At 37.0% G+C, this 116,333-nt stretch overlaps 3 protein-coding genes across 11 annotated transcripts; 1 reads left to right on the top strand and 2 right to left on the bottom strand.

The window, feature by feature from the left end:
- The first annotated feature begins 12,202 nt into the window (after nucleotides 1-12,202).
- LOC127976928 (Wilms tumor protein homolog) lies at nucleotides 12,203-25,348 on the top strand. 2 transcript variants are annotated; one of them, XM_052581514.1, is made up of 9 exons: nucleotides 12,203-13,538; nucleotides 15,280-15,402; nucleotides 16,403-16,493; nucleotides 19,946-20,026; nucleotides 22,264-22,363; nucleotides 23,372-23,516; nucleotides 24,021-24,110; nucleotides 24,566-24,649; nucleotides 24,778-25,348. In XM_052581514.1, the coding sequence occupies exons 1-9, from the start codon at nucleotides 13,160-13,162 to the stop codon at nucleotides 24,897-24,899; spliced, it is 1,215 nt and encodes a 404-aa protein (XP_052437474.1). In that variant the 5' UTR covers nucleotides 12,203-13,159; the 3' UTR covers nucleotides 24,900-25,348. The 2 variants fall into 2 exon arrangements, with proteins under 2 accessions (XP_052437474.1, XP_052437473.1); XM_052581513.1 differs by having other exon boundaries at nucleotides 12,925-13,538; nucleotides 24,566-24,658.
- A 531-nt stretch (nucleotides 25,349-25,879) lies between these two features.
- kifc3 (kinesin family member C3) lies at nucleotides 25,880-68,222 on the bottom strand. Of its 7 annotated transcripts, none has more exons than XM_052582102.1 (23): nucleotides 67,969-68,222; nucleotides 46,183-46,300; nucleotides 44,566-44,714; nucleotides 41,990-42,025; nucleotides 41,234-41,441; nucleotides 40,480-40,619; nucleotides 40,154-40,219; nucleotides 39,086-39,208; nucleotides 38,694-38,975; nucleotides 37,593-37,766; nucleotides 35,185-35,332; nucleotides 34,196-34,326; nucleotides 34,004-34,115; nucleotides 33,739-33,920; nucleotides 33,526-33,630; nucleotides 32,866-32,996; nucleotides 32,293-32,416; nucleotides 31,346-31,475; nucleotides 31,037-31,266; nucleotides 30,353-30,505; nucleotides 29,338-29,464; nucleotides 29,092-29,138; nucleotides 25,880-26,769 (listed from the first exon to the last, which is right to left on the bottom strand). In XM_052582102.1, the coding sequence occupies exons 2-23, from the start codon at nucleotides 46,262-46,264 to the stop codon at nucleotides 26,761-26,763; spliced, it is 2,889 nt and encodes a 962-aa protein (XP_052438062.1). In that variant the 5' UTR covers nucleotides 46,265-46,300; nucleotides 67,969-68,222; the 3' UTR covers nucleotides 25,880-26,760. The 7 variants fall into 7 exon arrangements, with proteins under 7 accessions (XP_052438062.1, XP_052438057.1, XP_052438063.1 ...); XM_052582097.1 differs by lacking the exon at nucleotides 67,969-68,222 and adding an exon at nucleotides 54,837-56,075; XM_052582103.1 differs by lacking the exon at nucleotides 67,969-68,222 and adding an exon at nucleotides 51,336-51,573.
- A 1,820-nt stretch (nucleotides 68,223-70,042) lies between these two features.
- On the bottom strand, nucleotides 70,043-90,111 carry LOC127977285 (cyclic nucleotide-gated cation channel beta-3-like). Of its 2 annotated transcripts, none has more exons than XM_052582106.1 (11): nucleotides 90,051-90,111; nucleotides 87,533-87,619; nucleotides 87,425-87,455; nucleotides 87,288-87,318; nucleotides 87,061-87,157; nucleotides 85,646-85,671; nucleotides 85,459-85,478; nucleotides 84,868-84,967; nucleotides 75,713-75,831; nucleotides 74,700-74,874; nucleotides 70,043-73,029 (listed from the first exon to the last, which is right to left on the bottom strand). In XM_052582106.1, the coding sequence occupies exons 8-11, from the start codon at nucleotides 84,958-84,960 to the stop codon at nucleotides 72,787-72,789; spliced, it is 630 nt and encodes a 209-aa protein (XP_052438066.1). In that variant the 5' UTR covers nucleotides 84,961-84,967; nucleotides 85,459-85,478; nucleotides 85,646-85,671; nucleotides 87,061-87,157; nucleotides 87,288-87,318; nucleotides 87,425-87,455; nucleotides 87,533-87,619; nucleotides 90,051-90,111; the 3' UTR covers nucleotides 70,043-72,786. The 2 variants fall into 2 exon arrangements, with proteins under 2 accessions (XP_052438066.1, XP_052438064.1); XM_052582104.1 differs by having other exon boundaries at nucleotides 85,459-85,473.
- Between the last annotated feature and the right edge of the window lie 26,222 nt (nucleotides 90,112-116,333).

The raw sequence follows: 116,333 nt of genomic DNA, 5'->3' as shown, positions 1-116,333 counted from the left end.
AGTAAAATCTACTAATTTTCTATACCGCAATAGAGTCACCCATCAGGAATGCAGCATTTTTTTTTTATCACTATCAAATGCAGTTTACAGATGCATTTAGTATAGGCCTACTGTACAAATATAGTATATATTACTTTACAGTAGGTTACTACTAAGGGGCTTATTTTTCACTTTGTATTAATTATGAGATGAAATACGAGCTGGACATATCTTGGTTGTTTTCGACTTGGCAGGCAAGGACATACTATGATTATTTTTCAGCCATTTAGATGCCCCTAAATATGATCACCCTCAAAACCCCATTTTTTTTTAAAGATAGTAAGGAAACTATACAATTTATACCATCAAATAAATTAATATGATTGTTCTGAGTAAGTGAGATGAACTTGAGAACTGAATTAGTAAATTAATTAGTAATTTACTAATTAACAGTTTTTAAAGCAGGTTCTTTTTAATTACTTGCTTGATCTAGGTGACAAATAAAACAATTCATTAAAAAATCAGATTTATTCACCGGTCGGGGTTCAACTCACTGATTCAGTGATCTGTTTACAGCAGTTGCTGAGTTCACTGCTCACTGGGGGAGATTGGCAGTGAGCAATGATGAATAATTACTACTAATAATAATGACTAATATTTGCATAAAGCTATTGTATGACATTAGAAGACTAGGAGGAATACACACAGCACACAATAGGCCTTGACTAATTGTAACTACTTAATCATTATTATAATTGTATATGTCACCTGGGTAAAAAAAAAGAAAAAAAAAAAGATTTCTGAGTCTATAATAAATATATATTTTTTTATTAAATAAATGTATTTTATTTCTTATTCTTTTTCCCAACTCATTATTTTATCTTGTGTAAACATTTGATTTAGGAAAAAAATATACTGAGTCAGTCTCATTTTCTGTGTTTTTAATGCATTGCTTATTTTTAACCTTCAGGCGCACATCATGTGTGCATTTCTTGCACATCCATAAGTTCAGAGGGGAAGTACTGGCAATGAACTGAAGTGAAAGGTATGTAAAAGCTTAAGTACTCTGTATTCAACAGGTCATTCTGGGTTTAAAGTTTATGAGTCACATAAGTCATCTGGTCCTAAATAAGGTCTATCTCAGAGGCTGAGTAATTCTTCCAGCATCCGTTTATCAATCATGCAATTAGAAGATTAAAGCCAAGCTGACCTTGGGCACATAAAACAACAAGGGTGATGGTCTTCTGAAAGTTAGATGATAGTATTACATTTCAAGTGGGACCACCTCGACAGCTCCTTGTATTCCTATCTGGGGAGTTATATGCGTCCCTCGGGTCAAGGCAATTCTGTTGTCCAATCCTTGGGTATTTCTTCCTTGTTGTGTAGGTTTTCCTCACTGTTTTTCTATAGAGAAGAGGTAGATCTTATAAAAGCTGTCTAAATGAATGAATACACATGTGTTTGGCTGGAGAGACTGTTGATAATTAACAACATGCATGAAATAATGTTTCCATTGCCGTAAGTCTTAATTGGAAAAACACACTATTTTCATAGAGTTTGAATCATGTGTATGGGGGCTTTTCAGAATTATTCACTGATGTTTCTGAAATCGTTAAAAAAGTTTCATTTTGATGATGTTGGGACTGTGTGGTTGGCTGCTTGCATTGAGTCACAGGGAGCGGTCTGAGATACTGACACACTTATATGTGTGACCTCCACGCAATGCCAGAGAGAATGTGGGAACGTTCACAGATAAAGGAAACAGCAGTGATAGACCAGTGATCACTTTAGTTTTAGAAAACTACTAAACATTTTTATTGCATCAATCTGAGTGCCACTTAATTCTTCTGTGTGTCACAAGCCAAAACTGATGGAACCATCATTTCCAAAACAACAAAAAATATTTTTATTGATTTTTTTTTTTTTTTTTTTACCTTTCGGGGTATAAACAGCTTGTAACTGAGCAGTACCCTCAAAGGGTGCATATTAGTGCCTAAGAGTACCCTTAATATGTACTTGTTTACACTTTATTTTACAGTATATGTAATTACAGTGTACTTACCCAAGGAAGCGCTGTAGCATATGGTAAGTATATGTAGTAAGAAATATTGCTGCTGCACATTTAACATATATGGAATAACCCCCATATAGAATACATGAATCACTCCTTATCTATACAGGTGGAGCTGGGGAAGGTGGAGGGTTTCTGAAGCACGCTGCTACAGCAGGCACTAGCCAAGTATATGAATACTGAGCAGCAAGGTCATGAATCAACCTGATCTCAGGTGAAAACTTTATTAGTTACTGTAGGTGATTAGTTAACCATCAGTGGGGCGTATAGACAGATTGTATGAAAATGTAAAAAATGTACTTAAAAAAAATTGCCTATACATTTACTAATCAGGAATTCCAAGTGTTTTCATCATTATATATATATATATATATATATATATATATATATATATATATATATAATGATGAAAACACTTGGAATTCATATATATATATATATATATATATATATATATATATATATATATATATATAATGATGAAAACACTTGGAATTCCTGATTAGTAAATGTATAGGCAATTTTGTGTAACGTAGTTGCTGTGAAATTTTGGTTTGAACCTTGGTGTTCAAATCTTATAAACTTATCGAAACAAATAAGTCCATTATAAGGTTCAGTTATGCTGTTTCTTAAGGTCTTAAAAATGGCTTAATTTCACCCTTCCATAAATTAAAGCATTAAAAAGTAGTAAATCAGAAATATTCAAGTATTAAATAGATAGTCATGCCATTAAATGTTGCATGCTTTTTAAAAACACACTCAAAACACCTTTAAAAGATCATCAATGTACCTCCTTAAAACCTGCAGAAACCCTGGTGAGGAAAATTTCTATTGACATGTATATTTTTAATAAAAGCACCTACTATTTCTGTTAGTTTACTTATTTAAAGATTTTATATACATATGGATCTGCTCATATAGCATATAGGGGACATCAGAAACTAACATTAAACTATGCAGACACAGAACTGTTCCAAACTACACATCTTTGCAACATTGTTTGAGATTGTTTGAAATGTGGTTTGCTGGAATTGAAATTTGTGTGATAGACACAAAATAGAGAGTCCAGACACTGTTCCCACAGTCTGTGTAACCACCTTCCTCACCTCCCCATATCAGGACCGTTCTCTTCTATCAGCAAGGTCAGTGACCTCATCAGAAAGCGCCACGCCTGAGTGAATCGCACACATCGCGGGTGACTTGATTCTAGGTGCGCAGGAACCGATGGGGGCTGGACAGGAATGTGGGATGAAAGCCCACCAAGGGGAAGATGTTAAGAGTACAATGAATATTACAGAAGTTGGTTAAGTTTCCAATCTGCAGCATGCATTAACATGGTTTCTCTTGAAAGTGTGTGTACTGATTGTGAGTACCCACTGAGTAATACCCGTTGACATGTCTATATGTCTGCGAGATGACTAAAGTGACGACCCTGTTAAAGGATTACTAAATGGATTGAGTATGTTCTCTTGCTGGAAGTGTTTTAGTCACTGGGCATTATACATGAAGAAATAACATCTGTGACCTCTATGTCATCGAGAAATTATGCTGAAATGTAAAAAGCAGGGTTCCATATGGAAAAAATATAGAGCCATCGGTTCCTAAGACAAACTTTTTAGAAGCCATATGACTTAAGTTGCATTGCATAATATTTAATCATTGATTGCATAGCTTCTTGCTTTAGCAACAGTCACTGCTGTGATTAAGGGATGATTTATTTAAGTTTTACAAACTACAATACTGTAATAAGGATACTTTCAGTTCAATGCTCTCACTTAAGTGATCCTGATAAAATGTTCATTTGAAATGTTAAAATAATATGATGATATAACTATTAAAAAAAGTATTTTTGATTACATGTTTGTAAGGGTCCGTTAATATAGTATAACAGAATGATTGCACTTATTAACATAGCCTAATAGTCCATCGATAGCATAAATCAACTGCTCATAAGACTAGGACATCAAAAATGAGCATAAAATTTGCTTGAGGAAATCTTTCGCAATCATGCAAAATTGCATGAATCGCTTTGATTTTGGCAGCAAATATTTACAGTAAATGTGATCACAGTTATTTTTTAGAGTATCAGTTTGATTCCAGACACAAATCCAGTGTAATTATAACTCTATGATATCACACTAAAAAATATTCGAATTGCATTTCAAATTCAATTTGAATTATACAGTTTAAACATAAACTAATAAACTTGTGATGCATATTTTTTCAGTCATACCTATAATGAAATTTCTGCTTTCAAAATCATGGCATAGTTTTTTATTAATTATTTGCATTTATTCATTTATTTTTAAATAATCACATTTTCAAAATGCTAAGAATTGCTAATTGCTAAGAATCTGCATAATTCAGTTGAAAAATTTGGTTAAAATTTATGAATATGTTTTAATATGGCAAGCTGTGAAGGATGCATACAGCTTAAATGTGTGAGATTTAAACAAGATGGCTTTAAGGACAATAAGTGTAACGATGAGCCAGAGACGTTCGGATCCATATGCAGAACTTTTAGTATAAGAATGGTCAGACAGGCAATAATCAGTAACGGCATCAGGCATGTTAGGGATATCCAGAATCAATAACAGAAACAAGCAGATGTCGGGGCAGGCAGCAGAGAATCAGAGTTGGTAAAACAATCTAAAGGTCAGGTACGGAAGGAACAAACACAAGGAAAACCGCTCGGAAATGTCAGACGGGCTAAACAAGTCTTCGCAATGAGTGTATGTGTGAGAGCAGCTTATATGTGTATGGAAATGAGGTGCAGGTGTGAGTGCAATCAGTCCCAGGTATGAGGCCTTGTGGGAAATGGAGTTCATGATGGGTCTTGAGTGAGTCCTGAGTGGAGTGCCCTCTACTGAAATTCATGGGCACTCCAGCTAATGATCGTGACAATAAGTATATAAACCTGGTTATTTTATATTTAAAACACATCCAGTTTATTACACTAGTACACATTTGAACTTATTGAAATGAAGTTGAAATTAGGTAAATAACAAAAACATGTTGACTTGACTTTCTGTATTCTGTATTTTTACAATGTATTACAGAAATAATACCTGTTTGATTTATATATGACTGCCAGATATGCATCACATTAAGTTTTTGTTTATGTTAAACTTTGCAGTCCAAATGGATGGACTGTTTAGATTCAAATATATATCAAATACACAATGCACAAAGCCATGGTGATTATCAGTGATCTGTTAACCTCCACTGTTTCCCAACACTGTGTTTAGAATATTTGGTGATGAAATCACATGGAATGGGTTTTTGGTCCGAGTTCTCATTGAATGTCTCATACTCTGTGTGCTGGGTGTGCCACGGTAAATATGTTGACTTCTTTACTGTAACACAGCTGATCTGTGACCTCTTGGCCTCTGTGGACTGACTCACATGCACCTGCTGTTGCAGAGACACAGATAGCAGGCTTTACCAAAAAGCTAAAATGGCCTGATGATGAACATGCTTAAAGGAAAAAAAAAACACAACAAGATCCAGGCGCTTCACACTCAGCTAACCCCACGGATATGAAGATATGCATGCCTTTCATTCTGAAGTTCAGTTTTGCTGTCTGCTCTGCCTCAAATATCTACATATATAAAATCTCCATATATGAATTAAAACAAACATTTTCATATATGTGTCATAAGGGTACTTTTTTCTAGATTTATACATCGTCTGAAAGCTGAATAAATAAGCTTTCTATTAATTTATGGTTTGTTAGGCTAGAACATTATTTGGCCGAGATACAACTATTTGAAACTATGAAATCTGAGGGTGCAAAAAAACAAACAAACAAAAAAAAAAAAAAAAAAAAACACTTCTTTGATTACAGCTAGCTGCCAAAGCAACATTTCCCATTTTCATTCAGTTTAACTTGATGAAATAAAATAACTAAAACTGTATAAACAATATTGAAATATTACTAACTAATAAAAATGACACACACACACACACATGTTTGTTTTTGTGAAAAGTGGATTCATCCCATAGGGGTAATGGTTTTTATTCTGTACAAACTGTATATTCTATGGCCCTTCACCAACCCTACACCTAGCCCTCACAGGAAACTTTGTGCATTTTTACTTTCCCCAAAAAAACTCATTCTGTATGATTTATAAGCGTTTTGAATAATGGGGACATGGGTTATGTCCTCATAAGTCACCCTCTCCTTGTAATACCTGTGTCATACCCATGTCATTATACAGAGTTGTGTCCTGATATGTCACAATAACAAGAGCACACACACACACACACACACACACATATATATATAAAGCATGACACAGAGGAGCATGTGATGGAAGGAGATGTATTGATAAGTGTAAGAGTAATAGCTTGAATGATTTGTGTTTCTGTTTTTGGGAGCCTCCTCCCTATTTGCTGTGCTGACTGTACTCTGATTTTATCTCTGAGCAGATGTAATCTCTCTTCAGTCTGGTAGACCCTGGATCATCTCACTCATCCTATTAACCATCTTCAGGTCAGCTCCAAGCACACTTTAAGAAACAAACTCTTGTGGATGTTTAAAATCACTCACTGAGAACCACTATATCTTTGAAATACATTTGGTGAGAAAACCGTCCTTAAACCCTCCCCGTTTTTATGTTTTAGTTGATTTCTGCACATTCCCATCAGGGAGGCATTACCTTGGATCAGTGACAATGTTTAATCCTAGGTGGGGTTTCATTTGATTGTTTATTTGATGAGGTGTATTTGTAAAAGGGCCAAAGAGTGACACTAAGCCAGTGTTAGTTTTTCTGGTTGTCTGTGCTAATAGATTCCTTCTGAATGAATTCTTTACCAGTTGCTCATCGCACTAAAATGATTGTCATTTTAAGACTTCAAGCATACTATGGTAAATTTGTTAACAGTAAATTCCATAACTATATACGGAAGAACTGTAGTATATCTTTAAATAGGTTTACATTAAAATAATAAAACAAGTAATCTCATAATTTACAGTGAAAAATGTTTCCAGAATTCACTGTGACAGATGGTTTTATTTTTTTCCTCATCAGTTATGTTCATATGTGTTTTATGTTAAATCTTACACTAAAAATAAAAGGGGATTTTTGCAGTGATGCCATACAATAATAGTTCCCAGTTCTTAAAAGAACCATCTCTGCTTAGTGTGAAGGAGATTTGTATAATCTAATGAACTTTTTTTACACTCTTGAAGAACATTTTGTGCAATGGAAAGATTCCATGGATGTTAAAGTGGTATGTGTGTTGATGGTGTTTTGTAGTTGTGTATGAGACCATGCACATTGCAAAAACAATTGTGATGAACTTTGATTCATTATGGGGCTCTCAGTACCACCTGTGTTACTGGAAATTAAGGAAGTGTTTGGGCTCCAAAGAATAGGCTAGGATTTCATAATCCAGTGACTATGCGTGTGCAAAGGTCCATAAAAGTCAAAGTTTATGTCAGTTTATTTTGATGGTATTAGGCTGGTATTTTACCATTATAATCAGTTAATTATTATAATTTCTTTAAGTAATTTAAGTTAAATCTGTAATTACTAAGATGTTGCTACTCTATTTTTGAAGTTTTCATGTATGTTCTGGGTGGTTGCTTATAACCTAAGTCAAAAGAGCCCTCTCAACTGTATTCAGGTCTCTTGATGTGTTTTGTGTTCTTCCCTCAGTCTGTTGAGTTTTCCCGCTTTTATTGTCCAAGAGCCAAAAATCACAAATCTGGTATTTTAGAAGAGTAATAGTAAATCTTTCCCCAACAAGGAACATGATTTGTGATGTCACTCATGTTCACAAACTTGAGCGGGATGAGTTATGCATTAAAAGTCGTTACGGTCTCTTTAAAGATATAGTTCACCAAATAGAATAAATAATAAGTTTGTCATCATTTACTTACTCACACCATTCTAAATCTGTGTTTTTCATTAATCTTTGAAAGAATTTTGGTTTATGTTTCTCCACTGAAAGTCTCTTCCAACCAAATGCATCAGAAAGTGCATTCAAGGCATCGTGAAATAAATCAATATGAATTGAGTGGCTTAATCCAAGTCTTCTGAAGAAATACAATCATGTAAGCTTTTGTTCATATATCAACAAAGCTCAATGTGTGACACACCAGAATGCATGTGCATTGATCAATGTTTACATGTGAATGAAAATCTGGGTTTAAAATAACAATTTTAATAAACAATTTTTTAAATGATGGCCTTTGTATCTTTCTGGGCCTTGAACATGTCAGAAAGCTCTCAGATTTCATCAAAAATATCTTAACTTGTGCTCCGAAGATGAACGAAGGCCTCACAGGCTTTGATTGACATGAGGGTGAGTAATTAATGACAGAATTTTCATTTTTTCGAGTGCACTTTCCCTTTAAAAATAAGCAGTACTAAATGTTATCAGGCACCACTACTAGATATTTTTCATTATGGGAATTGTTTTTTAAATGACCAGTTATTTCTCCACATTTGTTTTGGCTTTGTGGACCGTAAATGTCACTGGATTATGAAATCCTAGCCTATTCTACACTTCCTTAATTTCCATTTTCTCTGTTTTCCCTTCTTCTTTGCAGCATTTTTGAAAAGGGTAATTCCTCTGTTACAGGACAAAGCTTATATCGGTAAGTGTGACATGTGATTTTGATTTTAGAGATGTTGTAATATTTGTGCCCATTAACGCTACAGAAAAAAAAAATGATTAGTGATGTGATAGACAAGCAAAACAAGTCTCTTAACACATCCTGTGGAACTGTGGAAAGAGACTGCGATGATGACAGAGTCCTGGCAGTGTTTCTCAGTGCGATGTGAATGGATGGGAAATCACCGTGTTAGAAGCTTTCACACACGAGTGCAGAAGTGGAGGGAGGGCTTGAGTTATGACCCCTTTAATGTTTCTGTTTAATGTTTCTAATCTTCACTTATGTTTCATGCACAGAAATATGTACAAGGGTTTGTGTGAAATTGAATTTCGTCACGTTTAACTACATGTACAGTTTTTAGCATTTTTGATCATTTCCTCTCTGTAACTTTCCTTTAGGTGCAAAAATGTCACGTTTTATTAAATTCAACAACAACATGTTTTATTAAATTAAAAAAAACAACCATATAGGTTGTTTGTGCAAGCATTTATTATGACCTATATTTACGTTTAAAAGTTAAGCGCCCTCTAGCGGGCGGAAAAATAATGACAGTATTGCGTTGCGTCTGTCGTCATGAAATGTCGTATAACGTCATTACCAATCAAAACACACGTTTGTTTAAATGCAATGTGTGGGCTTTTTACACCGATCTCACAGTATTTCCTACATATTTTACTAGGTGGCTTATTAGTTCGAATGACCACACCTAACCCCACCCCTAAACCTAACCCTCGCAGAAATCATGCTAAATTATGATTTATTGAGCATATACATTTTCGTGCATGTCCGTTCCGAATAATCTACCAACTGAGCAACATGAAACCCAAATCAAAGTGCAAATAAAAGAGTACAAAATATTAATATGAAAACGACCTTTTGTCGATAGGGGCGCAATTGCAGTATATGGTCTGATGGGTTGTATTTCAGGGATTTGGACAAACGACCTATACGAGCGTATTGGTTGGAGGACAGGTTGTAAATTCAAGTCAAGTCACATTTATTTCTATAGCACTTTATACAATACAGATGGTTTCAGAGCAGCTTCACAGTAGTAAACAAGTGTTAATGTTGTATCAATTTCAGCTGTAAAGTGGCTCTACAGAAGACAACAGTCATGAATTATTCAGCTCAATTTAGTTCAGTGTTGTTTCAGGTCAGTTCAATAACAGTGTCAGTGTCTCAAAATTCATCAGTTTTGAAACGGGTTCAGTTCAACCATAAAGCATGTCTACAGAACTGATGCATTATCCAGCTCAAGTCAATTCAATGTTGATTCAGTTCGGTTCAATAACAGTATCAGTTCATTCTTTTCAAATACGTTGCATTTGCCACTTGATTAACACTTGTAATATATACATTTATTAATTTAACAGACACTTTTTTCCAAAGTGACTCACAAATGAGGAATACCACAAGCAATTAATTTTATGAAGGATTAAGAAAATAATTGTCATTTTCCTGGACGTCTTAAATGAAGTGAATGTCATCTGTTCTACTGTACTAAGTGAACAGGGAATTGTGACATTGTTATTCAATCAGTTGACCTTTTTGAGACCTCTTACCTTTCACTGGCCTCTGCTGTCAACTGTTACATAACTGTTATTCCCAAGAGCTCCACTTAGTGTAATTAAGCAATAAAATAGGAAAGGCTGTATTACATGGTGAATATAATCACAGTTCCACTTCAGCCGGCACATTTTTCATGTTACAGCACATCTTTAAATGTTATTCAAAAAACAACCAAATAGTTCACCCCAAAATGAAATTCTGTTATTACTTACTTCCTGCAAAAAAATAAAATCTATGAAGAATTTCAGGCAGGTTTCAGGCCCCATCATAGCACAGAAACTACACTTGTTAAAATTACAGATGACTTGCTTCTTTCATCAGACCAAGGTTGCCTCTCATTGCTAGATTTAATTGATCTTAGTGCTGCGTTCAATGCTATAGATTATGGCATACTCATAGATTGATTACAAAACTCCCCAGTTATTCAAGGAAAGGCTTTAAGATGATTTTGATCCGACCTGTCCGAACACTACAACTTTGTCTAAACAGTCAATCATCTCAATTAAATCCAGTAAAGGATGGAGTGCCAAAAGGATCTGTCTTAGGTCCTCTGCTATTTTCAGTGAACATGATGGCCCTTGGTAATATTATTAGAAATTACGGGATTAGTTCATCTGATCAAATGCACATTTTTAATCTTTTGCTGTGTACTTGAACAGACCTTTTTTGTATTGTTGGAACAGCAGAAATGATAATTTTCTCTATTTTCTTGTCTGTTGCTGGCATCCTGTGGTAACTGGGAATCCCACAAGCTTCAGTCTGGATCCAGCCCTTACAAAGACCTGAGATGACCGAACACTTGAGAAGAGATGATGCCAACCCCCCCAGACAGTCACATTTATTTACCTTTTTACACAATATACATTGTTTCAAAGCAGCTTCACAGTAATAAACACTGAATAAATAAGAGTGGCAAAGTTAAATGATTATTAAATGATTGCACTTTTAGCTGTAAAGCAGTTCTACAAAAGGCAGTTCCCATTTTCACCTCAATTTACTTCAATGTTGATTCAGTTTAGTTCAATGACTGTCAATGTTTCCAAGTTCATTAATTTTTAAATGAATTAAATTTAGCTAAAGAAGCTCTGAGGCAATGGTGTCCTTAATCAGCTCAATTTCAATTTAGTAGATATGATACAGTCCAGTGACAGTCTTTATGTTGCATTTAATCAATAATGAAGCTTTAGTTCAGTTCAGAAACATCCTGGATGGATGGCAAGTCCATCACAATTTAATAATGTTGCTGAATTGCTGAATGAATTGTATACAAATGGAATGTGAAATCTGGATTCTGCTTTTCATGTCTCCAGTGAGGAATTCCCCCAGTATTTTTGGCTGTTATAAAGCAGATGATGCATAGATTGAGGAATCGTCTCTGCTGGATTCACACACCTCCAGAGTTCTCAGCAAGCAGAGGTCAGAGATGTCACCCAGATGTCCATGGGTGAAAAGGTAAAGAAGGGGTGATGGCTAATGGACTGAACCTTCTTCAAACACCACCACCATCATCACCATCATCACCATCATCACCATCATCAGAATCATCAGAATCACTGTATGTCACTTTTCATCTGAACTGAACCTAAGCCCAGAACAAACTGAGACATATCCTGAGTAATTGGTTCCAGGAGACTGGTTTGTTCGTTTTGTTTGTTTTATGGAGAGCTTTTTAATAGAGACCAGTAAGACACTATTAACTACTACTCATCCTTTTAATTACACAAATGTCTCGTAAAAAGTCTACAAATTGATGAAACTGATCCTGGATCATGTAAAAACCATCGATGCTGGTTTAATAGTTACAAATGTAAAAAGTAAAATTCTCCAGTCAGAAGTGACCAAAGACCGCAGAAGGGTTAAGTGTTTAGATGCCATATCACGTTTTTACTAACAAGAATTAAAAATTCCCCTTTTGCCTCTCATTCACATGTTTTATTTTTTTTTTTCAAACAGGCAACTGACGGCTGGTATTTCACAACAGTGTTGCCAAATCTCAATGCACATCCATCAGTTTAATTAAATCTTCACTCTGACAGCACAAATCCCTAAGATAGCATTCATTTATACTTACCCACAGAGTCAACACCTCAGTTGGAGACCCTTATCTGCATTCATTTCAGTACACTCTAAACATATAATGCACTCACATTTGAGATCCAAAAGAAAGGCAAATGGAGAAACGAGTGGGCTTACAATACACACTTACTAAATATAATGTTATAATAAATTATAATATAATTAATAAATGTTCAAAAAGAGTGTTTTCACAGCGGTGCCATAGAAGAACCATTTTGGTTCCCCAAGGAACCTTTCAATTAACGGTTCTTTTTTTTTTCACTTATAAAGAACATTTTGTGCAATGGACATTTCCATGGATTTCATAGTTAATTCATGGAACCTTCAATGCCAATAAAGAACCTTTCTTTTTTTAATAGTGTAACTTTTAAAACTTTAATAAAATAAACATTCGAGTGAAATTAGTTCCCTGGGAACATCATTTACACAGTTAGGTTTCATGCTAACTAGACAACAAACAAACACCCACACACGACGCACTCAGATTCATGCACACACGTCCAGGCATTAGTCAGAGGAGGACTGAAAGCGCTGTTCAAGTAAAAGATGAGTAAGGTAAAGAAGAAGTGACTTTTTTCACAACCCCGAGCTCTGACTCCTCCTCTGGAGATGGTGGGGTGGTTTTTAGAGCTGACAGACCCAGACAAATGTACAAGAGTGAAGTTACTCCAGCTTTCTCCAAACACACTTTCCATCTCAGAAGCAGAGAAACTGCTAGGACTGCTAGGACCACCTCAGGCTCTTTTCTTTGAGATTTAGATTTCTCCTGTAGCTTTGAGCGCAGGTTCTTCTTGAACTGCAGATATTTAAGGGTGTTGGAACAAAGAAAATCCTCCTAAATGCTGACAGAGCCGTGTGTTCTGATGGGATCGGACATCAGAGACCTGAGCACCCTGCTTCCTGCGGTCCCGAACGCAAACTGTTCCCTGCCCGTCGGCGGAGCTCCGCAGTGGGGACCGATGCTGGACTTTCACCCTGCCTCCCCGTATGGATCTCTTCCCTCCCACTCTTTTATCAAACAGGAGCCGGGCTGGGGGGCCGCAGACTCCCACGAGGATCCACACTGCGGTTTGGGGGCCTTCACCGTGCACTTCTCGGGGCAGCTGACGGGGATGCAAGGGCCGTTTGCCGATTCTCCGTCCAGCCAGAGTAGGATGTTCTCCAGCGGGCCTTATCTGCCCGGCTGCATGGACAGCCCTCCTGCCCCACGCTCCCAGGGTGAGACAGCCGTCCCGCTCGTGGCTCTCGGTCGCTCTGTCATGAGCCACAAAACCTTTTTCTAAGTTTGTCTCTGCTTTCATAAAGAACACCAAACTTCAGAGTTGACACGAGATGTTTGAGGTTTTGCATTAAGCTGGTGTTTAATTAGCTGTTGATACTAAATTACTTCTAGAGGATCGCTTGTCAAATGATTACTTCTGAAAACTGCATTAATTATGCATTTGAATTAAATATTCATGTTACACTTGAATATTATGGATTATTATTATTATTGTTATACTTATTATTTTGTATATTTTATTATAAATATAATAATAATACATTTAATTATACATTAAAAGAAAATATACAAATGATAATTATTGTAATTCTTAAGTTATTTTAACCATATGTGACCCTGGAGCACAAAAGTCTTTAGTCGTTGGGGTAATATTTGTTGCATTGTATGGGTTATAATTATTTATTTTTCTTTTATGCCAAAAACCTTTATGATATTAAGCAAAGATCATGTTCCATGAAGATATTTTGTAAATTTCCTTCTGTAAATATATCAAAACGTAATATTTGATTGTTAATATGCATTGCTATGTACTTTATTTGGATCAGTTTAAAGGCGATTTTTTTCAATATTTAGATTTTTTTGTACGCTCAGATTCCAGATTTTCAAATAGTTGTTTCTCGGGCAAATATTGTGCTATCCTAACAAACCATACAGCAATGGAAAGCTTATTTATTCAGGTGATGTATATAGCTCTGACTGGTATAGAATTTCATACAGTATCTGATAACCAAGGAAAATCAAATACACTTTTTGATTTGAACGTAAAAAAATACAGCCAACTATTCAGCTGACCTTTTATTTTTCCATTGTGCTCAGTTTTCGATGATTTAATGAAATAGATTCTGCATAAAGGTTTTGATATGTGCTGCGTCAGCTCTGACAGACGTCTTGGATCTTAAAGGGCACTTCTGACCTCTTTAAAACATTTGGGAAACCAGAATATTGACGCTCTGACAGCTGATGTTCTAAACGAAACTCTTAAAGGATTAAAGTAGTATTTTACATTAAACCAACCAAATAAATATGACAAACTTTTTGGAGAGTGTGTTTATAAAAATAAAAAAGTCTTAAATTTTAGTAACATGAAATGCCATTTTCTGTAGTGTCATAGCTCAATGGCTTATTAAGATTGGACTTCATTCATTTATTTCATGCAACAATTATTGCACATGCAAAACAACTGTCTAATACAGTGTCTGTATTCACTTTTCTGTGTGTTGATGGCTTGCAGCACTGTGATCATCCTGAAGAGCTTCTCTCCTTTAAATCTGAGAGCTCGCAACACAAATGTCTGATGTTAGTGTGCTTAAATATACAGTACAGTACAAAGATTTCCATATCTACTTCTGCAGTTTATCTTTAGATGTACTTTAGGTCACAACGACAAATTGATTCATTGCATAAGCTTATTGGTCTTAAGCAGGTTTATGACCAGATGAATTATAAGTCTGTTGGAGAGAGATGTATGTTTAATGCATTTTACATTTTCTATGTTTATATTATGTAATTTTCCAATGATTACTTGCATTAGAAATGTTTACAGCACCTGTAAACAAAGAACAATACAGGTCTTCAAAAAGTAAATAGAGTCAGCTGAGATGCATTCAGTGAGAAAAGGTGGATTTCAATGAAAAAAGATTAATTAATTCTCTGTTTTTCTTTGTCTCGTTCTCTCAGGTTATGGTACAGTAGCATTAGATGGAGCTCCCAGTTATGGACACACACCTGCTCACCACACTCCACCATTCCCCAACAATACCTTCAAACACGAGGACCCCATGTCCCCCCAAAGCACCATGGGTAAGTACAAATATATTCTCGGTGTGGCATGTAAAGCAGTAAATGCCTTTGAATAAATGATCAGGCCAAAGTAAAGCATTTGCAGGTTGATCTCCATGTACAGTGTAAATACATCCTGACCAGTCTGACACAGCAACACAGATTCAGCCAATGGGGTGAGCCTGTGGGCGGGGCTACGAATATCACGCACCTCACCTTTAAATGCTTTGCACTCCATTATGAAAAACAAGTGTGCTGACTTATACTGAATGTAGTGTACTTCTTTTGTACTTCAAATCTTACAAGTTTACAAAAAAATAACACTTGCAGATAATATATATTATTAATTAAATAAAAAATACTTAAAGTACTTGTTTCATGCAATAGTCCAAAAAGTGTCCATATATTGTTTTGAAGTGTATTACTACAAAAATATCATTTTAAAGTTATGCTAAAATGTACTTGTTTTTTACTAAAGCTATGTAGAATAGAGTGGATTTGTGAGTGTGTATTTAAGTATAGTATGACATATAAGAGGCGTATCTATCTGGAGATCACACGGATCATCTTGAGGTTAAGTGTCAGATGGAGGGCATGTTTTTTTTTTCTCTCGCATTGCTCTCTTTGCCCTCAAACACTCAAAACACTGTATGCAAGCGTTTCTAAGTTCATTACGCATAAATGATGCTATCATAAATTACTGCCACTCTTTTTTTCGGGCAGCTGAGAGAAGGAAGCAGAATTATGGATGTTGAGAAGAATGTTTAGTGCTGCCGAGGGACTGATTCCCTGTCTGTTCTCTAAGAAATGAACAGAGTGCTCTCAGAAACTCTGCTGACTGCTGGATGGTCTGTTTGGATAACCGCAGTAAAGATGAGGCCGTACTCTCTGTTAGCTCTGCTGTAAAACGCTTTGTTTCACTTGAAAACAGGAAAACTGAAGCATGAGGTCTTTGAAGAGATTACTTATATATGTGCTTTTTGAGTGTTGTAATATGCGCTTTAATTTTGTGAATATGCAGGTGAGCAGCAGTACTCCGTCCCACCGCCTGTCTACGGGTGCCACAGTCCTCCGGACAGTCAGACCATGCTTCTGACAAATAGCTTCAACAGGTACCTTCTTTACCGTTGATTATAAGTGTAATAAGAGACGTAGTTAAGCATTAAGTGATTTGCTAAATATGAATTTACTTGAGTTATTATTGAGTTAATTGTTGAGTTAATAAATCCGAAGTGTAATTAATCATGAATGAAATAATAACAATAAAAGTGCAATAAATTGCATCATAGAGGAAGCAGACGCGAATTACAAGAAGTTACAAAAATACACTGAATTGTTTATGCAACTGTTGAAAAAAAATATTCCTGGATATTATCTAAGGACAGCATCTGAGACGTGCCACCGAAAACTATTTCTGCTTGTCCCTCAAGTCTGCAAAAACATCCAGAAATCTTAAAGGTATTCTGGAGGGTTCGAAAGCAGAGATATTAAGCTGTATATTGTTTAAATCTGTGTTTCTCAGAAAGGGGGCTGCTCAAAATAACAAAAAATTATTTACATTTAAACAGGATTTAAACGGATCATGAAATGCATTTTCAGATCTATTATATTTCTAGAGATTTCTGTTTGCATAAAAAAAAGGTTCAAATATTTGAAAGGATGGTAATTTCACTCTCTGTCATGAACACACATTTCAAGGGGTGTCACCTCTTTCAGTATTCATTCAGTATTCTTGCTGTATGTTTTTATTGATAACCTCTAAATATTTAGAATTTCACTTTCATGGCTCCTTTAATATAGTATTTTATGTTTAAAATATCATAACTGCATGGCATGTTATACATTTTTGTAGTTATGCCAAGCTCTAAAATATTTAATGGAGTATAAATAGTGGGAAAAAACAACCCCGAAATGGTTATGAGCCTTCAAATATTGTTGGGGACAATGACGGTCTTGCATGGAGTCAAAAAAGAAATTAAGAGCAACAATGTGAATTATTATTTTAGTGTTGGCACTACTGATCTAGAAGGATATGCTTCTGGTTTCTCATTTCATATAATACTTTGTTGTTGTATGGGTTTACATATATATTACTGGATATATATTACCAGTACACATTGTTCACATCTTCATGCCTTATAATTGGTCCTTTACATGCAATCTGCTTATCAGTAACATCATTTGCTATCATTTACATCATTTACTTTTCACACGCTAAAACTCTCCACCTTCCCCAGCTCCACCTGTCTAGATCTGCTATGGTATTTATGAGTGCCTATTCATGCAGCAAGCATTTACATTATTTACTTTTCACACTCTAAAACCCTCCACCTTCCCCAGCTCCACCTGTCTAGATCTGCTACAGAGTGTTTATTCCTGCAGCAGCAGCAGCAGCATATCTTACTTGCTCACAGTCGCTCTATTTATTGGAAGTAAAAAGTCCATACTGGCTCATCAACAGCAGCAGTCTCCCAAAGCCCTGTCCATTAACATGCTAAAACTATTCAGATAGTTGTTGATATTTGGTTGAAATAATTGTTAAATTGTTACACAGCGTGCATTTTGTAATGCTTATTCCAATGCAGTGCTTTGCCCCATAGATCTCTATATACCGTTATTAATGTTTCTTTTCTGTGTAATTAAAGCACGTCATACAGTATGTGCTGCTGATAGAGCTGAACTTGTATTGAACTCGGAACATTTTTTAAAAAGGCGCATTAATTAGTGTAAGAAGTAAAATATGTATATTGCTGATTTGTGACTTGGCCGTGGCACAGCCCCCTCTGGCTTCTGAGTGACTCAAATTGAGCGTCAGTGAGGCCCAGTCTGGATGGCTCAGATAAATCCTGAGTAAGTCTGCAGTGAGTCTTGATGCCTGCACAAAGGTTAAAAACTGCACAGCAGCTCTCAGCAGGCCAAAATACACTCAAAGTGATCTACTGCCCGTTTCCTCCAAATTCCTCTTCCCTTCTCTGCCTGGCCCTCCCCAGAGACACGAGAGGACAGAGAGAAAGAGTTATGTATTCAAAATATAAACTATTTTTGTGAGGAGAGGAAAGCAGAATATCATTATATAAAGTTTAACACTACCATTCAAACGTTTTTGAAATAGTATTATCATTTAAAATCAATATTTTAATTTGAATGTATTTTCTAATGTAAGTTATTTCTGTGATGTGCAACGGAATTTTCAGCATCATTTCTCCAGTCTTCAGTGTCACGTGATCCTTCAGAAATCATTCTGATTTGCTGCTCAGGAAACATTTCTGATTATTTTCAGTGTTGAAAACAGTTGTACTGCTTACTATTTTGTGAAAATGATCACAATTAAAAAATGGTTACATTGAATAACTTTACTGTCACTTTAGATCAATTTAATGCATCTTTGCTAAACGAATAAAAGTTATGGATAAAAGTTTCCTTAAATGAAAGGTGAAGAAGAAATAGCAGTTAAAGAGAAATGTAGCTTTTCTTCATCAGTGACACAGGAATAAATGTGCATTCTTCAAATACTTCCCTCATGTTGTTTAGAGAATAGGAGATCACAGAACCCGAACTAAGGCATCCAGTTTTGATAAGACGTGATCGCAGCATCCCCATTATTGCCCTTGCTGTCTGGAGTACAGCAGTGCTTTTGGAAACCATCACAAACAATCCACTCACTCACTTGGTACTGTTGCAGTGTGTTTCAGTGACCTCACAAACCTCTTTTTCTTGCCAATAGAGTAAGATTAGAAGGGAGCGAAAAGGGAAATTCCACCTTATTTTGACCAGTGTTTGGCATAGAAACGGTCTCTTGTATTACGAAACACTTTATTTATTGGAAAGCAATGTTGCAACCAATCATAAAGTAATAATGTAACACCAACAACTTTATTTTCTGATAATTATATTATATTAGTATTTAAGGATAAATAATTAACTAAATTACTACAACCACGACAACTATTATTTTAAACATCATTATTATTGTTACTAATAAATAATAGTGTATTTTGATTATTGATTGTACTGGTACCTCTAAGAATCTGTCTGACCTTCAAAAACTGCTACTTCAGCCCACAGAAAGGGGACAGACAGCGTATGAGTCAAGTATCATTTCTCCAAACCGTTCCCATAATACCCAGAATTCTCTGTGTCATCACACTATTACATGATTGTGCCAGGCACTCGTCTCGCCAGCCAGGACCACATGAGAGCTAGCCGAGATACGAGACCTCACAACATGTGGTGAAACACTCCGATGTGTGTGTTTCCACTCTGCCAAACAAGTTTCCTAAGAAAACAGTTATGAATCAGTGGTGATGATTAGAAAGAAACACCAGCACAACACACTGCTGACAAACGGAATCTCTAATCAGCCTAGGAACTAGAAAAATAACAGCATGAAAAAAACATTGACTTACAAATCAGAATTCTCATTCTTTCACATTTCTTTCTGTCTTTTTTTCTCCTTCCTATTTTCGTTGTGCCTCTTCCCTTTTTAAAAGCATTATGTTTTTTGAGAAGCTAAGCTGTGAAAGTGAGGTCACATGACTGTGATTTATCTCTTCTGTCCTGGCAGTGATAATCTCTACCAAATGACGTCTCAGTTGGAACGTGTTACCTGGAATCCTGTCAGCTCGCTGACACCCAGCATAAAGAGGTACAGACTCTCTCATATCAGCACCTGTGCTTTCAAAATAAGAACAAATGATTAGAATTCCTCTCCTATCCTCTTTGACTGTCACCATATTTTTCCTTTCCATTCCTTTCCTTTCCTTTCCTTTCCTTTCTCTTTCCTCTTTGACTGTTCCCATATTTTTGCTTCCTTTCCTTTCCTTTCCTTTCCTTTCCTTTCCTTTCCTTTCCTCTTTGACTGTTCCCTTTCCTTTCCTTTCCTTTCCTTTCCTTTCCTTTCCTTTCCTTTCCTTTCCTTTCCTTTCCTTTCCTTTCCTTTCCTTTCCTTTCCTTTCCTCTTTGACTGTTCCCATATTTTTTCCTTTCTTTCCTTTCCTTTCCTTTCCTTTCCTTTCCTTTCCTTTCCTTTCCTTTCATTTCATTTCATTTCCTTTCCTTTCCTTTCTCTTTCCTCTTTGACTGTTCCCATATTTTTGCTTCCTTTCCTTTCCTTTCCTTTCCTTTCCTTTCCTTTCCTCTTTGACTGTTCACTTTCCTTTCATTTAATTTCATTTCCTTTCCTTTCCTTTCCATTCCTTTCTTTTCCTCTTTGACTGTTCCCATATTTTTGCCCTTTCCTTTCCTTTCCTTTCCTTTCCTTTCCTTTCCTTTCCTTTCCTTTCCTTTCCTTTCCTTTCCTTTCCTTTCCTTTCCTTTCCTTTCCTTTCCTTTCCGTTCCTTTCTTTTCCTCTTTGACTGTTCCCATATTTTTGCCCTTTCCTTTCCTTTCCTTTCCTTTCCTTTCCTTTCCTTTCCTTTCCTTTCCTTTCCTTTCCTTTCCTTTCCTTTCCTCTCCTCTATGACTGTTCACTTTCCTTTCCTTTCCTTTCCTTTCCTCTCCTCTATGACTGTTCACTTTCCTTTCCTTTCCTTTCCTTTCCATTCCTTTCCTTTCCTTTCCTTTCCTTTCCTTTCCTTTCCTTTCCTTTCCTTTCCTTTCTCTTTCCTCTTTGACTGTTCCCATATTTTTGCTTCCTTTCCTTTGCTTTCCTTTCCTTTCCTTTCCTTTCTCTTTCCTCTTTGACTGTTCCCATATTTTTGCTTCCTTTCCTTTGCTTTCCTTTCCTTTCCTTTCCTTTCCTTTCCTTTCCTTTCCTTTCCTTTCCTTTCCTTTCCTTTCCTTTCCTTTCTCTTTCCTCTTTGACTGTTCCCATATTTTTGCTTCCTTTCCTTTCCTTTCCTTTCCTTTCCTTTCCTTTCCTTTCCTTTCCTTTCCCATACCATTCCGTCCTATACTTTACAAAACTTTCATTTCTTTCAGAAGGACAAAAATATTATTTTTACACCCCTTCACCCCTCTTCCCATTTTCTTCTCATCTTCTCTGCCGTCGTCTGCCCTATTTTAATTAGTGTCTGTTTTGAAGGAAGGCCTCACAGTCCTCTGATGTGACACAGCACTTTGAAACAAAAGTACAGAGTGAAGCATGAATCATGCTGCGGTGACAGCAGAGGAGATAGGAGAGAATCCTGCTCAGTCAACCAGTCCGAGCCAGATAGAGTGTCTGACCTTGGATGTGTTGGAGGGGCAGTCCAGAACAGCATGTTTTTGTGTGTGTGAGAGGGAAAAAGAGATGTTAAAATGAAGAGATGCAGAGTAGCTGAAGGGCCAAATCCCAAAGCATTTTGGGAATTTAGTGTTGTTTTTTAGTGATTGAGTGAATATGTGCATGTCTATAGACAGATGAGTGGGTGACTGGGACACTGGACAGAATATCTACACCGGCTGTTCAGATAAAAGATTTGGTTTTCACCTTCCTCACCCCCAATGCTATGCCATCAGGGTGTTTATCTACTGAACGGATGAATGGTTGGGCTGTGGGAGGACTGGACCAGCAATGGCTGATTGTGTAGTTTGAGATGTGAAGTGAGTCGAACAAAGAAAAAGCTTTATAGGTCTTCAGCTCTTCATCCGTTACTGCCCACACTACAAATCCCCCTCCAGACTAATAGTCTCCCCTTGCTCTCATTTATGACACTTGAGGCTGTTTTACACAGTTATTTCTGGATATAACAACATCCTTTTGTTAATAAGGAGGAAAAGCTGATTTATATATAGCAGAGCTATTAAGACAGTTCAAATCTGTCTTTTCTGAGAATCTTATATATAGGTTATAGGGTCATATTTACATCGCCCTAGATAATATGTCAGCTTTGTTTGAGAGGTCTCTCTGTTCTCTGTGAGTGGTTTTTGTAACTTCTCTCTGTCTTTGTGTCCATTCACAGCGGTGGTTATGAGGCCGAAGCGCCAGCAGGAGCTCCGCTGTTGTACAACTGCAGCACTCAGTATCACATACACACACATGGTGTGTTCAGAGGAGTACAGGTGGGTGATTGCAAGAAACACACACTCAAACACAGAGACAAACTCATATCCATTTGACCTGTGCACACACAGACTGCACACACAGACAGGACACAGACATATTATATCTCACTATAATATGACCACAAAGTGCGCTGAAAAATGAAAGTTCTTTCATTAATAACTCATCCTCACCATGTCGTTGTAAACCTGTAAGACCTTTGTTCATCTTCAGAACACAAATTAAGACATTTTCTATGAAATCTGAGAGCTTTCTGACCACTGAATTTAATACTTTCTATTTATAATAAACTAACTGTGCCTGAGCGAGCAGACGAAACATAAAAAAGTGGTCATTGCTTTCGGAGGAGGATGCCTGCTGTTTAGGAATGCAGTCGTGTAAGACAATTATACAGAAATACTTTGATTCTCAGGTATTTAAGAATAACCATAACAGGATTGGAGATGCTGTCCCGTCGCACAAAGTCACTTTTTTGATGGGTATTAAGGAACTTTTTTGCAAAATGTGTTTCCTTCTCTCATTATTCGCATTAACCCTTTGCACACAAGTTAAAAACCAACTCAAGTGAGCATAAAAACTTCTTATTTGCAAATTAAAAGGATTTTTTTTTTGTTGTTGTTGGAAATTTGTCACTTTCATCATTCTTTTCTGATGCGATACTTCAAAATGTGCATAAAAATACGGTGATGGAAAGCTACTGCTTCAGTCTGTAGTGTCTGTATGGCCTGGATCAACATCCATCAGAGCCTGAGAAAGCTGATACTGTCCAGAGAATGGTGTGCATGTATGCATGTTTATAACTTTAGTTTAAAGCTTTCCTCTTAAGGCTTTTAAAAGCTGAATTGATATTTAACAGGCCACAAGATAAGAGGCTTTGTTCAGATGCAGAACTCATCCGGGGTTTTGGTAACGCAGAAGTTAAAGCAAACAAAGGCTCAGAAGTGCAGAAGAATTGGCAAATAGAGTTTGTTGATTGCCAATTATTCTCTTTTTATTTTTTTCTCCAGGATGTGCGGAGAGTACCAGGCATCGCTCCCTCCATTAAATCATCAGAGAGCAGTGAGAAACGGCCTTTCATGTGTTCTTACCCCGGCTGCAGTAAGAGATACTTCAAACTGTCCCACCTGCAGATGCACGGCAGGAAACACACAGGTGAGACAGACGCCACCATATGTGGACACACACACACAGCAATTTATGCTGCGGCGCCCGGGAACAGTTGGGGGTTCAGTGCTCAAGGGCACTTCAGTCATGGTATTGCCGGCCCGAACCCACAACCTTAGAGTTAGGAGTCATACTCTCTAACTACTAAGCCATGACTTCCCCAGTAATGGGGGTTACCGTAATAGTACCATATTTTGGTGGAAATAATGTTACCATAGCAAATTCTTTGTAAGGGCATCCTCTCAGTTGCTCAAGAATCACCAGAATTGCTAAGAAACATCTGGAGTGAGTAATTTGTGACCTCATGGCATGTACAGTTTTACTGATAAATCGATGATTTATGACACTCGGAGCATGACAACAAAGTAAAAGCTCAATTCAAACGGCGCCTCCTTGTGGAAGCTTCCTGTTAATGACAGAGCCTCCGGTCGTGTTCACACACACATCACATCCATCCTCTAACACATACTGTGATGTTTCTGTCACACACAGGTGAGAAGCCCTACCAGTGTGACTACACAGGCTGCGGCCGCAGGTTTTCCAGATCTGACCAGCTCAAGAGACACCAGCGCAGACACACAGGTTAGACATGTCTCTGCCCTTCAAAACACGTGAGGACAGAAATCTAACAGTCTGAGGTCATTCATATTCCACACTCATAACAGTAAAGGTTCTTTATTGGCATTGATGATAAAGAACCTTTAACATCCAACAACTTTTGGTTTTTTATAGTGGAAAAAAATATTCTTTATATTAATAAAATGTTCTTCATATGAAACAAAAAACTTAAAATGGCTGTTCTACAGTATACCATATAAAAAATATTGCAAGTTTAGTTTACTCTTAAATGTTATATATTCTATAAGTGTTTAGCATTAAAAGCCTTTACATATTTCTCTTCTGGAAAAATAGACCAAGAATATTAGCGACACATCTTGCGCGACACATCAAATATTTTGAATGAGACCCCCCCAATTCCAGCGGTCATGAATCCATCACTTGTATAAAGTATGCCGTCTCCTGCTTTGCTCCTGCAGGCGTCAAACCCTTTCAGTGTGAGACATGTCAAAGAAAGTTTTCACGCTCAGACCATCTTAAGACCCACACTCGGACTCATACAGGTAAAACAAGTGCGTAAGCCTTTTTTTTTTTCCAGACTTCTCAAAAACTATTTATTGCATATGCATTGATTTGATTGGAGCGCAGCAGTAAAATGTGTGTTGTGTGTTTCCTCTCTGGTGGTTGTCAGGTGAGAAGCCGTTCACGTGCCGCTGGCCCAGCTGTCAGAAGAAGTTCTCCCGCTCAGATGAGCTGGTCAGACATCACAGTATGCATCAGAGAAACATGAGCAAACTCCAGCCTGCTGTTTGAGAAACTATAAATACACTGTATATAAACACACACACACACACACACACACATTGAAACACACTCAACAGTAAAGACCTGTCAGTCAGTGACTTGCACTGCTGATCTGATAACATGCATCATAGCATCCCTGTAAGACATGGAACACTGCCTTTCGCTGAAGAATGTGTCTGCATCATTTTGGGTCATCTCATGTTGTAAATAAGTTAGCTTTTTTTTTTTTTACATATGGACGGTTGATTGCACTGGGTATACTTTATACTTTTTTTTTTTAATTGGCAAGATGTGCTGGGCCACTTTCATTTCTTGATTTGGCAAATAAACTGTGGATGAGTGAGAAACGGCTAGTGTAAAAATCATACGCACTGTAATGCCTTAGTATATATTTGTAAAGTGACAAGTTGTTCCTAAAATGCCTCTTATAATAAATTACATCATACATTCTCAGGAAATGGATTGAGTTACTATAAAAATAAATGTGTGTTTTAATGTATAATATGTATTGAGAAACATATGTGCATATATACGTGTACATATTTGCAAAAACAGATAACACTGTTTTTACTCTTTTTTTTTTTTTTTTGTTATGTTTTTATAGTTTTGCTAGCTAGCTGTATTTTTAAGTTTTCATTATTTAATCAAAATGACTCAACTACAGTTTGATTAATATTAATTGGAATGTAGAATAAAAAACATTTTTTATCATTTGTAAAAATATAGATTCATATAGTATAAATTGCAAACATACTGTACAAACATCAGAAATTGTGTATATTTTTCAGTGCACAAACCTAAAAAAATTGCATTAAATTGTTAATCAGTAAGACTCCTTATAGCCAATAATAATAATAAAAAATGTGTGTATATGTAATGTTAAATAATATATAATAATAAACGACTTTAAAAAAGCAACACCTTATTTTCAATAAACTAACAACAACTTTTTTATAAGCAAAATTACACTGGAATCATTTCTCCCAAAATTTGGTTTGGAGCATTTATTAAAAACCGTGTACAAAAACAAAACTGCATACAAACGTACACCAATGTGAACACAAGCAAGCAAGACCCCAGAAACCGTTCCAGATCACATGGTCCGGGGTCGCATGGAATGCACCTCTATATACAGATCTAGTCCTCGTTCTGTTTAGCAAACACTGTATACCGTCATGGTTTGACTTCACTGCACAAAAACTGTTAATGATTGTCCTAAAATGAATGAGCACTGAACGCATGCATGGATCAGGAAGACGGTCCGGGCTTTCAATGGCCTTCAAGTTTCTATATACAAAAACACAAAATGCTACTGAGATTTGAACATTTGCATTATTTCTTATTGTCACTATGAAACACAGAAATCTTCAAAGCTTATAGGGTGTTACTTGTTCTTGCAGAAAAAAAAGAAAAAGAAAAGCAAGATCTCTTCAAGATCAAGGAATAAAAATGTAAAATCTTGCTCAGACACACAAATATATACATACACGTACATTCAAGCATCTAGAAATCAAATTGCATTTACGTAACATCAACATTACAAATGACAGCCTAGACTAGACTAAAGTGCGTTATTGCCCAGAAATACTTTGCCTTATCAGAAGGGTCTTCTCATCCTGAGGCAGCAGGTGTTGTCGAGAGGTCAGTGGGAGTGTTAATCGTTTTCAATCATGTAAAATTACATTAGTCGTTCCGATCAAAAGGAACATCGCTTCAGTCAGTATAGTTCCCAACATCAACCCTGATTTGCCGGTTAAGCTCCTCCCCTGAAGCAAGCAAGGTCTTTCATTGGTTCGTTCAAGAAGGAGCTGATTGCTCGAGAGGTCTGGAGGATGGACCCTCTTTGGAGGAGTTCCTCACGCTGTCAACTTCATTCGTCCTATAAACGAAGAGAAAAATGTGATAAATACACAATCATGACTAATTCATGAAGCTTTTCCAGTTTACAGGAAGTGCTGGACTTAAAGCATGTTGTTGCAATGAAAACCACAAAACTGAGCAACAACAGAAGAAGAATCCTTCTTTTATATTTCACATACTATCTTACTGCAACTTCTGCACACTATTTTTAACCATGTTTTGAAGTCTAGAAAAGCTCGTCTTACGGTTCGGACAATGGGGGTTTAGTTAGTCATTTTGTTTCTCATTCTTCACGAGAAACACTCGCTCTGCTGAGAAACCAAGTAAGCTGCATACATTATGGCATCATAGACGGATCATTTCTACACAAACACAACCTAATTATGCTGCCAGATAAAAACACGTTTTGGTGTTCACATTCGGTGCGATAAACACAGTTTGAATTAATGTTATTGTATCCATTCAGACAAGGGCATGCAGTTATTTCGACTTTCTTTTTAACTGTGATGTATTCTAATCTATTTTCTATTGCACTGAAAAGAATTGGCCAACCAATAAGATTTGCGGATTTGCTCACATGCACAGAGCTGATGTTGTTAGACAAAATGAAAACTGTTGGCACTGACATATAGGGCTGTGCAAAAAATCAAATGTGATTTTCATGTGCATCTCATCAGTAAACGCACGTGCTGGAGATATACTACTAATCACAGGAGTGCCTTTACTGACAAGATGCGCATGAAAATCACATTAGATCTTTTGCACAGCCCTACTAACATATACATGTATTCTGCTACCGATCGTGAATGGCAGCGGAAGAATCTGGAGCCGAGCTCTGTTTTGTTTAACGCTGTATTTCTACTGTCCTATAAACACCACCTACTGTCAGAGAGTGAAACTGCATCGGTCTGAAAACAAAAATCACAAGCGAAAAGCCGACCGAGTTTTCATCCTGAACATTCATGTTGGTGTCGGTTCAAACACGAATGTTTGAGTTATAGAATACAGTTGCAAAATTTATTTTGTTTACACTGAATGTAGATAATTATATACATTTTGTGAGAACATACTGGTAATTCTGACCTCACCGTAAGCGTTCTGAAAAGTTTCCACTTAACGCAAAATGAACTTGCTTCTGTATTACTCTCCATGAAAACCTCCAGTTTCACAGCATAAGAAACAACATTAATGGGGCAGTTCAGTTTTGTTGCGGATTTGAAATATTTAAATTTGAGTGTGGCAAGCAGTTTTTGGGATTTAAGTTTTTGCAATTGATCACTTAACTACTTATTAGGAATATGCCGGTGTCAAATTTTCCTGTTGCGATTAATTGCTAATGCTTTTATCACGGTATAGGTTACTGAAATTTTGTAAAAAAAAAAAGTGATCAGAATACAGTATAACAGTTTTAATAACTTTTTCTGATTACAAAAAAAAAAAACTATGCAATAACGCAATACAGAAAAATATATAAAGTTAAACGTTTTACATGGATTAAAGTGCAAAAGAACGATAAAGACCATTTATCATATATCATTATCGTGATATATCACATTACCGAATACCGGCACATCTATACTACTTATATGACATATTTCCTGTATTTATCCCAGGTGTTCAAGTGAGGATGAAGACCACAAGTGTGTGTACAACTTTTCATTACCTGATGAGACTTTAATTTCGGGTGCTTCTAATTAAGTGATAAAAAGAAGTAGCAAATGATGTATAAAATAAATATGTGACTCTAGACCACAAAACCAGTCTTAAGTCACTGTGGTATATATTTTTAGCAATAGCCAAAAAAACACTGTATGGGTCAAAATCAATCGTGTGCGCACGCTCACTAGATTTCAGAACAGAGCTACTTCAATCAGTATTGAACTCATTTACCATCACATGACAACAGTGAAATGACATTTGTCACAAAAATAAACATTACTCCGTCACCATCACAGTGCAGCCCAGCCGATCAAAAGCAGAGCTGTAGGTGAAGACATTAAACATCAAAATTATTTTCACCACTCACTCGCTCTCACTCACACACACCTAACACAGACAAACAGTGAACACAGTGCACAGTTGCAAAAATCACAAGACAACAGATATAACTCAACTGGACAAATACAGTAAGCTTGTACAAGGCCAAACAAAACTAAAAAGACACAACAACAAAACAGCAGCTGAGCTCAACTTTTTACACACACACTCTTTCACACACAAAGCTTCCTGGGGTGAGAGGCGTTAGTGTTAGATGGGTGGCCGTTGACGAGGTGACATGTGGGGCACCATGCCATGCTGAGCGGTTCATGCCAAGCGACCAACCACATAAAACCTCACCTACCTGCCCACCGTCCCCAACCAATGGGCTGCTTCTGTCTACCTGTCTATCTGGAAACCAACCAATTACAGCGTCACAATGCAATGAACAGACGTCCCCTTCACATAGCGTGACCTGTTCTCAACGCACTGTCAGAGGCTATGATTATCAAGGCTGTGGTTATGAGATTATATCAGATTATTTACAGAGTCTTATGTAAGCAGGTATTTCTGTGTCATGTGACTGTTGGTTGTTTCTCTGTCTGCTCACCTGTGGACAGCTGACTGTGGGACCTCCGGCGGGTTGTGGGGGTTTTAGAGGTGGAGGAGAGGGTTGAACCTGCGCTGCTGGCCCTTGAGATGGGGAGCGGCACGGGGGTCACGGGAGGAGAGTCCAGCTACAGCAGAAAAAGATTCTTTTGAACATTTTGTCCTGCATAGAACCCAATGAAAAGTTATTTTTTCCCCCAAACTTTTTTTTTTAGTTATACAATTTATTAAAAGTTTATCATCAAATTTATTTTATTTCCCCCAAATTCTATTTTATTTCTCCCAAATGATGTTTTCCATTCAGTTTTAATAATTAATCAGATTAATTATTAATTAATAGTGTTCTTGTGGCTCAAGTGGTAGAGCATTGCAATAGCAAGCGCAGTGTTGGGGGTTCGAATCCCAGGGAACACATTTTGTTAGCCTGAATCCAGTGTAAATCACTTTGGATAAAAGCGTCTACTTAAATTAAATTACATTTTAATTTAATCTGTAATAATCAAAATGCATGTCTAATTAATTGGAATCGTGCAACATCCAATTTTACATTTTAGCAAACTTGTACAAAAATACACATTAGGTGGTTTAATTAATAGCTTAATTAACTTAATAACCAGAAAGCATGTCTAAAAAACTAAATTCTGGATTTATAATATATGATACACAATTCATCATAAAACAGAAAAAAACATTTAAGTATTATAAAACTATTAAAACATTACATTTAACTGATTACTTTTTAAAATGTACATTTGTGTTGTTCAAATTCAAATTCAAAGTGTTTTATTTAGACAATAAAACACCGGGTTCATATTTGTGTTGCCTATGTGAGAACCATACATTTTCCAAAGCAATTTCTCTCATTTTAAAACACAGAAAACACATTATAAAACATGAACAGGAGCTAAGGAATAATGAGTGTTCTGATTAGTGTATTATTGAATGAGGCCACTGCAATCTAAAAGATACGACTGATCTTAGACCTGCACAATGATGCGTGTGTTTGTGATGTGTACCTCCACGCTGTCATGAGTTGGAGAGGAGGATGTTGAGGAGGTCTCTGCTTGGCGGTGCGAGGAAGACGAGGGTCCGATCTCAACTGTCCGAACACGCTGAGCGAACTTCAGAGAGCAAACCGACTCACTGATGTTACTCTCTAGAGGAGACACCTGAGATACAGAGAGAAGAGTTGAACAGCATCAGAGGGAATACTGAACTGCAAACAAAACCGATGATGTAGGTCGAACATTCGGTAAACTTGAAATGAATAGAAACATAGAACTGAAATGCCCCACTAAAATTGTTACATTAATTAATAAAGCATTGGCATGACTGTTACTTGTTGTATTGTCTACTGATTGCTCTACTGAAATAGATTCATTTTGGAGTTACAATAACAGTGTTACCATATAAACACAGAATTCTGGGTAGAACATCCCAGGTTGTCATCTAGAAATTACGGTAATTCATCACACAGCTATTGGTAAATTGTGCATAAAATGACCAGGCACATTTATTGGGAAGTTAAATATGTTCTGATTTCATTTAACCACACCAGAGTTCTTCAGCATAAGAGGTGATTTCTGTTGCACAAACTGCTTAAAATTCCTGGTCTGCTCGTGCTGTACCAAGTACAGGCTTTATCCCTAAATCCACTCAAAATGTGTGGAGGTTTAAAGTAAGCCTCTGCGCTCACACACCTGCACCATCATGAGGGTCTTGCTGTCTCCGCTGAGCGAGTCCTGCAGCAGGTAGGTGAGACGTGAGTTCCTGAAGGGCACGTGCGAGTGTTTGGAGCGCAGGGCGTTGATGACGTCACCCAGCGCAGACAGTGATTTGTTGATGCACTGAGCCTCACGCAGACGACTGCCCTCGGCGCCAGATTTGGCAATCCGCTCGGAACCAGCCAGATCCACCAGATTGAGTTTACCTGCAAAAACGAGGACAAAAAGTGAAGGCTTCGTATTTGTATTCGACTGATTTCCAGTTTAAACTATCATTGTGTGTACCTGAGGTGCGGTGGCCCGTGGAAGAGTTGAACCCTGCCACCGTGATGATCAGGAGGGCATGAGAGCGAGAGCTGTGCTCGTTCAGATTAGTGCACGCTGTCGCCCTGTTCATGTGACCCAGGTCAAACACCTGCAGGGTCAAAGGTCAGCGATTACAAACAATGTCTATATGACAGACCTGGCATCAGAACACTGATTATTGAACACATCTGAACTACACTCACTAAATAACTTCAAAAATTTAACTTTTGTCACATTGTCTGTGTTATACTACAATTGTCCTTTGTTGTAATATAGTAATAACAGTAAATTATGCGTAATAACAAGCAGCTAACCTTAATCCCATAGTAAGTATTATTAATATTACTCAGTGTTTAATTACATAATTACACTGTAACAAGGACACCTTAAACCTGTAATATCTGAAATACAAATATAATTTTTAAAATGTTTGAAAGGAAACACCTTCACAAAAGCTTGATGCATCGTGTTTGATACTCGTTTTAACATGATTTTTGATAATAAAAAGCAAAGTTATGCTTACTTTCCATTTACTTTACAAAAATCTTTAAGCCTGAAGGTACATATACTAAAATGCTGTTTGTTTGCTAAAAATATATTTAAAAAAAAAATCAGATGAAGGCATGTAGTATAAGTTTTGATAATTTAGAGGCCTTAGAAATTTCCATATACGATATGACACAACACATTTAAAATAAAGACCAAATATGTTTTTAATTATACAGTAAGAAGTATACTAGTAGTAAAAATGAGCTTTTTTCATAGCTTTCAGAGCAATGGATATGCTTTACTTTATCTGGTCAGACAAAATAAGACAAATTGACCTGCTTTTCCATTAAAATCTAATCTAAGGTGGGGATATATTGGTTCATTTGTGATGTTCATGAAGCTGATTCTAAAGCATCACAGCTAGCCTAACTCTTCACCTTGTTAATGTCCTCCACACTCTCCACGGTGAACTCTGTGAGTCCTGGCACGTACAGCTGTCCACTGCCATCTGGACACATCTTTATATCCAGCTTCTCACTGGGATTGTCGCCCAACAGGTTCCTGTTGGAATCGGATAAAGACAAATTGATTCATTTCATCAGCTGCCATTAAGGAATGCGCAAAACTTAAATTTCGCAGGCGAGCTAAATAATAACCTATGCCCATCTGTTTGAGTTACACGACACGGCAGGAGGCAGGACAGGCTGAGTGAATATACAGTGCAGGGGGAAATGACGTGTGATCTGTTTGTGTCTTGCAGATGCCCCGAGAGATTTGAAATCTAATCTGCTTTTACATAACTGCTGAGCGGCAGAATCTGTGGCAGGTTACACACACTTCACTGTCAACACATTGGGACAATTATATAAAGGAGAGCTGAATGCACTGCAGTGATGAGCAGATCACACTGAAACAGCTCCTGTAGAGCATTTGATGATCCTCATCCTCATCTTCATCATCTGTCCCTCCTGCTGTCACCGTGCAGCTCTGCTTGTGTCTGTGTTTCTCACCGAAGGGTCTCATTGTAGATTTCCACCATGCTGACGGTGATCTTATAATCCCAGTCAGGCTTTTTCTCCGACACTTCAGAGAAGAGCAGCCGCAGAGCACGCTGGTTAATGCCAGGGTCTTCAGGGACACCCTGCATGAAACACGAGAGACTGACATGAAAATTACACAACCAACATGTTATGACTTATAATCAATAAATGGTAGATATTAAAACTCTATGTTAATAAAACATGATGTTTAACAGTATGAATAATTGATATTCACTGATAGATATATTTAAAAAATATTAGATTTAGAATGATGAAAGTACTGTTACAGTGTTAAAATGAATAATAAAATATGGCTTTAATATAAAAACACAATTTTTATATAAAGCAGCATAAATGACAATACAACAAAAATCTCTAAATATTAAATAATTATATTAATTAATATAAATAATAAGATTAAATATTAATTAACATGCACTATATAAATAGTTTAAATATATATTAATATTAATTAAATAAATATGAATTAATTAGTAAGTAAATGCAATGCATATTTTTTTGCTACAGAAATATTCCCACAATGCAGAAAATCTGAGGTCCTAAAGGGCTTGTTTTCTTTTAAGACAATATATTTAGTTTGAGGGTGAAGTTTGGGAACATGTGGTATACCTCCATGGTATAGGTCTTCCCAGAGCCAGTCTGCCCATAGGCAAAGATGCATACGTTAAAGCCATCAATACAGGAAGTGACCAGAGACTGCACTTCCTGGAACACCTGTCCAATCACAAGAAAGGGTTCAATAACTGATATAGTCACAAGACTGTGATATAATATCTGACAGAGGAAATAAAACAATAGTTGAAATCTGGTTCAGGCACTAACCTCCTCCTGAGTGGCCTGAGTGGGAAAGACTTTGTCAAGTTCAAAGGTCATGAGCTTGCCCTTATTAGACAAGTAGAGAACAGCATCATCGTCAGGGTCAAAGGTCACTATGTTTTTGGCGTCAGCAGCATTTGTTTCTCCAGCACAAATGGGACGTACTCTGCACAACACACGGATGTTTCCTGAAAAACAAGATCTTTATAATTAAAATGTCTCATTTCACAGAATCTAACTACACATTTCCCAGAGATCTCTGCGCTCTCACCTTTGAGGCGCACCAGTTCATTGTGACATTTCTTCCTCAGGTTCATCTCCCGCTTGTATTTGCGCAGCAGCTCTTGGTTTGCACTGCTCACCTCTCCAATCACCTGACAGATCTGCAATCACAGACGGACACGACTGATGAGCCGCGGTCGGTCAGGCTGATGTGTCGTCAGCTCGTGTGCCGTGCTCTCACCTCCTGCTTGGCCTCGGTGATGGCTTTCTCCAGCATGTAAGGGAAGTCCTGCACCTGTCTCTTCAGACAGTTGTAATCACAGGTGAGGGTTCTCAGGGCTGGCTGCAGCGTCAGGAGGTTCATCCGCACACCTGATGGAAAACAATCAAAATATTAGAATAAACTAATAAAATGAAAAAAAATGTACAAACATATAAACTGAAGCCTTTTTTAGAAACATGAATAGTTTGGAAACACTTTAATATAGCGACCAATTCTCACTATTAAAGGGTTAGTTCACCCAAAAATAAAAATTAGGCTGTGTTTTTTAATGGATGAGCGCTTTTTATTTAACTTCTTTTGGACTGAAGCAATGCAATGACATAGCTTGGAATAGGCAGGACAATTTTTAATATAACTCCGAATGGATTCGTCTGAAAGAAGAAAGTCATGTACACCTAGGATGTCTTGGGGTGAGTTAAACTAATTTTCATTTTTGGGTGAACTAACCCTTTAACTAGTTGCAGTTAGCATGCTTATTATTAACTTATAGGCGGTGTGATTATAAAGCACATCCCTAATGCATAACAGGTAAAAGAAAAAAAGGCAACAAACACTATTAAATTTTTTATTTAATTCAATTTAGTAAAAAGATAATTACACTAATACAGTTGTACAATATTAAAATGAATAATAAATTATGGCATAATAACAATTACAATACAAAAGCCAGTACAAATTGCATTATGACACGCTAAACACTTTGGTTAAAGTATATTTCCTGGTTGTTTACTTTATGGTGTCCATGTTTTAAAATTAATTACACAAATAAGTAATGAGTAATATTCATTAACACAAACAATTAAAGGATTTGGTTTATTGTTAATTTCTTGTAACTGTGCATCATTTACTGTTATTACTGTGTGAATATGTTTAACAAGCACACTAAAGGTGTTTACACTAAAGTAATAAGAATATGAGAGGAAAACATGAAAATCCCATGGTCTCACCTGCTAGGTTCTCGTGGACGGCCTTCATCTCGCTCTCTGCTCTGATGAAAGCTTCCTCGATCACTCTGTTCTTCTCCTCCTCCAGACTCTGCATCTCTGCCTCCAGCTGACCCTGAGCTCTCTCCATCTCACCCTCATACACCAGGATCTAACACACACACACACACACACACGGTCAACACATCTGACCCCGGTGCCAACACAATCCTGTGTCACTGAGCTCATAAGTTCTATGCAAATAGTAAATGTTTTAAACGAGGTATTATATAAGGTAACATAAAGGAGCTTTTATAATGACAGAGATTAAATCGCCAACACACTGTATGATTTGTAGCCTGTACTCAACTGTTTCAAGATCACTGTCAGTGTAAACACCTGTCTACAGACACTGATTTTATCTTATTCAGATGTCATGAGAAAACCATTTATTTAAACATCTGAAATAGTAAAATATACAATCAAACAGTGCTCAACTGTAACCCTGTTCAGACTGGACTGTGGTTACAGCGTTGACTTAAAATCACTACAGTAGCATTACAGGACAAAGAATTTCTATATAAAGTATAAATCGATTTATTTCACAAATTTTATTAAGATATCATTTAAATAATTTAGTATAATATATTTGTGAAGCTAAAGCAATGTGTAAATTAAATGTGCTGCAATTGTTATGCATGCATCATATACACAACAAGTCAAACATCTGATATCGGTGATATCATAGATCAGTGTTATATTGGTTATTATGCTTCCTAATATTTCAAAATACCATACCAGCTCACCACTACTTAATGCTAAATCATCACAATACAATTTGAACACATCACAGATGAGCACAGAGAAATCCTGAGTTCCACCTTATCTGAATAAAAATGCGTTACTTCTGACCAACATAACACAAACCCAGTCATGACTGCTAACCGGAGTCATTAGTTAGACTGATCTAATGCACTTAGTTAAGTGTAAAAAGATCTGTGGGTGACTGGAGGGCTGTTGGTCACGCACGGGAAGGGCATCTGGGGTCACGCACCATCAATACATGTGAAGTACACAACAGGGGTGACACTGACCATTTCACAGTACGTTACATGGGATCACTACTGCAGGTAGAATAAAGTGTATCCCTCAAGGGAACGGGAGCTAGTTACTCTGCAAAGTTTCAGGGTTTCACAGGTCAAAAATGAGCATGAGCCAACACGAATCTCCATTTTTGAATGGCACTTAAAATGGGACACAGACACAAAAGCCTGCTCACAGTAAACCGCTTCCTATAACCACAGTTGGAATCTGACCCATGACACATTTTTGACCTTTGACCCCTGCAGAGTAATCTGGCCGACCTTGGCGAGCCTGTGGGTGACCTTGGTGTTAGCCCCTCCCACAGCCTTGGAGAGCAGGCCGTACAGACGGCCGCGGTCCGTCCTCAGCTGCAACGCAAGTGAAGAGAGAGAGCCGTTAACCTGCTCTGACACAACACTGATATCAGATATCAGGCCTGAAACTAGAGCCTGGAGTCCAGTCAGAAAACGTGGAGATCACAAAATAATGTGGAATGTTGGATGAAGAAATCAAAATTAGGGGCTGAATAATCAATCAAATAACCTTATGGATCAGTGTCTCTGAAGAGGTTAAAGACTTAAAGCTATGTATTAATATTAAGTCTGCATGTGCTAGCTTGAATTCTGTGCAAATGAGCGGCACAGTTTCATCCACTAAACATACTGAATCATGCGTGATGCTTATGGAGCTATCAGCATCTGCCGTTTCACTATACGAGCACACAAACTTCATCTCCAGAGCTGCTCTGAGAGTCACTTCACCAGCATTTCACCATTGAAGAAAAACTATAACCAGATACACAACTTCACTACAACCGGCCAAAAATAAAAGTTAGGTTTAACTTTAAGTTATGACAGAATTATATTAATACTGTACAACAGAATCTATTTCTCAAAATAACAACAATAACACAGTTTGTTAATTTTTTTGAAGTAATATCACATAATATATGCGTTTTTTTATTTGTTTAGATAAGATTAAATAAATTGTTATCTTTATGCATTCATTTGATTACTACCATTTTTGATAAACGTGTATTATATAAAACACATTCTAGAAAAATACACAGATTTCTGAAAAATAATTTCATAGTAATATTGTTAACATCTTAATTCAATATGAAAATGCCCTATTTAAAAAAGTCCTATTTAATTCGTTTAATTTGAATTAAAATCCAGCCAATTTAAAAGTGAAACAATTTGGAGGGAAAAATAGGAAGGATTTCATAGGATTCTATTAAACCACTGGGCCTTTGAGAAGACATGAGATCAGATATCAACAGACCACCACAGAGGGGGTCAGTCTGAGCAGTATTTGGCCACATGATGATTCAGACGTGAGTGTGTTACCTGCTGGCGGAGCTGAGTGCTGCTTCTCTGAGACTCGTGCAGCTGCTGCTCCAGCTCTCGGAGGAGCTGTCTCTGGACACTCAGCTGCTCCTGCAGAGCATGATTACGACCCTGAGCCTCCATTAAAGCCTGCTTACACTGAGCCGACTCCACTTCAACCGTCTTGGTCACATACTGCAGGAAGAGTGAGAAACACATTAAATCACTTCAGCTGGGAGAAGTGCACCTTGTTTCACAGAATCAATATATTTGGTGCATTCCTTAATATGAGTGTCCTGTGACTTCTCAGAGTATTTGTTATTGTAAATGTGAAGAGAGTATAAAGTGAAGTGACTACACAATACACAAACTGTGTTTGCTATTCTGGGGCCAATTTGCACATCCTCTTTTAATTAAAATAGATGTATATCGCTTTATTCACACTACCAGTCAAAAATTTGAAATAATTGAGATTTTATATATTTTTTAAAGAAGTCTCTTTCGCTCAAAAAGTTTGCATTTCTATGAACAAAAATATTATAAAAATAGTAAACTGGACACGATTCCAACATTTAATGTTTGGCTGAGTGAGTTGGTGAGCATTACATATAGATAAATTATTTATTTGGAAAATATCTATTAGATTCATACCTTCTTGTATAATTTTTTTTTATTTAAAACAAATGTTTTAGATTATCACTGCTGTGATCCTTTGATTTAACTGCCTTAGATTACTCTTTTTGGAACAGTTTTTATTTATTTATTATTATACATTTGCTTTACTATCGTTTTCTTTACAAAACTAATTTTCTGCAAAGAGTCTCTATAATAGTACTTCAAGATTGCATTTTAATAAAACATATCTCAATATAATGTCAATATTCTGAAGCCAGAGGTCATATCTGTTAGCCATATACTACATTGCGATGTATCATTTAAGAAAAATAACCATTCCAATGCACGGTAAAAAAGAAATGACAGTAATCTGCGGCTCATAAGGAATAACAGTCAATTATATATTATAGTTATGTTTCTTAAACGAAACATCCTCAATGACATCAGCAGCTGACAAATGCAACCTCAAATTGAGACCCAACCAGTGCTTCAGTAGCACACTCTCACCTTGACCTGTGGTGTCAGAGCAGCCTGGCGAGACAGAGCCTCCTCAGCGTCCTGAAGTCGTGAGGTCAGCTGCTCCTCGCTCTGGCTCCTGAGACGTGACGCTTCTTCCAGCTGCTGCTGGAGCTCCTGTCTGTGCTGCGCCGTCTCCTCCAGCCGCTGCTGCAGCTGAACCACTGCACCCGTCCTCTCCTGCACCTGCTGCTCCAGCGCAGCCAGACGCCGCTCTCGCTCGCAGCACTCCTCGTCCTTACGACACAGCTCTCCACGCAGGACCTCCACATCCTGGGACAGCAGACAGAGAGAGGAGCGTTACAGGACATGGGAAACACCCAGTAATTCTGATCTCAGTATGGATTGTGTGTGAGGTTCAAGGTATTTCTGTCTGTGAGCACCTGTCTGTGTGGGCAGTGGCCAGCAGAGCAGCTGGTCTGGGTCTGACTGGCCCTCAGCTCCTGTTTGAGCCGCTGGTTCTCACTCTCCAGCACCTCCAGCTGTTTCTCCAGATCTGTCGCCCCCTAGACACACACATACACATTTACTTAGCTAAATGAGGACTTACTAGTGACTTCTAATAGTTTTGTATACTAACTAGAATTACTTTTGGCAAATTCTAACCCAAAGCCTCTGCATATCCCATCAATCTTTATACTGAAAAAACAAAACAAAACAAAAAAAAGGATTTAAAAGATTTTTCAATGTGTGAATACATTTGGATCAGTTACTATGAGCAAATGTTCATTACAGTAATGACACTAATAGTAAAAATATGTGCACTGCATATGCATTTTGAGTCATGTTTTTGAAAAAGTATCTTATGCTCACCAAGGCCACGTTTATTTGATCCTACATACCATAAAACTGTCAAATATTTCAAAGTAACTGTTTTCTATTTGACTATATTTTAAAATTCAATTTATTTCTGAAACATTTTATGATCGATGTTGAAAACAGACTTTGCTGCTTAACATTTTTGTGGAAATAGTGATACATTTTTTCAGGGAAAGGAAGTTTGAAACAGCATTTATTTGAAAGAAATCTTTTGTAACATTAAGAATGTCTTTACAGTCACATTTGAGCAATTTAATGCATCCTTGTTTTGTTTTTTTGTTTTTACGTGAAATAATTTTTTTTTAACGATTGAGTAACTTAACAGTTCTTTTTATTTAATGCATTAAATACATGTTAAATATTTTTCCAAAATAGGGTGAGGTTTTATTATATTTAGCCTTCTTTGGAAGTTGTACAGTACAGTGAAGTACACTTCAGTGCCAACTGTAAATCTTCCAGGGCTGAAGGCATGCAGAACAGTCCTCTGTTATCAACAAAACAAAACTAGATCACCATTAAACTAAATCTGGTCAGGTCAGGTCAGGTTTGTGGTTCACACAAGTGTGGGGTCTTGAGCCCACCAGGATCAGGTGATTTCTACACTCTCCCCGTCCCTAATAATTCAGTCTCACCAGCTCGGAGCGCAGTCTCTCCACCTCCTGCGTCTGATTCACTAGTTTCTTCTCCAGCTCCTTGACCTACAAAACCACAAACCATCAGCATTATTCAGCCAAATCCCTTTACAAAAATGAGTCAGTACGTTTCTTGCATCCGCCCTCATGATGTATCGATCTATTTTAATCTAACCAGACAGAAACAATGAATATCAATGCATCAAAGGTCACAATACATGGTGGCTGAGGAATGTAAATGATCCGGTGGTGCTCTTGTGAGTCTGGCTGGAAAACTGAGCTCTATTCTGTGTGTGTGTGTGTGTGTGTGTGTGTGTTTAACGTACCTGTGTGCGCAGCCCTGTAATGAGAGCGAGTTGTTCTCCCGTGTCTTTTTGCAGTTGCTCCTGTGAGTGAACTTTACTCACTTGTACAGCGCTGGGAAAATCCACAGGCCTCTGTGTCAAAACACTAGAGCTCCTCACACCTACACACACACACACACACACACACACATACACACTTTATGACAAGCAAGCAGCATTTTCTAATTTTAGGTCACAAGATAAGTAAATAAATATATTTATAAATACAAAAATATTTTTTTTTGAAAATGTAAAGAAATATAAATTGTGTAATTAAAATATTTATTAATAATGTATGCAATTATGTAACATTTCCACAATCTGAAAAGCAATAATGAACTTGCTTTTTTTAAATAAAAAATAAACCTACTCATTTAATTTTAAACCCATATGACTTTTATTATTTATTATATAGAAATAAAATTGAAAAAAGTATATAATAGTTAATAATAATAATAAGGTAATTCTTTATTGTTGCACTCTAATCTGAACGCTAACCATATAGTAAGTACATGTAGTTAATTAATATTACTCAGTACTTAAAAGGTATTATCACACTGTAACAAGGATACCTTAAAATAAAGTGTAACCAATAACAATAATGAAAAAAATAATTATGTGTGTATGCACACACGCACACGCACACGCACACACACACACACACACACACACACACATACATATATATATATATATAAAGAATCTCACTTCAGGACTCTCTCTCTCTCTCTCTCACCTGTAGGTGACTCAGCTTGGTTGAGCTGGCCGTCCTGCAGTCTGAGCTGCTCTTGATGTTCTTGGTTAATGGATGAATGTTTCTCGTTCTGGTGGTTGTGTTGGTTGAACTGGTGGTCGTGTGTCTGCAGTTGCTGTAGCAGGAGTCTTTTTGTGGCGTCCTCGCTGCGCAAACGTGCCTGGAACTCACAAACTCTCTCCTGCAGCGTCTGCACAAACATGAACAAGAAACCATGAACGCCAGCCCTGCTTACACAACCTCAACTATGAGGGGAAAACTACAAACTTTTAAAGAGGAAAGGGTAGGTCACACACAGGTTGATTTCTTTCTTTTTTTTTATAGCAGCAGCTTTCATGCAAAAAAATAAAATAGTAAAAAAACAATTTACTCCTTTTTGTGTTGCCTTATGATTTTGCGGTAACACAAAGAACGGCCAGGACCATCTACAAAAAAATGTGAGATCAACAGAATAAAAGAAAATCAAAACAAGTTTGGAATAAGAGTAAATGAAGACAATTTAACTAATCTTTTAACTTCACAAGAAAGCTTGATGGGCAAGTGTCTATTCCTACTGGCACAAACTACCTCGGACACTCAAGATGACTACACAACCTCTAATTCAGACATTTAAGCAAACAGGGTGGATCTATGAACATAAGAGACTTTACTGCAGTACAGTGTGCTTTGTAAAGATGACGTCAGAACGACGCAAAGTAGCTCACAGCTAAGCACAAAGAAAGAATCAGAGGGAATTACGTAGGCAGACGTCCAGGAGCAGGACAAAGTAACCTTCTGTACAGGTGAAATGGTGAGAAGCAGCACAGAGACACACAAACGGAGAAAAAGAGGGAAAAATGAGAAGAGAAAAGCATGAAAACAAAAAGATCAGTGGTGTGACACTTTCTGAAACAGCGAATCAAACGGATTAACTCGACCTCGAATATCAGGAAAACTGAGCACAGACCAACCCACTGAGATGAAGCTATCGTATATTTGAAGATTTGATGTCTTAAAATCCTTAGACTGGAAATCATTGCCGCTTCACAGGTAACACTGCCTGGTCAACACGGATAGATCTAGAGAAGCACATACACAAAGCGATCCCATGTCTAAACTATTGTTTGTATTGAGAAGAGTCGTCAATGCATTGAAAGGCTGCGGCTGGGACACACCACACATGTGATCTCCAGCCAATCGGATCGCTCCTGTGCTCACCGTGTGTTGAAAAGACTGAAAATTCCAGCGCACTCAAATCTCCCTCCAGACTGTCTTTTTCAGAGATGTTTATCCACCCTTGGAGAATAAAGAGAGGAGGACTGCACTCCTAATGCTTCACTAACTAACAGTGGATCATGTTATGTAACTCCAGCCATATCTAGGGACCAGGGGCCGGTTTCACTTGCTGTGTGCAACTTAGCCTAGTTTTGACATAAAGGAGCACAAAGTTTCAGCTAATGCATTTACACAAGCTTCCGACCAGGAGTAATGGCAGGAATAAAACAAACTCTTCATTGACAGACTTCAATGTTTACACGTGTTAATAAAATGATTTTGTTAGTGACTCTTCAATGTGAACCCAATCTAAGCAGCAACACTGTGTGCGCATCCATGTCCTTAAAAAAACAACAAACAAAAAAATCTTAATATCTTACGTTTCTGTATCAGTATTTATTTATTGATCCTTATTAGGTTTTAAGTTTCAGAATTTTACTTGCATAAAAAAAAAAACTTAAGCTGTCCAAGTTATCTATGGAATATTACATAGTATCTCAAATGGAAACATTAATGTCGTTACAATCAAAAAGGCCTATAGATTGAAATTCAGAGTATAAATACAACTTTTGCTCACATATTTAAAAGCTGCTATTGGATTATTGAGGGTACATTTCATATGTGACTACGCATTACTTTACAGAGTTTACGACCTACTAACTTCATTCGGCCCATCTAATAAACCAACTGAAATGTGATTTCTTGCTCTGAGGGAATCTTACACTGAAACACTCGCACCCCGAGGTCATTTACAGAGAACCTGAGCAACCAGGTCCCTTGAGAAACCCAGAAGCTGATAACATTGTTTAAACACGGAGACAGCGCTGCCTGTTAGCTGTGACTTATTAACCCTGTGAAACCAAACAGAACAGACCAGTCACACAGAAACCAGCTCCTGAATGAATGATCTGGTGAAGACTGATTCAGTCACAACACGGTCTCACAGAAACAAAGACAGCTGAGAGTTTAATGTATGTAGTACCATTTAAAGTTTGGATTGGTAGGACGTGTTAATGTTTCTGAAAGAAGTCTCTTATGCTCACCAAGGCTACATTTAATTGATCATAAATACAGTAAAATTATTAAAACTCTGAAATATTTTTATACCTTGGTAACTGTTTTCTATTTTAAAATATGTGACCCTGGACCACAAAACCAGTCTTAAGTCACTGGGGTATATTTGTAGCAATTGCCAAAAAAATTATAGATTTTTCTTTTATGCCAAAAATCATTAGGATATTAAGTCAAGATTATGTTCCATGGAGATATTTGGTAAATTTCCTAATGTAAATATATAAAAACTTAATTTTTAATTAGTAATATGCATTGCTAAGGACTTCATTCGGACAAATTTAAAGGTGTTTTTTTCAGAAATTTTTTTTTTTTTGCACCCCCAGATTCCAGATTTTCAAATAGTTGTATCTCGGCCAAATATTGTCCTCCTAACAAACCAGACATCAGTGGAAATGTATTCGGCTTTCAGATGATGTACAAACCAATTTCAAAGAATTTACCCTTAAGGCTGGTTTTGTGGTCCAGAGTCACATTTTAAAAAAATAATTTATTCCTGTGATGGCAAAGCAGAATTTTTATTCTTCAGTGTGGATGCATTTCTTCAGGATTCTTTGATGATTAGAAAAGTAAAAAAAAAAAAAAATTATTTGGAAGAATATTTTTTTTTAACATTATAAATGTCTTTACTTTCACTTCGATCATATTAATGCATAAAAAAGTCTTGCATAAAAGCATTACATACATATATATATATATATATATATATATATATATATATATATATATATATATATATATATAGCTTTTATTTGGCAACTATTATAAAATATTATAAAAATATTATATATATATATATATATATATATATATATATATATATATATATATATATATATATATATGTGTGTGTGTGTGTGTGTGTGTGTGTTGCAGTAAATCCCTAAAGCCAGTTATAAGCAGTTGTAACAGTGATGCTTGCCTTAATGAAAACAACTTGTAATATAAATGGCCCAGGTTAATACTAGAAGAGTATTATAGAGTCACACCTGTATGAGCAGCTGCTGCTGTTCTGAGGTGGAGGTTTCAGAGAGGTCAGAGGTCAAACAGTGGCGCTGAAGGACAGAGTTGGGCAACGAGAGGAAGGAGCTCTCCTCCTCACCATCACTCATTAGGATATCCAGGGAACTCGCTGAAACTAAAAAAAAAAGGGAACAAAAAAATAGAAAAAATATTGTCAAATATTAATATTATTAAAATGGATTTAAAAACTAAAGTTGAGGCACTAAATTAAAATTAAACTGAAGTTAACCAATACAAATGAAATGAATAGTAACAAAAAAAAAAATTAGTAAAAATGACCAAAGCACAAAAAATGACTCAAATGTTACTAGACTAGAAATAAAAGCTAATTGAAAATATTATTAATTATCATAATATTATTAATTCTGTTCACTTGTTGGACATGGACATTGGTCACTTCTCATGAACAAATCTAGAGCTAATGTCAAGATCTTCAGTTAACAATGGCTTCAATTTGAGTCTGTTTCTCACGTGAAACCACTGAACAATTTCAGAAGATCTGAAATATCTTAATTTTTCAAAGAGGTCTGGATCGATTTGTGTTTCTGACCACTCTCTCACTGAATAATCTAAAGCAGCTTCAAAACACTTAAGTAACATGAGCATATACACAATTTTTGAACCTTTTAGAAAAAAAACCCCACTCATGCAGGCACCCCTGGTGTTGCAGACAATTTTTGTATTTTTATGAAGCGTTTTTGCTCTTTTTGAATCTTCACAGCTCCTTAAATCAACATCACTGCATAAAAACAGTTATTAATTTCTCTGTTTGTGTTACTTGGCAGAAATAAAGATTTGGAACAACATGAAGATTGCATAAATAACGTCAGAATATTACGTTTTGGGTACAGTAATCCTTGATAGCTGACTACGCACGCAGAGAACACATCAACCTGGTAAAGGTCCTGCAGGTATAATAGAAACCATTGACTAATGATAAGATAACAGCCAGCTGCGAGTGATGCATTAACCTGGACTTCAATGCAGCCTTGAACATTATAAAAAACCCAACAATTACCGTTTTTTTTGTCAAAGAGCTCTCTGTCACACTCACGGATGAGACGTGCAGCCTCTCGCCGGTGCGGTTTACGATGACACAGCAGTTGAGCCGCTTTCGTAGAAGAGTGTCAGACTGAATGCAAACCTGTCACTGCATCACTGCAAAAACCAGCCGCTAGACATTTCCCTGATTTTCCTCTTTGTTTGCTTCCCGTTTTAGTCCTATTTGTTCTTTGTTTCTCACACAATCACTGTGCCTGTTGTTCTATGGTCCTGTGCAGCACAGAGCGCATTAGCACACATACATATTTTCCCTGGTACAACCAATAGTCCTCGTGTTCAAGATGTACCCTTCTGTACCTGGAGAGAACACACGGTGTTCTCCGTTTGGTCCAAAAACATCTGACTGTGTTGCTCCTTGTCAGTGGGTAAGAACACATCCCTCGCTCTCTCCTCGATAACTGAGCTCTCTCACACACAAACACACACACACCTACTCTGTGTCTCCAACCTCCTACATACACTCGAACATTCAAACTATCCTCAGAAGAATGTTGCCACACCAGTTTTGTGACGCTGCTTACCGTCCAATGAGAGGTCTTTGTTCCAGAGCTCCTGTAGACAGGGGGTGTGGCCGACGTCCCAGGTCTTTCGTGTGCCGTACATGACCGCAGGGCCGAGCAGACCACACCGCTGGACCGGCTGTAAACACAGACCACATCCAATAAAAACCCAACTGATGAACATCTGAGACCTGAAAAAGCTATTTATTTTTCATGGAGATTTTACAGAAAAAAATGTATCATTAACCTTGTATTAACCCTTATATTATCATATAATAATAGTAAAAAAAAAATAATAATAATAATTATATATACACACACACAGGTGCATCTCAAATTAGAATGTTGTGGAAGTTAATTTCAGTAATTCAACTCAAATTGTGAAACTTGTGTATTAAATTAAATGCACACAGCCTGAAGTAGTTTAAGTCTTTGGTTCTTTTAATTGTGATGATTTTGGCTCACATTTAACAAAAACTCACCATTCACTTCAATCTCAACAAATTAGAATATGGTGACATGCCAATCAGCTAATTAACTCAAAACACCTGCAAAGGTTTCCTAAGCCGTCAAAATGGTCTCTCAGTTTGGTTCACTAGGCTACACAATCATGGGGAAGACTGCTGATCTGACAGTTGTCCAGAAGACAATCACTGACACCCTTCACAAGGAGGATTAGACACAAACAATCATTGCCAAAGAAGCTGGCTGTTCACAGAGTGCTGTATCCAAGCATGTTAACAGAAAGTTGAGTGGAAGGAAAACGTGTGGAAGAAAAAGATGCACAACCAACCGATAGAACCACAGCCTTATGAGGATTGTCAAGCAAAATTTCAGTCCAAATAAGGCTACATGATAAATCGAAATGGAATTGAAATCGCGATTCAACAGAAGCTGTTATTCTCTTGCGTATCTTTCAGTGAAGCACTGTTCTGTGATCAGCAGTAAATCTCCATCCGAAGGGCTCTGAAGCTGAAACACCTGATTTTTTTGCGTAACTTGTCAGCGAACTATGGTTCGGTGTTGAAAAATGCTGCTCCACCTGAAACCACGTAATGATGATTTACTGCTGATTATAGAACCGGCTTTACTAACAAAATGCGCATGACAATCGCATTCGATTAATCTTGAAGCGCTAAATACAATAAGTGCTCATTTTGAAATTACTAACAAATTTGTTCACTTAAAAAAAATAAAAATTAAAACCAACAAAGCTTTCACAGCAAAAAGACACTTCAATCAATCAGATCAATCAGATGACAGAAGGCATGCAGCAAAGCGCAGTATAAAGTCCAAGACATCTACCATACTGCCCTGCACAACAAAAACAAAAGATGACAAGACTAAAACAAACAGAAATACTGCAGTAATCTCAGCATGTCTCACATGCAGTCACGTGACCAGACGCTTTCCAATCAACAAACTACAGGGTCACGAACAATCGGTGTAACAACAAATGAGATTAGAGTGATGGGATTAAAAACCTGGACACCGAATAACTAACTGACTAACAGTGTCTTCTACAAACAGACCTGACCTGCTTATAAAACATCTGCTACTAAAACTGCTAAATAAACGGGAGGATGGCAGGATTTACTAGTGTCTCATAATCTACAGTATTTCATCCAGCAAACAGTAACAGATTTAGAGAGCCACTGTCAGTGTTAAATTTGCTAGTATTTGCATACACATGCAAACGCAAATGTATTTGAATGAAAAGAACAACAACATGTAGCGGTCATATTTCATCCCAAAAATAGAAATGGGTGGGGAGCCTAAAAGCGTTTAACGGCAGTACAATAAATCCTGTTCTTTTGAACTTTGAAAAAAAAAAAAACAGCATATTAGAATGATTTTGAAGGATCGTGTGACACTTAAGACTGGAGTAATTATCTAAAATTACAGCTTTGCAACACAAAATAAATTATATTAAAACATGAAATAGACAACAGTTATTTTAAGTTGTAATAATATTTCAATAATAATGTTTTTTTAATACATTTTACACATTGCTTTTACAAAATGACCGTTTCTGATCAAATATAGGCAGCAGCAACAGAATAAATAAAACATTCCACATATATGTGCTTGATTGCCATGAAAATAAACTTTTCAAATTTTTGATGAAACGTGTAGACATTAGCCACTCCAGCAAAGCAGCATGCAAAACAAAAGCTTTTAACATGATAACTAGCTCTCTGAATATTTAGTCTGAGCTGTTATGTAGTTCACAGAAAACCACTCTTTCACGGTACAAAGGGTCACTGGCTGATTAACACAAGTCTGAGCCCCAAAAGAAAGTCAGAGGCTGAAATTGAGTGAACACTGCATAGCAGCACAAGCAATCAGTCTTGACCCGACAACAAACACTAGTCACGCTGCATATCTAATCCTCCTAGAGCACAGAAACCCTTCTAAGACTACATAACCTCTATTCACGCTGGTCTGATCTCAGCACACACACACACACACACATGTACCATCAGTCCAGCTTTCCTGCAGTCCTGATGAAGCGGAGGCTGATCCCGGTCCAGCCAGCTCTTGTTAATGAGTGAACCCATCCAACCCAACATCTTTATCTTCTCCGCTCAGAACACCCAAATAAACTGCTCTTAACCACTTCACATCTTCTAAAGGTTCATGTTGACCACACTGGAAGAATGTTTTTACTGTCAGGTCTGGGAAGACGTCCTGTGCCTCCACCTCTCTCTACAGAGACAGGGCAGCTTGCATCAAGTTCATTTCACCCATAATCCTTTAAGCTGTCAGCAGGTGACCTCTTTTCACCGTGATGGGAGGACAGACATTTTTGGAGTGATCAATCCAGTCCCCACACCTGGCACCTTCACTTTCCCCTGATATGTTAGAAAACATCTGCACTTCAAGCAGATTTATTCAAACAGTGGCCAGTCTGTAAGATTCATTCCTGTAAAAAAATGCAGCTAACGGTCACCAAGGCTGCATTTATTTGATCAAAAACACCGTAAAATCAGTAATATTATGAAATATCACCATTCTAAATAACCGTTTCCTAATTTGAAAATATTATACAATTAAATGTATTTATGCGATGCAAAGCTGTATTTTCAGTATCATTACTCACACGTCTTCAGTGTCACATGATCTTTAAAAAATTATTCTAATATGCTGATTTGCTGCTCAAAAAACATTTCTTATTAGCAATATTGACAACATTTGAGCTGCTTCATATTTTTGAATGCTTAAAAAAAGTTCAAATGAACATTTACTTGAAATAGAAATCCTTTGTAACATTATTAAATGTCTTTAGAAATTCTTAAACAATTCTTAAAAACAATTGCTATAACACACGCTTAATTTCTGAATGTCATAAAATATCAAAACGAGTTTCATTTATTTAAAAGCAAGTCAGTATAAGCACATTATTTTACAAAAGTTATGATTTAAATAAAACTGTAAATACTGTTCAAAATATTGTGGCATTGTGGTTTTCAAAGATTAATGTAAAACAATCATACTTCAGCTGTAGATAGCTCAAAGACGGCTCTTATTCCACCTGAGAAGAAACCTAAAAGCTATACAATGCAATTAGTGACAGAAAGCATGTCTCTCAGAAGGTGTATTCTGGAATAAAGAAACATGTCTCCCTTTAATCAGGGTGTTTCTATCAACTGACCACCAGAGGGAGCAGTGAACATCTGGATTTGATGTGAGTCACTCTTTACCAATTACTGGATTTATTTTTCATGAGGACGTACAGACAGATCTGACATGTATAAACAAATATAACCTCTAATAATTTAACATATGTGCCAGTAAACAAGAAAATAATTACAGCATCTGAATTACCCCAGAGCCGTTCTCTCTCCCTCGCTCCCTCCCCTAAGGTCAATTTACGCTCCGTCGTCGGTAAAACAAGACTCGGGTCCTTCTGATGTTTCAGCGGAGCTCACGGTGGTCTCCTGGGAGGATCTCACACAACAGACTGCACTAATGAAACATCTGATCCGCTTCTGTCCCCTCATGAAACCGCACACCACAGATACTCATTTCATCCAGTCCCACAGACTGGCATTTCATGAAACGCTGTTGAAATCGGCCGTTTAGTTGAGCGAGAGACAGCTTTTTCCATCACACTGACATGGTTTTCATCTTCAGCTCATACTCACACACAGAGGAGTGTGTTAATCTCATTAGCCTACTTCTTCCTCTCTCTTTGTCCCCTGTGTCTCATCTTCTATTTTAGCTCTGCTACCCACATCCACTGACAGACAAAAAAATACAATAAAATATAAACTAAACCGTGAAATCATGTACAAACCAACCACTGGTCTAGAGAAACTGCACAAACAGCATTCAAAACACTACATACATCTGAATACACCTGCGTTAGACGTTAAAGCCTTAAAACACCAATGTACCAACATCAAGTATAAGATTTATCCAACATGAACAAAATTAAATAAAATAAGATGCTAATGTATAATATAGCTTTTTTCCAGATATTGATTGCACTTGGGTCTTCCAGACTCAATCACGTTGATTAGAAACCAAAAATGTTACTAAAAAATATCCTATTAGTTACCGCTGAGCATTTCTTTACTCCAGCCTACAGCATCAATCATTCATACTGTATCAGTCGATGCATGGATGCACACACTCACACACACACACACACACACACACACACAGTCTGCCACCAGTGAGCAGTTTCATGAATCCTGTGGTCCTACAGTCTGTCGCTGTCTGTCTGATTTCCCTGTATCCTTCATTCATCTGCAGTCACCCCCTGAGCGTCTCTCTCCATCTGTCTGTCTGTCTCTGCACTGCTTTGTCTGAATCACTGTACAAACACAAGGGACGCAAGCACATGCAACTTCTCTGCTATAAACAGACCCAAGAAACATTCATCTGAATTCAGTTATTACAGCTTCCCCATCCCCCATCATAAGAGTAAAAATCACCCTCCCTCCGCTCCTGTAAATCCCTCCATAGAGCTCGGGCACAAACATCTGTCTGTGTGGCGTTAAACGCTGCATGCAACCTCCGGCATCACCAGACCCATGCATGCATGTCATGCCTCATGAAGGAGAATAATGCGTTACATTTCAGACATGAATGAAATCTGAATCTTAAACCAAACTGGTCAAATAAAAACAGCAAGTGAAAGGTTGCAGCATCCTCTCTGAACTCACCTCTGTCCCTGCAGTCTCCTGCCGTCGCTCATGCCTTCATCATTTATTTGGAGCACATACACACACACACTCGTGTACACACACCACTGCCGATTTCTGTGCCGCTCTGCCACCAGCTTAACAGTCCCTCTCGCGCTCTCTTTGTGTCACACACACACTCGCGTCTGCATGCAGCTCCTCTCTTCACACACGCTCTCGTTCTGATATGAACGCCGTTCTTCCTGTCGCTGTTCCTTGGTAACTGTGGAATCTGAGCTGCATCATGGCCCCCCACGCTTCTTCCCTCCTTCCCCACCTATCCCACAATCCCCTCCTCTCTCTCTGCCGCTCGCCTGGCCACAGAAATAAATATTTCAGCAAGCAAATGTAGCGTGGTGCTGCTTCTCACACCACCAATGTCTGTGTGCAAAAACACAAAAACAAAAAAAGACAGACAGTCAAGACTTCTTTTTAAAGCCAGTCACAGCGGGTTGAAATTGCTCACTCATTTGTGAGGTGCATTAATTGACGGCCTCTCAGAAACTACACTGACACCATTCTTCTGCTCCCATGAGAGCAAACTCTTTCAGGCACTGCTAGGTAACTGGGTTACAAACGCAAACATGAACTAGTACAGTGAATGTGGCATACTTCAGGAGCATGAATAACTGGCTGATAAACACTATAGATTAGAAGTTGACGCAGAGCACAAATCATTTTATGGTCAAGTCAGCATTGTGAAACCCTTTCCAATATATTGTAAAACCATGTAAAGCATAATAAAACTGCTGTTAGCGATCTGTAATATATTATGTGGGTTAAAAGTTTACTAGTTAAGGTCCTAAAGTTCAGTGTCTGCTTTGATGACGAATCTGTGTCAGCTCAGGATTTTTCCATGTATTGACACGTCAAGCCTGTTAATGATAATCCAATACTGCCATTCTAATCACTGGTCGTGGGCACCCTGAAACTCACTGCTACTAACCTGACAGTTACACATGCTTTGGCATCTCTTTTTACTTTTAACACTTTAACTACACTCGAAAGACAACATAATTTAATAATGGCTAAAACATACCATAAAAAAAGCATGTGAATGCATCTGCTTGGCCAGCACATTAAACATTTTCAGTCTTGCTGTGCTTCATCAAAAGTGGCTATAATTCCTTTCAAATATTCATTTAATTAAACCATGTTTTTCTGATAGCTAAACACACTAATAAGAAGATCAACTTTCCATAAAGGTAACCGAAGCGCCCCTTGTGGCAATGTTAAGATTGCAACATGTATGTCTTAGGAAATGTGGAATTGACTTCTAGTAGCAACAAGAGTTTGCATTTATATATTCGCATGAACTGTTTTTTTATGACCATTTATTTTGTCACACTGCACCACTCGCTCACATATAGGCAATGTTACAAATAATATATGGTAGTGGTGGGCGATATGACCAAAATCTTATATTAAGATGTGAGAAATTGTATATCTCGATAACTTTATATATCTTTATATGATTATATTTTCTTTAAATAAAGTTTTTTTATGATATTAAGATTTGATTCCATAGAATTTTCATAATCCTTGTCAGCAATGTCAATATCAAGCTAATGCAAGAAAATAACAATAAAAAATTAAAACCTCAAGCTCACTGGAGATACAAACAGTCAGTGATGAAGTAAGAACAAGAAACAAATTACAGTTATATCCACCTATCTATATATCCACACACACACACACACACACACACACACACACGTACACACAAGACATTACATTAAGACCGAAGTCCGGATCCAATGTACTGTTACATATGCACTTTCTCTCGCAACGGTTTACATTCCCTTAAGACCTAAATGACTGTGTTTGAGGATTCTTGCATTTGGACGCAGTGTTTATGCAATCATTCAAAAGCCAATAAAGTGGCAAAATGCTCACAAGCTCTTTTAGCAGCTGATCGCACACGCATATAGCTCTGTTGTTTGTGTTTCAATTGACTAAAATCAGTTGTTTTAAACTGCAGTGCTTAAAATCGCATGCAAACATTACGTTTTCATGACCACGTGCACAACAACGTGATGTGAGTGCACGCATGCTGTTATTCATTCGTCTGCCTGCATCCCGTGTAATGCATGTAAGACCGCCATCATTAAAACAATGAAAACGTATTGCCATAAACAATGTATTTTGCTGTACCATTAAATAATATCAAAATTATATCGTCATATTGCCCAGCCCTATATATGGTATATGTGTATAAATCAAAATCATCAAAAGAAAGTTTGAACATGCACTCTTAAAAATAAAAGGTACTTTTATCGGCATCTGTTTATCAAATCTGGTTGATAAAAAGTGAAGCCCAAAGAGTCTTCTTTCTAAAGACACCACAAGTATGTTTGTAAAACACTGAAGTAGGAAACTATTAAAATGATAAGTTTGGTAGAGCACTTTCATGTGTGAGTCCCATAATGGGGGGTGCTGGCTAACAGGTTAACAATCTTTTACACCCATTGAATTTTTTACCATTTCAGTGAAAAAATATTTCTTGGATTTTTCTTAAAGTTCTTTACACAGATAATTCCCCATTCCTTGACAGAAAGGGTTTTTTGGGGAACCCAAAATGGTTCTTTATTGCACTGCAGTGAACCCCCCCTTTGGAACCTTTATTTTTAAGAGTTCAACATCAAAAAAAAGCTTGCAACCATTGAAGTTTTTTTCAAGAATTGATTCTAGTGGAAGAAGCACTCTATCAAACCAATTCCAGCAAGGAAAGATTTCTGCTGATCCAACAAGTGAAAGCAAAAAAGATTAAGTAAAAGGAACAGTGGTAGATTGAGCGCATTCCCAATGAACTAAATTACGATTAAAGAGGACAGGGAGCTCTCTGATTAACCCACTGCTTACATAACCACTCAGGATTTTATCCGCTAAAACGGTCCATCAGACAGCAGAGAACATTAGAAATGGGACAGCGTGATAAATATTTTTCCAGGTACATGAAAATCCCCATGCACTGTACAGTACACTCTGTAAAAAGAACACGCTGATATTTACAAATCTTTCACTTTCTGAATTACTAGTCTAAAAACAGCCGATCGCACAAAACAGCTGAGAACAATTGGATGAGCCACGGAGCGTCTTGAAACATATCCAACTGACTAAAATAGCTCCACTAGACATTCATCAGTGACGGAAATTTACACATTCTAACAGTCCAAAGAAACTGAGCCTAAACCTTCAACCAGCAAAGCGTCTGATGTTTCGCCAAATCAATAATACAACACTCATAAATAATGAGGAAATTAAATGAATAAGTAATTGCATTTTGGATTAAATTGAGTTTTTCCAGCATCAACATAACATGGTGAACCCCTTTCAGCTTCTGAACAGATAGATTAAAAACAATAATAACCTTAAATAAACCTAATTTGACAGTGACCAGCATGTATGTATCAGCAAAGTAGACAGACATGAAGATCAACCTCAAACACACATTCCTACATTCCCCTCTATTTTCAGTCTCACCTGTGCAATCTCTCTCCTCTCATGCACATTATCCAGGTGCACAGATCTTCTTTTACTTGCTCTGCTGGGTCCATCCAAGCATCTTTCAAAGTCATGCTCTCTAGACACTCTTGAGGTCTCTAGTGGTCCAGAACCTTCACTCAAGTGGTGCTTGTTCTTCTTTATGCGATCCAGTTTGGTTACATCTGGTTTTTGTTGCTCGGGACCCTCGATAGCTTTGGGTTCAGAGGGTTCCTGGACCTTGGGTCTCTTAAACAGGTTGTGGAGAGACAGCAACACCAGTGTGCACAGCACATACATGCTGGCACTGACTAAGAGAGTCAAAAATAGGTCTAACAACACGTTCAGTCAGATAAAGAGATGGAGTATCCCTAAAAAGTCATTCTGGCTGATCCCGTTTCAGGGTCAGTGTAAGCAGAGAACCCTATCTTCTGGTTGAAGTTACAGTCGTGATATCAGCTCTACTGCACTGCCCTGTGTAAAGGTGAGATTCAGTCTAACAGGTCAATAAAAGCAACCAAAAAGTTTGGAATAAAGTGCACCAAGAATAGTTGCCTGCTTGCTTCTTTTCCCGCCAGTTCTTCACCACGCTACATGTTCAGAACATGGACTCCCCAGAGCTCGACTTCTTCTAATGCTCATTTAGGCTGATAATCTGTCCGTGATCTGATCAGCAAATGAGATGGCTGCTCTCATCTCCCATTGTAAAGGAGGATAAGGGAGGGCCGACTAAAGCACACCTGCTTTTAAACCCCACAAAGCCATTTTAACCTAACTGGACACATCTATAAAGACACACCCTGATAAACAAGCTCATGTAAGCCAATGCAAACAGACGTAAACTTGTTGAATAATAGATGAATAGTTAGCTAATCAGAAATAGCTTCTGAATACGTCTCCGTTCCTCCTCTTTGGAAAACTTTCAGATTACAGGTGTATTCCAGAGAAATCTGATCAACTGAGTCATCATGAGTCACCAAATCAGCATCATAACCTCCACTGGCACAAGCTGATATCCAACAAGTCTTTGCCTCTTTTTGCGTCACCAATGGTTTTATTGTATTTTTTTTACAGTCTCTGGATTGCAGGAATAAAACTCTCATGGGTCAGTCCACTCCTTCTTTCATAACGCCTGGTATTGATAGTCCTTATCCCAGTTTGTGGTCCATACGACTGGGAAAACTCCAAACGGTCGCAGTCCAGCCGCTTCTGCGCTGCGGGTAAAGTCCCACACCTCTGCTGAAAGAGAAAATGCATTTCACTCTTTCTCCCTCCCTTTTCTCATGGTGTCCATCTGTCACTGCAGTACAGAGAGCTTAGCGATGATGTAACCACTGTTTGCATCTATGCAAAAAGAAGAAAATCAACTTAAAAATCTGTGGATAAAGAAGCCCGTCTCTGATTGGTCGTTGCCATGGTGATATGACCTTGTCGAACTGCGTCTTACAAACCCGTCCATCATGTTTCTGACAATAAACAGAAAATAATATAGAAGTGGGCACCTTAGGGAATGGCCCACAGCTGACAGTGTCGATCTCGAAGGCTGAATTATGATTTGTGGTCATAAAAGATAACAAGTTTTGTTCTGGAAAAAAAATAATTGTGTCACGTTCTCAGGATGTGCGCAGACAAACAAAAGACCATCTTCTGGTTCATTACCCTTTTTAGGAGCCTGTCAGTCGCAGAACAATCAACAGTAGAGCCTATTCTAACCAAATTAACCAAATGAAGTAGTCAATGCTCAAACGACTAAAGTGCAAATTACACATTTTATTAAAAAACACTTAAAAAAACTTTTCAAATAATTTCACTGCAGAGGAATGCAATTGTTTTTTTTTTTTTTATAGAGAAAGGGCGTCCGATCTTGTTCGTGAAGGGCCAATACTCTCTAGAGTTTCGCCACAACACAGTTGCCTGCAAGTTTCTTCTGAGTCTGAAGACCTTGATTATTTTCATTCAGGTGTGTTTAAGGGCTGGACGATAAAACAATAATGATAATTATCATGATTTAAGTTTCCTCAATAAAAGGATAACAAGAGTTCAATATAATGTTGAACCCCGCCGCATGGCCCATTTATCTCTAGAAACACTGTGCACAAAAATACAGCCAGAGGATTTTCAATCTTAATCATTTACTATGGTTTTACTGTAGTAACACTAAATGCACTTTGGTATTGTGGCAACAATGTGGGATATTCATATCAAATTGTACTATATTATTAATGTAGACATGCATTAAATGTATGTAAGAGGTAATGAAATGTAATTACATATTTCTTTGTAATAAAGCTTTAGTGTTTGCGCATTTATACTAAATATATATAGACTACTGTTTTTCATACAAATACCTAGAGACCATAAAACTATATTTTTCCCATGGTATTGAGGTGTTATATGTGTGGTTTATATAATTGTGGTTATCTTGATTTAAATCTATGGAAGACAAACTGTTAATTTTAATGAAACTCCAACATTCAGAATAGTTAAATTTCACCAGACAAAATTAGTTCAAATTTTTACAGATGTTACAGCTTTTGATAATGAACATTAACATTTGCATGCTAACTCAAGCTACTGTCAAATGTGCATGTAAAAAAAAAAAAAAAGAAAAACACTTTTTGCGATCACAAAGTAGTGGTCGATCGATATGTGTTTTTTTGACAGCCGATGCCAATGCCAATGTCAATATCTTGGAAGGCAGGGGGTTGATAGCTGATATAAAGCAGATATGATTTTTAAAAATGATTATTATATTTAAGAAATTTGAAATCATTTGACAATGAATGAAAAAAATAAATGTGTAAAAAATATTTATACTTTAGATGAAAGTATTTCACACAAATATATATAGCCTAATATATATATATATATATATATATATATATATATATATATATATATATATATTTATATATATATTTTTTTTTTTTTTTAATAAAAATATAATTTAAAGAAAGTAACCACTGTAATCAACAGGGCACTATGTGTTCTGGGAAGTTTGTGTTCATTGGGAATCATATTTTTCAAATAATGCCAAGGTTAGCCTCATTTTACATACAGCACACAGTGAAAATGGCATATATATATAATATTATATAATGAATATAACAGTGGGCAATTGCATAAAGTGCAGCATAATTTGAAATAATGTTTAAAGTTTAAAGCATTCAATTAACAGACTGACCATTATACAGAGAACACGCAATCATGCTGGATCCCCACTTCACAAGATCTCACAGCTGGATTCAACGAAGTTTGCAAGGTTTGTGAAATTAAATGTTCATTAGTCATTCAAAGATTGGTTTAAATTGTATAAATGTGTATTTTCTTAATGCTGACGGCAAACAAGGAAGTATTATAATTTTTTCCTTTCTATTACTAATAGTCCTAATATAAAAGCAATAGTTATACTTTTATTATATAATACTGATTATTAGACAGACTTCTATCTGTAGACAGAACTGTTAGCAACGAAAGTGAACAAGAGAGATGGTGTGAGCAAGGGGCAAGGAACTCGACCGGAAGTTGAAGTCGGCTGCGTGCTGCCATCTTGTAGCAGAACTTCACTTGAGTTAGCATTCCCATTGACTCCCATTCATTTTGGCGTCACTTTGACAGCGAATAACTTTACATCTGAGGCGTTTAAAGACTCTGTTTGTCCATTATTTATTTCTAAAGATACACGACAATGTATAAAGGGCTCCATTACCTTCTATGTTACATTATGGCCCCGTATAAACAGTTTTTGTAAAAAAATAGGCTAACGATTGCGTCATAACCACTCGTCTCTCTGTTGCATTACCGTACAGACAGGTGGAGAAGCTCGCAGGCAATTAACTTAATATGGCGTACTGGCGTTACATTTTAAAATACTATACAAAATAATTAATCAGAATACTTACTCCTGCTCACTCACGACAAAGAACTCCCCGCTCAAACTCGCCGTCTCTGCAAGATTAACGATGGCAGTTTGCACACACAGCTACTAGAAGATTTACAGCTGTCAGACAGGTTGCTGACGTCGTCAAGCTTCGTTTGAGTCTGCGCGTCAGAAACGGAAGTGCTAAAAAACGCTAAAACTGGGCTTCATTTGTCTCAATTGAGTTCCAATGGGGTCGCTGTGTCCATTTCTTTTACTGTCTATGGGTGTGAGCACTGTGTGCGCTCAGGCACACTGCCACTCTCAGCTCCGTCAAAATAAAAGTCCCGCCTCGAACACATCGGCCAAGCAAAAATCGACAGGTATATCAGCCTTGGCAATATATCAGTCGACCACTACAACCAAAAACGCAATGATGGTGTATCGAGGTGTGAGACGGGTACCAATGGTCAGAATATTATAGACAAAAGAATTATGATTGGCAGTATCATGTTTGCAATACAAAAGACCCATTCCAGTCTTTAAGTGTAAAAGGCTTATAGTCTGAAAACATCATACAGGTGCGGATATATCAGTGGCAGCTGAGCTATTCGACACAGTGTATTTAAGTTGCTAGTGACTAAGAGATGTTGTTTTCATGCCTGACCTCCACTGAATGAGAAAAGAACAGAAACAAAAAAAAAAGAATTGCACATCAAAGAAAGTGGAGTTCCAGAACACACCCACCGATCGTGTAATCGCCATGGACCAATGTTATCTCAATGGGGTTTAGCAGCCAAAACGAACTACCCACGAAAGTTCGCTTTGCTCAGCTGTTTTGAAATGCTGAAACAAACTCGGCCTGATTTTGTTCAAAATTTCGTCATATCAGTCCGTTACACTTCAGTATACTGTGCATTAGAACTAGAGGTCTACCGATATTGGTTTTTCACTGGCCGATGTCGATATTTAGAAATCAGGGCAGCCGATGGGCGATTTATGATGCCAATTTTTTTGTAGATTTGTTTGGCTGATTTGCAAAAAAAAAAAAAAAAAAAAAAAAAAAAAAAAAAAAATATATATATATATATATATATATATATATATATATATATATATATATATATATATATATATATATATATATATATATATATATATATATATATATATAAATCTATTAATCTCGTAAAAGTGAGTTTGAGCAAATGATTACAGGGTACAAGATAGTAATAGTAGTAGTAGCCCAATTTAGAATAATAATACATGGCTCAAAACTTAAGCACCTTCTCAAAATAATTCTGAAGCATGCTTTTTGTTTGTTTACTGACAGACAACCATGTATACCACAAACAGCAAATTGCTTCTCTGCCAGCAGGAGGTGCTGTTGGAAGGTAGATATAGTGGTTTCCCTGCTAATGCTAAGGCCGTGGTTGGGGCTTGTGGGGCCCTGGTGCAGGTTGTACCAGTGGGCCCTGTTTGAAATTGTTTACCGTATTTTCCAGACAATAAGTCACACTTTTTTTTTCATAGTTTGGCTGGTCCTGCGACTTATAGTCAGGTGCGACTTATCAAAATATTTGACATGAAACAAGAGAAATTAACCAAGAGAAAACATTACCGTCTACAGCCACGAGCGCTAATGTTTTCTCTTGGTTCTTGGCTCTAAATAAATGCGACTTGTAGTCCAGAGCGACTTATATGTTTTTCTTCTCATCATGACGTATTTTGGGACTGATGTTTCTTATACTTAGGTGCTACTTATAGTCCAAAAAATACGGTAATTTGTATGTTATCTCTGTTTATTTATCTGTGCAATTTACACAATGTTTAAGCTTTTTCAAGTTTGAAGCTGTACACTTACAGAAACCGAACAATAAAATAGCCCTGCATAGTCTTCAATGTAAAAGAAAATATACAGTCAAAACAAAATGTATTCAGATACCTTCAACATTTCTCATATTATCAGTTTTTTTGCTATAGTTTAGAAAAGTATAATTTAGAACAAGTATGAAGAATGTCTGGGTATAATATGTCACAGTTCGATTTATTTTGCTATACTCACTTACATAAATGAAATATAGTGTCCTAAACCCACTAATAAATAATAATAAAAAATGTCTGGTGTATGAATAATGTTCGGTTTGGCTGTGGATTAATTCTTGTTAAAACTACAAAGTAATTCAGTGAAGAGTAGTAAGTGATTTTCTTAGATTATTTCTAAATTCATTTTCGTGGATTAACATTAAAATTAGGTGCAGTCACTTTAAGAGACAATGTATCCATTATAATAATACACATCTGATTTCTTTCTCCACTGTTTACTTTCACTTAAGAACACGGCACACAAGTACTCAGTTGAGTTTTTCTGCATCTTGTGCTTGAATGCTTTAAACTCTTTTGAATGTTTCAATTTGCAAAGCTTAAAAACACATGAAAACGATAAGCTTTCTTAACGATGTGCAGCAGTGGCCCATCAGCTCTCTTGAGCTTTTTTTTAGGTTGGCTTCAGCCAGTTGGTTGAGACCGCTGTGGGCCCCCCCTCAGCCGTGGGACCCTATAATCGTCATCACCTTTCACCACACCTGGACGGCCCTGGCTGTAATCAAATAAGCGCTGCTCAAAAATGCTACTTTATCGAAGACATTGAATCTTTTCTGAAAACAGTCAAGTTTTTCAAAAATTCATTTTTATAAAAAAACCTGTGCTGCATTTTAATTTTGAAACGTGAAGAGCAAATTTTATTCAACAAAGTATAAGCCTTTTGGAAAATCTGTTTGTGGTGGTCAGTTTTTAAATAGTGACGAGCCGTCACAAACAACTCAATGAATAGGAAACACTGCTATATGTCAAATAGCCACAGTGATAACAAAAATAAAAGATTTCACACATATTACACCGCCTGCTGCTCATAACTGATTAAGAGATCGCGGAGGATATTGCTATATTCGATATTGGATTTTGGATGATAAGTTAATATGCAAGTTCAAATCAGCACAGAAGTTTCATCTGAATTGAACACGTTTCTACTTTCACGTGCCAAGGATTGTTGCACTTATGAATGCTAACTTTCCAGCATCAATTCTAGTAGAGAAAAATGTAATTCTGCTTTCGAAACGGGCTGTATTGCCTTGCCATTAGTTGAAGCTATGTGTAAACAAGCTGCAGCTGCAGAGTGTGAGCTGCTCCACAGATTAATAAAAAATCGGCTGGCCAATCAATTGATCAGCCTCTAATTAGAACAGCATTGCATTAAAAAAGTATACAGGCACTACTTCAGAATCTATGTATTAACAAATCTACGCAGATTTAGATTGCCAAATGACAAAGTTTGGTTTTATTCCAAAAAAGAATGAGATTTCCACACAGATGTTATTATATATAACATGTGAACAGTATGAATATCTGCTATGTTGTGATTTAGTTTTTCCAAGATTCCAAATGTAAATGACTTTTAAATGGATGATTGCATGGTATGTGATCTGATAAAAAGTCAATAAACTTATATGACAGGTGAACACAAAGACTCTAGTGTTGCTAGGAATAAAACAATACAATTGCATAAGTTGGATATCAGAGTACAGCCGTATAAACAAATGGCCTCAATGTCTTGACAAGTCTTCACAATGATGTTCCAAATATGTTTGATTTTTTCTCCTTAATAAACAAAGTAAAAGTCTGGAAGAACTAAACATGCACATATTCCATGCAATTACAATGAACAGACCAGTGGTGTTTTATATCCTTTATGGAGTTTGAAGGTTTCAGTATTTATTGTAATACCATGGAAAGGAAAGGGATGCGTCAGAATTTATTTTGTGTTCCACTGAAGTACAATAAACAGTTTTAGAACAACACCAAAGACTAGGCAAAAATGACTCTGAGTTATTTCTAAAGAAAAATCGATCATGTTTTTGATTATATAAATGAAGTGGGCGTTTTGAATGTTTTAAGTATGGATAAAGTGTCTCAATACTCACCACTGTATAAGGTTGGGAACTTTGGAATCAAAAAACAATTCCAACTCCAGAATCTGATACTTAAAGGGCACCTATTATGCCCATTTTTACTACATGCAATATTGGTCTTGGTGTCCCCAGAATGTGTCTGGGAAGTTTCAGCTCAAAAACCCCTACATATCTTTTAGTATAACAGCTGGAAAATTAAATTTTTGGGGTATGTTTATAAAAAAAAAAAAAAAAAAAAAAAAAAAGTAACCACAGATGCAGATCTTCACATAAACATACTTTCAACAACTACTCTAGAAACTTTAACAACACTTGTTTTTACTTAAAATAATTTATCTATTCTAGACCATGTTTTGATGAAAGATGTACTTGTTTCACAAGACAAATATTTGCACAAAGCTTTCAATGGAATTTCACTGTTATCTCAATCTATCAATGAATAATTCGGTGTATGGGTGTAGGTGCCACACGAACACCCAGGTATGCAACTTCTAGTTAAACCGAATATGACCACATCACTTAAAGGGGGGGTGAAATGCTATTTCATGCATACTGAGTTTTTTACGCTGTTAAAGAGTTGGATTCCCATGCTAAACATGGACAAAGTTTCAAAAATTAAGTTGTACGTTTGAAGGAGTATTTCTGTTCCAAAAATACTCCTTCCGGTTTGTCACAAGTTTCGGAAAGTTTTTTTCGAGTATGGCTCTGTGTGACGTTAGATGGAGCGGAATTTCCTTATATGGGTCCTGAGGCACTTCTGCCGGAAGAGCGCGCGCTCCCGTATAGCAGAGCACTGAGAGCACAACAGACACTGATCAGAGCGAGAGCGTCACGAAATGTCACAAAAGGAGTGTATTTTTGGTTGCCAGGGCAAGACAACCCTGCACAGATTACCAAAAAAAAAAACAGCATTAAGGGACCAGTGGATGGAGTTTATTTTTACAGAGCATCAACGGAGTTGTGCAAGTGTTTTTGTTTGTTCCCTGCATTTCGAAGATGCTTGTTTTACAAACAAGGCCCAGTTTGACGACGGATTTGCGTATCGTTTTTTACTTAAGGATGATGCAATCCCAACGAAAAAGGGTCACAAACGTGTGTTGGAACCACAGGCGGTGAGTAAAACTGCTTAAAATATCTCTGCCTTCTTGTTAGTGCGTCCGCCTCCCATGCCGAGACCCGGGTTCGAGCCCCGCTCGGAGCGAGTCGTTGCTGCTGCTGCTCTCGTTCAGTTTCAGCCTCGGGATCTGATTCTGGATCATAAATATATGCTGAATCTGACTGTTAGCCATAGTTTGTTTTGGTTGGTTTTTTAGCCTCACTGTGTCACAGCTTCCAAACGCTCTCAACGCAAAAGCCTACTCGCGCTCGTGATTCTTTAGCTCCGCCCACACGTCACACCTCCAGTCGGTAGTGTTTTTCCGGGAAAAATCGGTACAGACTATCTTTCTCTTATGAATATAATAAAACTAAAGACTTTTTGGAGTTATGAAGGATGCAGTACTACTCTATAGGTACTCAAGATTAACAGGATATTGAGTGAAAACGAGCATTTCACCCCCCCCCCCCCCCTTTAATAAAATCCTTAATGCAATGCATTTTAATGTTCCAACACATTTCAACTGTAGGTCTTCAAACAAGACAAATATTTGCATGTAACTTTCAGTGGAGTCTCACTGATCGCTCAGTGAATTATAAAGTGTATGCGTGCAGGTGGCTTGCAAACACATTTAGGTATGCAACTTCTAGTTAAGAGGCTAAACCGAACACGACCACCTCGGTTAAGCAGCTTACAGCAGAAATATTTCAGCAAAGTGAGCAGTGGGATTAGAAAAAGCTGACAGCTGCCACCACTCTCATTCAGACTCTTCTCAATTAATGCAACAAGACAGTGAGTTCAGAAAGGGAAAGTCAGCAGAGACTTGCACAAGCTTTCTGTGTGTCTCCAGGCAGAGATGAATTTAGTTTTGCTGTCACACAATGCCCTCAGTGTGTGCTATTTCTGAAGCAAATTACAGAGTAACAGAAAAGGGCGGGAAACCTCAAAATGACAGGCTTAATGTCCACTAATGTATGATGCAATACCTCAGCTTTCATGTTTTTGTTGGAGAAACAGTGTGTGCATACATTTTCAAGGAACTGGTTTCTTCGGAGGATACTGGTCTGGGCAGAAAGGGTCAGAAAAGTGAGGCTCAGTGGGAACACTGGTTTGACCCGACCTACTGGCAATGAGCAGTGACCTCATGAGTGAGTCAGAGTCTCCTTCGAGGCGTACAGGAGAATATGTACAAGCATGTGGTGAGATGGCCACGTTCTGGGTGTCTGACATCTGTTGCACACATTGTGCTGCAGAAGCACCCAGTAAAGTTTACTTCAGGCTGGAGGATACAAAAAAAAAAAAGACATCAAAGCCTCTTAACCAGAAAATGTTACAACTCAAATGCGTGGCCTATAAGAAGATTTGTTGAACTAATTCATCTTATTTTCGCACTTTCTCACAAACACTCTCAGAAACCTTTCTTTGGCACACTGAAGATACCAGCCCATAAACACAGAGGGATTGTGGAGCACAGCTCCATCTGTTGGTCTGAGGTGTTTCTTGACTAGAGGACAGTCTCTGATTCAGTGCAGTTATGTAACATGAAGTCTTCCTTGTGTTGCCAGTATACAGAGGGTGTGACGGTGTCTCAGGGAATTCAGCTGTTTATGCAGTTTAACTAACGTATAATTAGGAAAAAAGAAAATTATGGTTATACACAACACAGGATATTCCTTAATTATACCACCACACAAAATGAAGGTGATACTGTGAGTAGTGTCGCTCATTATCTTCTTAAAAACGTCATTTTAATAGTCAGAGTCATGCAATAATGATTGTTAGTTAATGTCGAGCAATGACAGCAGTTTCTTAAAGTATGAGTATACTTAATCTAAAAGTAACTTATTTTTGTAATGTGTCTTGTTATACACACAATTTACTGTATGAACTCATATACATGGGACGCTGCATAGAATACTTGTGCATTAAAAAAAATTTACACCACAAGAACTCCAAAAAAAACTATCATGCCAATCTCAAACATTTTAATGAATTTAGAATGATCTCTAGGAGTGTAACGGTCCTCAAAAATGAGCGTTCATTATGTACTGTGAGTCAATTTGAGTTCATAGTTCGGTACAGCAAGAGAAAGAAAAAAACAAGCAGACTGAACTGAAACACCTTTAACCCTTTTCTTTTTCAGTAGAAATGTGTCAACCCTTATACCCCTTGTGGACACATTTGATAAATCCTTCTGATACAGACTAATGAATCTTTCAATTTTCAATTCAAGGCAAAAGATTCTCTCACATAATGGTTTTGTTGTATGTTTCACTCTACACAACTGCAGTACTGGAATAACCTCGATCGGTTTCATTTGCCTGAAGACATGACAGACATCAAGTCTGACAGCAAACAAGTGACAGTTTGTTTCTACCTCAACAAACACACACAGCTCTAGGATGAAAAGTGTCAGTGCCATAATCTGTTCACACTGACTCTGCGCTGAGGAATGTACTTAAGGGCATATTCGGGAATCATAGAATACAAACTGGACAAGGCAGCCCAACATGTCTACCTATGTCAGTTTCACACCCCATCAAACAAAGAAAAAATACGTTTATGAAGAGTGCTGTCTACAATGCACTGTAATGGAAGTTGTGCAATTCTAGCATGCATAGTTTCATTGGTTATTATAAAAAGTATCTTCGTAGAGCAGAGATATCCAAACCAGGGTGCAGACCAAAGTTGGCCCATGATTACATTTGCTTTGGCCCAAAAAAAAAAAAAAAAGCACAATTTGTGCACATTTGAAAATGCACATTTTCATTAAAAAAAAAAAAAAAAAAAAAAAAACAGGAAAAAAAAAAAGTAATACTATTTTTTATTTATACAAACAGTAATTTATCTTTATAACTATTAGAAAAAAAAATAGAAATCTCAAACATTTTAATATAATATGGTTGGACATAATGAAACATAATGTGTTTATCTTTAGGCCCCTCGATCAAGTTTTGTCCATTTGTATTCAAAAGTTTAGGCACCTCTGTTTAGAAGATGACTGAATATGAAGCATTCTTCAGTAATGGTCATGGTGCAAGGTGCAATTATTATTATTTTATTTTATTTTTTGGTCACATGCAGTGTAGAGGAGAATTTAGAGAGGCAATCCTGCATTCAGTTTATTCTTAAAAAAAAAAAAAAAATATCACAAATCACACCTGCTATTTTTCCAATTCTTCTGAAGCCACATAAGATTAAAAATAAATGTAAATCTTTTGAGCTGTAAACTGGAGTAGGTGGTAAAAACAACAACAACAAAAAAGATTGATTAAAGCATTTAGACTTTTTTGCCTTTTAATTAAATCACCCAATTCATTGATCTGATTTAAGTGAATCTTCATTCATGAAATGCACACTGAACCTTCTCATGAACATTCATAGTTACAGTGAGATCAAAATAATGAGGGAATAACTTCCATTTCGGTCCAAAATCCATCGAATGGCTTCAAAAGAATCTTAAGAAAAACAAAACGTCTGAGGTTTAACAACATGATAGGAGTAAATGAAATCCAAATTAACTTTTTTGGGTTGGTGAACTTCCCCCAGGCGTAAACAGCTGGACCGGTTTTAAAAACACAGTGTCCTCCTGTCAAAGATTCATCAGATCAGTAATCACATGATAACGTTTAATCAACAACTTCAGCCACTATCTAACCAAAGAAGTGAAGCACTCAAAGCGTCCCACTGCCTTTTTTATTTTTTACAAGCCAGGGACATGATGACTAGTTCACTGAACATCCGCTGGATCTGCACAGGGCACACCCGGACTCTGATACACCCAAAATACTGCTGTGGAAACCGAGAATTACCACTTAAACATTCACTCGATGAAAACATAGTTCAGCTTATGTTTTAAGTTTTAACCATTTATAGCGGAATTACCATAACAATTTAAATGAGAGAAAATACAGCTGACTTCTTTCAAGTCATTCACCGCCTCTCATTCGAGAAAACGCAAGAACAATATTTTAATTTTAACCAGAGAAACAGGATGTTTAGTTTATGATTCAGGATGTTCTACAACATATATTGACTTTATTAAACGAGTTTGCATTACTGTAAAATAAAATTAAAAGTAAAAAAGAATTGGCTATAACTGTGACAGTTGCACGTGTTTTGGTCTTTGAACTTTATAAAGTCGTCATGGTTTCGCTGATTAATAAAGTATAAAACATGTGCGATTTATAAGTGAAAGAATGTGCTTACGTCTCAGGCCAGCACGCCAAACTCCTTCCTCCGCCCTGTTTCCTTCTTAACCCGTTTCCTTCTAGTTTTATTCCACTCTTCTTTTATGGGCCGGTCGAAAGCGGTGTTTTATCTCACAGTTGGATGAGTTTAAAGTGTTGTAGTCTCTGGTGAAGATAAACACGCGCGACTGAAACATGCAGCACGAGACGCGCGCGCTCGCACAGCTGACTGCAGTGACGCAAACGCTCCTCCTGTTCAAGCGAAGGACAAATGAAAGCGTTCCCATCCTGTTACAGACTCCAGGCCACTGTTCAGCCCTTATTAAATCAAACTCTCAGTCAGCCCTCCTGATGGTAAGAAGACGTGTAATAATACACACTACAAGAACTTTAATTTCTGGTTAGGATAAATGTCTTTAATTTAGAAGCTAGAAGTAAAAAAGATGTTATGTTTTACACAACATGTATTCGGATAAATTTTAAAGAGGAATGTTGGTGGACACCGTTTGTTTCAATAGAAGACAACTTGTGCTTTTACACCCACGCTGCTAAGATTCCTGTAAATGCACAATGCATGGGGTAAACACCTGACACTGTAAAAAAAAAACAATCCTGACTTTCAGAGTCTACTCTAATTTAAACCTAAAAATAAAGAGTTTTTAGTGATTTCAAAACTAGTAGAGTAAGGTTATGATTTAAAATACATATTTAAGATTCTGCACTTCCAGGTCACTAATCCAATAAGCAAATGTTGGACTGATGAATGGAAAAGAAGCCCATCCTTAACACTTAGAATTATATTCACACTTGGTCATAATTTGCAATGAAAGAATTTGAACTATCTATCTATCTATCTATCTATCTATCTATCTATCTATCTATCTATCTATCTATCTATCTATCTATCTATCTATCTATCTATCTATCTATCTATCTATCTATCCATCCATCCATCCATCCATCCATCCATCCATCCATCCATCCATCCATCCATCCATCTATATCGCTGGTCCTCTGACTTTTGGACCTTATTGTAGAACAGTATCAATAAACATGTATACTAATTATTTAGTGTATTGTAATAGCTATTATCTTCATTTTCACAAGTGCCTACTACTCCACTTTAAAAAATGTTCCCAGGGGTTTAAACTAAACTGTACTACATTAAAAATCATTAACAATGAAAGATTAATCCCATAATACACTCAATAATTATAGAAACATTTGAATAATCAAATTTTCGGGATAAGTAGATGTTTTCAGACAGTAATCTTATATAAGATTGACTCATCATATCACTAATAATCCATGAGTGAAAACCTCAATTAATCATAATCATCATACCTGATTTATGGCCAAAATTAGTTTAAGCTGCGAGATGAACAGCTTATATAACATGTGCTTTGCTGATCATTGAATTCACTAGTTTACATACAAATGGAAACATTTTAAAGAAATCATTTGCCTGACAAAGAAAATTCTGCCGTCATTTACTGACCCTCAAGTTGTTTCAAAACTGTTCGACTCTTTCTGCAGACAATACAATGAAACACTATTAACTTCAACTGAAGAGTGTGAGGAGACAGAATTTTCTTTTTAAGCTGAACTACTCCTTCAACAGCCCCTTAATGTAAAGTGTGTTTGCAGTCAGTTTAGTAAAATCTCTCAGATTCCCGCCTTTACCGATTTCCTGCCTCTGGTTTTCTGAAGCAAGAAAGGAACAATGAAAAACTGCTCATTCTTCCTGTGCTCTTCCTGTCAGTGTGTATGTCTGAGTCTGTGTCTTATATGGACAAGTGATTTCTAGGAGCATTTAGACCATTTAGTCATTTAGAGCATATTTATTATTTCTTTCCTCATACACCCAGGGCTTAGTTTAAATTCACAGCACCTGGGATGAAATCTTTATGGGCAGGCCTCCTCCCCGAGACCAAAAAGTAAGGTATACTGTAAGAGTAGTTTGTGGGCCTCGTCACAGGGCTCAGGCTATCATGCTTGCATTTCCGTATACAAAAATAGCACAGCTGTTACATGCAACCTTTTATGAAAAAAACTGAGGGCTGTCTGAGACATGAATGAATGCAAATTAAAAGTAAGCTGTAACTTTCCATTTATAGATCTTTTGGTGCCTGTTCACACTAGGAGTTCAGCATGAACTGACCTGGAAACACTGAAAAATCATTCAACAATTGATTAGTACTCGTAGTACTTATCAAAACACATGGAGGTATCAGTGGGGTATTTTCACCATGTGTTTTTTCGTGAGTCGTTTGAAACAAATACACTTTCTAGACTTACCTAATAAAATAAATGTAACAGTTATATATCCAATAAAGCATTAACATTGCCTTCACATGGTAATGCATCACAATATTACTTTGTAACATCACAACTCATACAATGTAAAAGTGTATTTAATGCAACTAGACAGGGATAATTCACGCAAAAATAAATGTTCTGCCATTATTATCCATCCAAGCTGATTTGGTGACTGCTGACTTCCACTGTAAGGAAAAACATGCAAATGAAAATAAATTAAATACAATTAAAAATGTTTTATTATTTAATAATTGTCATATTTAAATCTACAGAAAGTTAAACAGGGTTGGAACATCGCAGAATTTTCATTTTTGGGTGAACCATCCCTTTAAGATGTATAGTTTGAGTAGAAATAACTGTACAATGTTGTTGTAACATGTTTGTGTGTGTGTAAAAAGTGTGTGTACAGAGGGAAACTGCTAAGGCAGTAACAGACAGGATGTTGGAATAACATGCAGAGCAGGCAGTCTTGGAATTAGAGCAGCGTGTGCTGTGGAAAATAGTTTACTTTCCATTACACAGAGAGTTCTGCTGACCCTAATTGCCCTTCAGTCCTAAAAAGGCCTTAAAGGGAAGTTGAAGTGAAGTATATATATTTTTTCAATATTAGAATATTTTACTTAGCCCAGCATACCATACAGTGACAACTATAGGTGAGCCAACGGGTTGATTCCATTGAAAGATGTAAACACTGTGATGCTAGCAGAACATCAGCAACACTGCCTCAACCAATGGTGTGAGATTGGGGCGGGGCTAGCCGTTTATCTGGCCAATGGCAGTTGGTCGGAGTGTTCAGGAAATGTTGTGGCTCAGGGGGTATTCCAGAAAACAGGTTATTCCACATACCCGGGTAAGTTTATTGATAAGTAAACTGATAACCTCCACTTTCGGTTCCAAAAACCGAGATAACCTTCATGGAATTTAAGTAGTCATAGGAAGTCATTCTTTGAACATTCAGTACATATGTTCCCTATTACGGAGTTTTCAGCGGGAGTGAAAGGTTTTACACAAAGTTATATATAGTGCTGTCAAATTATTAATCGCGATTAATCACATCCAAAATAAAAGTTTTTGTTTACATGATATATGTGTGTGTGCTGTGTAAATTTATTATGCATATATAAAGATCCACACATACAGCATATATTTAGAAAATATTTACATGGATTTACATGTATATATTTATATTAATATAAATTAAATCATATATAAATATATTTAAACATAAAACAACATATTTTTCTTAAAATATACATGCATGTGTGTGTTTTTATATATACATAATAAATATACACAGTAAACGTAAACAAAAACATTTATTTTGGATGTGATTAATCACGATTAATCATTTGACAGCACTAGTTATATATATAGTCATCTTTTTTTTGTTTTGTAAAGCAATATGATAACATAAAGCAATGTGTGATCTAACAAATGTGGAAGCAAAATAAATTCATATAGCCATATTATTTTTGCAAGCACTGGCTATTTCTAGTTAAGTCAGTTTTTCTTAATGTATTATCAAACAAACAGAATAATTCTTGTTCACAATGATACAAAAAAAAAAAAAAAAATTTAAGGATAAGATGACTGCAAAACCTCCCATAGGTTAGCCAATATAGGAGGTGATATGCACTAAAAATATAATTAGCCATTAAACAAAAAAGCATGGTGTACTACTTCTTAGCATTTGTTGTATCTGAACTTTAGCATCTGAATATCTTTGTTCAGCGTGAACATACTCCGAGTTGACTGAACTCACTCCCGGTTATTGGAACCGATAACCAGAAGAAAGATTTGGGGGTTTATATGACAGTGGGTTATACCTATCAGAAGCTCACTTCATTTTTAAAATATATTTAGGGCATGTTTTACTTGGCAGTTTGGTTTGGTTAAAAGAAAATTGAATGCGATTGCTCTGTTCGTGCAGTTCATTTGAAAAAGTGTGAATGCTGACACTCGAACCTTGGTGCACACCAAACAAGCAGACTGAGACCCCATGAAAACGTAGGTCATGTTCTTCTTTTAAACAAACTTTGGTGCGGTTTGACTGTAAAATATGAAAGCAGTACGGACCAAAGACTTCTAAATGACATCTAAACAGTGCAATCCAGGGCTAAATGTATCATTTACTTTTTCAACCAGACCAAAATAGCCAAGAGAATCGAACTATAAGTGTAAACACACCCTTATACAGCAGTACCACTGTAAAAATGAAATACTTTTCACCTCTTGAGAACCTCTAGGGCAAATGAAAGTCCTTTAGTAATCGTGTATCATCTTGCATTGTGTAAAAACGCTGTCTTGTGATGAGATTACTAGAAAAACCACTGGAAGGCTAGAGTTCTTGCGGGAACTTACAGTATGGGTCTTTTCTGAAAAGGTGCCTAGAAATTCTCCAAAAGCATGTTTAGGACTTTCACCATCCTGCTAAAATAGAAAGCTTGATGAGGGCTGTATGCATTGGGCTTTTCTTCAGGCTATCTACCCTATCCCTACTCTGGTTTTTGTCCTTGCCCTAGTCTTCAGATTTGCTCGGCTCTTCTTCCTCCAATCCCTCTCTTGGACTGACTTCCACGGTGAGGATCTCCTCTCCCTCAACACGGGGAGTCATGCGGATGATCATGGAGCTGTCGGTGGTCTCTGATACCGTGTCATCTTCATCCGGGACACGAGGCCGGGGAATGGGTGAACGGCGGTGCATTGGGGAGGGAGGAGGCACTGGAGCTGTGGAGGTCCTGCCAGAAACAGGAGTGTATGGCTAAGGGAGAGAGAGAACAGATTAAAGAAGTAAGGGGCCTGACTGGACAAATGTCAACACATTGCACTATTTTAGACATTAAGAACTTTACCTGTAGAAGAATAGAGCACTGTTATCATCAATTATCAAAAGTGACTCCTTTATCTGTTTCAAGTATAGTCACATACTAACTTTTAATGTTAAAGCTGCGGTAGGTAACTTTTGACGCTCTAGCGGTTAATAAACAGAACTGCTTGCGTCTTGCGGAAGAACATCGTAGCCGGAACTACTTCTCTCTGTTTATGTCTATGAAGAATCACGACTGTACTGGGTTACTCCGCCGCGGTGCCTCCGAAACAATCTAAAATAGTCCGAATATAAACACTTATTATAGCTGCACCCTAGTGATTCAGGACAAGCCAAAAACACGGTTTGGAAAACGGATTCATGGTGTACTTGCTTATTATATAAATTTTTCTTCATTTTGAACACAAACAAAGTTACGGACACCGGCTCTGATTGGTTGTTTCTTAACGGGAGCGATGTATTTCTGCAAATGGCAATAGGACCCCTGGGAGGAGCCAGAGGAGCTTGATTTTTTCACAGATTATCTGTCTCATACTCTACTCTCAGGACATAATGACAGGTTTAACAAATATGTAAAAAAATATATTTTTACAAAAGTTACCTACTGCAGCTTTAAAAGAAAGTAAAACTGTTTGTAGGTGCTATATAACATGGCCTGACCCGGGTGTGGGATTGTTTTCCACACAATTTTAAAAGTTCCTGAAGGTTCTGGTGTCACAACACAGTAATTCCCACACACTTCTAAACTAAAGAGCACACGTAACAACTCCAATACATTCGGAGAAAGCACATCATTTGTGCTCAAAATGAGCCTAAAATATCTAATTAGTGATAAGCAAAGCTCCATTTCCAAAAGCACAAACATAAAAAGTTTAAAATGACTGTATACAGTACAGTATATTCACAGTTTATGAAAGTGAAAAAATTTAATATAATTTAAGAAAGGTTTAAAATAATTGTTAAAAAAAATGTTTTATTATTATTTATGTATTTTGTTTATTTGTAAAGCCACGTCTTTGTCGTAAAATAATACTGTTTTGCTATTATTCACACTGTTTTCAAACCATTCAGGATCAGTTTGACCTGCAAACATCATAATAATGATGGATTATAACAGTAAAATGTGAAACCAAAAACAAAATCTTACAAAAATGTATTGTCCCCATTTCTAATTCACATATAATAACACGCAAGATGAGGATATGGTGTTTATCATATGTATGATACTTTGACTACTGAACTAAATTAGTCACCTTGCTTCTACGGTCAGTTTTCTCTTTTCAAGCCAATTACTGTCAAGGTGAAGCAAATGTTTGAAGAACATGCTGTAACCACGGTTAAAGCAGCAAAGGTTATCATCATATATTCAAGTCTTAAGTTGACATTTAAGGTATTAACTGAAAATCTATCAAATGCCATATATGCCAAATCCATGTATGTAAATTATGGTTAGATGCATCACTTCAAGTTCACTGTAAATGCTGTTTGGTTTCAAGACACATTAGGACCAATGCCATTTATAAATCTAATTTATTTATAACAATGCAATACAAAGCAAAAGTTTTTGGCCTAAAGCATCATACTGTAACAGGGGATATAAATACCTCTAGAGTTGCTCCCTTATATGTCTCCTTCAGCTTGGCAAAAGTCTCTCCTGTGCGAACCTCCAGTGTAGCCTTGTATAATTTGGGTGTCTCCGGCCGCTGCGGGATGACCTCTCCCGTCTCTGTAGCCTGGCCCTTCTCATCTGCATGCCTCTTATCTTTGGTCAACATTTTCCTGTGGAAGAAGACAAACTCATTAGTATGACAGAAAGCTGAGTTGTAAGCTAGCATGTGCATCGCTCAGACTCACAGGAAGCAGACCTAAGCAGACCTAAGTAGGATTTGAGATGACATCAGACGACAGGATCTCAAGCACTTACATAACATCATTCACCACACACACACACACACACACACACACACACACACACACAGTAAACTGGTCTCACGGGTCAGTGCATCATGTGCCTCTAATTACATTCGCCTTCTTCAGTATCTCGATTTAAAAAACAAAACACTAATCTGCCAAGTTCCTCCGTGCATTAAAGAGAAGGTATGGTGAAAGAAGGATCTAGAGAGAAGCATGTTTGGCAAACATGGCTAATCTACAGTATAGAGATCTGTGAGTGTGATACAGAGCTGTAAATGGCTTAAACCACTGCGCTGGATAAAGTGTGTGTGTGTGTAAGGATTGCTGGGGCTCTCGGTCGAGGTTCGAGCTCTAATCCCGCTCACTTGGCCTTCTTGCGCAGCAGTTTCTGGGAGTCGGGGTAATGCACTAACAGGACCTTCTTATCTAGGATGAAGAGGTTATCAAAATCTTACACATTTATACGATTATACAGGAACAACATAACTTTTTTAGGTCAAGTTGAGTACATTGCATTGTGGGATATAGTATATTTTGGCAAATGTAGTAGGTAATGCTGTTGCATAATACAAAAAATAATAGTATAGGTAGTACATTTCCTATTAGATCACATGCAATTTTTTTCAGCCCTCATAATATATTTTAAGCTGACCTGATTAGTACATGAGATATGAAAGTTGCATCTTCAAAAATGATCACTCACCTGATTTCCCCAAACACAGAGCCAGCTCTCAGAGTCACAAACAGCGTCGTCCCATCAGGCCCTCCAGACACCTGCACCTCTCCAGCTTTGATGATGTACATCTCTCGGCCGATCTCACCCTGATCACCCAGACTAGAGTCAGTTCAAAATGCTAACAGATAAAAGGCTCTTTCATGGTGGCTGTTTGATGTGACCTTTACTGAGACAACCGTCAAATATATTGAACATATACTGAGATTATCTACTGGAGGTTTGAATATATTGTTGCAATGCAGTAGCAAAGCATGTACAGTAAATCACAAAAAATAGTGAATGACATATTGCACACTTTTTTAATTCTTTATTTATTTATTTATTTATTTTTATACAAAGTCTCCATGAAGGTACACCACAGATTTCAGTCTCTAGAGCATGTCAAATATCATCTGTTTGTCAAAGCCCTGGAATGAACAAGAGACAAAGACTTCTCAATGGCTTTCACAACCCATCACATTATCATCATGTGACATTTTAAACAGATGAACCAGGAAGTAATTGGATGGTGAAAAGTGATATCTCTCGATATGAGAGATATTTAGACAGGAGGTATTCAAAAATAATAATAGCACTGTACCATGTCAGGAAAGCTGTTTCAGACGCAAGCAAGCAAGATATTAGATTTGGATGAAAAATTACAGATAACTTTTTTTTTTTACACTGAATCAATGGAAGAACACAGATTGTACATTTTACTCAGTCATAATATTTGTGATTACTTAAATGAACATAGTCAAGTACACGAAAATGTTTTTTGTAATTCCCACCAAAAATTGTAAAATGAAGTATTATTTATTAGTAGACTTGATTTAGTGTTTAATGTATAATTATGTTGGGATATAGAACCATTTCCATTAAACTGGGTTACCAGTTACCTAAACATACTATTTTACTTATCCATGTTAAATTAAATTACGATTCATGTTGATTAAATCATGTAATCACACTTTTTTTTTGTGTATGGCCTTAAATAACCCTTTTCCTTTGAATGGATTTTTATTGATTTAATAAATCACAAAGTAAGTTTTGAACCACACCATAAATATAATTAGAGAAAAACTAATACATTTGTCTGTAACAAATTTTTAGGATGTTACAAAATATCTTAATTTTTTATATGGATTGATGCATTCATTAAATAACTAACGGTATTATGTATCAATGCAACACACACACACACACATAAAAAATCTACATATATTTTTTATATTTATGCTCCCCCCCCCCCAATATTATTTATAAGCTTAAGAAATTTTTGTTGTTGTAGATGTCCCAATTTAAATTTGGAGATTACAGAGAGATAAATAAATGTTCATGTTATATTTTCGTTGTCTTTGTGAGTTGTGTAGCTGGTTGTGTAAATTAATATATTGGTCATAGACTCCTGAATCTAATGAAATCATTATTGAATCACAACATTTTATTTTTTTGGGCGTTTTAGCATTTTACTTTGATAGGACAGTGGAGATGTGACAGGAAGCGAGTGTCACGATCTGCTACTGTGAGGGGCATGGAGTGAGGAACGAGGAAAAAAACAGAGTCCAATTTAAACATAAAGACTTTAATGACATCCAGGGAAACAGGAAGACACACGTAGCAAAGGTTAACATCAACAATTCCAGAGAAGGGAAAAAAGAACGGGTTAGGACTAAATAGGGTAGATAACTAGGGGCAAACAAGTGAGGAAGATAACTAATAATAAGGAACAACTGGAACTAATAGAACTAAATGGGGAGAGCAACTGGAAGGACCAAATAAGGACAAACAGGAACATACACGTGATGTTACTCCCCCCTCCCAGAAGTACCACCGGGGGGTGCCCTGGAGGCAGGTGCAGGACAGGAACATGGGAAGACCTCCGGGGCAGAAGGTGAACCAACTCCAGGGTAAGACTAAAAACACCCAAAACTATTAAATACAAACATCATGCCTTTTTTGGCAAGAACCAGACATGGGTGCTATGCACAGTAGACTGATAAAATGTATTTAATGGGACTTAATTTGTATTTAATGTGATTACAATTTAATTCAAACATTATGTTTCCTTTCCACGGTTATCCAAATGGTGAATAAAATACATAGCCTACAGAAAGTGACATTACCACTAACTTAGGGACTCTCTAAAAAACAAAACAAACAAACAAACCTTTCCTTGAAATCACTGAAGCTGTCTACACTGAGAAATGAATCTCTTATTTACACTGTACGTACATCTGCGTTTTGCTGTTTACGATGAGAGAATTCTCAAGTGTCCGGATTTCAGTCAGCGAAAGCGTTTCAGCGATGACTCATCTGAATAAGGTTTATTTGAGACTTTTTAGAGAGTTCCTTCATTTCAAATATGAATGGCAAGTGGTAGTCTGCTTAATTTTTCCATTTACTCTCTCAGGGCAAAGACATGTTATTACCACAATCCCCTGGCCCACTCTCCAGTGAGTACTGAATGCATAAATCATACTATTTGACATCTGCCATAAGTTAAATTAAAATAAAAGGTATTATTTATTGGTGTTATTCATGTGTTTTTTAGGATAATGCTTTCATGAAGGATGCCCTTGAGTTCCCTGCATGAACACATCCACTGGCCCAGATCATTATCTGTTATGTGTAAGATTTTACATGATTTAGGCTTTAAGGAGGGTAATTTTACCCCAATATCATAAGGCAAAGATAATGCATATGTGAAATAGATTGTCATAACACTTTTATATGCATCCCTATACGTACAGAAGCAACTCTTAAGAGAGATCCTCCTTCTAGTCTTCCTGTATAGTAATCAAAGCCTGGTTTTGGAGATGATCAGCACAGTGACATCTTTAGGTCCACAGCTAAGAAACAGAGATGTATAAAGTACTAGAGAACCATACTTGAGTAAAAGTACAAGTGCTCTATCAAAAAAGTGACTTGAGTAGAAGTAGAAGTGCTCTTTAAGCACCACACTTAAGTAGAAGTACTAAAGTATTCAACATTTTTTGTACTTAAGTATTGCAAGTAGTCTATTTTAAAATTTACTACTCAAGTACTGAAAGTAAAAGTAGAAGTATTGTGTTATGTAGCTATTAAAGAAAGTAGTCAAAAGTTTGAACATATTGTTTTTACTATTTCAAATGATTAACCTAAAGGACAATCACAATTCCTTTGACTGTAACTTCTTGTAAACAAAAAAACGGTTACTAGGGTTAGTTAGCCCAATTTGCAAAATGATGTCATAATGCATTAATGATGTCAACTTACCCTCATGTTGTTTCAAACCCTTAAGACATCAGAGGGTCATTTAGAATTTTTTGAAGCATCGAAAATACATTTTGCTCCAAAAATAGCAAAAACTACGACTTTATTCAGCGTTGTCTTCTTTTCCGTGTCTGTTGTAAGACAGTTAAAAACAAATCAGTTTGTGATATCTGGTTCGCGAACGAATCATTCGATTTAACCGGATCTTTTTGAAACAGTCCACCAAATCGAACTGAATCGTTTTAAACAGTTCGCGTCTCCAATACGCATTAATCCACAGATGAATTAAGCTGTTAACTTGTTTAATGTGTCTGACACTCCCTCTGAGTTAAAACAAACCAATATCCCGGAGTAATTCATTGACTCAAACAGTACACTGACTGAACTGCTGTGAAAAGAGAACTGAAGATGAACACCGAGCCGAGCCAGATAATGACTCGTTCACGAGTCAAGAACCGTTTCTGTCAGACGCGTCCGATTCGTGAACCGAGGAGCTGATGATACTGCGCATGTGTGATTTAGCGTGAAGCAAACCGACACACAGAGCGTCTGGAACCGAACTGATTCTTTTGGTGATTGATTCTGAACTGATTCTGTGTTAATGTTATGAGCCCATGTGCAGTCAACGCCAATGACGCCATTGCATCGAGCGCAAAAGAATCGGTGAACTGTTTTCTTCAACTTGTTTATTGAATCGAACTGTCAGAAAGAACTAACGTTACTGGTCATCCGAAAACCGATGCAACCGGTTCTTGACTCGTGAACGCGTCATTATCTGGCTCGGCTCGGTGTTCATCTCTCTCTTCACAGGCAGTTCAGTCAGCACGCGCAGTCTCGCTTGATTCGCTCAATGATGTGCCAGTTTCATCAAACCTGCCATCTACAGTTCTGGCAGTGGTTTGTAATGGAATGATTCGTAACATTATTATAATTGTAACGAGTAACGATGCAGCACATAAAAAAAATATCGGAGTAAAAGTATTAAACTCAGCGAAAATATGTACCGAAGTAAAAGTGGAAGTAGGAGAAAAAAATAATACTCTAGTAAAGTACAGATACCGCCTTTTAGTACTTAAGTACAGTAGTGAAGTAGTTCTACTTCGTTACTATACATCTCTGCTAAGAAACGAGACGATTGCCACGTTCCTATGGCATATAACATTGACAGTATGCCCTCTTCATTGCATTCAATTTCCCTCAGGTGAGCTTTTCTATTTTCTTCATTAAAAAGTTGCTATATAGTTGTTGTACTTTATTTGCTGGTCATTGAGTTCTAACAGTAAGATCTGGATACTAATCCTGCTTCTGTTAGCTTGACGTTCCTGCTATAAGGGAGTGGTGGTGTCTACGTCTTACTGAGCAGTTTGAGACAGAGGGGTATGTGTATATTAGTTTATGAACTCAATTCTCAGTTTGTTTCATTCTTGAATGGAAGTCCCTACTTTGTTAATGGAAATAACTGACCAAACTGAGGCAACACAGTTTGATAAAAAAACAAAAACAATAAATCATCAGCATAGTCATGAGACATCAATCAATCATGCCTTGTCATTGTTTTCATAATCACCTCAGTAAAATTGGCAATGGCAATATTCACATTTATGGAATTAAAACACAGCAAAATAGTAGCAGCAAATATATCTTTATGCCACAAACACAGACTCATATTACGTCATCTCCATTGTGCACAATGTACTGTACCACTGAGAAATAGACTGAAATTGATGAGCTTGCATGTTTCCTTTTCCATTATAGACCCATTTGGTAGAACCCAGTCCTTCATAGTCAGACCCCAATAGAAAATACAGGCATTACAGAGCAGAGAGTACAGCAGGTATACACTCGTCCAGATCACGCAATCCATCCAACCAGTTAAATATATGGGTTACCTGTCCCTTTAAGAGGTATCCACTTTGTGTTATACTGCCGTCTAGTGGTGGTATCTGGTCTTACCTCTAAATGTTTCTTTGTTTTCATAATCACCTCAGTAAAATTGGCAACGGCAATATTCACATTTATGGAATTAAAACACAGCAAAATAGTAGCAGCGAATATAATATGCCACAAACACACTCATATTACATCATCTCCATTGTGCACAATGAAACTTTTTGAACCTTAAAGTTTTGCTCCCAACTAAAATACGAGTCCTCTAAATAATATTACTTTCTTGGGAGAAAAAAGTCATCTTGTCTGAATCAGAAGAGAAATCTGCACACAACAGTTCTTGGTTTCAGTAGACTGTCTTTTCACAACAGTTCAAAACGGCTCCAAACTAATATGTTGGTGTGTTTTGATGTGAGAGACAACAGGAGATGGACTTTTCACTGGAGGAATACTATTGTATTTTGGCCAGAAACTTCTGTTTAAAGTTAAAATGCCTTAATGATGGATTGACACATAATTTCACTAGACATTCATTGATGGGCTGGAGTGGTGTTAATTTCTTGTGTATTCATTGCTTTTATCAGCTGTTTGGACTAGGTTTGCAAAAAGGTGGGACATTTTCAGTTAATTTCTTTAAAAAAAAAAATTATTATTATTTTTATTTTTTATATTCCAAGGATTTTATGAAATTTATCTGAAATTTTCCACCCCCTTGCAACCCTAGTTTGGACTAATTCTGATGGCACCCATTCACTTCAGAGGATCCATGGGTAAGCAAAAGATGTAATGCTAAATTTCTCAGGTGAAGAAACAAATTCATCTACATCTAGAATGGCCTGAGGGTGAGTAAATGTTCAGCAAATTCTCTTTTTTTTCCTCCTGAGGACTACCAGCAAATGCAACAAACTATATTGAAAGCACTGCAACTTTTGTGTTCCTTTCACCTACAGTATGTTTGCTTGTAAAGAATGAAGATAGTGGTAATACATCCTCTGGTACTAAAAGTAGCAATGCTACTAATTAAATTTTTCACTAGCCCAGCTGTTTTCACAGCCTAGCTGTAGGGAAGCATAACAAAAGTCTACTCGTAAATACTTCTTATGGCATGTCTTAGATAGTTATAGTAGCTATATTAGTTATAGTAGAATACGAGTAGCATAAGGTATAATGTAGGAACAAATCTGCTTAATAATCACAAACTAATGTAGGCCAGTCTAACATACCTTTTCGCACATCCTGATTTTGCTGAGTTACGTGTTCCTAGGTCAACATATTTTGTTGACCCTGAAACAACATTTTACTCCAAAAATTTATTCTTGACCATATCCCTACACCTAAACCTAACCTTAACCATGAGTAATCCCTAAAATCAGAGGAAATGATAGATGAATGACACTGATGTACAAGCAACAAACAGTGATTTTAAGCATAAACAAATTTGATTGGTTAATCCCAATGTTGTTCCAGGGACAACAAAGATGTTGTCTCAGGAACATGTCTCACTTGGTAAAATCAGGCTCTGTTACCTTTTCACCTCACCATTGTTAACAGGGGGTGTCAAGTTGGTGGCGAAAACTTCATAAAAAGTGCAGTTTCAGTTTAATTCCATGACTTTCTGTCTGTGTTCTACTTAAGTGCTTTGGCCTAAAAGTTTTTCTGGCATCAGCTGTTCTGGTTCTCAGGCAGAATGGTTTATAGTGACATGGTGAAGCAGGATGAAGCCTAAATGAAGCATATCTGACATCATGCCCAAAATAACACAAAGTGCTCCAAAGTGGGTCACTTCTATATTTGTAATGGTTTGTCTTTAAAAGAGGTTTGCTTTGATTTAAAGACATATTCTCAACATGGGCTAAACTGCGTCTTCAAATTTTTATGTCATTTTTAATGCCGTTGAAAGAGGTCTCCCATGCTTAAAAAGTTGCATTTATTTGATCAAAAATACATTAATTTTGCTAAAGTTTATTATGTTAAAATAACTGTTTCCTATTTGAATATATTTTAAAATATAATTGATCCCCGTGAGTCAAAGCTGAATTTCCAGCACCATTACTCCAGTCTTCAGTGTCACATGATCCTTTAGAAATCATTCTAATATGATGATTTACTGCTCAAAAACATTTAATATTATATTATATTAAAATAGTAGATATTTCCCAATATTACAATAATATGATTATGCATAAAACCACTGTATTGATATGTTTGTTTATTAAATAATTATTAAATATATCGAAATAAAGTTATTTAGTAAAAATATATATTTTGTACTATATATTGATATATATCTGATACTGTACATAATATGACCCAGTCCTAAAGATATGGTAAAGCATTGCATGAATGTATAAGGTGACCACCCGTCCCGCGTAGCGCGTGCGCGCACAGCGTTTGAAGCCCAATTCATGCGTCCCGCAAATTGAGAGTGTGTCACGCATAATCAATGCTTGCTCAAAAAAAGTTGGTCGCTCATTTATATCCTCGAGCCCCAGGCAGCCAAACGAACATTACTTGACCGTTCAGCACGCTGCTGTTGCCACACCCACCCCTCAGTTGAACTGCTGACTAGGTTGGTGTCAACTTGGTCGTTGTTGTCATCGCAGTCGCACAGCAGCGCACGTGCATACCAGACACACTGGGAAGGAACTTTTAGATGCACGCTTTCCAGTTTGAAAAATGGAGAAAGAGACTCTGAGGCACCGCCATCATCAATTAAAAAAGAGAAGGTGTGTCCTGTTTTTTTTTTCATGCGCCTGCCTTTACTAACATGCGAGTTCACCACATAGACAGTAAAAGATAGTTGAGTAAATATTGTCATACTAACAACTGTCTGAAGTTTGGGTTGATTGTAATCCATTACACACCTTTCTATCAAAGTTATCTGACATTTTCAAGATTAATTTGTTCTGACACAGTTTAACTCTGAGATCTTGTCATATTGTATTGCCATTTTATAAACTAGAGCAAATAAACTGTGATAATGTAAGAAATGTTGAAGGTGTTTGAATACATTTTGGTTTGACTGTTAATTTAATTTTTACAGTGAAGACAATGCAGTGCTATTTTATATTTAATTATTTGTTTTCTGTACCTGGAAACCTACAAACATGAGACAACTTAAACATTGTGCAATTAGCACAAATAAATAAATAGAATTAACAATAAATTAAACAATTTCAAACAGGACCCACTGGTACAACCTTCACCAGGGCCGCGGAAACCCCAGCTACGGCCCTGCCATGCCGCATCAGAGGATGCGGGTCCCGCACCATGGGGCTTTGCGAGCCTGGCCATCCTCATTGAAAAGCGCAGCACATGGATCTCTCACAATCCTCGCAAGCAGCCCCTTCGAGAGCTTCCCGTGCGTGCTTCGCTCCCAAACAGTGTACACACATACGATGTGTGTCCCCACCCATGATATAACATGGGCAGGGATGTGTACACCTCTTGTAACTGCTTGTGCTCGCCATGCTTATAATATATGCTTGTGACTGTTAGACAATACAACACCAAATAAGACAGACAAGAGACAGAGAGCACTTTGCTAAAGAGCAGACAGCTATCTCTGTTGTGTGCTGGCGTCCTTTTGTAGAGTAATTCTTCCGCAGTTTTTATCAGATAACAAATAGAAACTTTCTCAGTAAAAACAGTAAAGAAATAGTTTTGCTTCTTTGCTGATTTTTTTTTTTTTATCAATTTTGTAGACATAGTATATATATATATAGTTTCAAAATTGTATACTAAAAAAAAAAAAAAAGCTAAGTATCCAAAGATATAAAATAAATAATAAAATAAAAATTGAGTCATTAATTTGATTCACAAATTCTAACATGCCTACCTAATAAGCTTATGTAGTAAACTGCAGCAAATCTGCTAAACATGTAGGAGGAAATATTATAAAAATGGACCAAATGGATTTGGTAAATAACCAAATAAGCAATCGGACTGCACAAAGCTTCAGTGTTTTATGGGATTGGTGATTGTGTGCAGTGTGTTTATACCTCAGTGACCTCCTCCGGCTCTGTGTGACCCTTGTATTTTTCATCTGGCTGTGGAACCACTTTTCCCAGTCCCTGCACAATCCAGCCTATCATTCCAGATCTGGAGGAAGAGGAGATACAGTAAAGTCCATCAGCTGCTCTGGGCATAGGTGAGGATGTGAATGCATGCAAATAAGCTGCTTCGCTATAAAACAACTCTAGATGGCAGCAGGACACAGTAAAAATAAACAGGTTTGCCCAGTGGGTCTCAGTAAAGCAGTAGCAGATGCTAAAGAAAAATTCCAATCCAGTACTGTTCTTGTAGAAGAATATATATATATATATATATATATATATATATATATATATATATATATATATATATATATATATATATATATATAATATCTAGGGAAGACAGTCTGCATATTACAATGCTTTAGTTTTTGTCTGTTCAGCATGAGGGTCTTTTGCCTTGAGCTGTTATTATGGAAATACAGCTCAGTGCAATAAAGTCTTTTCCGTGTGTAGCATGTGAAAACTCTCCATGCTGGTCTACAGCAAAGCTCTGCATGTTTGTGCATGTCCTAATATCTGCTATAAGCTACTCACTGGTCCGATGTGTTACTGCCCTCCATGATACAGTGATGGAAAATGTGTGATACTCATCAAAACATTCATTTAACAGGCATACACACAGATGCAGATGTTAACAAATATTATCACATAACTGCATGAAGATGCGTCAAACAGCATACACATACAAAATAAAATTGAATCTGTATGATTGAAAATATACCTGCTGCTCACTGTATTTCCCTCATGCTATTCAATACAAGATAAACAAAAAGAGAAAATGTTCAAGAATAAATCACATACTCATGTAAATTACCAGGCTTTCGTATATCAGAAAGCATGCTAAATTGCTTGAAATTTATTCACAACTAAAAAAATATAAATTATTAATATTAATATTAATATTAAATTAATATAAACCTGTTTCTCTCTTTGTTTTTTTATGTATGTTGTAAAGCTTCAGGACTCAACACACCAGATGTTAAACTGAAACATTTGCCTTGAAACCATCTGAATGTTAAACATAGTTGTTTTTGACACTTTTACTCTGTTTACACGAGTTATATTAATCTTCAGCAATGTCTAAAAATAATTTGTATTACTTTTTATCTCAAAGTTATGATTACTAAAGGTGTCTACACATAAGGACAAATGATCATATTTGTGTTTTTAACACCAAATGTTTTAATTAAATTTTTTAACACCAAAAATTAGAATTTCTCTCCTCATTAAAATGGACAAAACAGTAAAAATGTAAGTCACAATGGCCTGTAAAATATGTACTTTGCACACTGGTGATCTAATTTTTTATTTTATTTTTGCTTTGCAAATATAACTGAGTAAAGTTAGTCGCACACAGAGTCTAAAATTTTGTATGTGTTTTTTTTTTCTCTTGATTTTGTCATCCTTTCCTGTCAAAATGCTTGTTACTGATGTGAAAACACGGAAAAAATCGAACGTGGTCCGAATTTGTTTTAATGACGGACAAAGTTTCGGAGGCAGTGTGAAAACATAACTGACACAACGTGAGGTCATATTTATTTTTTAATGTGCGAAGATTTCGGATGAGAATTTCACACTCAGTCTGCAATGACCTCCTGTTTAAAACGTTCAATCTCAGCACAAAAAAAAAAAAAGGTATGAAGTTTAGTAATAAAGTACAATAACTCAAGAACTCTACGCTAAATATTCTGCTATCAGTTATTTAAATTTTAAAAGTGCAGAAATGAAAATATGATTCACCGTTTTGTGTCCTGTGCTATGTGCCAACTCAGTTCTGTAAGAATCATTGATTTACCCGTTTAATCTGGATATTGTCACCGTAGGTCGTTCATTCCTTTTAAAACTCATTGTTTTTTTGTAAACAAAAATATAGCTCATATTAAAGTCTAATGGAACTAAGAAATTACATAACTATAGAAATAGTTGTAAATTATAAAGATTATAAAATAGTCAGACTACTTAGTTTAATTAATAAACATTAAATTGAAAAAACGCATCCTTTCGGTAAGTTTTTCTTTATGCATTATGCAGTTTCACAAGCTAGGCATTTTTTAATTTTTATTGTACAAACATTATTAGTCTATTTAGATTTCAGCCTAATTATGTATATGTATGAGAATGAAGTCATGAAAATACCTTAACTTCACTGCTGGCCAGTTTAGAGGAGTTTACTGGCTGAGGGAGAGCACTGCTGAACCCATGAGAGAGCCAACTCAAAACCCCACTCTGAGAGCTGGAGAGAGAGAGAGAGAGAGAGAGAGAGAGAGAGAGCAGTAATTAGGTCTGGCAGGATTACTGCATCTAGAGACACTGAACACACATGTCCCCCACACACACAAACACAAACACAAACATAACACCACCTGTTTTCCTCTTCCGTTGGCTTGGAAGGTTCTGTAAAATAACACCATGAAAAATGAATGAACAATATTCTCAGGTCTGTATTTGTTTCTGTGATTCAGTGTTTGTCATTGATCAAAACCGCTGTCAAATCTGTTACCTTGTTTTACTTCCTCTTTTTTCGTCACATCCTAAAGAACAGAGCAGAGGTGGTGAGGACATGCTTAAACAGTGAAAGGTGACTCAATGTACATGTTCACAAACTCACAGTCGCAGGCGCTGCAGTGGAAGCATTGGTCTGGTCCTCCTCTGCCAGCTTCCCAGGAGAACAACCTTTATCACCCAGCTAAACATGCTGTGAGAAATACAGACCAATACAGCAAGAGTCAATGTCAAATAAAGATGTCCAAATAACTGTCATCTAAAGCAGTGTTGGGGAGAAACTCACTAAACTCCACTACCTTATATACATAGTTTCAAGCAGAACAGATGTTGCTTTTTCAGTTTGAGCTGTTTTAAAGCCTGAACTCAGGTAATAATCAAACACGTTCACGTAAACAGTCATCCCTGCCATATCTACAGCAGAGAAAGTTAGATTCATTAAAGCGTAACGGGTCATCCGGATCAGCCCTTTCTCTAATCCACCTCTCCAAACCCGGAACTAGTCCTTGTATCTGTGAATGGCCGAGACTTACGATTAACTAGAGCAGTAAATGGTAAATTTTCGCTACAAACCATTTATAATTGCAATAATACATTAAAGTAACATGACAAGAAATACCAGTAAGTTAAAAACAAGTATGATTCATTCTAGTGAATCGGTTTGTGCTAAACAGTCCTAACGCCCATTCTAGTGTATTGGTGCATTTTGGTGGTTCATATTAAAATATTCCGCATTTTGCTATATGCATGTGTTGTGATGATTTGCAACACTTGTGTTGTCAAACTGATAGAGATGTTTTCTTCATTTGCTGATGATTTTTCAATTTGCATGTGTTTTCTTAAGTTGCAGCGTGTTGAGCTTTCTCGGCCACCGTAATTTAGCCTATAAAGCAGCTCTCTCTCCAATTAGACAATTTTACATTTAGCCTACAAAAATATCAAAATATGATGTTTTTTGTTTAATAAAACACATTTTGAATGTTGAGCAGTGATACAGGAGAGAACCAATCAGCTGCGCCATGTGATGTTTCAGATTGAGTTAGACCTATCGGACTGTGCCATCTAGAGTTTCATGACAGAATTCTGTATTTCTGCTGATGCGTGAAGTTTTAGACAGAAGGTGTTTAAGTAAAGTTCACACAAATAAGCTGAAATTGCTTGCAGCACCTGCCATAGTTTAAAAGCAACTGACATGACAAATGTAATATAAATTGAACTGTTTCTCACTCTTGGTCACATGGGTTTTGCTCCAGTGGGATCTGGGCCCCTGTCACTGTTAATCACTGAGAAATGCATCTGACCCTAATCTCTCCTGGCTTGAACACCTGTGGAAACAGAGCAGGCCAGCTGTACCTGTCTACCCACAATTCTCCACTTTACACCTGAGCAGAGAAAGATGGACTTTGTTTTGCGGTGGTCTTACTGGTGGGATCTGTTTTTTGCTCACTCTCCATTCCATGTCAGACACTGCACTGTACATCATTCGTCATGCGATCTGCTTTGTATGCATTCAAACCAAGACTATACACTCCCACAACTGCAGATTTTAATTCGTGATTCACTGAAAACCCCTCCAACCCTGTTTGGTCGAGTGATCAGATTCTGATTTAGCAACAGACCACCAACAGAAACACAACTTCACAAATAACACTGAGCCAAACTGAGAAGAACAGTTGTGTGATTATGAGTGAAATGCAGGATGCAGAAGGGTCTCGGAGCAGATGGGTGAAGACGCTGAACCATGGAGGAGATTCATGGACTGGTGATTTACTGCTAGTCAAACCAGCTGTCAGGAGATTCATACGGGTTGACATTTGAGGATGGGTGAGGAAATGAGCTGTGTCCAACTTCAACTCAAGTATTCTCAGAGTTCAAGTTCTGTATATTTATATGCATGGAAATCCAGCTGACACCAGTTCTGATAAATATTTTATCATATTTTCAATGAATAGAAAATGCTTTGTTTACATTTGTTAGCATGAACTAACAATAAAAATACTTATAATGCTTTCATTAATTTTGTTAATGTAAATTTAAACATTTAGTAATATATTATTAAAATCAAAAATTGTTTGGGTTAATATTATTGAATGTTTCTGAGCCAACATGGACTTACAATGTATTAACATAAACAATAATTAAAATATACTGTAAAAAAAAAATATATAGAAAATACTGTAATGCTCATTGTTAGTTAACATTAGATGTTGCAATAATTAATGTTAACCAATGGGACTTTTTGGAAAGCATTACCAAAATAGTTGGTCTTTTATTTACTTTAACTTTGACCTTACCTTACCCCCCCCCCCAAAAAAAAAAAAAAAAAAAAAAAAAAAAAAATTGTGTAGAACCGATTTTCATATACATTTTTACATTTCACAATTAATTACAAAGAAATGGAAAGTAATACATTAAATTCAGCTTTAAATTTGAAGTAAAAATACTGAAATAATACGTTCTTGTAAAACATAATCTAATAATCTTTTTTCATAAAATGTAAAATTGTAGAGAAAAATCCACCACAAGACACTATACAAAACCTAATACTAAGATTAATTACAAAATAAAAATGTGTGCACATTAAATGATCTTGCTTGTTAAATATTGGCGGACTCAGTATTTACCTGCAGTGTTCAGCAGAAGACGCTCATCCCAGAGAGAGGCTGAGGCTGAAGGACGGTCAGGTGGGAAGTGGAGGGATTATCCATGAGAAAGCACAGCTAACGGGATTAGGCTTCCTCTGGGATGGATGGAGAGGGAGGACCTGGACTTGGACCCCATTAGCTTCACACAATCTTTCTTGGAGCTCGGACCGTATAGGACCAGAGGGGTCCAGAACAGAGACTGGGACAGAGAAACCCTTCAAACTGTAACCAATGTAGTGCAAATATAAATTGTGCAGCATAGATTGTCCTGGCCTGGTTTGGTTGCCACATTACTATTATTAACATTTTCAAACAACTACAATGTGAGTAAATCACTTGCATATATGATTTTGCATTAGGCTAAACATAATAATATTCAGAATACTAGTCTTTAGCCAATATTAAATTGCCAGTGATAAATTAATAGTGGTAATAATATTATATAATTAATAATGTCTCATGCATCATAATTCAGATTTTAGTTTCTAATTAGTATAAATCATAATGCTTTTAAATTATATGACACATGAATGTATTTTCTTAATATATAATATAATATAATATAATATAATATAATATAATATAATATAATATAATATAATATAATATAATAGTAAATATCAGAAATAATCACAAAGAAATGTCAGTAACATACTCCAATAAACTGTTTTTTTTTAAATCTATTTTTACAGTGTTCCATTTCTTTGTGAAATACCATTTCTTTCTGAGGTAAAGTATTATTAAAAAGCTACTTTAGCTTTAATTATGCTTACATGCTTACTTTTAGTTATTTTATTGTATGTTTTTGTCATTTTTATAAATTGTTATTATTTACTTCAGTTTAAACTAAATCAAAATGAGAAATTTTGCCTTGGCAATGGCAAATAGCAGAAATATAAAGCAGTTTTAATTGTAATTTTATTTTTTCAGTTAATGCTTATTTTAAGTAATGTAAATGTTCTTTATTAGTTCATTAATGATAATAACACTGCCTGTATTTCTTTTCTCATGGCCTAAAGTACAACCTGTGAAAACGGTCTCATTTCACCTCAATCTCCCCGATGAGATTCATTTCTTTGGTGCAGTTATGGTTTAATGTGTTTTAAAGGTTCCGTTTGGGAGCATGATTCCGTGAGATATTATTGCTCCGGGAAGACATGTGTTCATAAGACAAAATAATAATGTCTTAATTTATTCGGTCTTCGGGGGCCCTAAGAAACCTTTAGAAACGAGCTCTGATATCATGAACGATTCCAGGGTGTTTGCCGCTGCCCTTCAGGTGCGGTAACTGGCTCAGTCTGTTGCCATCACCTCCCAGTTTGCCATCTGGCACATATTCATCAGTGAGATAAGATGCCGTCTCTTGGCTCATGTTTAAAAATCCCCAAAGCCTGAGATGAGTCACTTTCACCTCTGCTCACAGCCCTCTCGAGTCTGCTTCATGCCTCCTTCCCATATGTCAGCCACCCTGCCACTTATTACAGATGCCACATCACATCTCTGAGTGCTACGAAGCTGATTATCTGTCCATCATTTACGACAACCAAAAACTAAAGAATTTTGGAAAAACAACTTTCATTAATGATTCACTGGAAAAGACAATTAAAGGAACATTTAACCCCAAAATGAAAGTTTGCTGCATCTTCTCACCCTCAGACCATCCAAGATGAGTATTAATTTGGAGAGATGTAGCTTTACATCATTTACTCACCAATGGATCCTCTGCATTGAATGGGTGCCGTCAGAATGAGAGTCCAAACAACTGATTAAAACATCACAATAATCCACACCACTCCAGTCCATCAGTTAATTACAAATCTTTTACATGTCATTTTTAACCATTCTTCCTATTTATTTTACATGCTTTAACCCTACCTCTAAAATTACACATAACTGGCAAAAAATGTGACAATCTTAGTTTCAATATTCTGTTAAATAGGTATTTTTGAGCCACTAATCACCCCTCAAACACACACAGTTTACATTTGAAATGTAGTTATTATTTCACGATTGCAAGTTTTATTGTCTATACCTAAATATGTGTGGTAAAACTAAACTTTACATAGTGTTAGGTAACTCCTGCAATGGCAGAGAGAACAAATGTAATCAGAGACCGTAATCATTTTTGCAATTTTTTTAGACACTTGATGTTTTGATGCCATGCAGGTGCGTGACAGTACAACAAGCACAGGTGTGTGTGATTGGCAGGTTAAAGTGCATGCAGCGTCTCTATGGCCTGAGGGATTATGTGTTAGTTTGGCTAGCAGGGCAAACCGCATTGAAATTCAGCATCAGCAAAATAGAGGATGGATCATCCCTGTGTACTGACAGCTCTGACACAGTGTTCTCAATATTCTCTGCCGTCTCTTGGTCTCTGTGTGCTTCAGGAACCTCAGAGGATTCATAGCGCAGCACTTTTTAATAGTAAAGCTAACATAACTAATTTAAACCAACTGTTTCCAGCTGTCAGTTTTAAGGGATAGTTCACCCAGAAATGAAAGTTGTGTCATTGTTTAATCACCCTCATGTAATGCCAAACCTGAATGACTTTCTTTTTTCTGTGCACAAGCTGTTCTATTCCACCAACTCTTTTTCCACTTCTTTTGCACCATATAGGAAAATAGCAGCTTGGCCATTTTGTTTTGTGTTTAAAAGGAATAAGAAAAGTCATTTGGGGTTGGAACGACATGAAGACAAATAACTGATGAGGTACTGTTACTTTTTTTTTTTTGTATAGAATGTGCTTTTTAAGATTAAATTGACTTTTTTTTTTCTTTTTTTTGCAAATTTCAGATATTTGTCTTCCTCATGTGAGACTCTTAGAAGAGTCTCTTACACTCCTCTGCAAATGAACACACGCACAATCTCCTTAAGTGATCAGAGGCTGTAATCCAAACAGATTTAAGCCTGTGAGAAGGGGAATAGATACTGTACATCTGAAATGGGTCTCTTAAAAAGAAGGCAGTGGGCAGGAGAAATGAGGAGAGTGTCAGCAATCATGAAGCAGCAGGAGAGCCGCTGTCAGAAGAGTCCATTCAGAAATATCATGTCAACAGCATGTGTTATTCCCTCTGACAGCTTCACACAGATTTGAAGGGTAAAGTTCAGCAGGTAACTCAAGAGTGTAAACACGTTCAGTGTGAAATTAATGCTGCAAAGTGTTTGCAAATACTTAATCCACTAAAAAAATGTCATAATTTACTCACCCTCATTTAATTCATAAATAAGATTGTCTCTCCATTTTTAATTGAATGCTTTGTCGAACCTTTAGAGAGAAAAAAAAAACAATAAAATAAATATATAAATAATTACTGTGTGTATTTAGTGAATTATATTCAATACATCAGGCTTTTATAGCACATGTAGTGTGAAAATATGGATATGGTGGAGCTTAAAGATAAAAACCACAAACTGAGCAAAAATATGCAATTTGTTGCAGATGCTGATGTTTATAAATGGTCAAAAAGTGATATCATTCTGATAGTTTGTAGTTTTAATGTATGAGATTGTATTAGTTAAACAGTGAGTGTTCATCTTTGAATATTGCTAACAATATAAAAGTTATTCTTAATTTTACTTTAAAGGAATCATTAAAGACTTCACAAAAAAGACATGTAAACCCAAAGAGATTTATAATAAAATTGTACTTTTACTTGCTAAAAAATGTAAACTATTAATTAGATGACAGAAGGTACAAAAAGTACACTGAATGCAGCATGCTTTTTCAATTTTGATTGTGTTGATAATTCTGCATGAGCATATTATAGATCCCTTAACTTGACACAATACATCAACTTAACTACTATTACAACTTTACTTATTTACTTGCTCCTGGAATTAACGAAAGAAACAAATCATTAAAAGAATAAACAAACCAGGTCTCCTAATAACTCCCAGCCCCGGAAATTGAGGGGCTCTGATCATGTAATCCTGCTCTAATACATATTCCTCCAGGAAATCAGGGATGAACTCGCTTTGAAGGCCAAAACTCACTATTAATGAAACAGAAGCTACACTTTTTAACAAGCTGGACCACAGCTGTGGGAGACGCTGAGCAACAGCCAGCAGTAACAGACAAACATTGAGATGCCTTAGACTGAAGGCTGTTATTTTGATCTCTATTAGCGCTGTGCAAAAAAAATTGAATCGTTTTCACAACAAATTCTGACCAGTTGCTTTTCAAAACTAGTCCAAAACTAGCCGAAGCAAGTTTCCAGAAGGTTCCCCGATAAAAATTGCTTCCCGGGGTTAAAATATAAGTTTTTTTGTTATTCATGTTATTGGTATTGGGATTGCTTCAACCCGCGGACATGAAAAACAACCATAAACTTGGCAACACTAGTTCAGGTGGAGCGGCAGTTACTACACAGAGCCATAGTCTACCGACAACTAACACAAAATCGCTTTCAAAATCGACAAAGAATTGCCTGCAATTTTAAAATTGATTTTGTGAATTACAGCTCTGTGTAGTAAATGACAACCAGTGTTGCCAAGTCTGTGGTTGTTTTTCATGTCCGCGGGTCGAAACGACAATACCAATAACGTTTAATTATTACCCCCCAAAATGCGAATTTTACCAAGGCAACCCTGCCAAAAAAATTTTTTCGGGGAACCTCCTGGAAACGTGCTTGGGCTAGTTTTGAGAAGCAACTGGGCAGGATTTGTTGTGAAAACCTTGCAACCCTGATCTGAACGCATGTGCTGGAGATATACTTCTAATTACAGGAGCGTCTTTACTGATGAGATGTGCATGAAAACTAACCTAATCTCTAAATTAACACATAGTTAGCTGTTAAATGTATCAACAGTTATCAGAGATGTCATTCAAACCTGAAATTCTATTAGTGGTAAAGCTTTCAAAAAAAAAGACAATTGAGAGAGCTATGTGTAAAATTATTTATAATGCTTTCCAGTGGATCCTGAATGGGTGCCGTCAGAATGAGAGTCCAAACAGCTGCAGTAATCCACAGGTCCATGACAGTAATGTGATGTTATCCACAAAAAAGTAAGATACAAAACCATTACAGTAATCCACAAGTAATCCACATGACTCTAATCCACCAAATAATGTCCTGCATTTTTATGAGAAATGTCTCGGTTACGTATGATAACCCTCGTTCCCTAAAGGAGGGAATGGAGACATCACATCGGTGACCAACGAATTGGGATATCGCTTCGATAGACTAATCTACTTCAAGTGTAAATTAAACAAACCAATGCACATTGGCATGCTATTATTGCATCCAGCTGCCGCTGATCACAGTGTGAGTATAAGCAGACAGCAGGTGTATTGCACACCAGGTTTTCACTGAGGAGCCGAGCCGGAGACCCGGTGTTGTGCCCAATTTTGACCCCCTGTCAAATTATTACCCCCCTCGTTCAAATTGCTACCTGATAGCCTAATCCTAACCCCACCCTTAATCCTTACCCCTTCCCCAAACATCCTAAATCTACTAATACTAGGGGGGTAATAATTTGGCAGGGGGTCAGCATTGGGCACAACACCAGCAGCTCAGCAGCGGTACAGCAACCGTGGTGATGGGACACAATGTCTTCACTCCCTCCTTTATGGAACGAGGGTTACCATAACCAAGACGTTCCCTTTCAGTTGGTCACTCTCGACGTCACGTTTATATGGAGAAATTTGAGGTGATTAAAACCCTCTTGGAAAGGCAGAAGTCTGCTGGGGGGAACACAGGCTCCAAGTCTATACCATGGACTGTACACATAAGAGTACCACTTAGGTCTCAATATGGAGCCCAGCCTTCCATGGTTTTAACGGATTCATCATGAAGACCTGGCGCCGGACGTTCCGCCGGGTCCAGCTGCCTAGGGTGATGGAGGATCTCAACAGGGTCTACAGTACGGACACTCTGGAGCAGTTTAAGCAAGTCGACACTAACCAGGGCCTCTTGGTGCCACTACCCGTTTAAGGTGAGAACACAGGAGGATACCGGCTCTTCACGCCAGGAGGAGGTGGACTTAGGACACAATTGTATCGCTACCGCACGCTCCACCAGCGGGATTGACAAATACCCCTTCGCTGCACCGGCTGGTTTCTGTCAGTGGAAGGTGCCTTCCATGACTTGGTGAGCTCATCATGCATATCCGGGAAGAGAACCAGTGTGAGCTGCCCCGAGAAACCAATCATCCTGCCGAGATGGCTCAAAGACAACGTTTAGAACTGTTTTGCACAGTACATGGTGCTTGATCTGTGCATATTTCTCTCCTAATTCAGATTAGATGACTCTTTGTCTGGAGAAAGCAATATTGTAGAGGATCTATGTTTTAGCCAAAAGCAGCAATTTAAAGTTAAACATGCCTTATGGATTTGTTAATTACAAACATGCAGCTTCTGGTTTTACAGGATATTAAGTGATGAACTGGAGTGGTGTGGATTACTTGTGGTTTATAGTGATGGTTTCATCAGCTGTTTGGACTCTCATTCTGATGTCACCCTTCCACTGCAGAGGATCCATTGGTGAACAAATGATGTAATATTTAATTTCTCCAAATCTGATCTGATTAAGAAATAAACCCTTGGATGGCCTTAAGGTGAGTAAATATTTTATTTTTGGGTGAACCGTTCCTTTAAATATTTTTTTTTGATCCTCAAGCATCACAGAATCCCTTTAAAATGTAGTTTTTGGAGTTCTGACATGTACGTATTACTGTGAGTTTATCAATTCCCCATGCCGAAACCACCCTCAGTCTCTGTTTTCCTCAGTCGCTCCATCATACACTCCAAATCAGATCATCAGCCGCTGCTTTCCTGTCATATATCTCATTACCTGTAGCTCACATTGTAAATAGCCTTGTGCCACCTTCAATTTTTTTATTAATCTACTCCCCATCTGCATTTTCCTCCCACATTCTCCATCTCATGGTGAATTTAGTGCGCTAAGTTGCCTTTAGGCTTGTGGTGTGGCTGTAATGAGAGATGGTTAGGTAGAGTTATGCTATACAGCTTCTTGTTACAGTAGGTAGAATGTGATTTGTAATGGCTACAAAATGACTATGTTTTATAACTCCTTACTTTTTATGCAAACGCCTCCAGAGCTTCCTCAAACATTAATACTTCATATATGCTATGTTCTTCCTTTGCAAGGACACTTCAGGCGGTAGGAAGATATAAATGTGTGTAGAATAATAATTGACCAGAAGCACTTGCTAGTCTTCTACTTTATGTTTTGAGTGACAGGAACTTGCTGGTGTTCCTCACACTATTCAGTAACACTTTATTTTAAGGTCCAGTTCTCACTATTAACTAGCATGTTTATTACTAGCATATTAGCTGTGACAAAGCACATATTAATGCCTTATTCTGTATGAGCATATTTTAGATCCCCTAATCGACCCCATACCTGAACATAACAACTAATAACTATTGATTAATAAGCAGCAAATTAGGAGTTTATTGAGGCAAAAGTTGTAGTTTATGGGAATTGGACCTTAAAATAACATAAAATAAATCTTGCCAATCATCTTCTTGTGTATTCCACAGAAGAAAAACAGCCCTACAGGTTTTTGGAACGACATGAGGAAGAGTGTATTAATTCTGGCTGAAATATTTTTTTTAAATGCAAGTCCTCTGAGAACAGATCTTGATGTGTCAAACAACTTCATATAAAGCAGAAACGCCTGTCTTGGCGATTTTCACAAGGTGCCTATGTAATGCTAATGAGCGACCAAGGCTGTGAAACACTCACAAGTCTAATTAAGATGCAGCACTAATGCACCTTTTTTCTGCGTGCTAAATGCACTAAAATTAGACAGCAGAAACGTTCAAAGCCAACCGGAATCATCTTCCTATTACATGGGTGGGATTTTAATGAGAGTTTCATATAATCCAATTAACACCGAATTAATTCGTTCACAAATGCCCGAGTGCTAGATGTGTATATGCGTGAATACTGATCTTAATGAGCTTCACCATTTATGGTATATCTCTTTTGATTAGATGAGATTAGTATGGGATTTAATTCCACTTCCAGTAACACTACATAAACACACAAATTCTTTCTTCTCTAGACCCCGCTATTTCAGTGACTTTGCAGAACACATTTTTTGTCGTTCACTCTAAACTTGAAAGTGTTCCTGAACTTGTGCTCCCACGTTTGCTGTGTTCTGAAACATTGCTCCACTGTTCCTATTGCAGTAGATTTCAGTCCTGGTTCTGGAGACCCACACTCCGGATGCATCTACACTAATCCGGAAACATATAAAAACACATCCTTTTCTCTGCATTTTAGCATTAAGTCTAATCTGAGACAGCATTTTTGTCATGCAAAACTGGGCTTTTTGAAGACACTCCCCCAAGTGGATATATTTAAAAACATTAGTGTGGTAGGTATTCAAAACTATATCGAAATCACTGTATCGAAATCTACAGTGTGTTGCTAAAAAGATACAGCATGTGTTACATGTCACAATCTTGCAAAGATGACAGAAAATTGTCACACAGTTGTATGCATGAGGATGCATCATTGAAGATATAGTGCAAACACTGCAAGTCTGGAAAAAACTGTGTATTATTGTCAATTGACAGTGTTTTTAATCACTCCTCTCAAGCACAATTCTGGCCTTTTCAGTTCCTTCAGTCTGGCCATTGCTTGACTGATTCTGTGGGACAAAAACCTAATTTTAAAAGAACACACTCCTTGCTAATGCATGGGCAATTTTGAAGATTTCTGTCCTCTCCACTTAGATTAGTTTTCTTCTATTTTCCACACATATTCCTGTCAGGAGCACCGCAGAATTATAGGTGCAGTGGTATCGAAACTGACGAGTATTGCTGGAACTTGAACCCTGCATTATTGGGATTCTAATTATGAACAACTATCAACCTATTTTGGAGAGAATTTATCCAGCTTTCTTAAATAGACAGACTCAACCCCGCATTTGAGTGAAAAAATAAAATAAAATAAAGAAAAATAACCCTCAGTGTGTGTTGTCTTGTATAGATAACTTAGGAGTTATTGAGTTAAAAAGTTAATGGGATTATTTCTAAGAGCACTCACTGAAAGAAATACAAATCAAGGCCTGTGTTTTACATAGTCTTTCACAAAGCACTGAGTAACTAAGTGATGTGAGGGACAAGCAACACTTCAGGATGAGCTTCAAAGGATCACATTTCAGACTTTTCCTTCTGGGCATCTTTTCTCCCCTGTGCTCTAATCATAATTAAAAAACTTTAAAAACTTTTAATTCTATGGTTTTACTATCCTTGTGGGGACATTTGGTCCCCTCAATGTACAGTAGCATAAACAAGTACACACACACACACACACACACACACACACACACACACACACACACACACACACGCACACACACACACACACACACACACACACACACACACACACACACACACACACACACACACACACACACACACACACACACACACACACACACACACAAAAGCTCAGGTAAAGGCCATCCTCCAGATCTGCTGAGCTGTTTTTCTTTTATTTAGCCTGTCTTTATTGTTTTCACTTACTCTTCCTGACCACAACATTTATCATGACTATCCCCTGTTCCCAAGAGAATGCTGTCATGTTGCTTCAACTGTTATTTCTCTCCCCCCCCCTCTCTCTAAAACCAAAGAACAGCCTTGACTGAGCTTTTTTTTTTTTTTTTTAAATCATCTCCATGTTATTTTTAGAGGCCTGTGCAAGAGTATGCTTACTTTATTTGTGTTAGAAATTCTCAAAGTTTTCCCAACCCTGATTAATATATGATTCATGCTCTTACAGACAATAACTTGAAGAGCAGTTTTCTATGTTGACCAATTTCTAGATGAAAAAAGGAAGATGGGCAAGAGGAAAGGTCATGTCACTACTAATATATTTATATTTAATATAAATATGCCTTAGTTACATTATAGCCTAAAATTCTATAAAGTCTGTATTTCGACAACATATCTGCAATTTAAAATTACGTTGCTTCTTGGAATTTTGTCACACTTTCAAAGAGAGTGAAGGTAATAGCATGTTCAGTGTATCTGACACAGATAACAGTGAATCTGGCAACATTTTATTACATTGATTGTTGTACGTAACATCCCAGCTCATAAAGGAAATGTTGGTGAGTGGCACTAAAAGTTTAATGAAAACGTGTAAAAAAAAATATATGTATCACCTACAATAAGCTTGATCCTAAACCTAACTGATAGTGTTAAAAAAGTGCAAATGTCTGTGTTAGAGAGAGAAAACCGCGGCTTTGAGTCTTTGAGCTCTTATCATGACTTGTGTTTCACAGGACTTGAACCTGAACTCTTCGTATCACAAGTACAATGCTGTACCAGGTATGCTAACGAGCAATTTACTACATCAGAAAAGAATATGTAATATAAAAAACGTAAAAATCAAGAAAAAGTGGGAACAAATTGTGTTTTACTGCTTTTAATGGTCATTTCAGCCATTTTAAAGTAGCAAATAATGTAGATTAAGACATTTTTTGGCACATTATTCTAATAAGCCTGGGTTGCAAATATCTGAGTTATCAAGAAGTTATAGTATATCTGTTAAAAATGACTTTTTTTTTAAACTCAACTTTTAGCACAAGTATGTGCACTGGCATATTAGATGACCTCATAACAAACAAACATGGGCTAAATGTTGTATGAAGTGCTCATTTGTAGTGCCTGGGGTCCATAACTGTGGACGTAAGCTTATACAGACAGCAATCTGAGTTGTTAAAACAGAACAAAAATAACAACCTTTATTCTCACAGAATTCAACTTTTCATCCGTTTTTGTGAGAAAGCACCTGACCGTAATCTTCCACTCTTCCCTCCGCTCTCCTCACCAAATCAGATGAATTATTAAGTTACGGTTCATTCAGGCGAGCAACGGCATGGTATTCTGCATGAGTGAGCGTGATGGACGGTGTGTGTGTGTGTGTTTAATGCAGAGTCGGTGCACAGGGGGCACCAGCAGCCAGGGAATGAAGCTCAGATGAAACCGCTCGCCTCTGCAGCTTCCCTGTCAACACTGCCAAACTGCTTCAAACAAATGCAGTCAGCACACTGTCATGAGAGAGATAAAGCATCAAACAATATCAGAACTGCCTGTCTGTCAACACAGAGCTGCTTTACCTCACACAGTCCTTCCCGGCACTGAGCAAACCGGCAGTGAACTACACAGAGATAATCATTAGAAACAGAGATAAGTGCGGGAAAAGCATCAAGTAGTAGTTTTTTTTATTTATTTTTAGTGAAAATGAATGGTGAAAGGTAAGCTAATCTTTTGCCACTGACTTTTGGTTTTAATACAACTCTAAACGTTGCCATTATTTACTCGACATAAAAATGGTGCTTAAAGCTGCGGTAGGGAACTTTTGACGCTCTAGCGGTTAATAAACAGAACTGCTTGCGTCTTGCGGAAGAACATCGTAGCCGGAACTACTTCTCTCTGTTTATGTCTATGAAGAATCACAAAGGTACTGGGTTACTCTGCCGCGGTATCCCCGAAGCAATCTAAAATAGTCCGAATATAAACACTTATTATAGGTGCATCCTAGTGATTCAGGACCAGCCAAAAACACGGTTTGGAAAATGGATTCATGGTGTACTCGCTTATTATATTAATTTTTCTACATTTTGAGCACAAACAAAGTTACGGGCCGCAGCTCTGAAAATGGCAATAGGACCACTGGGAGGAGCCAGAGGAGCTTGATTTTTTTCAAATGAAATGAACGAATGTGAACATGTGGTCACTATAAACGGATGTTGGTAAAGAGCTGCATGATGATTCTTCCAAAAATGTATTTTGTTTACCACAAGAAAAAAATAAATGATAGTATTTAGTTTGGAATGAAGGCTGTGATTTTATTTAATTTGGAATACATTTTTATTTTTTATTTTTTTTATTATTATGTTTTTTTTGGTGTGTGTGTATGTGTGTGTGTGTGTGTGTGTGTGTGTGTGCATTCCTCATAAAACCACAGTTTTGTGTACTTATATGTTATGTGTTATATGCATACATACATACATACATACATAAACAATAATAGCACTAATTAATATGGTAATACAACTGATATATTTTCCCTAATATAAGGACAAGACTATAATATTAAAAAGCATGTCTAATATTATTTCAAGTAACATTTTTATATATTTATTTTTTGGTTTCGTTGATTCCCAATCGAAGGGTTGTGAGTTCTAGTCTCGGGCCGGACGGAATTGTGGGTGGGGGAGTGCATGTACAGTTCTCTCTCGCTGCAGCATAAATGGCTGCCCACTGCTCCGGGTGTGTGCTCACAGTGTGTGTGTGTGTGTGTTCACTGCTCTGTCTGTGTGCATTTCGGATGGGTTAAATGCAGAGCACAAATTCTGAGTATGGGTCACCATACTTGGCTGAATGTCACTTCACTCACTCACTCACTTCTCAGAAAAAAATAACCTCTTCAGAAAGCTTCATTAAATGTAAACACATTTTTGCTTTTACAAACTGAGGGAGTTGAAATTATTTTCTTATCTAATCGACAGTACGTCACAGATACTGTCGATGGAGTTGTTTTGAACTTGGCATGTTCCTTGTAATCACTGCGGTAGAAATCATTTCTTAGCGAGCGTCGTGCATGATGATAACTCCTTTCCAGCTCTGGAATTTGGGGAATTCTCACTTCTGCCTTAGTCTGCAGATTCACTGTATTGTTTTGCTTTTTTTTACATTTGTCAGATGCATAATTGAACATCCAGAGCTACAGAAAGATCAGATTAAAGGGGCTCATCGATCACACTTTCACTGACGAATGACTCACTAATTCTCTTTGATTTCTCTCGCTCTCTTTCTCTCTCTCCTCATTCTGTCCATCTCTCAGCAGATTCAATTAAAGCTTTACCTGTCTGTTTCAGGGATTACGTGTATTTAAAGAAATAACAAGGTATGTGTGTGAAAGGAGCTTTATGGGAGACTCAACTGTTTGGATAAGAGCTGAGTTTAATCAGAGCAGCCTGAAAGCGCGAAAAGAGGCTGTAAAAAAATAGGATTGTGGGATACTATTAACTGAAGTTACCAAGCCCAAGTGTCTTATTAAATGAGGTGTTGACCACAACCTTAATCTTATTTATATCCCGCCATTACATTTCAAGCCCACACCAGTTTTATTGTCAAAACTAATATGGACCTATGAAATCCAGTTTATGTTGGATTTTTATCATTAGGATGGATGTGCACACACACTGCCAACACACATTTGTGTTCAAACAACTTGTAAAGTTAATTTTGCATTTGATTACCCCTTTAATATTCACAGACACATATTCATACTGTGATTACATGTACTGTACAACCCCAGTTTTCATTTATTCAACGAAAATTTGGCGAATCCATTTAGTTAACCATTGAGATGCTGGAACTCTTCAGCTTGTTTTCCCCATACCCGTATTGATTCTTGCAATGCCTTTTTATTGGAATACCTTCCAAAACTCAGCAGACATGACTGTTCTTCCAGAATCAATACTTTTATAAAATAAGCCTTTGAACCAGGCACACGTCATAATTCACGAATGCTCAACAGACACACCATGAGGTTAGCCATTAAAAAACATTTTCAAAGAATATTTATGTAATCTATACCTCACAAAGATCCTTATGTTTTAAAATTAAATCTTCTGGACTGACTCATCAGGATGACTGTGGAGCCTTGAGCCAGAACAGCCTGAGGCTAAAGAAAGATAGAAAGTCCTCAAGAGAGACGGTGGATAAATATATAGATGGAGAGAAAGCGAATGAGTGTGTTTTTCATGCCCAAATGGAGAGACGGAGGCTGCCAGAGTATTATTGCTGGGTCTCAAATCTTCTAAATGCTAAACACTATCAAGTCTAATCGGCAGGAGATTTGGCAAATAAAAACGAAGAGCACAACAAATCAAAGCCTATTTGAGGAAACAATGCCTCCCCCTCGTCACCATAACACAAAGTCAATATGTACTATTGCTCCCAAACTACTGACAAACAAGTGTGGACTGGAGGAGAAACGCAGAGCAGTTATTTGGCCATTATGGTGGCAGGTTAGACTCTCTCTTGTGGTAATAATGAACTCCATCAATCCCCATCTATTACCCACAGAGTGGCTGGCACTCTCTAGATGACAGCTCTGTGATGCCCATTAATCACAGAGAGGGTATCCTAACAGAGGCCAGTTACAATATATTTAGTGACAAGATGTAAATATCCCTCTAGAAAACCATCATATTGCATTGGTACTCCATTGTTTTAGGTTATGTTTACATGACAACAATGTACTCAAAATATAAAAGTTTGTCCTTTGCATTTTTGAAAAGATTTGTGTACAGACAGCAGTGTTGTCAAAATGATCAGGAATCAAAGTGAGTCCAGAAATGTCCAGAAACAGAGGATGAACACTATTAACAGCAATTATATTTATGATGCAATCACACTTATAGTAAAATTTGGAAGTTATGTATGTTGTTTAAGGGTTAGCATCATCTGAGGTCCTCTGAGGGGTTGGCATCATCTCTTCTCAGGTGTTCTGGATCCAGACTGGAGTTTGTGTAAACCCTGGTTAAATCATGTGACAAAACTGAGAAGAGACATAATTGGCATAGCTTCTGTTCCAACCAAGTAAAATGTATTAGTTTAACCCAAGCTAAAGAATAATAATGCTCATTTGATTAGATATAACTGCAGTCCAAAATTATGAGATGCATTATTTAAATGCTTGGCTAAAGAGATGTTTTTAATATAGATTTAAACAGAGAGAGTGTCTCTGAACCCAAAAATATCATGAAGGCAATTCCAGAGTTTGGGAGCCAATTGTGAAAAGCTTTAACTCCTTTAGTGGACTTTGCTATTCTAGGTATTGTGACCTTAGGAAGCGTGATGGATTGTAGCGTGGTGGAAGACTAGTTAGGTAAGCAGGAGCTAAAACATTAAGGGCGTTATAGGTAAGTAATTGTTACAGGTCCCGGGAAGACTGTAAGCAGCAATCAACCTGACATTAAATGAGAGAGTGAGAGACAAGATTTAGTTGTTTCCTTAACGGTCCTCTGCTCCATCCTGGGCTCCTCATCCATCGGTCCAGTCATCTGTTAGTCATCTGTTAGACCCCCTGGTGTTGTTGGCTCCTCCTCCACCATGGCTCCTCCCGCCACTTAGTCCACCATGGGTCATCATCCTGGCTGGTCTCTGGAAAAAAAACTGGTCTCCCTCCATCCACTCCACCCTGGTACTATGCTCCATGCTCCTTTTCCGTTGCCTGCCCCTTGCCTGCCCCACACCCCGCCTCCTGAACCCCCACCCTTCCTCCGCTGGACTTTCTCTTTCGGTGCGAGGACAAATCATCCCGGGAGGGGGTGAACTGTCATAGTAATGAACTTATGTTCCTTTGTGTTTCCCCTATTTTGGTCATGTTCTGTTCCGTCCCTCATTTTGTTAATTGATTAATCCCCACCTGTTTCCATTCCCCTGATTACTTTCTATGCCTTTTTTTAAACCCTGTCTGTTCAGTTCCCTTTTGTCCGCTATTAATGTGATGTATTAATGTGATGTTAAGTTCTTATGTTTTAAGATTTGTGTTGGATGTGCCCTTATTCTCCTGTGAGCATTAAAATAACTCTTTGATCTATATCTTCTTCCTTGTGCGTTTGATTTACACACCTAGCTCGTATGACAGTATTTCAGAGTCAGTAAGACACTTTGAATCACAAAATGATTCAGAAACATGTTGGTAAAAAAGTAATACACACTGTATAGATGAAATAAACAATAAATAAATAAATGAATAAATGATAGCAACCTCAACCAAATGTACAGGAATTCCCTAATCCATACAACTGGCCGGAATTCAGGTAAGTATCTTAAGTAAACAACAACTCATATCACTGTTTGATTAAGTATCTCTCTTTGTTTTAGACCTCCTCTTTCTGTTGTTCACCTTTCTTGCAGCTGGTGGCATCTCAGATACACAGTGTGAAGGTTACTTTGGGAATGTAATAGGTTACAGAAAGTTACCCTATTTAAAATGTAATAGTAGTGTAATTTTTTTAATTACTTTAATAATCTAACTAATTACTTTTGAGTACTCTTTGATTATTTTTCTAAATTTCTAATGAATGTTTATTTGCAATTGTTAATCATTTTCAAACATTTACACCATGAAGGTTTAACCTTAAAGTAGTGCTCAATACTGTCAGACTTTCACCATCCTTCATCACTTGAATTAAGATAATCACATTTGAACACATCCACCACACAATCAGACTTTAGTATTGCCTTTTACTTTGAGATTGATCTGAAGTTCAATGCAGATTTAACATAAAAAGAAATAGTTTATAGATACTGTTTTTGAAACCAAATCTTTGCATAACTACAGGAAACACTGCATCTAACAATGGTTTGGGGAAAAATAGTTCATAAAAAAATAAAAGCATATACATCAACTCAAGTACGGTTATCTAATAAGCATGTCTAATACGCTGAAACATTGGTGTCTTTTTGACACACTGTCTCTTTATATGATATGATAGTTTCTCAAAATAAGTAAAATGCTCATGAAGTGACTCACAGCAGTTCTAGAGATTATGTTTATGTTCATGTACTCATATACTGAGGCGGCAGTGGCTGAAAACACTGCGAGCTTCAGTAGGCCTATGTGTAGTAAATTAAACCACATGTCTGCACCAGTAATTTCCACAAGGGGCAGACTGGAAAAAAATAAAATTCTCACACAGATACACCCACAACACATTCTGAAACATGGACAACCCTATTTTGTGTATGGACCTGACATGAAAAACATTTAAATGCTTAGGTTGGGAACATGTAAGATAATTAAGAGTTCTCTCCTGAACTGCACAATAACTATGTAATAACTAGGTACTAACCCTGAACCTACCACTAAACCTACCCCATGTAGTTACCTTGTATTACCAGAAATTTCTTAGATAAATACACTGTAAGTACACTATAAGTACATGTTAGTACACGTACTGTAAAATAAAGTGCAACCTAAATTTTCCTAAGGGTTGTGTTTTTGTCTGCATCAGCTCCCCCTAAACCTATGATAAAATATGATTATTTGTCTGCTAAATTACTACTGTAACATTACAATAGATAATAATGATGTCGTTTATATAGTATTTTGAGTGATTGAGAGCAATGTGTTGCTTCTGCTTGACTAAGTAAACAAAGACAAAACTACAATAGTATATTAATAGTATATGAAACTGAACTGCACTTGAAACTCTGAACAGAAGTGCCGCTTCTCTCCTACACAGTCCACTCTATTCTCTCTCTCTCGCATTGATTACTCGGAGTCTGATCCAAACCATTTGGCGGAGGCGTGGAGAGCGTGTGAGCCCAACCATTGCCAGTCACGACTAAACGATTCATGATTTATTAGAGTTTTAATTATCGAATGACGGATTCGGAAATAATCACTTTAGTACATTCAGCGAGCAATTATACAATAACAATATTAAAATAGAGGGCCAAATCATGTGCCAAGCCACCGGGAATTGTTCCTCTTCTCCCATTGGCAAGTAAGCTCCTGGTTTCCACAGACACACAGAATGTGCAGGATTCATAGATTGTCATTTTGCGGCTTGATATTCACAGACACTCCCATATCACGTTTTGATTCAAGTGTACTGACCTAATTTTGATTTATTTGTCCAAATGTGGCATATTCCGTCCGCATTAGGCTAAATTAGATTTTTATGACTGGATTCTGCGAACCATACTGTGTTTTCTGCATCGCAGAGATTATGGGCTGCATGTCAATTTCTGAAAGAAATAAGCTGTATGTGGATGTGTGTAAATAGTCAAATGTAATCCCCTTTGTAATCGTTAAAATTTTCATAAGTAACTGTAATTTAATTACTCATTGTTTCTTAGTAACTGTAACTGATTACAGTTACATTTATTTTGTAATTAAATTATGTAACGCCGTTACATGTAACTAGTTACTCCCCAACACTGCCGATACAGGTGATGGAACAGGTAGGTCAACAGGTAAGCCATTTACAAGGTGTAGCAGATTTCTTTATAGAGTACAAATTTTTAATGTATAATTTTCTGAACTGAATCTATATACTGTACAGGGCTGTCATTTAGTTGTTCTTTAACAATATATATTTGTTTCTCCCAGTAAGGTTTAAGTTTTTCTCGTCCACCTTTTCTCATCATAATCTGGACAAGTACTCTATCTCCAGGATGCAGAGTGATTCCCCTTGACTGACAGTCATAACATTTTTTTCCTTTTTCACTAGACAGTTTGTTGTTTCCACTTGCAATTCTGTACACTTTTTTTCATTCATGTAGCCCATTTATCAATATATATTGTTGGAAACTCATCTTTTACATCTGAGCCCAATCCAAACAGTAGATTGACTGGCAGATGAGGAGATCGAGCAAACATTTTGTAGAAGGGTGAGAATCCAGTTGTCTCATTTCTCGTGGCCAATAAAATCTCTCCCCTGCCAGATGTATCACCCTTTCTGTGCCCACATGAGCCATGTCATCATGAAGATACTTTAGGACCTTCTTCTTAAATTCGTCAGGTAAGACCAGTTGTTTCAGGTGAGTAGTCTTTCGATACAGCAAGTGATTTTCAATGTGCAGTTTTTTCCACTCATGTGATAATTTCTTGACTGGGCCATGTAACCATCTTCTGACTTCACTGGTGAGAATTTGGTTGTTTTATTTAAGTTTGAATATGTCCCTAATAGCAGGATCTTCTTTCTGTGCTCTCTGTAACTCACTGTGATGTATTGTTGACAGAAAACCATGGTGACACAATTCTGGTCACATGTTGGTAAAGAGTTCTGAGCTGTAATGAGAGTAGCTATCCAGGAAACATCCTTTTTCTTTACTACTTGGCTACCTTCCCAAGTTGCATGAACTGCATTAACTGACAATTCTCCTGAACATGAGGCCACATACCATTCTATGTCCAGAGGACAATGAGAGAGAGTGTCAGCATCTATATTTTCCTTTCCTTGTCTATACTTGATGTCAAAATGGAAATCGGACAATTCTCTCACCCAACGGTGGCCCACAGCATTGAGCTCGGCAGTGCTCATAACATACTGTAGGTCAGGGGGTTATTATCAGTGTACACAGTGAAGTGAGGCGCTTAAAACAGATAATTCCGGATTTTCTCACATATAGTCCACTTCAAAGCTAGGAATTCAAGCTTGCCAGAGTAAACATTGTAATGTTTCTGTGCTGGGGAAGAGTTCTGGATTCATAAGCAATGACCCTTAACTTTCCGTTCTGCCATTGATAGAGAACTGCCCCCTAACCCTTCCGAAATGCATCAGTATGGAGAGTGAAGGGAGAGTTAAATCAGGATAAGCCAGCACAGGTGGATGGGTAAGAATGTCAATCAGTGTTCCCAGGGTGTTCTTGTGTTCTTCAGTCCAAACCACTGGTGTTTTAGAAGGAAGCTGGTTACCTTTACCTTTGGTTTTGTTGTTTCTTTCCAATAGTCTGTCTGTATTATTGTTCTTTACTTGCAGAATATCATAGATGGGTTTGGCAATTCTAGAGAATTCCTGGATGTATGTTCTGTAATAGCTTAAGAATCCCAGTAATCTTCACACCTGTCTAATTGCAAATTGAAATCTTTGAGATTCTGTGTACTGTTTTTTGGTCCAGTAAGTAATATCTCTGTCTTTTCCGAATTTATTAGGAGAGAATTATTGGTCATCCAATCTTTTACATTTTTAACACACTCTGTTAGCTTAGATAATGTAAAAGTTTAATCTGGTCTTGTATCATCAGCATAACAGTGGAAACTAATCCTGTATTTTGTAATAATATTACCAAGGGGGCAACATGTATTTAGAAGATAGCATAAGACCTAGGACAGATCCTGATGGCACTCCATATTTACTGGTGATAAATGAGATGACTCCCCATTTAAATAAACAAAGCTGTAGCGATCGTAAAGGTAGGATCTAAAACAACTTAAAGCCTGTCCTTGAATACCTGTATAGTTTTGTAATTGATCTATGAGTATGTCATGTTCTATGGTGTCGAACGCAGAACTAAGATCCAGTAAAACTAGCAATGAGATGCAGCCTTGATTTAACGAAAGAAGCAGGTCATTTGTAATTTTAACAAGTGCAGTTTCTGTGCTGTGGTGGGGCCTGAAACCTGGCTGAAATTTTGCATACAGATCTCTTTTTTTTTTTTTTTTTTTTTTGCAGGAAGAAGCACAATTAAGGAGACACAACTTTTTCAAAAATGTTTTATATAAATGGAAGATTTTAAATGGGCTCATAATTTGCTAGTTCACTTGGATCTAGTTGTGGTTTCTTAATAAGAGGCTTAATAACCACCAGCTTGAATGGTTTTGGGACGTGACCTAAAGAAAACGACGAGTTCATAATATTGAGAAGTGATTCTTCTACTACAGGTAACAACTCTTTCAGTAATTTAGTGGGTACAGAATCTAATAAACGTGCTGTTGGTTTAGATGCAGTGATAGGTTTTTTTTTTTAGCTTTTCGTGTCCTATGGTGCGATGGAAGTACAGTATTAGACGCTTTAGAATCTACATTTGTTATTGTATTTCTGATGTTATCGATTTTATCAGTGAAGAAATTCATAAAGTCATTACTATTAAACTGTGAAGGAATATTTAAATTGGGTGGCGTCTGGTTATTTTTAAATCTAGCCACTGTGCTAAATAAAAACTTTGAATTGTTTTGGTTATTTTCAATGAGTTTGTGGATATGCTCAGTTCTGGGAATTTTTAGAGCCTGTCTATAGTTGGACATACTGCTTTTCCATGCAATTCTAAAAACTTCCAAGTTAGTTTTTTTCCATTGGCGCTTAAGACTATAAGTTTCTTTTGATAGAGTGGGTATTACTGTTAAACTATTTCACAGTAAATTTTTCTCTAACCTTTTTCAATTTGGGCAACAGCTTCTTATGCATCAGAGAAGATAGTGCCCATGTTGCCAGTCATTTTGTCTAGTTCATGTGTATTTACGGGTAAACAGAGCAGTTGGGATAAATCAGGCACGTTATTTGCAAATCTGTCTTTGGTGGCTGGAATAATTCTGCCCAGATGGTAACACTGAGTCATTGGGCCCTATTTTAACGATCTGATTTTTTTTAGTGTAACAATTTATGATTTGCAAAAATAACTGTTGCATCTGTGTAGATTACATGAGCAAAGTGTATGCGCGTTGTGCACGCTATACATTATGGTCAAGCATGCGCCCTTAAAATAGCATAATGAACAACGCGCAACGCGCCACTGACTTTAGACTAGGTTTTTTCTGGTCAGTGGCACAATTGTTTAATGGAACAGCAAAATAGCACCAGGGATTGTTTGCGCCGGAACACGCCTCCTTTTTTGCGCTGAACCGCCCAGGGAGCGCAAGTTCATTCACTAGTTTAGCGACGTGCCTCTGTGGAGGGAAAAGCGCGCTTTGCGCGGGTGCAAAATAGGAATGACACATGCGTCGGTGTACAAAGTCAATTGCGCTGGGTGCAAGATAGGGCCCATATAGTTAATATCAGTGATACGCAGCATGCACGATACAAGGAAATGGTCGGTAACATCATAACTTTGAGGTATGATATCTATATCAGTAAGATCAATTCCATGCTATATAATTAAATCTAGTGTATGATTAGAAATCGCTTTTGCTTAAAGGGGTCATATGTTGCTGTTAAAAATATATTTTTTTGTGTATTTGGTGTAATGCAATGTGTTTATGTGATTTAAGGTAAAAAAAAAAAAAAAAACACATTATTTTCCATATTTGGTGACGATTTGGTGAATAGGTTCGACTGGGTTCACTAAGAAGATCTGGTTAAATAGAAAGATTTGTTTGTGATCCGGACATCACTAGAGGAGACAAAACCAATAAAACCCAACACAAATTAGGCATTTGCTGCATTCAGTGGGGTCATAATTACTGATTATAATGACTTATACTGTCTTTTTACGCATTGCATATCGCGCTGTGTAAACATAAAACCATGTCTGCATTTGTGATCTGAGAAACAACAAACAAGATTACTCTACAATGCTCAAAACTCCACAACATGGCAGCGCCGGCAATAGAGAGAATAGAAGTTATGCCTTCTTTCTTTGTGTGAACATTTGGGTGCCATTATGCAAATCTTCCCACATCGTGACTTAGAGATGTGGGGCGTGTTGGAACGAGCTGTTTTAGTGGGGTGTGGTTGACTTAACTTTTAAGAAGAATATCTCTTTGGATTTGAGACTTTAGTCTTTGCAACTTTAAAGATCTTTTTATGCACCAAAAGCCTGTAATATTTCTAAGAGAAAGGAAAAACTGAAATCACATCATATGACCCCTTTGCTTAACTTCAAGAACACGAGGATAGACAGCATAAATAATTTTTTTTTTGTTGAGAAGGAATAGAGAGCCATATGTGAACTGGATGTGCTTCTAGAACTGACCCCCAAGGGACTCCATATCTTTAAGGGCTGAACGTAATTGCAACAACAAACAAAGGGATGATGCAGGTACATTAAAAGATTTATGAGTAGATGAAGTTTAAAATCTCTGACAACCGCTGTAGTCCTATTTAGCCACTTGACATTTTCAAGACAAGTAAATGCTTCAAAAAATAATAAAACATAAAAAACATTATTTCAGGCATTTGACCAAAAACACATTCAAAAAGCCCATTGACTTTCAAACTACGGAGACAGATTTGCTAAAATGCTAACTTATTTCTGTACATCCTCCCTGCAGCACCCTACAGAAAACAACTGTTTCACATAAAACCCCAAAACATGTCAAATAACACAACATCTGAGCTGATAAATAATTACACTACCTTAAATGAAATATCCTGCTGTCTTCTGTCCAGCGGTTTATTACTGAGCATCTGCTAATTGAACTGAACTTAATTATCCTGTTTAATGCACATTTGCACACTCCTGAGAAAAGCCGACGCTGATGAGGCCTGGGTCATATAGATAACGAATAATTCCAAGATAAAGGCTGATATCACTGCATGCCGTGTGAGATTAAGACTAATCTCACTGAGGTCTCTGTGTATTAGCTGTACAGTTAAACATGATGCAAGTATATCAACAGGGTCATGGATGCCCACCATAGTGATGAATGTAGATTTTGCTTCCCAACATCCTTTTCCCCTTAACAACAACAAACAGTAAAGCAGAAGTTATCAGGGTTCATCTCCAGTAGTTCACATAGACAATTTGATGATTCAGTTGCCATATATCTTTCCAAATACAATAAGTTTTTATTGCAAAATCAATAATCTTGAATCTCTGATCATGCTGTAAGTTAGGGTTAAAATAAAACAACTAAAAAAAGGCTACGCTATTCCAAAGAAGACAACTGCAACATCTGATAATATATATTCAAACATTCAGTTTTGTTCGTTCTACTTCAAAGTATCATGTTTAATTAAAGATGTTACTTGCAGACTCTTTGCAATTGACTTTACTAGCAATTTCTGAGTAAAAATTCTTCCTACAATAACTTTTTTCAGTGTGCAACCAAGTTTGAGATCTCTACTGATTGCAATTTCTGACACTCTTGATTTATGTAGTCAATAGCCTGCACAGTACATAAGGAAAGTAAATAAGGTCAATTTTGATTTGATTTTAAAGATGAAATAGAAGACGGGGAGTATTTTGGTAACCAGCTTCAGATAATTTGATATGCCTTCATTTTGCGTTTGTTCGGTGACTCAAGTGGTGCAGAAATTACATACTCCTCCTTTACTGTAAGTCAGACTCTAAAAATACAAAAAAATATCAATGCCGTAGGTGTGCATCTCTCTGCATAAACTTAGACTCAAAAACTTTAGCTGCATGTCTTGAAAAGAGTCATGTTCACTACCGTGTCAAGGAATCTGTGGTAATTTATTGATTGACAGGTGGAGGTTGGAATGCAGGCACCCTTTATAGGTGCCAGACATCAATCAGAGTGTGTGTCCTGGGCAAACCTGACATTGAGGAGGAGATTCAAGGAAACAAGGACATCAAAGACCAGAGAATAGAGGAAATGATGAGTGTGAGGAGAAGAAACCATTAAGAAAAGGGTAAGTGATGGTTTGCAGCAGGGAAACTTTCAGCTCACCGATATTTCATTAACCTCTTGAAACCCAGCAATTCATTTTTATCCTCTGTAGAGGCCTTCATTTTGGAGAGGAATTTTTCATTGCAGTTCATACATTCCACAGAAAAGAAAAAAAAAAAACTGCTTCAGTTTAAGCACTTATTAAATGCAGGAAAGTTAGTTTTTTATACTAATATTAATACAAATACAAAAAACATAGTTTCTATAATTATGAATTAAATATTATAATATTATACTTATAGCCAAACAAGCTCTACTATAGGCTGCTGGATGTAAAAAGAGTGATACAGATGACATTAAAGACATTAACCTCATGAAATAACATCAAGTATTCACCTCTGGTGAATATGATGAACATCGATGGACCTTTTGGGTTTACTGAACCCTGTAATAATCATTGCTCATCTTTTAGTTTGGGCTGCTCTGAGGGGTAGAAAGTTTAATGCTTGACAGTTCAGCCAGTAAGGATCCAGCTCCAATAGCTTCACTCTGGGATCTGAGCAATTAGACAGACCAGACCAATCAATCCTGGCCGGGTGAGGATGTGCAACACATGCAAAATGAGATCAGATACACAAATCTAGCCAAGACAGTCACTCTGAAACAACCCCGTGTTAAATAACTTATTCAAAGGCACAGATGGAATACAGTTGTCGACCAATCAGATTTCAGTGTAATTTTTCTTTGCATTATCAAATGGTCAGTGAACAGATAGTGAATGTCAAGAAAATCTAATTACTTTAACAAAGAAAGAATCTTGATTTTCATTCAATCTTGTCATGTTTGCCCTATTCATGAATGATAATAATTACTTAAAGGCACAATTTGTAAGATATTTGCAGTAAAATATCAAAAAACCACTAGGCTAGTGTTATATATTTTGTCCAGCTGATTACTAACAAAATATCTAATGTTTTCAACTACTTGTTAATCATGAGAAAATTCCCATTCTAAACAGTGACACGGTGCAGTGCAGTCACCTGCCTATGACGTAAGTTACCCTTTGTTACCGCCTTTACTGATGTAAAAACCACATGACAACAGTGTCATGGACAAATGCGGAAGTATCTTCGCGACAAAGCTAGAAATTGTCTTTACAGAAAACGTATGCTATTATAACGATCAACAAGAATAGTATTATGGGGCATACACGCCAAACGCGGGGCATTTCATCTCTAGATCTGCTCGAGGACGTGTCTCTAGACCCGCACGAGGACGCGTCTGATCCATAGTCTGATCACGTCTTTGCATTGAGTTTGTATGTAATTTACTCGTGCAAATCATTGAGCTCGCGTTAAATCCATGATTTATCTTTCCGTCTGATGGCCGTCAGTGGTTGGGTAGAAAACAACAAATCCCATCATTCCACACTCCTTCTTAACATCATTAAACCACACGGTTGTTATTGTTTTGGTAGTGCGCCCTCTAGTGGCAGGTCCTACAACCTGTACCTTTAACAATTACTCAGTTGCAGAAAGGAATGGATATTGATTAGGCCTAAACCACTAGAAAACAAAACAACAACAACAAAAATTTAATCTTTTGTACTATGTAATGGTTTGCGTTTTTCAACTGACAAATTGCATTGATTAATAAAATGTTATGTTTGTATACACAAGAGAAATCTAAATTAATAAATTATCACTGCAGTGATTATATATTTTTAAAGTTAGCATAACTTTCAGCAAAAATCCAAAATAATTTTTACACTGGCTTTTGGATTATTGCTAAAAAAAAATCTCTGTGGCGAACAAAAGTTTATAATTCTTACACATTATGTACAATATGATAATCTATACAATTGAATGCAACTTTTATGAATTCTTAAGCAAAAATACAATCACAAGAAGGTTAACATTGGCTATAAATGAACTTCTCTATGGTCATGACTTCAGCATCACTAACACTAAGCTTCCTACAAACTACATATTTATTTAAAGGGGGGGTGAAATGCTCGTTTTCACTCAATATCCTGTTAATCTTGAGTACCTATAGAGTAGTACTGCATCCTTCATAACTCCAAAAAGTCTTTATTTTTATTATATTTATAAGAGAAAGATAGTCTGTACCGATTTTTCCCAGAAAAACACGAGCGCCTAGAGGCGTGACGTGTGGGCGGAGCTAAAGAATCACGAGCACCAGTAGGCTTTTGATTTGAGAGCGTTTGGAAGCTGTG

This window comes from Carassius gibelio, chromosome B18, assembly GCF_023724105.1.
Source record: "Carassius gibelio isolate Cgi1373 ecotype wild population from Czech Republic chromosome B18, carGib1.2-hapl.c, whole genome shotgun sequence".
NCBI classification, from domain to species: Eukaryota; Metazoa; Chordata; class Actinopteri; order Cypriniformes; family Cyprinidae; genus Carassius; species Carassius gibelio.
The sequence above is the reverse complement of the archived record's forward strand: the minus strand, read 5'-3'. Positions and strand labels throughout refer to the sequence as shown.

Coding starts and splice junctions, on each gene's coding strand:
- LOC127976928 (XM_052581513.1), top strand. CDS start 13,160: ATGCTGACAGAGCCGTGTGTTCTGATGGGATCGGACATCAGAGACCTG. Junction 13,539..15,279: donor TCCTGCCCCACGCTCCCAGG/GTGAGACAGCCG, acceptor TCGTTCTCTCAG/GTTATGGTACAGTAGCATTA. Junction 23,517..24,020: donor GCACGGCAGGAAACACACAG/GTGAGACAGACG, acceptor TGTCACACACAG/GTGAGAAGCCCTACCAGTGT.
- kifc3 (XM_052582097.1), bottom strand. CDS start 55,136: ATGTATGTGCTGTGCACACTGGTGTTGCTGTCTCTCCACAACCTGTTT. Junction 34,116..34,195: donor TCACCGAGGCCAAGCAGGAG/GTGAGAGCACGG, acceptor CTGTGATTGCAG/ATCTGTCAGGTGATTGGAGA. Junction 31,476..32,292: donor GTGTGGAGGACATTAACAAG/GTGAAGAGTTAG, acceptor TTGACCCTGCAG/GTGTTTGACCTGGGTCACAT.
- LOC127977285 (XM_052582106.1), bottom strand. CDS start 84,960: ATGATAGGCTGGATTGTGCAGGGACTGGGAAAAGTGGTTCCACAGCCA. Junction 75,832..84,867: donor AGCCGGAGGAGGTCACTGAG/GTATAAACACAC, acceptor CTGGGTGATCAG/GGTGAGATCGGCCGAGAGAT. Junction 74,875..75,712: donor TCTGTGTTTGGGGAAATCAG/GTGAGTGATCAT, acceptor CTTCTTCCACAG/GAAAATGTTGACCAAAGATA.